The sequence below is a fragment of the Phaethon aethereus genome (assembly GCF_964289735.1).
Source record: "Phaethon aethereus genome assembly, chromosome: 2".
NCBI lineage: Eukaryota > Metazoa > Chordata > Aves > Phaethontiformes > Phaethontidae > Phaethon > Phaethon aethereus.
In genome coordinates, this window is record NC_138582.1 from 158,376,806 (window position 1) to 158,520,984 (window position 144,179).

At 38.6% G+C, this 144,179-nt stretch overlaps 2 protein-coding genes across 4 annotated transcripts; one reads left to right on the forward strand and one right to left on the reverse strand.

Moving 5' to 3' along the window:
• Nucleotides 1-41,845: 41,845 nt before the first annotated feature.
• Nucleotides 41,846-71,398, forward strand: PITRM1 (pitrilysin metallopeptidase 1; the record flags this gene model as incomplete). Its single annotated transcript, XM_082014727.1, has 27 exons — nt 41,846-41,892; nt 42,316-42,418; nt 43,247-43,353; nt 44,303-44,454; nt 44,900-45,014; nt 45,119-45,215; nt 45,624-45,784; nt 47,068-47,194; nt 47,991-48,079; nt 48,653-48,781; nt 50,531-50,644; nt 51,085-51,181; nt 56,043-56,177; nt 58,038-58,176; nt 59,299-59,415; nt 60,572-60,704; nt 61,433-61,553; nt 62,366-62,442; nt 62,762-62,927; nt 63,052-63,152; nt 64,093-64,213; nt 64,994-65,065; nt 66,367-66,479; nt 67,028-67,153; nt 69,069-69,214; nt 70,620-70,722; nt 71,305-71,398. The coding sequence occupies 27 exons, from the start codon at nt 41,846-41,848 to the stop codon at nt 71,396-71,398; spliced, it is 3,102 nt and encodes a 1,033-aa protein (XP_081870853.1).
• Nucleotides 71,399-72,840: 1,442 nt separating this feature from the next.
• Nucleotides 72,841-119,357, reverse strand: PFKP (phosphofructokinase, platelet; the record flags this gene model as incomplete). 3 transcript variants are annotated; one of them, XM_081996705.1, is made up of 23 exons in its annotated part: nt 118,491-119,357; nt 109,624-109,697; nt 103,367-103,444; nt 100,344-100,533; nt 97,700-97,865; nt 96,946-96,990; nt 96,737-96,845; nt 96,209-96,304; nt 94,678-94,770; nt 94,191-94,316; nt 93,629-93,693; nt 92,868-92,937; nt 89,567-89,713; nt 88,638-88,708; nt 88,115-88,202; nt 87,018-87,170; nt 81,343-81,495; nt 77,427-77,591; nt 76,282-76,343; nt 75,168-75,279; nt 74,338-74,437; nt 73,581-73,686; nt 72,841-72,994 (listed from the first exon to the last, which is right to left on the reverse strand). In XM_081996705.1, exons 1-23 carry the CDS (start codon nt 118,573-118,575, stop codon nt 72,841-72,843), a joined length of 2,508 nt encoding a protein of 835 aa, XP_081852831.1. In that variant the 5' UTR covers nt 118,576-119,357. The 3 variants fall into 3 exon arrangements, with proteins under 3 accessions (XP_081852831.1, XP_081852833.1, XP_081852832.1); XM_081996707.1 differs by lacking the exon at nt 87,018-87,170; XM_081996706.1 differs by lacking the exon at nt 81,343-81,495.
• Between the last annotated feature and the right edge of the window lie 24,822 nt (nt 119,358-144,179).

Consider the following 144,179-nt stretch of genomic DNA (forward strand, 5'->3'; position numbering starts at 1 on the left):
CCAGAAGGCTGCAGGATCTCAGGCTGCTCTCTATCCCGTTACCTGACTTCTGTCACTCGCTCTAATTCAGTCAGGTATTTCAGTGCATGGAGTGGAAAGACACCATGTGGTCTTGCTGAAAGCAAAAGCACAACTCATCTCCATCAATACTTCAGTGTGAAAATGCCTTCTGGATTTGGAGTCACATTGTTTTATTTTCCTATACCTTGATCCTCAAGCACATCACACTGCTTCCTTCTAAGTGGGTTTACATGATCAGCTTGCTCATTTTATATTTCAGCTTCCTTCTGATATATGCAGAAGGAGGCTGGAGAATTGTGCTGAATGATGGGCTAATTTCACAACTCGTTTCTCTGGGCGGAAGCGAAATCTCTGAGAACCCAACACTCCCCAAAACCCTTTCTTACTCTCCAGTCTGGCTGACCCATTTCACAGGACAGCAGTCGGGTCAGGTGCGTCTCTCCCTGTAGCCATCTTCTGACATCCCCCAAGATAGATGTATTTACATTTTGCTTGATTTTCTGCTGCTTCTACCAGGAAGGGTGGAAGGATTTTCTCCCCACTCCTCCCCCTTAATATCAAACATCTTATCCTTCAAAAAAATCTAGAGAAATCCTGTTTAGTATTCTTTTCTAATCTGAATTCAGTTCCTAGCCTCAGTTAACTGCGTGGATCTCCTGAGGTGAGGACATAATAACCAGCGTGTTCCTTATATGTATTCAAGTTCTATTTTTAGCGCATTTTAAACTCATAGGGGATTTTTTTTTCCTGAAAAGACAATGTAATTTGTATGCATTTTTCCTAGTCATTATTCTGGGGGGCATTTTTCTTCAAATGATGATTACACTCCTAACAAGGTTCAATGCCTCACATCGTTTCACAGGCGGCAGCACCGATTCCGAGGACCACACTGTCACCTGGCGGAACGCTGCTGTAGTGAGCCCGACACCAGCAACCGCAGCCCGCTATTAACGTGCCGCCCGGGCCCTTTAGTCCCTGCTGCTCCGCTGAGCAGGCTTTTGTATATGCAAAAAGAAAAAAAAAAAAAAGAAAAAAGAAAAAAAAAAATCACTAACAAGCTGAAGAAAGCCAGTAGGCAAAGTCTGGGACTATCTGTTGCTGCTGTTATCTCTAGGCAACCGAAAGCATCACTTCTATAGCTCTGTTTGGAAAATACATTCTTATACAGGGACTTGTGTCATTCACAGCACTGTAAAAAAGAGCTATATGCATGAATGGATAGGAGACTGTCTCTAGATCTCTAAATGAAAATCCATTGCAGGCAAATGTTAAATAAAATTTAATGTAATGTATTCCTACTTTCGATGCCTGCTTCCTTTGTATACAGGCTAGAAGCAGCATGTGACAAAGTAACATGTTTTGCTTTCATCTTATTTTAAATTTGATTACTCCAGCTTTTATATTATTGAGGCACAGCAGGCACCTGATTTATATTATGATATTAAAAGGGAAATTACTCCTCCCAGTAGTCTTAAGTAGCACTTACTTCTAGCCTCTGCTTCTTCCAGACAGGAGCCTTCTGACAGATAGATTTGCCTAAAATAACCTCTGATTTAATAAATCAGCAACAAGGATAATCATCATCAAGATAAGGACACATACTGACTTTGGACAAGACTTCCCAATACTTGCCTAGTTCCAGTGCTGCTCATGGAGGTACTTGGTTCCTTTGTCTAAGGATCTGTTTGCCTATTTCTTGAGTTGGATCTCTCCTACTTTCGGCAAGAGGAGAGGGCAGGCACAGGCTGCAGCTTTTTTTTTGCTGCACAAATGCAGGGGCTGTACAAGATCTGCCCGGTTCTTAGCAGAAGACAGACTTGCTTTCTTTGATCCCCAAAGAGCACGGAAGAGTTGCAATGCTCAGTGTTCATCAATGTTCCCAAACACCCAAAAATCTCATAAAGTGCTCAGCCAGGCTGTAAGACTGTTTGTGCCCAACCTCTCATAAATTATCTTCTGGGGACCACTTTTGCCTTCTTTAAAGCCCTTTTATACTTCAAAGATGACAAATAGAAGCATTGTTATGACTGATTATCTGTCCTTTGTCTATGCTGAGGTTCATTGGACTTAACCTGAACAGCAGAGCACTGGGTCACTCTGTATCTGCTGGAGTCTGCGAGGTGCAATTCCGCTACAGCAACTAAGAAATTCAGACACTGAGGGAAGGGCAATATATTGCAAGTAGAACAGAGCAGAATTTTATAGACTGTTTTTCATGTTTTAGAAATGCTTCAGAAGTAGTGATTAATAATGCTGTTTATTACGATTGTTTAGGCAAACGTGACAGCACTAGGCTCTTAGCAACAGCTCAGCCATAGCATGAAGAAGCTGAACAAGCTGAACACATTTTTTTCCTGGAAGAACATGGCTAGACAAAATTAAGGGATTCAAAGGGACAAGTGCTATAGATTTGCAAATCTTCAAATTATGACATTTTGCCTAAGTTTCACCTTGGTGTGTGCCACAGCCAAATTTTTCCCCTCATTATTGCAGCACGTAGCAAGTCCCTAATGCGGAATCACTAGGTAAAGATACCTTTTATCCTGGAGTCCAAAGTAGCTTCTGCATCTTATGTACCAGAGCACTAAATTTGAAAGACATGAGGAGTTAATGGTGGCTTTCCACCATCTTCTTATAACATCATGATCAGCAGGGGGTGGGGGTTGTACTAGGTTAATGGAGAGAGTATGTGTCCCTGAGCATTTTGCTGCTGGACAGAGAGAGAGTGTCATCATCTGTACTGCTGCTAACTAGGTAACGTTTCCATCCCGAGACCCCCCAGACGGAGCCTGGAAGTGCCTGGAAGACATTCACCAAACAAACTTCAGAGCAGACACTGGAGGACATCGTCATCCACTTGCAAACATTTCTGTCAACAGAAAAAAAGGCACTATTTTTTAAATCACATACCCTCTACAAATTATTCCTTCAACTGTAATTAGGAACATGCCCCCAAGTATAAATAAAGCACACTGTAAAAGCAGAACTTCACTCCGACATTTGACAGGGGCACTTTGTGAGAGGCTGATTAGGTTTCTTTGTACTTAAACTAAAAAATTAGTCGGATCCACGCTAATACTGACTCACTGTAAAAAGTTAGCGATTGGGACCTGAAGGTTTCCTATCATAACCAGCTGAATTACACCATCATATGCTGCATCATTCCATATGAAAATTAACTATGCTTCTCTTTTCACAACATAGCATAGATAATTTTATTTGATTTCACGCTACCTTTAGCCTTTCCTCACAGAACACCTTTCAATTGCCACTAAAAAATGAGTATCACTGACTCCGGAGGGATTGTGCATCTCTGCTCTGTTGTGAAACACGATGGTGCTGCATGAATGCCCCTTAATGGCTACAGTTACCAAATATTCTTTTCAGGCCAATTCCAGCACCCTGTAAAGTCAGTGGAAGTCCTTCCTTTGATTTCAGGGGGAGTTGGATGAGATCTTTAATTTAAAAACTACGAAAGTAGCTGGAATTTGAGACAAGCCCTCAGATGGAAATCTACAGACGTCTGGGATAACTTACAACTATGATATCTGAGGAAGGGTAACATCGGATTTTATTGCATAGTATTTCCCCTAGGAACTTGCAGTGAATTATTGAAATAAGACACATGGTTTTGAACAGCTTTACATTCAGCATTTCATATTCTGAACATTTCCGTGTCTCAAATAAAACAATGTGACATTAAACAGACATGATGTCTTTTACCGAAGAGTCTTACAATGCTTTAGAAGCAGCAGTTAAGCTTGCAAGGTATTTAAGTGGTGCTACAGATGGTCACTAAGGCACAAAGACATTTCCAAGGTCACTCAATAAATCAGTGACAGCAACAGAGTTAAACCCCAGGAGTCCCTTTTGCCCCACTGCTCAAAACACTGCAGCTGGATGCAGGGCCAGCCTGTGCCTCTGCTAGGTGGTCTGACTATCCCACGCATCTTCATTTTTTTTCTTGGAGATTTTTGTGAGTGTTAGGTGTTTGATTATACGAAGCAGGCAAGCTAATCTGCTGATGTAAATTGGCTGGGTTTGATTGACTTCCGTGCACTCTATCATGTGCAAGAGCAGTATTTGCATTTAGCTTTGATACAGAATGATGTGAAGTATGACAGTTTGATGCAGTTGGCTGCAGTCATCCTTGGGCCCTGCAGGTCTAGTTTAAAAGACATTGTCACTGACTTCGTTGGAGCTATGACAGTTGAAACCAGCTGAGGATCTGACCCAGAAATCTCATAAAACCTTTGAAAAATTTAGAAGAAGCTAGAATTTGATATAACAGGAATGACTGATATATCAAAAATCATATTTTAGCACTTTATACATTTGACACGCTGTTTAACTGTTTGAATGCAATTAAAGATTTGGTATGCAAATACCAAAAAACAGATTTCTTCCATTATTCCAATGTAAATACACAAAGAGAAATAGAAACTCACTGACTTCAAAGAAGCCCGGAGTAAATGACTACCTGATAATACATGTTTCCTTCTACACAGTGAAAGAACTGTGACACTGTTCTCGTAACACCCTGCTACGGGACAATTTTAATTATCCATAATAAATGTTTAGTTTAGACCACTAGAGGACATTTTGAAGGAGGGGAACTGAGGCTGCGAGCTGACGACCTTGCCTCAGGCCACAGAACAGGTCCTTATCGGAGCAGGGTTTAGACTTTAACATTCCTCAAATCCTCATCCCGTATTCACTCCTCCAGAGCTCAGGCTCCTAATTTAGGAGGCATGTATGTAGTGACACACTGTCAAAACAAGTCATCATTTTTCAGGAAGAGATAATGTGACTGGAATTTACGAGTACCAGAACCTTTGCCATGTTTGATCATCAGCATAAAACTCTGTCTGCCTCCTGCTGCCAGATTTCCTCAAGCTTGGAACTCTTCCACTAAGTGTAACTGCACAGACCAGTAAGTCACTCTTTCCTAGGTCAGCTCATCTGAGGCTGTCGCGGCCCGAAAGGAGCCGTTTAGGACGTCCTCCCTCCCCTTGGGACCAACGACCAGGTTCGTGATCCCCCTGGACTGAAATAAGGTGCAACGGCACCAGCCAACCAATTTAACAGTTTAATAGTAAACTAAACAATCCAACTAGACCAACAAGTCCCGTGCAACACGTCCGTCACAACTTGACAAAGAGACGAGGAGAAAGAGACAGACAGGCAGAGACAAAGACGGCACCACCACCCGCGGATCCAGCGGCGTCCCGATGGTCCTCTTGATTCTCCTTGTCCCTTGGTGGCGGGGCCCCCCCAGCCACTGTGGGCACCACCTCTTACACTGTTTAGTCCCGCCTTTTTCACTCCCTTGCCCGAGGAAACGCCACGTTCTTAGTGTCCACGCGACGACGGTGTAGTGTCTCGCATGCTGGGGGGAGGGTCGTCGTGTGTCTCGCATGCTGGGGGGGGTCGTTGCTTGCCCGGTGCCCTCGTTAAGTGCCGTACTTAGGGCTCCATTCGGGTTTCGGTTCTTGCATTGTTCAGGCAGCCCCGGGCTGAGCCGTTTTTGCAGCTCCCCCCAGGTCATCTCTGCCCAGACTAAGATCCGTCAAGGAGGGGACGAAGCCGATCGATTCGCCATCTCGCCTTTGTGCTCCGGAACCGGCCGGGCCGGGTGGTGTTCCCCGCTGTGCCCGCGCCGTGGCTCTGCTCTGCGGCCGCCGCACCAAGAGCTGCTTAAGACCACGTCCGCGCCGCGGCCCGCCGCACCAGCCCGTGGCTTAAGCACCGATTGGTACCGTCTCCTGAAGTTGTCGTAGTCCTTGTCCACGGGGCTGATATGAAGGTATTAGAAGGGACAGAACAAAGAAATAAAAAAGTAGAAGTGACAATACATGCACACGGTACCTACAACAATTTAACTGGTTCAACTACTTAACAACTTCCTCTTCTATCTAAATTTACAAAACCGAAAAGTGTCCCAGGCCGAGTTTGAGAACTTGTTTTACAGCTCTGGGGGATTAGAAACAGGTGACTGTCCATAATGATAGTCACAAGGTAAACACACATATATCAAAAGAATAATTACAGCAATAGTTAACAAAATTAATGCCCCCAAATAAAGTATCGCGATTATATACACTTCGGCCATTTTGTCCTCTCTCCTCTTGCGATCCTTCCGGCAGTAGTTCACAGATGGTGTCTCTGTCGTGACAGGAGAGTACCTTTTTTGTGTTGTTCTCATATTTTTGTCATATCAAGCTGGTCGTAGTTGCTGGTTGCGGCCCTCGTGGTCAGCGCAGAGGCTGATGGCCACGCCACCCCGGCCCGCAGGAGCTGGGGTCTGCACCACGGCAAGAACAATAGATGTCCCTGCCTCCAGCCCAGAGCGCATGCGTGCTCTGGGCCTGGGTACTCTCGTCACGGGGTTCTCCCGCCTTCCGGTTCTGTTGTTTCCATTCCAATACAGATTATCAATATTTGCTATAGTCACCTCCCCCCACGCCGTGAGTCTTGCAATTGCTAATTAAGCAATTAACAGTTTCAGTAGAATTAGCTAGTTTTTCTAGTTGATAAGCTAAATTAATTAACCATAATCGCGTCCGCACAGTAGCACTCCCAAATCCCCAGAATCCTGCCATTCCCAGGCTATGCGGGTGGCGGCCCCTGGGTCTTGCCACCCCTTTACCCCCGTCCAGTGCCACTTTCGCCCACTTCATGCGGGTTATCGGCAGACACAAGGTACACTGGAGTTCAGGTAGCCCAGCCCATAAAGAATTACACATATTACCATCATTGCAGGCCCAGATCAAACCAGCCGGAGCGTCACCAGAGACAACAGGACAGTCATTGTGAGGTGCAAAATCTGCACTCACTGATTTATATTATATGCTACGATTTCGACACAAACAGCCCATTTTTAAGGTGATCAATTTATTACATTTTGGCAGGACCACAAGGCTGACTTGTTTGATACTGAGCCAAAAGGGAATGCTGGTTCGAATGTGTAAAACCCTGACCGTCTAACCCAAACCAGACACAATCATTATTGTTTGTGCTTTTTTTTTTCCTTCGGACAATCTTGTCCTCTATTTCATTGTACAATAAAAAGAACTGTTGTAACTAAAAAATATAGTATCACTTGAAGACACTCCAGCTTGACATTAAGACAAATCTTCTTCCCCAGTGTTCTTCTCCTTTCTTCTTCTGATCTCAGGACTCGGTTTCAGTTTCTCGGGGACCCCCGAGAGTATTTTTCCTGTTCTATCCTATCGCCAAACACCTGTCTGTTTTCTTGCAATTCAGTCCATAAGATTCTCTCTCGGTCTAGTGAATCTGACAAAATCGCGTGCAGCCGCCGAGCAGTGCCACGCTCAGCGGTGAGCCGGCTTTGCAAGGCTCTTATCTGCTCTTGCAAGGACTCAATTGTCTCTTCGTCTGCTTGGTTTTCCTCTTGAGCAGCGATTAGTGCTGCCCCCATCGTCGGATGCTCAAATCGATCCCGACAACAACTGTCCAAAGTATTCGGCCTACTGTGGCCCACCAGAGGCGCTGGCTAAACCCTCGCCCACCTTCCGCTTACAAAGAAGAAAGGGAATGTCTGTCTGCATGTATTACAATCATTAGTCAGACACACATGTTTGCCTTTAAAATCAAACCAAAAAACATCTAAACATTGCTATTGGGAAGAGAAAGACTATGGAAAGATTATGGCCTTTCACATGTGTTTAAAACCTATAAAAATACCTTTTGTTTCTGAGTCATGACCAGTATACAACAGTCGTCTATATTCTGAAGGGCAAGAGAGATTGTCTGGATGGTAACCAAATGTTATCTCATTCTCTGACTACTTTAAAATATTCATTAAGGTGAATCTAAGCTTGTAAAATTGAATTATTATTTTAGCACTTTTATCATAATTTACAACATGGCCATTGCATGCTAATGAGCAAGAAATAGCTTCATTGCTGTAAAATACCTGAGGAAAACTACAGCAACTTGGAACTGACTCATTTCAATGAAAACTTATAAGATAGACTGGAATAAACCAGAAGGATGTGATGGTTATATATAAAAAAAAATATCCCTCGTTGAAGATTTATATTCTATTAAAGCTATAGTTAAGTTCTTAGCTCTTCATTCCTAGAAAAAAGGGAGAGTTCTTCCACTCCAAAGCCCCTTGACCTTGTTATGACAGGAAATTGCTTCATGTTAAAAAAACCACAAACATCTTTTAACTAATTTGCTGCTAAATACATCTGAGCTTCTAGAATCTGTAGCACTAAGGCAGTAGACTGCAGTTAAATCCAGGAGTGCATGTAGGGTTAAAAATTAAGAGATTGTTCACTAGAACAGGTCTATCCTCATGCTTATTACCATTTTACTCAAAATGGTAAATTTGTAGACATGGTATGTTTTCCCAGGACAGACATGATTTCTGAAACCGAATGACCCTTTTAATTCTCTCTTTTCATTCAGGTTGTTGATTCTAGATGCTGTGGGAAAGGAAACCTTGCAGCGATTTAAGCAAGCGCCTAGCATCCGTGTAAACATTTATCCCCCTACAAAGGCCAATGCTATGTTTTTTACAAACATTTCCATCTCTTTTATGTTCCTTGGTGCTAGGTTATTCAGTCCCATTTGATTTTTCCCATTATCTCTCAGGCTGCAGTCACTTTTTTTTTTTTTTGTAGTCAGCAGTTTCATTTGATTTGTAGGACAAATGCTCTTAGCTTTTGAGGTATCATTCTTGGATTTAGATTTCACAAAATATATGCTGAACTAGGCTTATTTTATTGTCTCTGGTACAGAATTTCACCCAGTCTTAAAGGACATAATCTGCTGAAGCACCAGAGCTCCATGCATGAACTCTATCTGGAGACTTGATTTTCAAGAATTTTGGTTAAACAAGGAGTTCATTTATTTGAATAATTAAGGGAAGATCTATGGTTAAATCTCAGGAACTGAACTCAGAGGCTCAGCAAGGATTCTGCATATGTTTAGGAATACATTAGTGTGAGAGGAATGAAAATTTGAAGACTAATTTTGTTATTTGTAAGAAATACGTCCTTCTGTAGGATTACTATATCTTTAAAAATGAAGAAGGTTTTTGCTAAATTCTCAAGTTAAATTGTTGAGTTGCATCTATTTGGTAGATATCAATGGCTTTTAAAAATCAAGAAAAGTTGAGAAAAATCATGAACACAGAGAACTGATGAAAGTTTTTAAATAATAATCAGTCTATGTATGTCACATCTACACTTGTTTGCTTGTAGGTTAGTCAAACAAGGGAGTAATAAATGACAACTAATCCATAGCTATAATGTGAATCATGACCAACTGTGTGTTTGAAGAACCTCACTATGTGCAACTTGATACTGGGGATTTTTCACTATGTCATGATAAATGTGGTGCTTGTGTACCATCCCTGCTGCCTTTCACTCTATATTGACTTCACTCCACTGGAAGTAAATTTGCATCTGGCACATGGATGATAATGAATGGTCATTAAACCTTAATTATCATCTGAATCTTAATTATCATCTGTTTATAATAAACACTTTTGGACAAAGCAGTGCCTACAAAGCAGGATGTGCCAATATTTCAAGTCTGAAAACTTGGCTTGAATTAACAAGTGGTGATACCTACTGCTTAGGAAATCACTGACAAAGCGGGTCATAAGCCATTTTAAAGAAAGATTGGGCAGTGAGAGGAGAGGAGAGGAGAGGAGAGGAGAGGAGAGGAGAGGAGAGGAGAGGAGAGGAGAGGAGAGGAGAGGAGAGGAGAGGAGAGGAGAGGAGAGGAGAGGAGAGGAGAGGAGAGGAGAGGAGAGGAGAGGAGAGGAGAGGAGAGGAGAAACATTGTGGAAGGGAAGTTGGTAGTTCAGTATTTAGTAAAGAGGGACAAAGAGGAAGAGAACACAGTGTGGAGAAGAGGCATATTTAGAAGTGATTCATGAGCTCCTAGAGGTCTCCCCATCTATTGTTCAAAAGCTTAAAGAAAATTCTGGGCAATAAGGCAAGAAAATGCTTAGAAGTGTTTTATTGCTCTCAGCAAAAGTTATGAATGACTGGGTTAGGAATGGTGCTTGAGCCTTGTGAAGAAATAGCAGACAATGAGCACTTCCCAAAGATGTGTGTTAGTACAGGAGCAGATTCAGACTGAGAAGCTAGGCTTTATCTCCTCTACTTGTCAATATCCAAACTGTTTATGTCCAAGGTAGATGCTTACAGCTAGTCAGATGAAAACCATCCAAGGTGCCTAATGCATGTGAGCCAAGTGTGTGAGGCCAAAGCACAGCAGCCGGTCAAGTGCCCAGAAGCAAGAGGAATGCTGCCAGGTTTGGAATAGTATAGACTGTCCATTTAAAATGTCATCTAAGTCTTAGTGCTGATAAGAGAGGGAAACAATTAATCTGTTAATTAAAATGAATAGGATCTGGCTAATCCCTCTGCACTTCTTTGCAAACCCAAACCTCCATTTCTTCCCACTGTTAAATGTTTATTATTTAATAAATCTATGAGCCAACTTCCCTGATTTTCCTTTTTTTAAATCCACAGAGGCTAGATTATTTGATTTGGTCATATCCTTGAAAATGCATGATTCATGATCTATTTCAGAATATTTCTGTTAGGTATTCCAGTTTACACTCTACATTTCCCTCTTCCACCTTCAAAGGTGCCTAAGTTAAACCTATTCTTCTGCTGTACCTCAAGTCCCCATGATCTTAGCTGCACCACAAGACTCATGATCATGAGTCAGGTTATATCAGCTATTATCAACTCCCTGGGAACAGGGACGAGTGAAGGCTCAGCCATTTCTAGTTCACTACCCACCCAGGTTCCCGGCAGCGAGGAACAAGCATTAGGTGTAGAGGTAAGGGCTCCTCTCGGACTCTGTACCCAACTGTTGTCTCAGCCCATGAGTTCTATAAAACTTTACATTTCTATACTAAGCTCCTCTGAAGAATATAAGGAAACACTCTGAGTTTTGATACTGTAAGGAAAGAGCATTTCTTCTCATAGGACCATCAGCCTCATTTGGCTGTCCAAGCTGGCAAAGCTGGTGAGGGGTCTAGAGCACAAGTCTTATGAGGAGCAGTTGAAGGAACTGGGCTTGTTTAGCCTGAAGAAAAGGAGGCTCAGGGGAGGCCTTATCGTTCTCTACAACTACCTGAAAGGAGGTTGTGGTGAGGTGGATGTTGGTCTCTTCTCCCAAGTAACAAACCATAGGACAAGAGGAAATGGCCTCAAGTTGCACCAAGGGAGGTTTAGATTGGATATTAGGAACAATTTCTTCACCAAAAGGGTTGCCAAGCATTGGAACAGGCTGCCCAGGGAAGTGGTTGAGTCACCATCCCTAGAGGTATTTAAAAGACATGTAGATGTGGTGCTTAGGGACATGGTTTAGTGGTGGACTTGGCAGTGCTAGATTTACGATTGGACCTGATGATCTTGAAGGTCTTTTCCAACCTAAACAACTCTATAATTTTATGATTCCATGGTTTGCAGCCCTTTCCCAGGAATCACCAGAAGTAATGTGAGAAACATCATAATCCCTGCCAGACAGAGTCCAGAGTCATGACAGATAAAGATTGTTATAAAACCTTGGTGCGAAGCTTATTAAATCTTTCAGAATTTATATTATCATTCACTATTGCAAATGAGGACATTATTTGGAACTATATTAACATCCAACTACCTTTCAATCTTACTAAGTTTTCAGCCTTAACACCATTCTTTGCAAGAAGTTTTAATATTTACCTGCTCTGTACAACAATATATTTCTTTTTATCTATTTTGAATTTACCACCTTTTAATTTCATAAAACTTCCCATATTCTCATGTTATGAGACAGAGAGAACAGATGCTCCTGATCTACCTCTTGTATACTATTTATTATTTTGCATATTTTTATCATATTCCCTTACTTGTCTTTTTTATCCCAGTATTTTCAATTTCTGTTATGAGTTTCTCCACTGCTCTATTCATTGTATACCTGAAGATGAAAAATGAAATAATTTTAAAATACTTAAATCAGATAAAATGGCTGAAGCTTACAAAAAAATAAAATTATAAACTTTTGTGCTTGTTTTTTTAAAAAAAACAACTCTTCAGTGAAACCAAGGACAGAAAATATTAGTAACAAAATATGTTCTTTGAGACAAAGGCCCCAGTAAAGAAAATGAATAGGTTAAAAAAATTAATATTATTGTTACTATATATATAAATTACAGATAAATATAGAAACCCACTTAGATAAAAATGTACACGTGTACATACAATACATTTGACTGACCTGGGGGCTTTACGAGTCCCAAGGCCATAGGTCAATGAAACAGTTGAATTAGAACTGTGGCTCCAAAGATTTTCCAATTCATGCAACACCTCAGCACGTTCCAGACACTGAAATTGATTTTCCAGATTGTTTTAATAGAATAGACAATAATATGGCAGAATTCTAGTTAAAATAAAATGTTCATAGTATTTTAGAGCAAGCAACACAGTTCCTTTAAGTCTGTTCCGTTACCAGGGGAATTAAGGATGGATCTTACACCAGCTGCTGAAACCAGTCTTGCAAATACCACAAATAAGTAACTTTACTCAAATGCATTTATCTTGGCTATGTTAGATTTCTCATCTTTAATCTAGGCCGCTGTTTAATTTGATTTATTGCAATCATTTCCCTCTTAAATCACAGCCCGAGACACCTTTTCGAGCTGAAATAGATAAATATTCTGGTTTCCTACATGTAACACCATGTATTTATTTATTTTCTTACTCTGCAGTTGTCCTTTTACATTATAAATGACAGCGAATGCACTGTATTTGAACAGAAAAACTGTAATTCAGTCTAGAATCTCAGCTTCCATATGAAACATGGATTATAATATGGTTTACAGTGATAGCACAATCCTTGGCCGCATTAATGTCTTAAATCACCAGTAGCTCCCATCTGCCTATATTTGATCAACACACACAAAAAATGAGAGCCAAGATATAACAAGCATTTGCTGAAACTTTTTATGAACATGTCCAGTTTATTTTACGCTTCAAATAGATAGAAGCAAAACCGGGAGTGAGAAACATAATCTCACAAAACCGGGAGTGAGAAACATAATCTCACACGAGTTTATCTCAGTTTCAATTACCATTCAGCAACACATTCCATGTCAGACCATCCGCCGCGTTGCACCAAGTTCTTACTGGCTGAACCAGAAATAACCTCAGGACCTGCCATGAGTACACAGCCTGGCATTGATCATGGTGTTTCCACACAACCCTGGGAGAGTTCAGGAGGAACAAAGCTCCCTTAAAAGAAGACAAGTGAAGACCATATTTGCATTTATTCACCATTTTGTCTAAGCCGAAGGACAGAACAATGGCTTCTGCCTGTCTCTGCTCACTTCTGCATAATTTGGGCATCCTCCCCTGACCTGGGCATGAATGCTCTTGTAATCTGCTGAAGTCAGGGCATCATGCCCCAGAGAAGGAAAGATCTTTGCTCTCCTGCTCTGTTCACGGGAACTAGAATCAGCATGGTTGGATTAGTTAGCAGTATCCGCCCAGTGTTTGTCCAGGCAGTAATGCAGTACGATAGCTTTGACTGGGAAAAGACAAACGTGATCTTTTCATGCCCAATGACAGTGGAGATAGGGCCAATTTCTTAAAACTGCTGGCAAAGAACAGTGGAAAACTGGTACCTTTCTGCATTCCAATGGAATTTCCTTGACATATATAGCTCATTTTCCAAAGTCTGATGTAATGCATACTGAGTTCTGCTCCATGATCTAAGAAACCAGAGTGTTGAAAGGGAAAAAAAAAAGTCAATACTGTATGAAATCTGAAGATTTCCAGTTGACACCTGAGGATTTTCCTTTCCATTACAGAACAGAAAGTCAAAATTTTGGCAATTTTTAGGAATCAAACAGCTGCACAAACTTAATTCTTCATTTAAACAACAGAAGACAGTTTGTTTAATTTTGTTTTAAAAATGTTACAGCAGGATACTTTTATTTTTGAAAGCTCTTCAAAATGGGAAATACCCTAATAACGATTCCTTCTGAAGTTTCACTCTGAATTTTTAAAAAAATGCTGAAAAACGCAAGTCCAGTTCTGGAGACGAGAATACATTTATCCCTTACAGACAACAATGGCCATATTATCGAAATCAAGTGCAATGAATTCTTGAAACTACAGGTCTAGCCTATATTCACCTCATCCACTGCTTTTCTAAGGCCAAATACTTCTGCTTGAGCAAGGAAGGCAGATGTTTGTGTGCAAGGGCACGGTGTATGCACATCCTACAAAGACCAGTTTTCTCTCAAAGCCAGGTTGTGTCAATAAACTTCAGTATGGGAGAAGTTAAAGACAGTCAGATGTATCCTTGCTTGCAGATTTGGGGAATTCAAATTCAGGTTATGTTTGGATCCCCTGGCAAGGGGCTTGCCAGCTGCAAGAGCAAAATATGCCTGTTTTTTGCATATATGACATAATGAAGAAAGATTGACTCTAAAAACCCAGTACTTGAGTACTTTATTTTTTTCACATGAACAATCTGCAGTGAAATTCCCTCATAGCAAAGAGTTAATTCTAATTTAAATCACCCACTCACTTCCACAGATGCTCAGCAGAAGGGCTATCTGAATGTCTGCTGGAAGGTCAGGGTCTGATCCAAAGCCCATTAAAGCCAGGAGGCTGTCATGGCCCCAAAACAGAATGAATCATCCATCCTGCAGCATTTTCACACTTAGGAGTTTGCTCAGTTGGTATCAACTGATCAAGACAAGTAGCCAAATATTTGTCACATGTAACTCCACCCAGCCTGACCGCCTGGTTGCATAGTGTGTCCGTGCTGCATAAAGAAGATGCTAAAGCCTGAGAAGTTATTCAAATTCAGGTTCCCGCTAAGTCTGAGATAAAACTGTTGGCAACTGTTACAATAAAACCTGACAAGATGTCACCCTGCCTGCGATGAAGAGAGAAAAGTCGTGGTTCTACGCAAGGACCTGTCCGACAGAAAGAAAACAAACATTGAAACCACACCTTTAAGAGGTTGCAACAAAGACTGACCTGGTAATTAAAAGAAATTTTCAATTCAACAAATGATATCACTTTGAGCTTTGTTGTCAGCTGTTAAAATTCCTCAGAGGGACATTTTTAACTGTGAATTTTAGTGCTTTCTGTAAGCGGCACGGCTGGGTACACAGGCGTCCAAAGTACGCGGCCAGCAGAAGCGGTATCAGAGCTGGCTCCCTCTAATGCCCTGCTCCCTCTTGACCAGGGCAGACAGATGACCATTAGAGATGAGAGCCTCCATGCCTGTCCCACTCCTGGTCTCTCTGTCTGCTGACATTGCCAGAGGGTCGTTTTCAGATAGAGACAAGAGTGCATCACAAATGCATAAACATGTCAAAACGAGACTGTTTAAAACTCTGTTTTATTACACTGGAGCTTGCAGCAGTGATCAGGAATGAGTGATGAGTCTGGGTTTCGGGTTTGAGGGTGGCCAAGTTTTCATTAATTTACATCATTTTTGGCCTTGACCATTCACTGTTATGTTTTTTAACTTTTTTGCTGGCACAGTCCTGATTGATCCCCATCCAACCACCCATCTGAAAATAGGTTTACCTCATGCTTTTCAAGAGAGGTTTTATTAGCATTGTGTAGTGGTGAGAGGAAAGCTCAAAGAGCCCAGTTTAGCCTTTAGTCAGAGAACAAGAATGCCATGCTGCTGATGTATTGAAAACCACTGCAGTAAGTCAATGGAACAAAAAGGGAGGAAAATAAGAAATAATAGTGATAAAAATAAGAAATGAAAGAGGAGATTCTTCCATAATTAATAGATTATAGAGCTTTTCACTATTAATATAAATTCAGTTCAGATACCTTTGTGTTCTGGACCTTCTTATCCTATGTATGCAACTGGTTTTCATTATTAGCCATTCCGTCATGACTTTATATAAATGCTTTTTGTCATGGACCTGTCTTACTCTGTATCCTACATGAAACACTTGCTCATTCCAGCTGCTGAATGGATAATGAAGTCATCCATTACATGTTTCTGCTCTACTCTGTCATAGAGTTACTCAGTTTCTTTAGCAGAAAAGTGTCTCATGGACATAGATGCAAAACTCTTGCAGCCCTTCCAGCAGGAGACACAGTCCTGGCTGACGATATTTTCGACAACAAACTGCACAAGCCACATTCCCGTCGGTGCCTCTGCATGCTGCCTGCAGGCTGGCCTTGCTGCCTGCCAGCTCAGGCAAAGAATTACGCAGATACTCCAATAAATAGTCCCCAGTACAGAAACCTCCTTATTTCCCCAGGCTGGATGGCAGTGCTCCCCGGGGAGTTCGGAGTTAAGGGTGCCATTCTGCCAACCTTTTCGGACGGTATTTTTCCAGGGTTCTATGCCCCTTAAGCTTTCCCATGCTCCTTGCCTGGATCCTATGCAAGCTAGCAGCTGGAAATTTTGTTTTGTCACAGAGGAGAGGCAGTTACTATCCAGAGTCCTTAAGAAATTCCATATTCTATGTTACAAGATCCAGACAGGAGGCCCAGCTATGGAGGAAAATGGGAAAAAGAGATTCCAGAAACCCTATAAAATATTCCCTCCTCATTGGTGTATGCAGTTCAATGTTTAAGATTAAAGCAAAACTGAATGGATTTATTTTCACTTCAGAACGTGAAGAATTTATATTTAGAAATTTTTTATTCTGTGGAAAATTTTAACTATAATAATGGCCAAAAAATCAGATTTAAAAAAAAAAGGTTGGAATGCAGGAGCTTCCCAGAAAAAAGGAAAATCTTATTTTCATTTTGTTCTCATTCCAAAGTTCGCAGTTAAATCTCAAGAGATTTCTCTCTGGCATAAAAGTCTTCACAAAGTCTTACTACAGGATCATGTATCATTGTTTTTTAACTGGTTGCAGGAATTAAAAATATCTGACAAATTCAAAGGGCTTCATAACAGAAACAGTTTCTATCATTGTAAGTTGAGAATATGATTAAAGAAAGCAAGTTAATGCATTTGGATTTTCAATTCATGTTCAGAAAAATGCTTAAGTACATGCTTATTAGCTTTCAGCAGGGCCGAGCATGAGTTTTAAGTTAAATTTGGTTAATATACTTCCCTGAACAGAGATAATTTTCTGCATCAGGTTGTTAATGAACAACTGGTAAGTGAGACTTTTTTTTCCTACATGTATAAATATATCATGGTAATTTCAGACCAGCAAGTAATAAAACTATATTGTGAGGAATACCTTACTAAGAAAATCTACTATGAAATGTTATATAAAAATAACAGATTGTTCTGCATTTGATTTCTCCAAATGATCTCATTTAAATGTAAATTTTAACTAAGTTATGCTTCCCTTGGTGGTATTACTGTTTAAACTAATTGCTGGCTGTTAGAACTCAAAATCATGTGTGTATGCAGCTGTGAATAATGAATTTCTATCATCTTGCTAAAGAGCACAGGTTTTTCTCTCTTGATCTCTCTTTGTCTTCATGGTATCTATCAGAACTAGTTTTTGCACCAAATGAAGTTAAAGAAAGGCAACCTATAGAAATCTTAAAAACAGATTTTGCATGAGATTAGGTGGATGTCTTGACCTAAAATCACTATAAGATCATTTACTTCTCTCAGCACAAAATGACCTCTTGCAAATCTTGCTGCCTTGCTTTTCATTTCTGTATCCTTTTCTTCTCATCGGAGTAGTTTATTTTTGGCAGAATTTACAATATGAGGAGTAGAATCAACTCCAGCGATGATGGATAAATGGTATTACTATGGTGTACCTCATGACTCTCTTTTTTTCTCACAGATTCCCTTCAATTTGCATGCTCGCGGCCTTGTTCAGATCCCTGGGTCTGTTCCTGCTTCCCACGTGCGACCACGTGCAAAGACTAAGATTTGCCCCGGTTAAATACAGACGTAAGCTCACCCCCCTTGGAGGCTTTGCAGAAAGAACCGAGCACGTTCCGCCCGTCCCCAGGGCTCAGCCTTCTCTCCCAAAGAGCTACACCACAGTTCACTATGGTGGCTGCAGTTTACACCTTCTCTCCTCCCTCCTTAGCCATCTGTAGGGCCAGACGAGCGTGGCCTCACCCAACATCAGGCTGAGATTCACCTGTTGACGACGCATCAACGCATGAGGACGACCGGATTCCTGGCGCGTCGCGGAAGGGGAAAGCACGAACACACGTGGCGCAAAACGCTTCCCCGAGGCGGCCGGAATGCACGCGGTGGAGACGGGGCTACGCACGCTGAAGAAACTGGAGAACACCCTTTATTTGTTTCCGAAAGAGAACAACATCTACTGCCAGTGACTGGAGGTGGCTGGACAGGGCTTATGTGCGTAACAGCAGTTCGGATCCACTCCTGGGATCCAGGTGAAGGCCTTCAGCCCACACTTACCCTTCTGTAGACTGAAAGCACGCTTCCACCCCGGCAGTCTTGGCGTGAGGGTGATTCCTCATTGTCTGCCTTCCAGTCCTTTGCTTTTTATGTGAAACCTGCCTTGATCCGACACTCCTCTGAGCTTAGAAAATTTGCCTCCCTGGTTCTGGCATTTGGCTCCTCTGCCCTCCTCTTCTCTCTTCTGCTTATGAGTAAATAGAGCAGGAAAGAGCAGCTGTTGGTTCATCACTAATTTCTAAAAGGTTTTTAATGTTGCATGGGGGAAAGAAAAAAAGAAGAATCACAATCAATAAATGATTGATGTAGGAATGACGTAGGGAGGGTGCGGCAGGTGATATTATCTCTTTGAAATATATGGTTTCACAACATGGGTGACCGTGGAGAATTTTTATTCTGTGTTGCAATGACATATTTGCAAAATTCTGAAAAAATATAAATCCTAATAGGAGTGCTTTAGGTATAAAATTACATCTTGTGAGTTGTTTAGATGCTATGGTCACAAAAAAGCCATAAATGCTGGTATAGAAATGTAGACAGATAAATGAGAGCACAGTCAGAAGATAAAGTGTGAATTCTGGCTACTTCTGAGAAGTAGGAGATTTTGCAAAAAATCTTGTCACTGAAAAACCAGATAAACTGACTGGGACCCAACGTACAGTTTACATGCATTATTTAAAAGCCAGACTACTTAAAACCACAGTCTTCCTTCACGAACCTCTTGCCAGCAAAGCTGAAATATTTTACTTTGTCCAGTTTCCATTTTTCTGCCAACACTACAAAATAAATTAATTCATTCATCCTGCTGTCACTTTGCTTTAAATTAAGTTTCAAAATATTCATTTAACTTAAAATACAAGCTGCTGATGATAAGTTTAGCTCAGAGGTGGGAGCTTTAATGATTTAGGAAACTAGCAACTGGGCAGAACCTTTCAACTTTGATTACTAGTTAAAACCTAATCAAAGTGTAACCTCTCACGGGCTGATTATGAAATTCATTGACACCTTATTCCTTGAGCGGGAAACCACTTTGTAACTAGCACTTACTGGCAGACCTGCTGGCAATCTAAGCAGAACAAGTTGAGATTTAAGAGGATTGGAAACTGAATCATTTCCAAGTGTCAAAGAGTGCAGAAGGTCCTCCTGCTGCTGTAGATGAGAGACTCTGCTCCCAGGCTGGAATCGCTGGGAGTCCTTCCACTTCCCACATGGGCTTCAGTTCACAAGTTAAGCCTTAACTTTTTCTTTTCTCGGCAGTTGCTCTGGGACTGTTAACAACAGTAGTGTCATTACTTTATCGCTGTAGTTCATTAGGCAGTGGTAGGTGTGTTTTAAGGGTCCTGCACACACAGCTAGGAGAACAGTAACATGCAGTAAAGAAATAGATGCTCCCTCAAATCGTATAAGCTTTGTGGTTGCCAAACTTACCACGCCTATACTTAACACACCCATAGATAGCCAAATTACACTGCAATAGTTACCAGGTCACCATATAGCACCAACAAACTTGGTACTGCACCCTTTTTTACGTAAGTTCACGGTGCCCCACATTTAGAGAAAAAAGGATAGTATTCTGCAGTAGCACTTGGAAAATGTTGATTTCTCATAGTTACTGCCGGAACATAAACTGTGATCATTACAATCAATGAAGTTACATTTGATTTAAAGAATTATTCCATGCTCAAAATAAATGGGAACGCTTCAATAACCATACATTTTGCTCTGTTTTCTGAACAGAGTCTCCTAAAACAAATGGAAATAACATGAAAGTATATCACAAAGGTAGAATAAGAGTTTGGAAATGAACCAGAAAACATAAACCTATGGTTCTGACCACAGCCATTATATTTTCCACATTGCATAATGTATTTGCAACATAACTTATTTTGCTCACTTTAAATGAGGTTTAAGGCAGCTTACATTGAAATTCTATTACGTTAACTTAAAAGTTACCCACTGGATATTGAGTGGCTTGCGACAAACCTAAAAGAGATTTTATTTTTATTTGTTTTTGTTTTTTGGAAGTGAAATTACATCATTCTTACAAAAAATATGGGGTTTCTCTTTGTCAAAGGAGAAAGGTAGAATTTGTCACTTTGCAGTATTCTCTCCACTGAATCAAATTTATCAGGAGAGTCAGTAACTGTTATAAAATTATAAAAAGAAAGTAGAACAGCATAAAGCAGGTTCTGTCATGGGGAAACTGTAAAAAAAGCCCTCCTTTTGGAGAGTTGCTTGAACACTCTCCATAAATTCTAGCTGAATATCTTTTTATTTGCTTTCATGGATTGCCTATGCAGCTATGGAACATTAGTTAAATTGAACCAATATAGATATATCATTTTGTATTATTGAAGGCAATTTTCTTTAATTAGCATAATAAGAGGAAAATTAGATATCTTAGTAAGGGCCACTTGTGTCGTTTCCCTGTGTACGCAGGTCTTTCCAGCTGATTGTTTTCAATCAACCTAGAAAGCACTACTAACAAAGCTGCTCGAATGTGGCCGTCTGACTTCCAACGTTATTCATTTCATACATGACATATTTTTAAACATGGTTTCTGAGATCCAGACCAATGGAAGAATTTCTTTTGACTGTTTCAAAAAGTTTGCGGTCTATCTGTTCGCTTACAGTCGTCATGGAAAGACTTACTCAATGACTGTATGTTTTTAGTGGTTTGGATTTTTTTTTCCCTTTTCCATCTTGTAAGTGAAGATGAAAGAAGAACCTAATTACTCCAGGATTAAACTTCTTTATATGAAGGACATTTCACTGTGACTTTGAACATTAATATCACTAGAAAACACAGAGACAATAATTCTCATTTACCATGCAGGTTCAGATGATGCAATGTGCTGAATGAAAGGATGTAAAACTATAATTATATACATATGGCTTGTCAGAAAGTAAAAGGAATGTTATAATAGCTGCTAATTAACTTTTACAGAGTGAGTAAAGTTGGTTAGGTATTTTGAATTATGAGAAGGTGAAAAATTTTTTTCTGAACTGTGAAAAATAGTGATATGAGCACTTTTTCCCCAGAGAGATCACTCAGAAACCAGATAAACTTCATTGTATTTGAAATGTGGCATGTCAGTAATGACTACTGATCATGTTCTTTGATGCACAGTAAAAGATTTGCTTGTCAAATAATACAGGGCAAGTAGCAGCTACAGAGGCATAGCTCTGAACTTTTAAAAATGTGTTGTCATATGTGCACATTAAAAGTAAATCTAAGGCTCTGTCACCGAAAGTATCTTTTGACAGTATTTCTTTTCATTTATTATGGAGGATTTTTCATTTTCAAGAGAAAACTTCATTTTTGTTAAACATGAGAAAGGGAGCAATTTAAAGAAAATAAAATTAGTTTTTGAAAGATTCCAGAAACTGTAAAAATGTAAGGTTTCATTGCTATTTTAAGATTATCATAAGACTGAAAAACAAAGTGATTTTTTTTCATTTTCGTCGTTCCTTTCTTTTTGTGTAGATGAAAATAAGTTACATTTTTCAAACAATTACAGTAGAAAATAAAGGAACTTCTGACTTATACATTTTTAATATACATCCACTGTCGAGCAGCCATGATTCACAAGCTTACAATAGTAGAAAACTAGGACATGTACACTAGGACAAGTAGCTAAACTCTATCTTTGGCTAAATGTTCTCATGGAGGTAAGTCCTAATTACTCACCTAGAGCCAGCCTGACAACTTTATCTATAGTGAGCAATATCCAGCTTCACCAGAATTCTTATGAAGACACTGGAGGAATGCTGACTGAAAAGAAATATATGAAAATCTGCCTTGCAATATGAATTCAATCAAAATCTGTATGTACCACAGTCCACATTCATTTTGACAGATCTAAATTAGAAGAAAACTGAAAGAAAGCCATATCCATGCCACAAAGTATTGCCCAGTGCTCTGAGCAAAATACTGATTTTTGTTTTAAAATTACCTTCCTATAAAAAGCCAAACTGTCATTAAAAAAAAAAAATCATCCAGTGAAAGTTCCATTTGCAGAGAATTTTTGCAGCTGCCAAATTTTCAAATCTCAAAACCCCTTTTTTGATTTTTTGATCCTTCTTGCCTTCACGTGAAGAACATCACTCATTGACAGCGGGATTGTCTAATTTTCCACACTTCAAGCAAATGAATTTTCTTCTTGGCACAAAACCATGCAGGATTATCACAGCTTTGCCCTGTACCAAAGCGGTCAGGACATAAAGCCCAGCATACCACGTGTCAACCATATTGCTTATGTGCCTGTAATTCTGAGGTATGATGTTTACATTGCAGTTCACAAGCCTTTGAGCCAAACCTTTCTGTTAATTCATTACCTGGCTTTCCATTCTTTTCAGTACATGTGGAAGATTGTAGCATCTGAGGAGACATGTTATTTGCTTTTTATAATAACCGATATCAACATCCCCTCCAGGTTGCATCCTTCTCAAGTAAGAGACTTACAAGGAACAAATAAATGCCACTTTATGCTCCATTAATTAACATTTCTTTTGTAATGACCGAAGGCAAGGTCACAGGGTGTTGGAAAGAAGCCTTTTTTGTAAACTTGTGCAAATTCAGTGCCCATGCTTCTCTGAGCATATCAAACCCAAACTGCTTTTTGCCTAGAATTTTTAAGTGTGAATTACCCACAAAAAGCTTCTCTGGCTTTGATTCTCCATTTGGATTACCTGCAATTGCTTGCAAGTACTTAGATGCAAATAAGCACCATTTCCTTTCAAGATCAAAGATTTATTGGATGTCAGATTTTATCTCTGACAATCACAACACTATATATGCATAAACCTAATGCTGTATGTTGGTACATTCAGAGTCCTGTGTTCACTGTGTTAAACAGAAAGTAGGTCATTGCCACATAGTAAGTGAATGAGCATAACAGTATAAGAAATCTATAATTCTCTCTTGAGGGTTCAACAAGGGAAGTAGGGAAAAAGATTGGATTAATTCTACTGAAACCGTGTGGTTGGTCATTATTCTTTACGTGGATCAATATGAATTGAGTCTGGGCTATTCTAAAATGTACTGTTACTTTCCAGAAGGCAGGGAGCTATTTTGGTGGTGTGCTCAAACCATAATAGTTACATTTGTCAGATTATCCATTATACCTCACAACTCCATAAAAATTTTCAGTGCTCGGATGTGCTGTTGGAATCATCTTGGGTACCTTTACTTGGAGGTGAGATAATATTGCTGGACATATTTTGGGCAATTTTTTAATGGTCAACCATTCTTTAAAAAAAAACCTGAGGATGGTTTGGTTGTAATTATCCCTAGCCATCTTGGCTATTTTAAAAATTCATTTACTGTCTAATCTGAGAACATCAGACTATGACAGGATTAGATCTTCAAATATCAGATGTCACCTTATTATTACTAGCAAATTAGTTACTGCTCAGGTTTTTCTCCCTCTTCAAATTATGCAGCTTCCTTTCGTAGCACGAGAATTCCTACAGATACCCAAGATGTATGAAAACCCAGCTGCCCCTTGGGAATATGTTTCATGGTGCTGTTGACGTCTGCTGATCTGATCCTGTCAGGAGGGGTCCTGTCAGAAAGGGCTGAACAACTTCTGGAAGTGTTAAGTTCTTTCTTCTAAGGACTAGGATTTTTGCTGGTGTAAACCGTTACTGAAATAAGGAGAAAGACTTCAATGGATCTATGATAATTTAAATCATCTAATATTTTGCCACCACTTTCATGATTTCATAAGGAGTTGCAGCCTTTCAACGCCACTTTGCAGGACAGAGCCCTGAGGAATAAAAGTTAAAAATCCCCTTACAACCTCTATCATAAGGACTATGTGCTCAGAATGTATATTCAGGAAAGTGTTTAGAGCTGCATAATGTATGCTGTGCAAATGTCCTTCCTCCTTTTGACATTGACACAGATTGTCTCAACTCGTTGCAGAATTCTTCCTGCTTACAGCTAACTTCTTTTTCATTTATCTTCACTATATCTAATGATAGTGGGTGCAATGTGCAGTCATTTGGACCAAAGCAGTGTGCTTATATGCATTCCCGGTAAATGGGAATGAAACAAGGATGTCCGGAAGAAAAGAAGGACTGCAAGAAAGATATGGAGGGCACTGGAAAGTCAGTTTTTGAAGGGAATGTGTAAGGAGATTATTGTAATCATCTTTATATGAAGATAAAGCATTTGACCTTTATCTTCACTGCAGCATTTAAAGGTAGGGTGAAGTGTTTTTTTCTTTTAATTCAAAAGACAAGAAATAAAATGTGTAAAAAAGCACCTGTTTTCAATGTTAGCTATATCAAGAAAGTGAAGCCTATTTTCTCATATAATGTTTAATAGGCACTGCTGCTGAGTAAATGTCAGTTAAAACAAGTGAAAAGAGTTGTGAACAGTGGCTAAAAAACCTTTCTTCTCTCATTTATTCAGATTTCAGCCTCTTTTCTCTTGAGATGTCATAATTTCATTGTATCTCCAGTTACCATAGTCTTTCAGGATGGACAAGAGCTGAATGTACATAAAAGAAGAACAAATGACTAAACGAATGAAAGAAAACCCCCTTTTTTTTCTTTTTAAAGATTGCTATTAAATGCGATTTTTGTTCCTGAGAAAATAAACATAATGGATTAAATTAAAGCAATGATGACATTGTGACATGAAAATGCAAGGTCATTAAGGCAAGGTCATTATTCATTTACTACACCCCACCGAGTCACAGAATTTAGAGAACATGCACTATCTCACAGTGTATTACCTAAGGTCCTTGATCCTGCTAACATGCACTTTAAACATGGAAGTAATTTCATGTGACTGTAATGGAAAAACTGGCATGCTTAAAGTTAAGAAACTGCATAAACCTGTGTAGGATGGAAACCCAGACGCGCAAGGCAGCTGATATGAACACAGAAATTAACCTGAATCTCTGTATATCAGCTATGGAGAAATAAATACTAAGTCTACTGCTGCTGGAAATGATAGCTTAATTTTACCTTGTGGCTATCATTACACAACAAGAATACAAGGAGATTAAAGCAATATATTAAATTTGCAAACTGAAACCCTTTAAAGTACAGAAATTCCAGTAATAATACCGCCTAAAGGTAACGTTGCACATTTCTTCAATGTATTTGCATTAAATCAACAGGGAGCACAAACATGCAAAACCCCTACAAACCAGGTCAGTTAGGCAAGTGACTGAATGTGAACTTGGGATTAGGTTTTTCAGACAAGTTAGATCAGTCCCCTGCAACACCATCTTCAAACCCAAGTGACTAAATTATTTAAATGCCTGAATCTTGCTGTCCTTTCCTTTGATCTCCTGAAAATCCTAGCCTAGCATTGAAATCCTGGTCCCATTAAAGTCAATAACAAACACTCATTTGACTTCAACGTCAGGATTTCATCTGGGACGTCTAACCTCACCCACTCCAGAACACGCATTCTCTAGGAGCTTCTTTCTTCACCCACTAATGGTTTCATTTAGAGCTAGACCAAGCCACAGGAGATTATCTTAACTTCAGTCCAATTTAAGGTGAACGACCTTTGAGGAAAACGATCATATGGTGACATTTAAGGCATGAACAAAATAGCCCCAATAATAATCAGAAATTTCTGCAAGGAGGACACGGAGGGTTTATTATCCTTTAATCGGGCAGAAGCCTGTACTGCTGATCTGTGCTGCCACCCTGTGTCCCTCAGCACTCTGCCTTGTGATTTCAGTACCTGACACACGGAGTATTTTCTGTGCAGCTCAAAATCCCTGAAAATATTGGCCCCTTTCCCCTCCTTTCCTTTGTATTGAACTTTGTACTGCCCACAGCAAACACCCCACACTAGATTTCCATTCCGTGAGATGGAAGTATTTGGTATCAGCCTGGTTCCAAACACGTGTGTGCCTCAACAGTTAAAAAATAAAAAGCTTCCATCACACCAAAGTCAAACAGATATTTATTTACCACTAGGGACAGACATCATCGCATGCTAATTGTCAAATAGGTTATGCCCTGATTTAATTGTAAAACCACAACTGAAAATGATGGATAATGTTTTCATTATGTTTATTTCAAGGCATTGCTTAATCATACTTATGGTTCATGATGGGGAAATATTTTAATTTGAAATCACTCGGCCAGTCTGGGGACAAAGACTGTCCTTTCATTTTCATGTGAAGTCCTTCAGGCAAGAAGATTTTGATCTTTAATCATGGCCTTTAAACACAACTACCATTAATAGATACATAGTTTACATACATATGTCATATTTAACTGTAAATTATAACTTTTAATTCTGTGCAGATGTGCAAGAGCTTGAATAGACATGGGAAAACCTAGCTGGCTGTTGCCTCATAAGACAATTAGTGTTTCCCTCTGTTGAAAGGTGCAAAAAGCAGGAACATTCATTCCTTTACCACAATGTTCCAGTTCTTCAGGAAAATATTGTATATAGAGAATCCTACAATCCGTTTGTTAAAGTTAGCTGCCAACTAACATAGTGCCTTTGCCTTTGGCAGACAGGAAGAATTTTAATTGAAGTGATTTTTTGTAGTGCACAGTATTCACTGATCAGTGAACACCTAAACTTTGTTTTCTTACATAGAATCACTGAGGCTGGAAAAGATCTTTAAGATCAGCAAGTCCAACCATAAATCTAGCACTGTCAAGTCCACCACTAAACCATGACCCTAAGCACCACATCTACATGTCTTTTAAATACCTCCAGGGATGGTGATTCAACCATTTCTCTGGGCAGTCTGTTCCAATGCTTGGCCACCCTTTTGGTGAAGAAATTTCTTCCTAATATCTGATCTGAACCCCACCTGGCACAACTTGAGGCCGTTTCCTCTTGTCCTATGGCTTCTTACTTGCGAGAAGAGACTGACACCCACCTTGGTACAACCAGCTTTCAGGTAGTTGTAGAGAGCGATAAGGTCTCCCCTCAGCCTCCTCTTCTCCAGACTAAACAACCCCAGTTCCCTCAGCCGCTCCTCAGAAGACTTGTGCTCCAGACACCTCACCAGCTTCGTTGCCCTTCTCTGGACACGCTCCAGCACCTCAACATCCTTCTTGTAGTGAGGGACCCAAAACCGAACACGGGATTCAAGGTGCGGCCTCACCAGTGCCGAGTACAGGGGCACGATCACTTCCCTACTCCTGCTGGCCACACTATTCCTGATACAGGCCAGGATGCTGTTGGTCACCTTGGCCACCTGAGCACACTGCCGGCTCACGTTCAGCCGGCTGTCAACCAACACCCCTTTTCCTCTCGGCAGCTCTCCAGCCACTCCTCCCCAAGCCTGTAGCGTTGCATGAGGTTGTTGTCACCCAAGTGCCGGACCCGACATCTGAAGTTGAGAGCTCTCCAATCTCTTCTGCTTTGTCTTTCCTTATGGATCTGTAATAGCCAAAGTAGGCAGCTTTACAGATCCTCCACAGTCTTGGCTTTGACTCTTCAGGTTGTTTCTTCATAATTCAATCATTTTCCTTCTCAATTGCCTGTTTCCCAGACTATGGCTTTGGGCCTTTCTCATAGGTCCTGTCCCTTTTACAGAAATACTAGATACTTATCTTTGCATTGTATTTCACAAAACTAAGATAAGAGATTGTTAAGTGGTACAGAAAACCAAGCAGACAGAAAATGTGAGACTGAAGATTGCTAGCTCATTGTTAACTAATTAATATTGACTTTGATAACATGTTATTTTTTCCACAGTGCTGATTAGTGCCGAGAATGGATAGTACACAGTAAACTGGTATTCCTAGTAATCCTCAGGCCACTCAGCGTTGTGATTTTATTTACTGTGCGTTGTTTAAAGCCATGAGGGTACATAGGATCCTTCATCTCTTCATGGGCTTTTGCATGTTATTCTTCATATTCATAGCTCAGTTTTCCAAATACTCATTAACTCTAGGTATGACTGCACCAAGCAGTGAAGTACTGGACAAGCCTGTCACAAAACTAAAAGCATTATAAATGCATCAGTGTCACATTGCACCCTGTCCTAGGGAGATATTTTTGCCACGGTATGAGAATCACACTGTTTCTGTAACTCCGACAAGTATCTCCACACAGGAATGCACTTTGTTGTTTAGCTATCCCAAACTACTTGAAGCTAGCAGAGGAATCTGGAAGACAGCGTTGTTTTGTATCGCACAAACATGGCCTTATCTTCCCTACGCTGTGAAAAAGTAAATATTGTTATTCCTGTTATAGGAAAAAGACTATCCATATTTGTTCTGATCTTGAAATACCTTCAGCTTGATCTTTCAGAGCAGTCAGCATTTTTATGGCACTTTAAAGTATAGTTCCTTTTGGCTCCATTTGCAAACCCATCAGATTTTGCTTTCAATTTCAAGTTAAAATAATCTAATTTCAAAGCTCTGCCATGGCGTGACCAGTTTTGTGGAAAAGTAAACAACAAAAACCCAGCCTACACCACATCTTACAAATTTTGTATGATTTCAGTGGCAATCCACACCTCAACGCAGATAATTTAAAAAGCAGTAAATTGGTCATAAAATAACTGCATTCAATTTTCAGAGAAGGTAGTGAATGGCATTGGAGGAGTTTTATGATTTTGCAGCAGCGTCACATTTTGGCTTTAGCATATAACCCCATCTATCTAATGAGCTCTAAGGGCACAGCTCGTCTCGCTGCCAACTGTGTCAACAGAAAGCTCCTTTTGGCCGGCAGCACAATCAAGGCAGCGACCTGAGTGCTAAAAGGAAGGAAGCTAAAACCAGCAGCATGACCACCAAGAGAGCAAGGGTTAAGCCGAGGCTTTACCATAAGAAAGGTTGATAACATCAAGTTTTAAATGAGACAAAGGTAGAAGCAATAGCGTAACACAGGACAAAAACCTGCTTCAGGGAGGTTCTGACAGAACAGGGAGCACTCGTCCTCTCGAGGACCGTGACCAATAGCTCTTTCAAGCCCACAGATCCTTTACTGCAGCTCCTGAATGGTGTGAAATGGTTCACGTCACCAAAATTCCCTCTGGAGCCCTTCCTCCTCCCTGGCATCAGCCCTGCTGTGCTCCCCAGGCTATGGAGAAGTCAGAGAGGATGTGACTAAATACAATGGGCTTTCCCAGAAGTTGTCAAAGGAAAAACTAATACAGGTCTGAACACTAAAGCCATGTGGAAGATGATTCAGAAGTTTCTGGAGCTATAAACTTGCAGACTGTGACTTTCTTGAAACGAATCAGAGCAGGTATCACTTTCCAATGCCTTTTCTTGAGCAACAACTCCATCATGCTCCTCTATCTCACTAAAAACCAATGTTATCACCCTTTTCCATGCCATAGCCTCAGCTTACCTTCTCTTGCCCCTTCCCTGACCAACTTTAACTTCCCCACAGGTGGCACAAGTCTCCACCAGCTTTCTGTTGCACTCTATAGTTTTCCTTCTACCTCCTCCACAGTCTCAAAAGGTGTGGAAGATGGGGGAGTTTTGTAACTTTTCACTAATCCAACACCTACTATCATGCAGACCTAAAATTCTCCACTGCTAGTATCAGTTCCCTAAAAACTGAGCCATTAATTTGTGTGAAGAAGGCAAAATTTGCCATCCAAGGAATTCATTTGGTATAATAAAACCTAAGTTTTGCTGTGGAGGACAAAGCATATTTTGATAGTTCCAAAGTCAGTAACCTAAAACAGTATTCCTAAGATCCTTTAAGCAAGGCTAAATGGATCATCTAAGAGAAAACTCTTAAATTTGCACAGCATGTAATGGCATTTTGGAAGCGGTTTGTACTTGTATTTTTGAAATATGTGTAAATGCAACCAGGCTTCCCTACGGTGTAAATTTTAAGGCTCTGTTGAATTTTAATTGCTTACTAACAACATTATGTACTTCGCCAATTAATCTTCTCTCAAAACAAGCTTACCCATGAGATATTATTCCAAAGCCTATTTGTGTGAAATTGTTATTTTTGAAAACGAAAATGTATTTGATTTCCTAGATGGAATTAATATCTTCTACTCTGAGCAATGTGTTAAGCAGGGTCAGAAATTATAACTGTCCAGTTTTGCAAATACATGCAGCCCTTCTTGTGATTTAATTATGTCAAGCCTCCTTCTGAAAACTGTCAATGTACCAGAAGAAGGTTTGGGGCCAATGTTAGGAGAGGAGAATCTATAATCTCAAACTGGATGTATTATTTGCATGTTTGGTATTTTATTTAAATTGTTTGCACATGTATGATATATACATGGGTACTTGATACACTGCATAGCACACAGGTAAGTATTTTATCTTATGCAAACACAGTTATCTGAAGGCAAAATGTGTGTTTGGTGAGCTCTATTATCAATAGATAAACTGTTGGAAGAAAGGTATCTGTAAGCAGCCCTGGGGCATGTACATTCAATGATTTTTGCATGTACAGTGATTTTTCTAATGATTGATGACGTATCCGACATTCAGGGTATACATTATTCCATTTATTGAAAGCTTTGTTGGTTCTGTTTTGAATGGCAAACTGCATATGCTTGAGTTATCACAATAGAAAAGCTTATCATAATAATGGCACACAAACTGCAAGAGGGCAAAAGCTTTGGCCCATAGCAGCGCTTCTGTATGGCCAAGGTTAGACATTGTCTCATCTGAATGCAATTGCACCCTAAGTTATGTTTAAGGGTTGAATAAGTCAAAGTTATTATCATGTCCGCTTTTATGCTCAGCTGTTGCTCTAGGGATATAGTCTTCTGACACTTAGGTGCTGCCTGGCCTTAGTTTTTTTATTAGGTATTCTTTTTATAGGGTGGATTGGAAAATGGTATTTGATTCTCCAGAAACAGAGTGCCTCTTTCAGACTTGCTAAGTACAGAAATGGGAAGTACCTAGTATGGGTAAAATGAAAAATATACCTATTTTATTGACAATTTTGGGGGGCTTCCAAGTATTCACTGTTCATAGCTACACTTTTTCAATTAGACTCTTACAATTTCTTTTTAATTCCCTTTCCCCACAACTACATGCTGGAATTTTTCTATTTGTGAGTACATACCCCACAGTCATAGTGCAGTCCAGTTCCGGGTGTCATTTCTCCTGATAAAATGAAAGGCAAAGCCGGCATACAAAACCTTGCTGTGCTGATCCCATTTGCACAGTGGTCCTTGACTTCATCAGCAATTTTCACATCCTCTTCATTTTCCATTTGTTTGTGAAAGACGTGTGAAATGACCTTCCGAACAGATAAAAAGCTGAGTGACATATGCATTCCACATATGTATGGATGCAAGCCATAGTGGAATAGGATTTGTTTGTTTATTTTTTAACAATACAGGAGACTGAAGTTACAATGGTAATTTCATGAGTTCTTTTTACACTGGTTTTGCTATTATTTTGGTCAAAATGAGCAAAAGCAATCTTTAGAGAAGTTGCTGGTCCTGTGACAGATTCACTCCTGAACTAGCTTTCATACTCCCAAGAAAATTAAGTTTAAAAAAAACATTGTCAAAATGTATAAAACCACCACAGAAATGACTGAGAAATCTTTGATCAGACTAGATCCATTTGTTCAGAAAATCCATTTATGGATACTTCTGAAAATTACCTTGTTTTGAAATTCACAGTGAAGGATTAAGGAAACACATATTTGAATTTCAAATATATACAAATAGATTTGCATAAGTGTAAAAAGCATGCCAATTCTACAGGAACTCCAGAGGAAGTTTCACTTCTATATGACAACACATAGGTGCTAGGTGATTCTGACAAAGAAATGAATCTTGTTCTGGAGTCCCACTGATTGATTAATGGAATTCTATCAGCTTATCTGTAAAATAGATAATAATAGCAATCTTAACTCATAATTTCTTTGAGAAACTGTGAAACTGAAAGACTTGACGACTGAAGTGGAGATTATAGTGATACAGAAGTCACTGTTAACCTTAGCAAGGCCAGGGTTTCTTTTTCTAAGTCAGTGGCAGAGTTAACAGATTCCTGGAGTCCTAACATAGTCTCCAGTTTTAACAACTACTAAAGCCATCAAAATTAATAACTTGATTCTTTTTCATATTATTGGTGCAGGCAGCCATCCAACACTAAGCTTCTGTAGTAGGTTGCCTTCAATTATTAAGCAGTAAAAGGTGGCAGGTTTTTATCAGGAACAGAGATGAAAGAGAATACTTTGCTTTAATGCAAGAAGAGAGAGACATGTTGCTGAACATAATGAACTGTATACTATGTGGAGTACATCATAATGGGCTCTTTATTTGGGTTACATGTGGAAGATGAAACAAATATGTTCATACATTCCAGAGACATCTTTTCAAAACTTCAAACCACCTCATTTCATTCACTTTGGATATTATTTCACATCTGACAAAGCATGAGATCACTCAGCACATTAGGTCACATTGCCTATTTGAAGACTTTATGGATTATTCAAAGGAGAGAGACTTACATGTCCTGAAAACCATAAGTAAAAGTAAAACGTGCACGATAAAAACCCGGGCTCTGTTCTGCAGTCTTACTTGAGACAATCTCCCGGTGACACATAGCAGAAAGCCGCTGCTGCAGGAACGCGAGCTGCAGGTAGCCTGGCCGCATTGCAAGGACGACGCAAGCTGCGGCTGTCCGTCGGCAGCCAAGCTCTTCTGCCTTTCTGTGAGTGCGGAGTGGGGGTAGCGGTACTTCTGCACCTCCCCTTCCAGATGGCTATCATTCTAGCTACAGAAAGCACCGTAAAGAACAAAAACCATGGGGCAATCCTTCACTGGTGTTTACTTCATGCAATGCTATTTACTTTAGTACGACTGACTACACCATATGTAAGTTAGCAGAAACTGTTTGACCCATGAGACTTAAAGATTAACTGAAAACAAGGTTACTGAGCAAATTAAAAAATTATGCACCGTCTTCAACATTTCTAAGTGTTTTGACTCTGAATCTTCAGAACAATGACCCACATTTTAAAGAGTAACTTCGATGGTACAAAATGATGGCATGAAATATAGACATTTAACAAGACTTCCAATTGTGTCTCACGTCTAGAATGTGATTATGAGTCGGCCAACTGCAGCACCATGTAGGCTTTAACAATGGAAGTTACAGATGGTTTCTGCTTAGCATTTGTTTGTAATAATAAAGTGTAAGTCAAGTTGCATTTTGTACTGCATTTTAAACAGCTGTGTAAGAGCCAGTACAACATCTAAAACCAAGTATGACTTAAAATATAACACTGCTTTTCTTTTCTCAGAAACAGTCAGTGAACTGGAGAATGTTTTGATTACTTTAACTTGATATCATTTGTACATCTTAGTTTTCTAAGAGAATTAGACTTGCAGCTTATGCTTTTCCTGTCTATCATCAAGTTCCCCTCTTCTCCACCAACTAATTGCAATGGAATCTGATGAGAGCAGAAGTCCCAGGGATATTAAATTCCACGTTTTGTTAAAAGAGACAGATGAGTAGCAGAAAAACTTAAGTGCTCAGACGAAGGAAAAGCAGGAAGAGCCCATCCATTATATGTTCAGTTTGCTGAGCAATCTGTCCGTGCATCCCTCCAAATGAGCTACAGCATATGATTTTACACTGCTGGCACGGGCAACACAAAATCATAGTAGGGATGTGAGCGTCCTGAGGGCACTGCAATATGCGGACAGATAATGGGGAATTGCTTTACGTCAGTGTAATGGATGTAGCCAACAAGAAACAGTATTTTGTTATACCTGCTGGCCAGGGAAGAACTTGACTAAACACCCACCTCTTCACATAACAAACTTCCGCTACCTAAAGTAGTCACAGTTGCAAATATGTCATTCTTACTGCCACTGCTACTTCAGCCTGTCAGAATACGTCCAGCTGAGTACACTAAGTGTTCAAACAAGCATTCAAATAAGGAAAGTTGAAGATTAGTAAAGAATTGCTCCTCTGGCTATTGAAGTACAGACCCTGGCTACACCATCCCCTTATGGGTCAGGTCACATAAACATTAATTCACTCTCAGGCTCTCTTTTGGAGTGAACAACCTAGTCCTGAAACAAAATTGGGTGAGACTACGCAGCCAGTTTGCTCAAGACCTCTTCTAAAAGGCAGCTGGACCAAGACTTTACCAGGTTAGGCTGCCACCACCTTACACAACCCTCTGACTTAATCCTGTGGCTTTGCACCCTCAGATTTCTTCAAGGCCCTTTTCCCACACACAGGGGTATGCTGTATCGTAAAACCACTGCCCCAGGAGTGTATTACAGCTCTCTCACTACTTCAGCTAATTTCAGCTGAAATTCCCCTCCCCTCAGCTGTGTCTTAGGGCCACTTAGGGACCAGAGAAGACCAAGGGCCAAGTGTGGACCTTAATTTTTATGAATCTTCTCTGCCTTTGCAGTTAGAAGATGCTCTTATCATGGGGATGTCCTGCTACCCTGACACTTAGGTATGTAAAAAACTGCAAGAAATCTGAGGGTTAAATATTTTTTCTTTTCCTTCCCTCCTCCACCTAAAATGAAAGGTAAGAGATAACAAGAAACTATTCTTTCCAGCATGTGGCAGCTGGAACATAAACAGATGCAGAGCAATTTTCCAACTACTCCGGACAGCATCAGACATGGACTAGATCCCACCTCTTCTCAAAATACATTTCACTTGTACTAAACCGAGGCATGTATCTCATGGTTTTTTTCCATTACTGCAGCTCCACAGGATCTAGCATGTGGCTTTGCAGATATGGGCAGTGAGCTCACTTAAATGAAATCTTTAACTCTACATAAACTCCACAATTCCTTTACGTAGATGTTGTTCTTCCCCCACACAAAAGAATATGCGTTGGCCTATATCTGTGCGATACGTGTATCTGCACTGTTAAGGACTTAAAAAAGGCTCTCTATCAACAGGGTGACAGGAGCAAGACTGAGGTACCTTGTTAGAGATATGTGAGAGACCACATCTGCACACCATTAATCCCTATTCTGGCTTGTCTCACTCTGGTGCAACAAAGAAGTTAAGAAATGAAATACAACCCAACTAAGGCTAAAGGAAAATTCATAAAATGTGGATCACTCTGCAGTATCAGGAACTTGCTTCTCCTCTTCTTGGTGTTGTGGACTACAGTTTATGAATGGGTCAGAGACAACAACAGTGGAATTTCTTAGCAGTGAGGCTTTTGTTTTTCCTCTATTGGTAAAAATGCACTCTGATGTAACTCATGTTTACCTATGTTACAGCTATCTTCCTACAGCCAGTAACATTACTGATGGTTAAAGTGGAGATATTCCCAAAGTATTTGTAAAAGGATGAATGAAAAGAGTGATAAGAATATCTAAGACATGCAGATGAATATTTCTGGGTATTATAAGCAACCAGCAAAGGAAGATTCTTCTAAACAGAATCACCTTAGAAAATAAGTAAGTTATAATTTTTTAAGCCATACTCTATGGAATAAAATGCTGACATTTTGCTAATTCACTATTTTTGTTACCCCTGAGAATCATAATCGTTCAGCTGTTGTTGTTAGCAAACGACTCGTACAGAGTTTTAATATAGCATTAAATTGCAATTTGGAGGCTGCACACAACAAGTTGTGCATGAAGTTCTGCTTAACCCCTGAGAAGCTGAGGTATTGAGCAACCTTCCACTCCCACATTTGTGATATTCTATAGCAATGCTTTTCACTTAGTGATAATCCTTTGTAATATTGTTTCGTACAAATAATATTGATATGACTTTAGCTTTCCTCATGTATGTGTATGCATAATATTACAGAACCACACAATTTTTGTCAACCTTGACCCAACCCCTACCTCCCCTTTACCCTCTTCTCTCCTTCCTGTCCCTGAATTCCTCGCTGTCACACTATTTGTTAGCAGGAGGAGCAATCAAAATATTAAAATCTTTTCATAAAGATGCAGGAAAAGTTGTGAAGGAGGATAGTAAAATTATTTGAAATGTAAACCACTAAGCAAGGTTTTCATCCTGACTGTGACCAGGTATTCTGGTCTGCAGTATTCTGGATATTAAGATAATCCTAAGACACAGAAGCACTTCTGACACACTATATCACCCCAGGCTTTTAGCAAGACACATGATTTTCCTTTTTCCTTTCTCTCAAGTCATTGGTTGGGAACAAACCTGCTCCTCGCGCTGTAGCAAGGGGAGGTACCCCGTTCCCTGACAGTACAATATGAAGCAGGGTCTGCACATGCCAGCCTCAGTCCTGCAATGGGGCCACATAGCCCTGTGGAGAGCCTGTTTCCACCCTGTGGCATCTCGCGGAGATAAATTGTCCAAAAACCACCACACTGAAAATTGTGCTCAGTTTTCATTGTTTTCTACTGTAAAATCTTTGTGGGGAACATTTCCCTCTCTTTCACGCTACCATGTGTTCGTTTAACAATCTTCCAGCTGCCATGGACAGGAGTCCTACTAACGGGCAGGCAATCTCTGGGATGCTCCCAAGTCCTAAGTTTCAGGCTAAGCAGACGCTTGTGAAGGCAGGAAGGAAGCAGAAAAACCACAGTACAACCATCAGCTCCTGTCTCTGCCTCTTACTTGCAATCTTGTCTGGACGAAAACATGGACAGAGTAAATTAGGAGGTGTGCTGAGGCCTGGGAAACTTTTGTCTCCGTGTGGCTTTGTAAAATACTGATTTCAGTGCCCTGCTGAATGCTGGCTGACACCCTTGGCGCAAAACCCTTGGCTCGCTAATGTTTTGTTATTGAAGGGAATACACTTAAAAATAGGAACACACATAAATAATTGATACACAAGCAAAGGGCACTAGTAGGGTTCGGTGATGTTCAAGATACAGCTGAAGCCGGGGTTGTGCCCACGTCCTCTCAAAGGCTTATTCTCACCAGGAAGATGCTGGGTGGTGATCGCAGGGAACTGGGGAAGAGGAGGGCTGGCATCTGGGATGCGAGAGTTCATTTTTCTCAACTCACTGGCTGCCACACATTGTCATGAGCTCCCTTCGCAGAGTCTTCACTCACAGCCTCCAGAAGAGGGTTGACAGGCAGATAGTCTCCTCATTATTTCATCCAGTGACAAAGCACAATTTCCGACATACGAACTGCAGCCCCTTTAAAGTTCTATCTTTCAGTAGACCTTGAGCATAGCCTTTTTTTCCTTTTGCTGACTTTCATAAGGAGTTTGATGTTGCTTCTGACAACATGTAGTACAGGGCTGTGCAGAAAATCACTGTTCTCTCCCCTGGGAGCGTGAAGCAGCCACAGAGGAAATAATTTTTATTAACTTTAGCCCTGAGAAAACCCTAGAAGAAAGGTGCAGGCACAGTCTACGCTCTGTGCAGGGAAAAATGTTGTGATCCAAGCATGCTTTGTAGGGGATACCACAGAAAGTATAATTTTCCAGCTGTAACAAACATCTACTAAGCATTTTTCAGAGATTTTAACATGGCAAAATATGGGCCTTGTTGTCCATGTAGATAAGAAAAGACGCACTTCCTAAGTGGGAGGGACCAACCTCTGCTGCAGAAGGTAAAGAAAGAAACTTCTTAGTTCAACACAAAATAGCATTTTCATTCCTGAAGAGTTTTAGTTGAATGTTTTGAAAAAAACAGTTTGTGCAGCCATGGGACTCTTTAGCCCAAATATTTAATTTAGATAAACTCGTAAGTGATTGAAAATAAAATCTTTTGAAGGAAAATAACACTAAATAAAGGTATTTCTCCAGTCAAACACTAAGGATTAAATTGTCATCTCATTTTCGCTAGGGGAAAAGCTCTTTATAGATGATCTGGATGAGGGAATTGAGTGCTCCCTCAGTAAGTTTGCAGATGACACCAAGCTGGGTGGGAGTGTTGATCTGCTGGAGGGTAGGAGGGCTCTGCAGAGGGATCTGGACAGGCTGGATCGATGGGCAGAGGCCAACTGTATGAGGTTTAATAAGGCCAAGTGCAGGGTCCTGCACTTTGGCCACAACAACCCCATGCAATGCTACAGGCTTGGGGAGGAGTGGCTGGAGAGCAGCCCGGTGGAAAGGGACCTGGGGGTGCTGGTTGACAGCCAGCTGAACATGAGCCGGCAGTGTGCCCAGGTGGCCAAGAAGGCCAACAGCGTCCTGGCCTGTATCAGGAATAGTGTGGCCAGCAGGAGTAGGGAAGTGATTGTGCCCCTGTACTCGGCACTGGTGAGGCCGCACCTTGAATACTGTGTTCAGTTTTGGGCCCCTCACTACAAGAAGGATGTTGAGGTGCTGGAGCGTGTCCAGAGAAGGGCAACGAAGCTGGTGAGGGGTCTGGAGCACAAGTCTTCTGAGGAGCGGCTGAGGGAACTGGGCTTGTTTAGTCTGGAGAAGAGGAGGCTGAGGGGAGACCTTCTCGCTCTCTACAACTACCTGAAAGGGGGTTGTGGCGACGAGGGTGTTGGTCTCTTCTCCCAAGTAACTAGTGATAGGACAAGAGGAAATGGCCTCAAGTTGCGCCAGGGGAGGTTTAGATCGGATATTAGGAAAAATTTCTTCACTGAGAGGGTGGTCAGGCATTGGAACAGGCTGCCCAGGGAGGTGGTGGAGTCGCCATCCCTGGAAGTGTTCAAAAAACGTGTGGATGTGGCGCTTCAGGACATGGTTTAGGGGACATGGTGGTTCTGGATTAATGGTTGGACTTGATGATCTTAAAGGTCCTTTCCAACCTAGTGATTCTGTGATTCTGTGATTCTGTGATTCTGTAATTGCAGTTACATAGAATTTGTCGCTAAATAAGTGAAAGAAAATCTGGTCATGGTAATCCAAACGGTTTTATGTGATTTATCATAAATAGACCAAGATCGTTCTATACCTGTCATGCTTTTACATGGCAGTGAGGTTTTTCTGAATTATCCTTAAGATGCAAAAGTCATGTTTACAAAATTATATATACACACACACGTTTGTGTGCCTGTACATTCACAAAGAATATAGTGCACTACTCTCACATTACCAGTGCAGCAGTAATCTTACACAGCAAGCAAATGAAGAAAAAAAATAGTGTAACAGTTTCTGTTCCGTTTGCCAGAAGAAAAGCTCTGATGTACAAAATACATCAGGCAAAAGCAGAGGAAAGAAAATATATTTTAACGTTGTCTAAGGGATGGTATAAAAGACTTTATTTTGTGATTAAATTTAAGTTTAGGAATGATGTTTGATGTATTTTGAAACTCTGCCCATTCAGATTGGTTAAGTTTGTGAAAGGTTGGCTGTCAAATGCTGTGTCAGTAATATGAAAACAAACAGCCAGTAAATCATTCTTCCAATAGAAACATCAACTAAAAATAAATAAATGTCTGCAGCAGAATGCCAGCCTGATGTTCCATTAAGATGAATGTTATAAACCAAAAATATAAACTAAATATTGATGACAAGAAATCTGTAAAAAGAGACATTAGCTTATAGTCAAATTAGGAAACTGTTAGTAACACTAAGGAACGGAGCAGTCAACAGAAAAAACAGTACAGTCTTTTAAAGTAAAAATTGCTGCAAGTTAACCTTGTTGTGTCTAATAAAAAACCACGAGTATATGAAAATATTGAGAAATATTTGAAAATTGAACCACACAGTGTAGACTCATGGTTCTATGTGAGTCTCAGGAGTACTTCTTTTCATATGTTTATTCCTTTGAGAACATTGTTCATTATAAGTTAACGTCATCATTTGTTTTTAGCTTGAAAAAATATGGAAGTTCCCATCAGGACCAGTTCTTTATGGCGGTAGAAACATGTAGTTTCTGAAAACATACTGAAACATATACTGAAAAGAAACATATACTGGAAGCAGGTCCTATCAAAGTGGTGCGACTTGAATCTAATCTGAAATAAATACAGAAAAGAAGGACAAAAAGCCGCAGGAGGTGAAATGGTAGATGGCAGGGAGGAAGTCAGGTATAATAAAAATAGGGAGCAAACAAATTGCATTCACTAGTTCACAGCATCTAAGCTTTACATTAAAGTTACCAGATCCTTTCAGTAGCCTTAAAAAAGAATGAGAAAGATATGTAATTAAGATAGGTGACAGGTTATATAAGTTAATGCACAACATCCAACTACAGCAAGTTTATTGGCTTTTTTATTTAATTTAACAATTAACAAAAATAGGAAAAATTACATGGAAAACACAAATGAGAAAACCAGCGGAAATGAATGGCGCTGGCGCGGTCAGGAGAGGAGGATGGAGGAGATGGAGGATGTGCCTTGGGGCAGCGCACCCGGCAGCAGGGTGGAGAGGGCAGAAGGGCAGCGAGGGGGCCGAGTCACGCAAGGATGATAAAATCCCTTACGTGACTGATCGCAGGCAGCAGCAGCGGGAGGGAGACAACCGCATGCCAGACAGCGAGGAGGAAGAAGAGGTCAGAGATGGTAGAGACAAAAATTCCCAGGATACTTTAAATTCCAATTTTTTCAGTTAACATTGTAGCTGAAGAACTGAAGACAAGCAGTGTGGGATGTGTGGAGCACCTGTTGTTCATTCTGCTTTGTTTGAAATCCCACATTGTCTCCTCTTTTGGCATCAGGCCTCTTATGTCTAAATGGCTAATCGGGCTCTCACATTCAGGAACGAGGGATTGGCAATGTCGTGGCCGTACTTCACCGAGGCTGGCCACCTGGGAAACCTCACGAACGTGTGATGTGAAATCAATTATCATGTTACTATCTAAATACTGTATTAGTTTGCAAAATGGAAGGAATAGAAGCCTAGGCATGTACCAGCACTTTCCTGGCGCGTACGACGACGTCCTGTGAATCCACACCGAGGTCCCCGTTACAACACCAACTGGGGGAAGCACATCTACATCTCTGCCAGCTTACCTGAACCGCGCCGTCCCTGCGTGGAAGGCCTTGTGTGCCAGATAAAGGCTCTGCACACACAGACACAGCTGCAGGACTGAAGCCTGGTTTATTTTCCCATTTAATCCCGCTTACTTGGCTTAGTTTCCTCAGAAAATCTTTGTGTAAAAATATTATGACTCATTGGCAAGACATGAGCAAGGAGAGATGTAGCCCGTAAAACACACTGACCTCGGGTGCTGTGGGGTTTTTTGATTTGAAAAAGCAAACAAGTGGCTCCACTCAAAGGTCGCCCCTTTACAACCAACACAGCTTTTTTGACTTTCCTGAGAAGCTGCTGAACAGGCAAAGGCATTTCCAAGTGACTTCCCCCCCGCAAGGTCAGTCGTCCCTAGAAAGGCTCATGTTTCGGGGCTGTGCTCCTTCCGAAGGCCCCGCCGTCCCGCTCTGCGGCCCACCGTCCCCGACGCCTCTCCGCGCCGGGACCCCACTGCCCGCCGCCGCTTAACCACCGCCCCGGCTGGGCGGGCGGAGGCCGCGTCGCCTGGGCTGGGGCAGCGCCGGGTAACCCACCGCGGCCCCGCTCCCCGGTCGGCCGCCGCAAGCGCGGGGCGGGTCGCCGGCAGGGCGGGCGGAGCCTCCCGCCGCCGCCGCCAATGCGGGCGGGGACCGCGGCGCCTGCGCTGGCCCGGCTGTGCGGCCCGTCCCGCTGCCGAGGCGCCGAGCCATGTGGAGCCGTTACCGGGCGGCCGGGGGCCTGCTGAGCCGCGGCCGGTGAGGGCGAGGAGGGAGCCGGGGGGAGCGGGCGCGGCGCCCCGCCAGTCCTTTCCGCGCCTTGGCCGGCCCCGGCTCCCCTGCCGGCACTCCGCCGGGGGTGGCGGCCCGCCCTCCGCTGCCGCGGGCCCGGGCGGGCGCCGCGCTGCCGCCGGCGTCTTGGCGCTCGGCCGAAGGACGGGGAGCGACGCGCCGTGCGGCTGGCGGAGCCCAGCAGGCCCCGTGCGGGCAGGCTGGGAGTCCCGCTCCCGACGGGCAGCTCCTCGCCGGGGGCTGGCGGGACCCCGGGGCTGGGCGGTCGCGTCCTCCTCGTCTCCCCCGCCCGCCCCAGTCCCTCAGCGCGGGGGTGAGGGTCGGTATCTCGTTCGTTGTTGTCGCACCGCTGGTGGGAGCGCGTTGTTTGACAGGGAGGTGTTATTACAGGCCTTTGCCTCGGAAGTCATGGCGGTGGAGGAGCGTTTCCGCTAACGAAAGAGCGCTGCAGTACCGGGTGGGCGAGCAAATCCATGGCTTCACTGTCAAGCAGGTAAGCATCGCACTTCGCTCAGGCTGCCTCCCTGTTTGTATGGATAAATTTTTCCTTGGCTGGAAAGCGCCTAAGTGAGGCCAGGGGCCTGAATATTTGCGTAGATGCTTTGGGTGGTCAGTTAAAAAATGGTACAGTAGTTACTTGTAGTTACCCCTCTGCAACCAAATTCTTTAGGTAATGCTAACACATGTCCCTGTAAGGGAGCTAATTCTTCTAGAGTAAATAATGGGCCCTGGGAGTTGTGTGTCTGCTACAGATGTTGAGCATTCAGTGTGGTCTTCTAAAAGTCCTGACAGATGTCCTGACAGACAGTCCTGAACTTCGCTGTGTGCTGTTTTATGAAATACATTCAAGTAATATTTTATCTCCCAAGTTGCTTTCAATACCTTTGTTAAGAACCTGCAATGGAAAGAACGTGGAATTTCTTTTTGCTTTTTTAAAGAAAAGCAGAAGCACAGAGTAAAGGTAATTTGCAAAAAATGATTGCTAGTGACAGAGCTAGTGCTAGAACTGGGTTCCTTGGTGGTTTTTTTTGCAGACCTAATCACTGGCATTTGAATATATGTCTTTACTTCAGATCGAATTGCTCTGGTCTTAATATCTGTACCATAATAGTACAGTTCTATAGTGTGTTTTCATTGTTTTTTTAAACTTTATTTTTCATTTGTGTACTTCCCCCCCAACCATAGGAACAAAGAGTTTATTTAGTACTGTGTATAGCAGTGTTATGTGCAGGATCAACAAACTGATCATTGCTGTATCATTCGTGATTTATTTGACTTAGTTGCATTCACACCGTAGTACAGATGTTTTCTTCCAATGCAGGTGACAGCTGTTCCTGAGCTGTTCCTGACTGCAGTGAAGCTTAGTCATGATGGTACAGGAGCCAGGTATTTACATGTGGCTCGAGAGGACTCCAATAATCTATTCAGGTAAAACAATATATGTATAGCACATTCCATCTTAGCATCAACTTGTGGTTTATGAATTGTAATCTATCTTCATAACTGGATTTTTCTGTGATAACAAAGACAGTAGTACTTTCTTTGTGGGACTTCCTTAGAGTTTTTCATGTTGGAAAAGATGTCATGAAGCCTGTTGTTCAACCTGCTGCTTAAAACAGGGTCAGCACTTAATTCAGATGAGGTTCCTCAGACACTTATGCAAGTGAAAATTTCCACAGAATGGATTCTACAATGTCTCTGGGCAACATGTTCCTAATGTTTGACTGTATGGTGTTTTTTTTTTCTCTTTAATATCACATTGGAACCTCCTTTGCTTCAATTTATGAATGTTGTCTCCTGTCCTTCCGTCATGCATATCTATGCAAAGAACCTGTCTTCATTATAACCTCCTTGTAGGTATTGGAAGGCAGCTGCTGAGTCCCCCTGATGCCTTTTCTTCTCCAGGCTAAATGAGACAAATTTCCTCAGCCTCTTTTCACAGGGCATGTGCACCAGCCCCTGACCATCTTTGTGGCTCTCCACTAAACTCTCCACTAAACTACTTCATCTCTTCTGTGTTGGTGAGCCAAAAACTGGACTTTCCAATCAATTGCCTTGTAGTTGCAAGATGTAAAACAGTTCTTTTTTCCATAACCTTCCATGAAGTTTTTTTCAAGAGCCTTTCGGCTAAAAAAGAAATGTGTTTAGTTATGTGCTGAAAACTTCTGTACCACCTCCAGAAATACAAGTGCAGAGGTTGCACACACTCTAGAAGAGGTGGCTGGCACTCAAGAGTCTTAAGAACTCAGTAACTCTGCTGTATGCGGCGTTAGTTACTAGACAGCAATAATGTTCCCGTAAATCTCAGCTGCAGATAGGAGGTGGGTGAACTTCTCATCACAAATAACTGCATTCCTCTCTGTGCTCTCTTTTACAGTATACAGTTCCGAACCACTCCAATGGACAGCACTGGGGTCCCGCATATCCTCGAGCACACTGTGTTATGTGGTTCTCAAAAGTATCCTTGCAGAGATCCATTCTTTAAAATGCTAAATAGATCACTGTCCACTTTCATGAATGCATTCACAGGTGAGCCCAAAGTAAATAATACCACTTAAACTGCATGATGTTTTATTGCAGTAGAGCTGTCTGTCGGCTCTCCTTAATTTACCTTTGGAGAGCCATTATTACTAAGTGTGAATGTTGTGAGAGAGAGATTAAAAAACTAACAAGGCAAGGCAACAAAATAGATCTCGTTCATTTGGCAGTTACAAAGTCCCAATAGAGGTGCATCTTTATAGTGTGCAATAATGCATTTAATTATTTTTTTCTATATGTATGGCAAAAGCAAAGTTTTTATGGTAAAATAATTGCAGCATTAAACTTCTGTGTATTTCTCAGGAAAAATACATATCATTTGTTAGGTTTCTTCTCTTCCAGTTATTTATATAGAGGAAAGATTAAAAATAAATGAGGGCAAAATGCATCTCAGACTTTCTAAAATTCTGATCTTTTTACGTTTATTTATACGCAGCTAGTGATTACACACTCTATCCATTTTCAACACAAAATCCAAAGGATTTCCAAAATCTCCTGTCTGTGTACTTGGATGCAGCTTTCTTTCCATGTTTGCGGCAGCTAGATTTCTGGTAAGATCTGGACAACTTGAGATGTATGCAAAATGTTAAATTAGAAAACCAAACCAAACCAAAACCCTCAAACTCCCAACACTTCCTGTTATTAATTTTTTCAGGCAAGAAGGTTGGAGGTTAGAACATGAGAACCCAACTGATCCTCAGACACCTCTAGTCTTCAAAGGAGTTGTCTTTAATGAAATGAAAGGGGCATTTGTAAGTTTTGTGAATTTTTGTTTTAAGCTCTTACACGTGGTGAAGTGGCTTAAGCTGCGGGTTATCAATGGCATTATTGCACCAGAGATTTCCATTCCTCCTTTCTGAAATTTAAGTCCTCAGTAAAGTCAACAATCTGTTATGTGGTTATTCTTAAAGTTAGCCTGTTGAAAGTTTGTTTACATATAAAAGAGCACCTTGCTAATGGATTTTATTGTACAATTTTCTTTTAAATTGACATGATAACATAGCTAGTTGTATGCAAGTACATGAGACTATAGAACAAAATGCTTAATGTGAAGAGGAGATCCTGTCTTAAGTTAGAGATCTGAGGTCTTACTATTGAGCACCTTTTATTTTTAAAATGTTTTGGTGACTTTTACTGAAATGTGGTGTATTCCTCTTAAGACAGATAATGAGAGGATATTTGCCCAGCACTTGCAGAATAAAATCCTTCCTGATCATACGTATGGTGTAGTATCTGGTGGAGATCCGTTATGTATTCCTGATCTTACATGGGAGCAGCTTAAACAGTTCCATGCCACACATTATCATCCGAGCAATTCCAGGTATCTGAAATTTGTGACTAACTTACTAGGTTATATAGTGTGTTAGCACTGTGCTTGTATTTTTGTGAGGGGAAAACCAGCAATGCAGTGTTTCCGTTCACATGGCCAACTACTTAGATAACCTATGCCCACCAGCAGCTAGGGCAGCACTGAAGCAAGGAATTTGCTCTAGGGAGAGAAGTGAATTGGAAACAGGAGTTACTGGAAGAGAGATGGCTGATTTTCTAGAGTACATCTGCCTGGTGGATTATAAGGATTTGTTTTGGGAATTTTTGCTTAGATGCTTCACGTTAAACTCAAATGGCTTAGGCGGAAATGGAACATACTAAGAAGTATTTGGCGGTAATGTTAAGGAGTTATGATACAAGTAGCGCATATGAGCCTAGGGGTTCCTATCCTCCTTGAAGTCAACCCAGATTAAAAGTTATAAAAAGAAGATAGCAATGAATGCCTCTTCGTTTGCTCCTGAATCACACATTACTGTATCCGGTTCTAAATAATGGATATTCGTTTGAGTCAGATACTAACTCCATTGGTACTAATAAGATATTTAAACTAAAAGTCCATTTGAAGGTGATATGGAGGGAAATCTATAGTATCATTGTTTCTTCTGTACCAATTTTGTGCTCAATGTGTTAGCCTGATTAACTCACTTTTAGAACAGAAGCTTGTGTCATGATGGTGAATTTACCATCCTTTGTTTTTCTCATCATCCCAAGTATTCTACTGTACCTGTGTTTAGATTTTAATCGGGGAATAGCATTTTCCTGAGACATACCTCGTTGCTCATATTTAATCCAGTGGAAGTCAGCAGTGTTTCTTGTAGGTATGGGGATGTGCTTGGTAGACTGACCCACAGAACCCAGCCATGTTTTATAGATCAGCTGAGACATGGATCATCGTAATTTATAGATTATATGTGAAGAACATAAGAATTTTGTTCTTCACATATAATCTATAAATTTAGAGCATTGGGATTATGGATTCAATTACTAATATTTTTTCGTAGAACATTGTATATTGCTGCAACTAAACAAATTCTAGTTTTAGTGGCCTCCAAAGCATAAAACAGAAGCTGAAAAATGTGGAATTTTACCAGGAGATATGCGAGTTTTATGTATGTGGCAAACTGATGTGTCTTTAACGTACAGGGCCTTACATAGTATGTTCTGTTCTAGATGTGAGTGAATCACTGGAAAATATGTGAAATTCAGCATGTAATAAAAGCTGTTACTGTAAATTTCAGGTAAAATCTGATGCTTAATTTTTCATGTGAAATGCAGATTTTTCACTTACGGTAATTTTCCACTGGAGCAACACTTGAAACAAATACATGAGGAAGCATTGATCAAATTTGAAAGAATTGAATCAAATACTGACATCCCAAAACAGAAACTCTGGGAAAAGCCTGTAAGTAAGAAAAAAAAAAAATTAAAATGAAACAAACAAAAAGAAACAGTGCACGTCCAATCTTCGAATTGCAGAAACCAAATATAACAGATTAACATTTTAGCCCAGCCTGCTGGAGTTGTGGGTTTTGTTTGTTTGTTTGTTTGTTTTGTTTAGAAGTGTATTTGTGTGTAAATGAGCCGAAGTATTTTTATTTTCGGTTACAGCAGGGAAAAACTACATTTACTTTTGAGTTTCAGTAATGTAATGGGTTTATGCAGTTGTTTGTTTTTATTATTTCCAGTTTTCAAGTCCCTCAGCATTTGTAGCACTGAAGCATTTATTAATGCTAAAAGATTTTAGCGCTTTTAGCTTATTAATGCTTTTCAGCTTTTAAGTGCTACTGATAGAAATACTGATACTTAGTGTCAGGAAATATACTCTGTAATGGTACCTAAACTTCCAAACATTGGTATCAAAAAGAACTTTTTCCATTCTCTCCCCTCCCCCTTTTCCTCTCTTGCTTGTCCAGAAGTGTAAACAATGCTTTGAAACCCAGCTCAGAGTGTTATTTATGGCCAGATTTTCTTGATCCTCGCCTCTATTCTCCACTTGTTGAAAATTGACATACCACTCATTTTTCAAGTTACCCTGTGTTTGTGTATTTGCTCATGAATATTGAACTTACTCATGAATATCTGTAAAATCATTTGAAAACTTTGGAAGGAGCATGCTGTGAAGATGCAAGCAGTCATTTTTTATTTTAACTTCTGCTCTGAGTTTAGTCTGTGTCAAATGTATTTATTATACTTTACAGAGAGAACACAGTGTAACATGTGGCTTAGACTCATTTGCTGCCGATCCTTCAAAGCAAACAACTGTCAGCGTTAGCTACTTGTTGACGGAGTAAGTGTTTCAAAATGAAATTCTGAATCAAAGGCTTATTTTAGAACTTATTTTAGAATTACTAAGCAAGACGCAGGCATATTTCATGTCCCCCAATCCCTTTTCATAACTGTCAAATTAAATAACGCCATGGGAAAGCTAGACAAATCCTCCTTTAGTAAATGAAAGTTTAATTACTAAGCAGAATTTTTCCTGTCTTTTTCTTTGGCAAATAGACATAACGAAAATCAGCCATTATCTTACAGAACTGTTCAGTGGATTATACTCTTGGGAACACTGGCTTCCTGTCTTTCAATTTTGTGCCACGTACAAGTTTTTCTGTATGACCCTACTACTAACTTTATCTGCCCTTGGCAGGATAATTTAACTTGCTTTACTGCTAGTAAGTGAAAGATGCAGAAATCTCTTCATTCCCTAAGGTTTGGTGCAGTGTTCATAACTGACAGTTATTTCTCCCTTGCTCCCTTTACATTGTTTTATAGAAGTAATTCTTCTGAAATGAACTCAGTGATGATGCTGGGTGTCACATGTTCATAGCTTTGTGTTTTTTAAGAGCTATTAATTTTTCTTCAGTATTACAGACACTTTTGAAACGTTCACACTAAGCCTGTTGTCTTCACTGTTGGTTGATGGGCCGAATTCTCCTTTTTACAAAGCCTTAATTGAGTCTGGTGTTGGTACAGATTTTTCTCCTGATGTTGGGTAAGTGTTGCAATTTACATTTTATCACTATGAGCAATATTAGAAAAAGTTACAAACCACTATTAAGTTGGGAGCCAAGTTATCTCTCATACAGGCAATTTATGCCAGAATAATCTAATTTTAATACTAAAACATCTTAAAGAGTTTCTGCTGATGAACCATAAAGTATTCTCAAGTATAATTTTTGGCTCATCAAAATAATTCAATAGAAACTATGTTAGTTCAAACAAAGTTGTGCCGTTTAAAGCTTATGAACAAGAAAAATGGGTAGAAAAATTTTGCATGGTATACCTTCAGTGCCATAATTTACTTGGGGTTTTCATCTTGGCCATATGGTATTACTCAGAAGAGTTTGCTAACTCTTCTCTGTACTGTTACCTTTGCTTTTTTGCTTTAATTCTGTGATTTAGTGGTAGATAGGTTTGGCACAAGTGTGCTTTTGTGCAGTTAGGTGCCACTAACTTGCCATTGCCTCAGTACAAAAGGGTACTTCTGCCAACACTTACTTATTCAAACTGTAGCTCTTGCAGCCGGTCTTCTGAGCTCGCTTTGCACTGCAGACTAAGGGTGGGTGGATTGTCTTCGCCCGACTACAGACTCAGCTGCTTATCATGGTTTGCCTTCTTGTCAGCATCTGACTGAATTTTAGACTTGAGGATGACAAAAATCATGCCTTCATCTCCACTGGCTGTCTCAGATGTTTGAGTGGGAAACCTTCATATACTCATTCATGATTTTAGTGCCTTAGGGTACTCTGTCTGGCTTGAACTATCTCTGCATGAAGTCACAGGCTTCCCATGAGTCTTGTGTCATGAATGCCAGTGCCATGCAGACATCCTAATATCACAGGGCATGGCACTAGAAATCCATGTATAGACACTGAAGCAGTGATTCAGTTGTATGCTTTGTCTGCTGAGCCTTCTCCAGGTTGACTATATGACTATATGGTGTTGAAGCATAAAGCCAGTTGGCTTTAATTTGCTTTAGTGACTCTGCTGATGAATCAAGATCGATATTTCAGCATTCAACACCTGAATCTGCCACTGAATTTCTTCTATGGTTTTTAGATAAGGAATAGTGGATATTTAGAGTTGATGAGCACCTATTGCTTTTTGTTTGTTGGCTTTGGTTTGAACTGCTAGGTGTTCTGTATTTCTGCAGGTTTCAATTTGACTCTCTAAAGATGAGTTCTTATGGTTAACCCTGCCTGACATTGAACAAAATTATCTTAACTTTTTTTAAGTACCATTGAAAATAATTGCAACGGCCATGGAACACATCACCTTCAGCATTGGCTTTACAAATACTGCTTTAAAAGTACAAATTTAAAAGAACCATTCCCCTCACCTGCTTACGTACAATGCATGTGTTTGGCGTTATTTGGCGTTACAGGCAGCTAAAATTTTCACCTTAAAAAAAGAGACTTCTTTACCCAAAAGTACATAAAAAAGAATGGGAAGATGAACCAAAAAGACCAGCTTTTCTTTTGTAACTGTTTTTCTTTCTCTAATACAATATGCTCTATGTTTTCTCAACAGTGTGCTACTGCTACTGAAATTGAACAAAAAAATGCTTTTATGTTCTGTTTCTTGCCTCTTTGGTAATTATTTTTCTTTCTATCTAGCTTTTAAAATACTGTGTGTGTGTATGTGGAAATGACAGGTCTTTTTCCCTTTCTGCTGCCTTTGCTGGCAGGTTTAATGCTTAAGTTCTACTACTTGTCACTGAGTTGAATATGTTTTATTCTAGGTTTAATGGCTCAACAAGAGAAGCTTATTTCAGCGTGGGTCTGCAGGGTGTTGCTGAAAGAGACATTGATACTGTGAAACAGATAATTGCTAGAACAGTTGATGAAGTTATTGCGTGAGTAATGCTAAATTTTTGAGAATACTGTTAGTTCTTTCGTATAGTCTTTTACAACTAGATATTAATAATATAATAATACATAGGCATATAATAATACATGCTTATATATAAAATAACATGCCTTAAAAATTTAGTTATATTAAAATAAAGGCACGAAAGAAGCAATAATATTGTTCAATACTCCTAAAACTTGTATCTGCTACTTCCTCTATTGTAGCATATTCATCAGCATAGCCTTCAGGAATTTAATGATATTAATGCAGTTTCACTAAATGACTCAGCATGATAAGATTATTTTATATCAATTGTGATGCAGTGTGGAAGACATTATGTTGTAATGCTTCTTTTATCGATGTTATAATTCATTTTCATAACTTCACTTAGAGTGATTAGTGTTAATGGATATGATTTCCTTCTCTCATCACCCCTTCCCAAAGGAGAGGATTTGAGGAAGACAGGATTGAAGCTCTACTTCACAAAATTGAAATCCAGCTGAAGCATCAGTCTACAAGTTTTGGACTTGCCCTCACATCTGTAAGTCTGTATGTGTGCCCATGTGTGGTAGTTTTTTAGGAATGGATAAGAAACCTGCTGTCCACATCTTTACAAAAATGTGGGGCCATTTTATAGGCTCTTGTATGTAAAACTTTTCACTTAAGGGCTTTTCCTTTGTCATCTCATGTACATATTTCTTCCTTCTTTTCAGTAGCCTTCAAACTATCGCTGGACTCCACGCTATATGACTTAATCAGGCAGTGAGCCTGTTGTCTTTGCCTGAATACTAGCTTTGGTTGCAGTAGAACCAATTACTTCTGTAAGAGAGTCATGCCATGCTGGCTTTTGGAACTGTATGTTTTGACCACCTGCCTATGTATTTTTGAAAGTCAAATAGAAGGACTATGTTTTTCTATGGGATTTAGGGTTGTACTGCTGTAATTTAATTTAAAAATTCATAAGTGAAAATTTATACTAATTCAATTTTTAGCTTAAAATTTTGCTACCAAAGCTATTATGGAAAACATTTTCCACAGCAGAATGTGGTGTCTTTCAGAAGTCTGCAAGTCATCGTAAATTTGGGAACGAGTTAGGTGCAGTATTTGCAGTCAGTTTGGAAATCAGGGCCTCCTGTGGCCACTTGTTCTTCAGTGTCCTCTGTTTTTTTTCTGCTCTGCAGCAACTTCAGTTGCTTACCAGCTCTTCTGCTTTGTGTCTCTGAAGTGTTGTATGTTCTTCAGCATGAACAGGAGTTCATTCCTTTTGGCATACAAAGTTAGGTAAAGCAGCAAAGCCCTGGGTTAACGCGAGACTTGTAAATGGGAGAGCACGACCAAGAGCTGTTTCAAATCAGATTGCCATGCAGTGAAACAGACAAATTGTGGATATCTAATTGCCTGCCATGTATCATAGTAGGATCTGGCAAAATGTGCCTGACTTTGATAGCCAATACTTTTCTAGCGTGCTTCAGATTGTGTGGGGAATTCGGTCTGATGAAATATTTATGCATATGCTTCATCTTTCAATATTTTTAGGTCTTGAAGTTGATCCAACTGTTAGGACTTAATTCTAGAGCAGAATGCTCTTAAACAATTCTTGCTTTTAAAGACCAGTCATGCCGCATTTGGTGTTAATACTCCCATAGAAGAGGGTTATATTTCAGTTTGTTTCTCTGAGGTCATGTTTGAGAAGTTGACCTTGAAAAGAGCCTGAAAGGGACCTAGTTATAACTAAAGTAATCATAGAATGATTTGGATTGGAAGGGACCTCTAAAGACAATCTAGTTCCAGCCTTCCTTCTGTGGGTAGGGCCATCTTTCACTAGATCAGGTTGCTCAAAGACCCATCCAGCCTGGCCGTGAACACTTCCAGTGACAGGGCATCCACAACTTTTCTGGGCAAGCTGTTACAGTGTCTCACCATCCTCCCTGTAAAGAATTTCTTCCTTACTTCTAATCTAAATCTACCTTCTTTCAGTTTAAAACCATTCCCCCTTGTCCTTTCAGTACAGGCCTTGGTAAAAAGTCTCTCTCTCTGTTTTTCTTATAAGCCTCCTTTAAGTACTGTCTTGTAGTGTGAGTCTCAGAGCTGGATACAGTACTTCACGTGGGGTCTCACGGAAGTGGAGTAGAGGGGGAGAATTGCCTTCCTAAATGTGCTAGCCATGCTTCTTTTTACGCAGCCCAGGATGTGATTGGCTTTCTGGGCTGCAAGCACACATTGCAGCCTCGTATCCAATTTTTCATCTACCAATATCCCCAAGCGCTTCTCTGCAGGGTTGCTGTCAAACCATTCATCATCCAGCTTGTACTGATTACTGGTCATTGCCCCAACTGAGGGTGCAGGACCTTGCACTTTGCCTTGTTGAACTTCATGAGGTTTGCATGGGCTCATTCCTCAAGCCTGTCAAGGTCACTCTGGATGGCATCCCTTCCCTCAAGTGCATCAGCTGCACCACTCAGCGTGGTGTCATCTTTAAACTTGCTAAGAGTGCACTCAGTCCCACTATGTCATTACTAAAGGTATTGAACAGTATTGGTCCCAATACGGGCCCCTGAGGGACACACGCCATTTGTTACTGATCTCCATTTGGATGTTGAGCTGTGGACTGCAACTGTTTGGATGTGGCCATCCAGCCAGTTCTTCTTCATCCATAAGATAGTCCATCCATCAAACCCGTATCTTTTCAACTTAGCAACAAGGATACTGTGTGGGACTCTGTCAAAGATCTTGCAGAAGTCAAGATAGATGACATCAGTTTCTCTTCCCTTATCCACCAGTGTAGTCATTCCATTGTGGAATGCCACCAGATTAGTCAGGCATAACTTGCCTTTTGTGAAGCCATGTTGGCTACCACAGGTGACAGCCTGTGTAATTTTAAATGTCATGTGATAAAATTTCTCGAACTTCCATGCTGTATTCCAGTGCTGTGCTAGCTTTACTATTAGAAGGACTTTACTCTGTGTGATGTATTTATTTAAAACACAGTATGATATGAGAACCATTGGCTAAAGGGTGGGGCTCAAAGAGTATTAGTAAATGGGGTAACACCTGGCTGGTGGCAAGTCACTAGTGGTGCTTCCCAGGGCTCAATTTTAGGGCCAGTTCTCTTTGATAAAATTTAACAAGGACAAATCTGGATTCTGCACCTGGGATGATATAATCCTGGCTGTACATCTAGACTGAGGGATGAGGCTGGAGTGCAGCCCTGCAGAAAGGGATCTGAGGGGCTTTGATTGATGGTAAGCTCAGTATGAGTGACATAAAGCCAAGAAGGGCCAACCATATACTGTGTTGCATTAAGGACAGTATAGCTAACTGGTTGAAAGAAATGATTATCCTACTACACCCAGCATTGGTGCAGCCTCACCTCGAGTACTGTGTGTGGTTTTGAGGTCCACAATATAAGAAGGACATAAAAAATATTAAGTATGTCCAAAGGAGGGCAACAAAGTTGCTGAAGGGACTAGAGGGCATGATTTATGAGGAGCTGCTGAGGATACTAGGTTTGTTCAGCTTAGAAAAAGGGAGACTGAGGGGTGACTTCATTGCTATCTGCAGCTCCCTCACGATGGGGAACAGAGCAGGGCATGCTGGTCTCTTCTCTCTGGTGTTCAGTAATAGTCCACAAGGAAATGGCTTCAAGCTGTGTCAGAGAAGTACACACTGGATATTAGGAAAAAGTTCTTCATGGAGAGGGTGGTCAGGCACTGGAACAATTTCCCCAAGTGTACTGGTTTCGGCTGGGTTAGAGTAAAATCTCTTCATAGTAGCTTGTATGAGGCTGTGTTTGGGACTTGTGCTGAAAGCAGTGCTGATAATACAGGGATGAGTTAGTTATTGCTGAGCAGTGCGTACACAGAGTCAAGGCCTTTTCTGCTTCTCACACTGCCCCACCAGCAAGGAGGCTGGGTGTGCACAAGAGGTTGGGAAGGGACACAGGCAGGACAGCAGACCCCAACTGACCAAAGGGATGTCCCATACCATATGACGTCATGTTCAGCAATAAAAGCTGGTAGAAGAAGAAGGAAGTGGGGGGGACATTCGGAGGGATGGTGTTTGTCTTCCCAAGTAAACGTTATGCGTGATGGAGCCCTGCTTTCCTGGAGTTGGCTGAACACCTGCCTGCCCATGGGGAGTGGTGAATGGATTCCTTACTTTGCTCTGCTTGCGTGCGCAGCTTTTGTTTTACCTCTTAAATGGTCTTTATCTCAAAGTGCAAGTTTTCTTAGATTTACACTTCCAGTTCTCTCCCCCACCCCCCTGTGAGGGGAGTGAAAGAGGTTGTGTGGGGCTGAGCTTCTGGCTGGGGTTAAACCATGACACCAAGGAGGTGGTCATGTCCCCAAGCCTGTCAGTGTTCAAGAAGCATTTGGGCAACTCTTAGATACATGGTTAAACTTTTAGGTTGCTTACAGAGAACCAACACTGAGTTGTTGTAATTACCCCATGGAAGCCTCAATTAAGAGTGACTACTTTTATTTCAAGAGAATTAACTTGAGCATATTCTAAAAGAATACTATTATTTAAAACACATTAGGGAATTTCCACAGAACAGATAATAATAGATATTGCTGAAGAAGTCTGGAAGGCTTGTGATACATGCTTGTGATTAAAGAGGTAAGAAAAGAGATGGTGGTTTTGACAGTTCTGATGCATTTGTTTTCTATATGCTTTTAAGGGCTTTTTCTTTCAAATGTCTCGGGATTTTTTTATTTTGCTTTGTTTCATTTTTTCCCCATTCACACAGAGTGGAAATGGAGAAGGTTTTGATATCTTGCCCTGTGGGTGTATTTGAAGAACTTTCAATAGCAACTCAAGCAAACTTAATAGTCTCAAAACTAGAGAATAAAACTAGAGTAAAAAAACCTTCCAAAAGAAATACCCCAGGGATATTTCTGGTTATTTAGTATCCTCTTTCTCCAAAGTCCCATCTGTGTTACATATTTGAGTTACCGTATTATAAATAATTTCATCTGGCTGATACGGTAAATGGGTAGACTGTAGTATTTATCTACTACCTTGTCTGTACTGCCTGTTCCTTTTTTCCTTCTTTCTTAGGCTGAAAAATGAATTTATTTTAAATGGGAGGGAGGAAAGAATATTACAATACAGATACACACACATATGCAAAAGAAAGAAAGAAAAAAAAAAGGGTGGTTTTGTATGGTAAAATTAGAGGAGAGAATGGAGAGAACAGGGGACAGATGATGATGGAATAGTCCTTTAATCTGAACAAAGATTTCATCTTTTTTTTTTTTCCTCTCCAAATATATTAAGCTACTCATTTATATGTCTGCTATTAAAATAGAAATTTTAAGGTGGTTTTGGAACACAGATGCTGTCAGTTATAGAAATGCAGACAGATTGTCCTGCTTACCTAATTATTCTTTCCCATTCAGTATATAGCCTCCTGCTGGAATCAAGATGGGGATCCGGTGGAGCTTCTGAAAATTGCAGATAAAGTCTCTCAGTTCAGGCAGTGCCTTAAAGAAAACCCCACATTCCTTCAGGAAAAAGTTAAAACATATTTTAAGGTAGGAAAATATCACCATGCCACCTATATTTAGGTGTAGATGAACACTTTTGACTGAAGCATGTTAATTTTAAATGGTTGAAGTGAAAACTTTTCAAAATGGGAAAAATTGTCTGGTTTGACATTTGGAAACACATGTATTAGAAAATTGATGAATGATAATGTTTTATTGGACTGTGATTCCTGATGCTATAGAAGGGCACGTGGGTCTTTACTAATGAGAAGCTCAGATGTGAACAGAATTATAGACCTAGTTATGTGTTCCTTAGCATTGGCACAGCAAGATGTATCTCTCCTTCCCTGAAAAGACTTTGGTTATAAGTAAGATTGTTCTGATGCTCCTCATGTTCATTGAACCGCTGCCTGAATTTTGCTGTCAGTGCTAATTGCTTTCTGCTCTTTTTCTTGTTTTCCTCTCCATATGTTCTTCTGGAGTTCTTGAAGAATTAAGAACAGTGAAGGCATTCTAACATTGAATAGTTCTGAAGCCTTGAATTAGCTAATGCCAGAAAGAAAAAATGCAGTGATAGCAGTGCAAAAGTGGTTTTGGTTTGGGGTTGGGGTTTTTTTGGTGTTTGTTTTGTGCTGAGTGTTTGGTTTTGTTTGTTTTTTCCAGTCAAATTGTTCAAGTTGTTTTGAAGGGCAAGATCTATTATAGGTAACTGCTAACCTGATTTAATAGTGAGTAAATGCTGGTTCTCTCATATTCCGAGGCAACAAGAGACAGTGGCATCAATTGAAATCTGTTTTCCTAAAGGCATTATTAATGTCTGGAAGTAGTAAGGAGCTGTTAATGTTTTGGCTTTTGTAGGGAAGAAATACCGGTGCAGTATTTTTGAGAATATCCTTTACTATGCAGTTCTGCTGAGGGGGCTAAGCCAAAAACATGACTCAACAGGAATTAATGAGAATAGTTGGATGTTTTTATACTGGAAGATTATGCACTGTTGTACATTGTACCTGCAGATTAATAAAGCAGAAGGCTAGGAGCAAGGGAGAGAATGCTGTTCATCCTGTCCATTTTACTATTCCTGGTCAATTTTTCATTTCCCTCCTTAGCTCTGTAGTCAGTCAGGTTTCCATAGTCTTTCCACATAAGCACAGCGGAGATAAACTCATAAAATAGAATCTGACTGTATTGTCCCAAAGTGTTGGTTGGCAGTGTCTGTCAGTAACAGATGTTGCTGTTTGAAATGGGCAATTTTTGAGGTCACTATTTTTTGAATAGCCTCCCAGTATTACATAAAATGGTAGCTGCTTGAGTAATTTTGTTATTAAAATTCCACAGTCCAGTATAAACAAAGAGAAATTCAACAGCAATTGTGAACCTTGCATAATGCATGGAGTGTTCTGGCAGCAAGACTGATGTAAAGCAGTTCTGAGCAGGATAAGGCATGCACATTTTACATCATATGGGATCTCTGTGCACTCAAGCTTGGGCAGGTTGCGAGAAGTGTCTAATGAAACCCTCTTGCATCTTACTAGATTCCCCATCTTAGAACATACAGATAAAACTTGTGGCATGCTATTCTGTAGTGTTGTGTACAGTTGTTTAACCTTGATTTAATTAAACAAACTAATGAGTACTGTATGCTGTTGAGGGATTCTGACTCTATACTAAAATGTCACAGAATGTTGTTCGTGCTTGTTCTTGTTGTAAACTGCCCCTCTTCCCCACCCCTGCTATTCTATGTGAAACAAAGAGTTCAAATTGCCTGTTTGTGATACTTCTGATAATACGCAAGGCAAATGATGCACAGACTGTTTTTATCTACTGCTGATGAAGCAATAGTCTGAGGGAAAACAGGAGGAAGTTGTCCTCAAAATTAGTAATGCGTTGTTTTGGGATATATTTCTGCAGGATAATCCACATAGATTAACTCTGTCCATGAGTCCAGAGGAAGACTACCACGATAAACAAGCAAAAATGGAAGCAGAAAAGCTGGAAAAAAAGGTCAATGCTCTTTCCGATGAAGAAAAAACCCAAATCTTTGAAAAAGGTTAACATGCTTTCTCATATTTTTATTTATGTAACTGCTTAAAAACACAGCCATTTTTTTAGCTGGTGTTCTGTGGAGTAACTTAAATTCTCAAGCACTCTCCAGCATTGGCTCTGAAAGGGATGATTTTTTTTGTTGTTGTTGGAAGTTTGTGTATATGTGTTATGGGGCTATGCAGTATAGTGTTTACATTAGAATATATGATTGGTATATTGCATTGGTTTTAACACTCAAAAATAGTGTGATCAATGTCTCCAGTAGGGCAGAAGAAAGGAGATTGTTTTAAAATATTGATCTGCTTATTCCTTTCCATGTTAACTTACACTAAGTACAAGATGAATTCCAATTTACCTTGAAGCTGTTTATTTTTGAATATATGAGGTCTGCTCCATGCTCCTATGAAACTTTATATTTTGTAATTTTATTTCTTACCTTTTCTGCTTAAAAAGCCAACTATAAAAATAATGTTGCATTTAATTTATTTTGGGCAACAGCTTAAACTTGGGAACCCTGGGCAGTCGTCTAATTTTGTGAAAACAGTGATCCAGCCACAGAAATCCTCCAAAATAGTGGCGTTAATCTTCTGAAGTGTTGGCGCTAGGCCAGAGATAAGGGAGCAGAAAATCACATGAGGCTTTCTAGTCATGAAGATAAATTGGAGGGTAATTAAAGGTGACCAGCTAGAATCTGAAAGAGGCTGAAATATAAAATTAAAGACAACAATTTAGCTGCATCAGTGTACTGACAGAGCACTTGAGTAAGAACTGGGGGGAGTGGGATAGAAAGAAACTTCTTACCTGCAAGGTCTGGGTTGGTGTTCGCAGAGCTGGGTGACAGGACAGGCTGGCAGATGCCACTTCTTCAGGTTTTAAATTGCGCATTATTGTAAACAGGATGTGAAGAGGGGATTGGAAAGAGAATTTGCAAAGATACAGTGTTCTGTGTGCTGTTGCGATGTGATAATCTGTAGAATTTGTTTCAGTAAAATATTCGAAAGAACTGTTGATAGAAAGTGCTAAATTTCAAATGCTTGTGTTTTGACCTGCATCACCTCAGTAGGTTTTAACAGCACTGTCAGTGAAAGCTGAAAATGCCAAACTGGTATTCTGCTCTCCTTACTAGGTTTGGAACTAATTGCTCTTCAAAGCACACATCAGGATACCTCTTGTCTCCCAGCTCTCAAAGTGTCTGACATTGAGCCCAAAATCCCATTCACCGTGCTGGAGACAACACTCGCAGGTTGGTGTAACCTCTATTTTGTCCTCGAAAGAGCAACACTTCTGAATTGTTGCCTAGCTGCTTGCCCACCTGTTGCTCTTTTTGCTCGTTACAAAGCATACGTACTCACCATTTGTTGTCCACGGTTACAGCTCTCCACAGTTACCGGTCGTTTCCTCCAGCCCGCCAGCCTTGCGGTAGACAGTTTGCAGTGCATCTGCAGACGCTTCTTGCCATCGCCTCTGAGGGGCAATGTGGGGCTGTTGTCAGCTGGAACCAGCCACTCGCCCTTCCCAGGGGTCTGGCCGTGCCATTCCTGATGGGAGCTCCCTGCCGCCTGCTTAGTCACTGCCTGCCCGGCCCCACTGCTCTTGAGTAATGTCCCCACTCTCCAAAGACTTATCCAGGGTGCAGCGCTCCTGGCAGCTTGTGCGGAGAGCCTTCCTTACTGCTTTCCCTTCCTACCTAGTTCTTACAGAATAGGATGTACAGGAGCCATAGGGGAAAAAAACCCCAGTAATTGTCATCCTTCATAATTTCAGTGCGGGTTTCTCCCCGCTTTGCCAGTGGCTACCCCGTGAATTGATAGGAAACAACAAGTTGTAGATCTTGATTTTGATATAGTTCTGTCAAAATCTTGAAGGGAATACTGCACTGCAGTATGTTTCTAACAGACACTTTCCTGCAAAAATTGCCAGCCAGTGGCAGGTACTGTATAATTTTGATACTAAAATGAGCTACTTTTGTGGAAATTCTAATGTGTATATTCTAATGCCCTGGCTTAGAATAGGACGTACGGTACAGGAACCTGCTTTCCTCAACTTTTGAGGTGATGAAGGCAAAAAATAAGGGAGAAGAAATTCTTGAGTTGTTCAGAAACAAATTACCATTTTTTTGTTTGAATGTTACCTCTAAAATGTGGCTTCTGTCAACAGAATTCTCTCTTCATATTGTCCATTTGGTAATTACCCATTACCTTACCATAGACAGAAACAATAAAAACTCTTCAGTCCAGCATTCAGTGCATATTGCAAAGTTTCAACAAGAAGTGGCTCTGAATTCCCTACAGAAAACAACTTTTAATAGGAAAATCTTGTAAGAAATGGTTTTACTTTTATGTATTTGTAGTAGGAAGCTGTTGGTTGTTCTTTTCTTTTGTGTTTTTTTTTATCCCTAGCTGATGAAACTCCTGTCCAGTACTGTGCGCAGCCAACCAATGGGGTGGTTTATTTCAGAGCTGTTTCCAGCTTGAACACACTTCCTGAGGAGCTCAAACCATATGTGCCGCTCTTCTGCAACGTCATTACAAAGTGAGAGGTTTACTTTTTTAGCAGCTGAAGCAAAGGGATGTAATACAGCTTACTGAAATAATACTGCTTTTAAGAATTTCAGCAACCGTTCTTATAGAAGGGAAATGCAGATAAGTTGGTGTCCTGCAGGAACAGTGGTCTTCCCTCTTTCCCCACTGAGTTGCCAACTCCTTTCCTCTTCTCCATCCGTCTCTGCATTGCTTTGTTCCCCAGCATCAACACAAGCTTTCCCTAAAGAGATTGGAAAATCGATATAAACGAAAAATAGGCTAGGAGAAAGCAAAGTTTTCACTTGGATAGATTTTTGGTCTAGTTTCACCATGTGGTCACAAAAACACTGACTCCATCACAGCGTAAAGAATGACACAAGGTAGAAAAAGTGACCTGGGTTCTTTATGGTGGCGATAACAGTGTATGTGACATTATTATTGTAGTTCCATATGGATGTTGGTAGCAAGCCTGTACGTAAAGCACACTTTTTAATACACGTAACAATGTACTTTAATTGAAGAGCTTAGTGTTTTGGGTTTCCTTTCCCTTGCCCGCTTTCCCTTTCCCGCTTTCCCTTGCCTTCTTTTGTATCATGTTCACTTGATAATGCCTCAGATTGTTTAGTTGCTACTTTTCTATTGGCCTAAACAGTCTCCTTTGCATATGGGAATATGGGATATGGGCCCTGGTTTTGGCATACACTGAAAATGGAAGTAAATCTCTATTGTTTTTCACAGGATGGGATGTGGAGCCCTTGATTACAGGGAACAAGCCCAGAAAATAGAACTAAAAACAGGTGGGATGTCTGTCAGCCCACATATCATTCCAGATGATTCACATCTAGATGTGTATGAACAGGTAAATTAATCATAAACTTCAAGACGTTAAACTTGCAATAACAGCTTTATAGTTAAGGGTCAGTCAGGGCTTCCAGGTAGAGGGTCAGCTAATGTACATTTAAACCTTAGTGTATAAAAGGACTTGTGCCTTTTTCTGTAGGATATAAAATTGACAATTACAGTAACTTAGTATTTTGTTTTAAGGGGAGTGATTGATGTGGTTATCCGTTTTAAGGCAGTGCTTCGCTAGCATCTGTCACCATATTTTTGAGTGCTGCAAAAAATTTTGGAAGCAGAGGGTAGAGGACAGGGTTACACGCAGAGATTTCTGTTAATGTGTGTACGTCACAGTTAATGTGGTTCAGAACCATGGAAGGTTTGCAAGATAATTAGATCTTAGTATTGGGCATAACAGTCCTAGTAATACCCTCTTAAGACTTTTTCAGACTTGCTGGGTTCTGCTACTGTGGCTTGCTGCCCCTGGATCCCGGAGTTGAATTAGAGAGACTCCTTTGCAGAAAGGTGCATCACCAGAACAGTTTCATTTGTACTTTATGTTAAAAATAAGAAATTCTGTTTCTGAACTGCTACTTACTGTTGAAAGGAGGAATTGACAGGCTTGCTTTGTGTGAAGAATAATCACATTTCATGTCTGCTTTGATTTTAGTAGTACAGCCTGCATTAAAGTGGTTTTGTGATGTGTAGCGTTAGGTTAGCATCATTGCATCACTTTCATGAAAAGTTATTGTGTATTTCTCAGGCCATTGCTTTGATTGTCTTGTACGAAGGGTTGGTTTTTTTCTTGTGTTTTGTTTTTCTTTTTTCCTTCAGGGTGTGCTCTTTTCATCTCTATGCTTGGATAGAAATCTGCCAGACATGATGAATTTATGGAGTGAAATATTTAACAAGTACAGTACATTTGGTTTTGTTTATTTGTTTGGTTTTTTGCATGTGTTTTGGGATTCTCTTCTTCCCTCTTCCTCCAACCATTCTCTTCTTCTGAGAGATCCTACTTTGGATTTTCTTTTTATAACTGTATCTTTGAATGACTCCCAGTTTCTAAACCTAAGTATTCCATCATTTGCCTGACTATGTAGTGGGTTAAATGGAGAACCAACAGTCTAAAAGCTCTTTGTTGAACTTGGGATGATAAATTATTCAGTATTATAAATTCCATTGGTGTGCTTTTGTGTGAGACCTAGAGACCTGCTTCTACTCTTTTTTCAGCCCCCGGTTTGAGGAGGAAGAACATTTCAGAGTGCTGGTTAAGAAGACTGCCCAGGAGCTGTCAAATGGGATTCCAGATTGTGGGCATTTATATGCCTCTATTAGAGCCAGCAAAAACCTTACGCCTTCTGGAGAACTGCAAGAAATGTTCAGTGGGATGGATCAGGTGAAAAGTCAATGGCATCCTTCAGCGAAGCCCAAATCCTGGACTGTGGAATGACAGTGCTCATTTTCGCTAGTTCTTTCTATTGGCTTAACCTGTAGTCCTTCTGCCTTCCCTTCCCACACAGGTGAAGTTGATGAAGAGAATAGCAGAAATGTCTGATATTAAACCAATACTACGCAAACTACCACGCATTAAGAAGTATTTATTAAATAGTGACAACATCAGGTGAGTTCTAGCTAAAAAGGAAAGAGGCATTTCGATTAAAGAGAGGCCATGGCCTGTGAACAAGCATTTCTCACTGCACTTCATGGAGAACTGGGGTTTTGTGAGATGGGAGGCCTGTGGAAAAACTACAAAAATGTTACTAGCTTAAACTCTCCGTGCTTAAAAAGTGGTAGCTATGGCTTATTTTGTTCATTTTTTAACACGTATGAGAAACGGCAAATTTCATATGTAACTGTTGTACCAAAAGTGTGTAAATGGCCTGTAGAATTTTACAGAAATACTCAAAATTCTGCCTTTTTTTCTTTCCTCTAAAGGTGCTCAGGAGACAAATACTGTTACATTGTATTGTAACAGTAGAATGCAGTTTGTTTTGGATTTTTTTTTCCTCCTAAAAGGAAAATAGCAACATTCTGAAATCTGCTTTATGCATATATTGGAAAAAGTAAGAGGGCATTTCAAGGTGTTTAGTGTCAGACCCATTAGTTCAAAAAATAAGTCCATTTGAAGTGACATAAGTTACAAAATTTTCTTTTGCAAAGCAGGAAATGATGAAAATTATGGAAAGATCTGTACTGTTCAAAACCATAGTAGGTCTGCCTGTAAAGAGAGAATACGGAAGACATTAGTTTCTTTGTGAGACATCTGTATTTTGCAAATTTTTTGTAGTGCTGTCCTGTGCACAGTAGTTTGACAGCTACTGCTAAAGTTTAGTTCTGAAGGTGTTTTGGGGCAAGTAAAAGAAAAGCAGTTAGACTGTCACTTCCCCCCCTCAAATGCTAGATTATGAGTGTTTTGCTTTTTTCTGTGATAATGATTATCAGTGATCACAGATCTAACATTATGATGAATAGAAAATATTTAGGAAGAGAAAGTGCAAATTATGAAGGACTGTCCAAAAACACTAAAACATATTTAAGAACTTGATATGTATTTTTAATAGATGTTCAGTGAATGCAACACCTCAACAGATACCAGAAGCAACTAAAGAAGTAGAGAAGTTTATAAAGGGCATAGCTAGAAGTAAAAAAGAGAGAAAACCCGTTCGTCCCCATGTGATCGAGGTAAGAAGTTACTTCATTTGTGACCAGGGCATCAAACAGTTGGATTTGATCTTGTGTAAAGACCACTGTGCAATGAGGAGAAGATCTGTACAGAGATGTCTGAAGAAATTTGCAGGAGTCAGCACTGTGATAAGCTGCTATGTGTTTTGCCACAGAGGTTGTCTTCACCTCAATAAAATAGACAACAGTAATCCTGTAGGTCAGCATCAAGCCTTAACCTGAGGTTACTGCTTTTGCATGGCGTGTGGAAAAAGAAATTCTTCTTTCCTCTGTCACATAAAACTATAATTTCTTTTATAGCTGAGCTTTACTTGAAATGTTGGCCAAAAGGAAATAGAGCATGACGTGCAGTTCCTCAGTTGCATAGGAATTTGTTTCGTTATCTGGATATTCAGGATATTTGGCACAAAATGTGCTTGGCTCAACAGAGTTGACAAAGGATCTGCTCTGTCAATATGCAAATCTGGTTTAATTTTTGACGAGACTGGAATAAGCTCACAGTTCCCTACCCATGAGGGAGATGATAGTCTGAAACTTTCTGGGCCTCATTTAACCTCTGTCTTGGTGTCTTTCAGTGCCAAATTACTCTTGAAAGGAAATTTATTTGGCATTTGCTTAGAAGTTCAAATAGAAAGAATTAATTGAGTAGCTTGCTTCTGTTTGTGAAGACATGGTCTGATGGTGGTTTCAAAGAGGTTTGAAGGGTAGGGGTTTCATTTGCAATATTATTAGTCTAAATTGTTGAATCATCTTTTAATGTGAGGGCTGGGTCTCTTGTAGAAATCTTCAGAAGTCAAACCTGTGGGAAGCAAAATGCTTGCTGGTTTGCAGATCACAAGGAAACTTGTTAATGTAAGTACGTTATTGGTTGGGGATATTGGTATTCGAGGGCTGTTACTGATACTAATGGTCCCTCTTAAGCTGTTACAGATGCTCGTACTATTTAGAAGCACACTGCTGAAATGTAATGTACCCTTCAGTTCCACCCTCTGACTGGATTGTTTCTTTAAACTAGCCATCAAACTTCTTCATCATTCTATGTAATCCATTTTGGTTCTGGCGTGAAGGTCATTTAGCTAGCTTTACAGCCCTGTGTGCAGGCAAATACAGCAAGCTTGTGCTGTGTCTTGTAAGCGATGCTTGTTTTATTTTTATCCTGGTCTCAGAACCAGACTTGTGTGGTTGTCACTCCCGGGTAGCCCCTTCCTTTCCTTCCTCTCCTCCCTAAATGATTCTGAATGTGAATGACCGCTGACAGAAGAGCATCAGGGACAGTTAAGTAAAAATGAAAATCTCTGCCTAGAGGAGAGAAAAATAGCTTCAAATACCCTGAGCTCTCCTTTGAGAAGGTGGCAGGGAGAGCTCAGCCCAAGGTTTTGCTGGCTGAGCAGTCATGTATACGCTGCTGTGCTTGGCCCAGCCAGCCAGAGATGTGCGAGGGGCTGGGAAGCAGATCTCTGAAGTTAAGAAAGGCTTGGGAGCATTGGAAAGGGGTCATAAAAGCTCCTGGAGGTGTATAAGGCTTTGATCATGCCAAAGTAGACACACAAGCAGGTGCATGTGTGAAAGAGGTAAAGAGTGAGTGCTGCAGAGGCCTGGAGACAGGAAGGGGACTGTAAGTTTTGAAGTGGGAGTGTAAGGAAGAATCAAGTTTATTGCAGGGGATGTTTGAGCAGAAATTCATATAGTTGCTGCTGTTCATAATTTGCATTTTTTTTGTCAGTCTGGTTGCAGTATCTAAAATTGAGTAGGTGGACTGAAATATGAAGTGGTGACCATGCACTTGTGTGGGTGTAGTACTGGAGAGTTAGGAACTTGGTTCAAACAAAGTAAAGACAAGGCAGGGGAAGCATGCGATTCAAAACTCTTTGGTAATAATTCAAGGCCTGCACAACTGAGAAGCTGGCGTGCAAGGGTGAGTAGCTGATGTACAGAGTCCATGTACTTTAGTTTCCCAAGTCACAGATCTGTGTGCTGGATTGCTAATACGGGCACAAATGAAATGTGAGTGATTGCAGTGTAAGTCAAGTGGCAGCTTTGGCATTTGGTCTGTATATTTGACAGAATTTCTTAGTTCTCAAAAAAGCCAGTTCTCAAAGGGATAAATTGTGTCACCTATGCTTACTGTGACAATAATGCATTTTTCTCTTTAGGATCCTACTTTCAAACCGTGCCAGATGAAGACCCATTTTATACTTCCGTTCCCAGTGAACTATATTGGGGAATGCATTCGAACAGTTCCCTACACAGCTGCAGACTATGCAAGGTGGGAAACAGAATCAGCAGGGAGCTTCTATGTACGTTGCATAGCACAAGACAAAATGGAAGGTGTTAGGCTGACCACAGGAAATACAGCATCGATAGAAAATGCTTTGCGGTGCATTTGTCACAAATTCTTTATGGAGCAACCTTTGCATCGCTAGGTCCAGAAATGCCCTGTTTTAGTAAATGCTGAGATTAAGTAATGAGGAGCTACTGTCCCCTAACTTCCGAATAAACACCCCTTCCTACTTAAATGTGTCTGAGTTGAGAATCCTATTGCATGTAACAAAGTTTAGGAGGCTGCTCTTGTATTTCATTAAAGTGAAATAAATGGAAATAATCAAGGTATGTTCCAAAGCCATGCCACTCTTACAATGATGTCACATTATTCAGCTGTTACTAAATTTTGAGTATTGTTATCGTTACTGTTGTAGCTTAACAAGAAGCAATGCATTGCAAATGGGGATCTTTGTGAATTTTAGAGGAAGTTGTGAGTATTACTGGTGTCCAATTCATTTAACATCTTTGCTGTTGATATTTCTGTCATTACAGCCTTCGAATTCTTGCACGGTTGATGACAGCTAAATTCCTCCATAGAGAAATCAGAGAGAAAGGAGGGGCTTATGGTGGAGGTGCTAAACTTAGTCACAATGGCATATTCACGTTCTACTCCTACAGGTAACAGTAGGTTCATTCTTTCCTATTCATGTCTGAGGGGACTGCTGACTGCACTTACATGTATCTTTTTTTGAATTAGTTGTAGCTCTCTGTCAAGATCAAGTGAAATAAAAAGAACATTGAATCACAAGAAAGTGATTCATTGCTGATGATGTTCAGATTAGTTGCTTAAGGTGTATCAGTTTTGTTGATAAGCCTCTCCTTGCTTTCTCTGGTTTCTGTCCCTGGGAAAGCCTAACTTATCTCTGCTGGTAGCAATCATTGTTGTGTCTCTGTGCTTAGATTGTTTACTGTCTCAGTACCAGACTTACCTAAAACTGTCTTTCACTTGTTTCTTCCTGGGTTGAGGTGGCCCTAAAAAAGGGAATTCAAGACTCTTCTAAATTTGAGACCAGGAAGTAGAATGATGTTGTTCCCTAAGGTCCTGAGTTTGAAAATACACAGCTTCCTTTGGTGACTGGCTGGAATCATCAGAAAACATTGCTGATGATGAGCTAGAATTGCTTTCTTTTCTTTTTCCTTTTTTTCCCTTTTTTTGCCTTTTTCCCTTTTTTTGCCATTTTCCCTTTTTTTGCCTTTTTCCCTTTTTCCTCTTTTTTGCCAGTCCAGAACAACTACCTTGCATTGGTCTCACCAAAGCACTTTTGGATGAAATTTGAACTGGAAATATTAAATACTACTTAGAGAATCATCGAATGGTTTGGGTTGGAAGGGACCTTTAAAGGTCATCTAGTCCAACCACCCTGCAATGAGCAGGGACACCTGCAACTAGATCAGGTTGCTCAGAGCCCAGTCCAGCCTGACCTGGAATGTTTCCAGGGATGGGGCATCTACCACCTCTCTGGGCAACCTGTGCCAGGGTTTCACCACCCTCATTGTCAAAAAATCCTGCCTTAGGTCCATTCTATATCTGCCTTTGTAAAAAGTCCCTCTCCATCATTCTTATAGGCCCCCTTCAGGTACTGAAAGGCTGCGATAAGGTCTCCCTGGAGCCTTCTCTTCTCCAGGCTGAACAACCCCAACTCTCTCAGCCTGTCCTCACAGGAGAGGTGCTCCATTCCTCAGATCATTTCTGTGGCCTCCTCTGGACCCGCTCCAACAGGTCCATGTCTTTCCTGTGCTGAGGGCTCCAGAGCTGGACGCAGGACTCCAGGTGGGGTCTCAGCAGAGCGGAGCAGAGGGGCAGAATCCCCTCCCTTGACCTACTGGCCACGCTGCTTTGGATGCAGCCCAGGATATGGTTGGCCTTCTCCACTAAAAATGTCCTGTGGCTAGGATCCTGGCTGAAATCGTTTCCCTGCCTAGCATAGTACTCGGGCGAGATTCCTAGCTAAAATCTGAGCAGTCTTGCCTCTCTGTGAAGCTTCAACATGGTAGGACTTGTCCTGGTTAGTATTTCAGTAGTTGTTAACCTGTTGCACCTGTTTTACAGAGAGGAGGAACAGGCGTAGCAGGAAACACAACGTAGAGAAGATATGGCATATCATAAATATTACTGCTGTTGATATTAATTGCAGTTATGCTTACTAAGCTGTTGCAGCAAATTGATAGCGCATTGTAAACAGTGCTGGTATACCAAATTTTTAAATACCAGTTCTCTACACACTGCCTTGCAACTACTTTTAGGCAAGTGAACTTGCTGCATTTGTGTATCTAAAATTCAAAATATGCCTGGTTTATAACACTTCTTCTGGAAAGAAAAAAAACCCACAAAACAAAGAACAACCAAAAACCAAACCAAACCCCAAAATCTCGTTCTGTAAACAAAAAGGAAGTTTATAATTTGGTTTAATCCCCATGTATGTATGTTTGTGTGATGCATAGTAAACTATGAATAAAATGGGAACAAAGCAATGACAGTATTTTATTTATAAGACTAAAGTAATTAATTTTACTTTTTTTTTTTTCTTCTAAGAGACCCAAATTCATTAGCCACCTTGCAAACATTTGAAAAAGCAGTCGAATGGGCCAAATCTGGAGAATTCACACAACAAGATATCGATGAAGCTAAGCTAGCAGTATTTGCTGCTGTAGATGCACCGATAGCTCCTTCAGATAAAGGTACGTTCTTGCCAGCCTCCCAGCACTGCCAGTTTGTTTTTTTTTTAAATTTAAGTTGAAAGGGAAGAAAATAGTTTGCTAAACTGTATCGTATGATAATATTTGTACTTGGCAGATGTAAGACACTTGCAGTTTCAATGAAGCAGTCAACTCCTGTTGCTCCCTTTCAGGAATACATGCATTCAGTCTCTCTACTGAAGTTTTCATATTCATATTGCTCCTTGATGTCAGGTGAATACAGCTAGAAGATGGAGGTAGATTAAAGAAACAATTTGAGGCTTCAAAAGGACATTAAATGCACGCAAATAAAAAGAAATAGTTGTCTTCTGATTCAAAAATGTTGAAGGATTATTTTCCTGGCACAAGTATGCATATTGACTATGAACATCACTAACCTTTTGCGCATACTTTTTTTACAGAAGTATAAAAGCCTGCTGCGGTGGAGGGTGTTATTTTCTTTACATATCTGCATACTAACAATGGCTCGGTAGTATCTTCACATCTTTTCAGTTTGCTCACACGTTGCTTTGCTTTCCTCGCTTTTCCCTTCCTCCCCCATTCCCAGCTTAATTTCATTCCAAAACTTGCGAAGGCAGAATACATTCCTCTCTTATACATAAAGGAATTATAAGGTTAAAATAAGCATTATTTTAAGAGGTATTTGTATTAACACTAACTTACTAAACAAAAAAAAACTTAAAATGAAGCTTTCAGCTGATGGGACTTGGTTTTGGTCTGGGCAATTAAAGAAAAAAGTCATTTTAGGTGCATACGAGTGACATGTATGCATATTGAACGTTGGTATTTGTGAGTAATGATTTACATTCTTTGGTATTTGAACATCCATCTTAACAGAGCTATGGCAAATGTAGTGAAAGACTGAGTGGAAGAACATTGTTCAGAGGCGTGGCCGCTGCTGCGGAGGAAGGCCTGTCCCTTCACACGACTGTGACGCTGATCCTTGGGCCCTGCGTGAGGACTTGTCTGACTCTGAAGTCAGCCCTGCTCTGGGCAGGGGGTTGGACCAGTTGACAGATGTCCTCCCAAGCTACTTCTTAGAAAGTACTGAGATTCTTTTGAATGAATCATGTTCAGGTGTTTTGGGTTTTCTGGACCACCATTACATTTAGATATTTGATGAACAAAATCAGTTTCCAGAGTAGAATATGAATATTTCTTTTTTCCCCCTAAAAAGGAAACTCTTACTACCCTGGAAAATTCATTTCCCCGCTTCTAACGTTTGATATTTGATTTATAGTTCGATACTGTCTGAGAACGGCCTAATGGTAGTCTCTATTCTTCCTTTTCAGCACGTGCCTTAGTTGGCGCTCAGTCGTACGCTTAGTTGTAACTGAGATGCCAGTACACCGAGGCAGTGCGTGGTTTTGTTTTCTTTTGTCCCTAGGAATGGATCATTTCTTGTATGGGATTTCCGATGAAATGAAGCAGTCGCACAGAGAGCAGCTTTTTGCTGTCAACAGTGATAACCTGGTTGATGTATCAAACAAGTAAGCAAAACGTTTACTTGAAAAATACAACAAAAAACCTAGTTTGAAGAAGAAAACAGTTTGTGAAAGTTGCCATAATAAAGCTCTCGGATTTCTTCCCTTGGTTTTTTGCACTACTTTTACCATTTGCTTTTGTAATGGAGAGAGAGAGATGTTAATTATATCCTGCTTATTGCACTTTAGCAGATGGAACTTCCTCCTACATTCTGGGTCAGTGGGAGATTGTTTTACTTTGGAAGGGTCCAGGAGTGCACTCAGACATCCAGCTCCTGGCTATATGAGCTGGTTCTTCTAGACTTGTAACATTTTGTGCTTCTTCAGACTTCTGAATTCCACTTTAGACTTAAGAATTCCTCTGCCGAAGAATACAAGTTAAGGAGATGGGCCAGTTAGGGCTGTGCCTTAGGAGACTTGTATTGTGATGACTGGGGAAAAACCCTGTAAATCCAAAAGATGCTGTAAAAGCAATGACTGGGTACATACCAAACAGTACATATTCCTGAAATGGGAGTATTCTTAACTTGTGTAGTAGTTAGGGATAACTGAATGCAACAGCTTCTCATTTGACTCTTTTTCTTGCAGGTATCTTGCAGTTGGGAAGAGCACACGTGGTCAAGCTGTACTTGGCCCAGAAAATGCAGATATCAGCAAAGATCCCTCATGGGTCAAACGATGAATTGGTGCTTAGTGTAACACCCAAGCTAGTACAAAACAAGCCAATCAGTGTGACTATATAATTAGTTTTTTGTAGTAACTTTTAACTGTGCTATGGTCCAATTTAATATTCATTGCAGCCTTTAACAGTGTGCAACAAGCCAGTTAAAAGCTTTCCTTGAAATAACTATGTGAAAATTTTTCTCATACAGTATTTGAGAGCAAGAATGATTTGCTCTGTTATGGCAAAGACAAACCTTAATATTTTACTGAAGACTCACTCCTCCAATTGCATATGAATACTATATAAATTAAATATTTTTGTATATGTAAAACAGAGTTTAAATGGCGTTTGTTTGAAATCATGTCTGCTGTTGGATAAAGGAAAAGCTATGTGTCTCATACTGACAGATTTCAGTCTTTGGTGTGATAATTCTGGTTTCCTTTGCATAAGCCACCTAGGGCTAGAGGAGCATTGCGATGGTACATTCCACCTGTCATCAAGCCAAGTTTGTAGCAAAGTGCAGTGCTAATGAATCGGTGCACCGTGTATTTTAAGTTCAACTTTTTTTGCCAATTTTGGCCACATTCAGTCATACTTTGATAGGACACAGGCTAGTATTTAACTTTTGATCATGGTACAGTTAACAGATAAGCTGGCATGAGGAAACATTTTTGGCTGTGTTTGTCAGTCTAATTTCAAAAACCAGTTTTACCCTTTTCCCTTATTATGTTATTTTTTTTTTTAATGGTCTTGAAGAAGCTGAGAGAAAGTAAATATGAAGCAAGGACTAAATTCCATCCTTCTGAAGCTCAAGTTGTTACAGCTCCACCACCCCCACCCCCACAAAAATAGTTTTATCATCCCTGTACAAGGAGAAACGCTACAGAGTTTTAGCCTAATCCTTCAGAAGCACCGAACACCAGCTTGCCCTGCTGTGAATACTTCCTGCATGGTTAGGGAAAGAAATAGGCAGCTGCTTTTTTCCTTCACTGGAGCATACAGAGTCCATCAGGAAGCATTATCCCCCGAATGGTTTAAAAGCAGGTGAATACAATTTCTGAGAAGTCACTTGTGACATTTGCAACAGTACTTTATTTCACTTCAGATACATTAAGCACATTCTGTAACTCAACACAAAGCTAGTCATTTACACTTACTTTTTGGGTGTAAGTAAGTAAGCTAAAACAAAGTGCAGTAGATGAGTAACTTACAGAGTGCATAGAACAGTGCTGCACTTACTGTTAAAGGGTAGTATCAGGAAATGGTGCTTATCCATTAGATGCTAAGGTTTGTTTCAAACATAACACAAATACAGGACAAAATCTGTGTGACATCTGAATGTCTTGTTTCACATAAAGTGCTGGTACAATAATTTAAATGTTACAAAACAAAGCTGTAATGATTCTAAAGCATTGTTACTCACAATGTGCATCTATTATAATAATCTAAAAGTGATGTCTTTAGATGGCTCCAGTTTCTGCTTCCTTTGGGCTGTGCATAGCAACATGCTCCAGCTGGCCCGAATCCGAAACGTCGTAACTAGTCTTGTACTTGGCCAGGATCTTCATGAGTGGTCGCAGCTTCAGCCACCACTGCTCCTTGGGAATCCTGTGTCTGTGGGAGAGGTGTGGTGGGAAAAAAGAAAGATGCGGTGATTTACTTGGTAGCCAAGACAAACACATTTTGAGGTCCTTTGACAACACTAACAGTAATGGCCTTCCTTGTAAATGGTATCAGATACTGACATTTATGGTGGGATGTAAAAACTGACCCAAAATGGGGAGAAATAAGGACAGAATACTGAAAGAATTAATGGATTTTACTATAAAGCTGTTCTTTACAGGCAAGTATAATACCAAATTGGGCACCAAAATGCTGCCCCACTAAACTGTACCAGAAGTAATTTCTAGGCATTAGAGCAAAGACAATAATAACGTTATTTAAAAGGACAGTGGAGTTCCAGAATTCCTAACAAGAGACTTCCAAGTATAAGGAGGAAGAAAAGAAAGCATGAAGGGAGTTGTTAGAAAAGACAAGTGAACAATCAAAGTGAATCACTGACTGAATGTAGGCCAAAGACAGAAGTGGATTAAAATGGTTGGCAAAAGCTGTGTGTCAGCACTGTGGAGAAGCTGTTCATTTGATGTGGTGAAAGGAAGCCTGTGTTGAGATGTTTAAAATGTAAGCAGCGTATACATACACAAAGTCCGTTTCATTCTTAAGCTCAGCCACCGGTTGGAAAACAAGGTTGCGTCTACGCATTCCCAGCAAACAAACTGAGTCATCAGTATTGGCAAATACTTTTCCTAAAAAGAATGAAATAATTCACTATCTTTCTTATTCACACTTGTAAGGGCAAGTACTGTTTTTCTGTCATTAAATTGAATAGGGAGCTTACAGCAGCTTAATTTCAGTTATTGAATATTTAACATAATGATAAAACGTCAATTAGTACTTTAATAGGGTTAGCAGATCTTCACTTTTTAAATTTAGCTTTGGTGATTAGCAATGAAAACACAGTGTAAGCAACAATAAGACTGAATTTTAACATCCGATTTTAAATTAGATTTTAGTAAACAGTGCTTTACAAGAATTCCCAAAGAAGACATATTACCTTCTTCTGTCTCCCATGTAGCCACCATGAAACAAAAAGGAAGAACAGATGTAACTATATAACCATCAGTTCCTTCATGCATGAAAAACTGCAATCACAGTAGCGTTTTTTTGAAGAAAGATAAGAAAACAGCTATCTGAATTATTGACCTTACTTGAGGCGAAATCTGCTTACAGTAGGAAGCACAGCAAGGCACTACTCAATAATAGAAACATAATCAAGAGGGAAAGAAGTATGTTGACTAACAAACTAATACACATTCATGTATTTGTGTAATAGAGTAGTCATATACTGATAGCTAACCGAAGACAGTAACAAGGGATAGCACCAAATATTTCTCTACCTTTTCGATAGGTTTCCTTCAGTTTTTTGGAGATCCACTGCATAGCTTTTGCAGAAATTTTTGTCCCAAAGTTTCTATCAAATGGCGAAGGTGCACCACCCTGTGTGAAAATTTAACTGTGGGTTAGTTTAGTTATTGAATCAGTATTTGTGTCTTTTTATTTTATCAGTCATCTCTGTTAATGGCCTGCTCTACTTCTTATTTCCATTTCCCCAACTTAGAAAAACAAACCAACCAAAAACCCCACCGTGCAAATCAAGCTGAACATTTAAAAGCTGCATTTGGCACTTTCAGACTTCTCATGGAATCAGTACTACTCTTCACTTAGATAAATGGAGGGCACCGTTTCCCCTTTCTTCCACTTCCCCTTAGCGCCGATCATTAAGCACTGCCCGGCTATCACACTGCCACAGGGCAACCTGGTTTCAGCATAATAGAGACCAGGAAACTGCTGAAGGAGGGGTGTCAGAGCTCGCTCACTATTGCTGCTAGACCAAGGAAGGCTGTAATGCCACGTATGTAACACTAGGATGAAACAGCTGCGTTGGGACTTCCTAGACTAGTAATCGCATTATTTCTTCTTCTTTGGCTTTTTTCACTCCAAGTATGACAGCAGCCTTTATATAGTTCTGGGAACAAAAGTGGTGTTTTGGGATTTTAAAACCCTCTGTCTATACTATATAAAGTCTGACTTTTCTGTCCATTTTCAATGCAGCAGATGGGACTGAAATCATATGTGAAGTAGTTCCAAATAGCTCCAAACAGGTTGTTTGACTAATGCTGGTTTTGACCTTCAAAATAAACAAGTTACACCTGTCTGTAATTTTTACCTGCTGCATATGGCCCAATACATTTTTTCGACAGTCAAACACTCCTTTTCCTTCTTCAGAATACAGCTGATAAATGAAGTCAGTTGTGTAGTTCTCATTGCAGTTCTCATTTCTGTAACAGTTACAGCCAGATAGAGTTAGCAAATTTACTATTAAATAGTGGATGTCTTTACAGTTACTGAATGACAAATGTTTTCCCATTTTCTTGATACCAATAATAATGGCTTGGATATTTTCACCTAATCGTGTATGTTCACTTTCATGTAACATGCTCCTGATTTTGTAGTCTGCATGACTTACTACACTGACATCACTGGCAGGTCACTTGGAATCCATTGTTGAATAATGTAGTGAAAAATACCATTCTAGGTCTGACAAGTTCATTATGCAGAGGAAAAACTGCATTAGAACAAAAACGTCATCGTTTTGCCCTTTATAAAAGCATGGATAATGAACAGTACTTTAGAATGTTCCTTACCAATATTGTAAATGCAGGATAATTTTTCACCCTAGTCAGAAAACTAGTAGAACCTGAACAAACGTAATGGTATCCTCATACAATTTACTGTGGTATTCATTTTTCAGCCCTTCGCTACTCAGCATACTGAAAATAAATGCTCAAGAAAGAGAGAAACTACAGCCTGATTCATGGTGGCTAAGAAGGTATAATTTTAAAACATGCTAATCAACAGATTTTAAATGTTTTGACTTTTTGAAAGCTATTTTATTCTGTGTTATCTCCTAAAATCTAAGTAAGGTTTTTAAAGTAAAGGCCACACTATATGTGTACACATGTATGCTAGTTTTCACACTATCTTTAGTAAGAAAGAATCTACAATAAAAGACAAAGCCAATGAGAAACAGGCTGAAAACAGGGTAAAATATTAGATTATATAACAAATACATTTACACAGAAAGAAGTAAGTTTTGGACTTGAAGCATTCAGACAGCTCCCAGACTTGCCTTCTGGAGCTACAGATTTCGAAAAAATCTCATCATAAAGGAATAATCAAGGAATACAGACTTAGAGTGTCTCTACAAGTGGACAGACAGCATACTTGTCTGGAAGTGCTCAGCATCACTGATGCAATCTGTTAAAACTACTTTTGCTTACCTCAGCACTAGACCACGCTGGATACTGGTTTTCATTTTTTCAGTCAAGTGTTCCACATTAGCCTAGAAACAATTCAAGTACTTTTAACAAGCCATACAGAACTCTAAAACAACTTTAACGAGCCTACATATCCTGAGAACTCCTGTAAAGTATTCCACATCAAATATTATGTCCAAATTCAAATAATCAGCAGGTTTTTGGAGATCCAGGATAATATACTGCGTATGGCCATTCATTCTGGGCTAAAACGAACTTCTTCCTCCACATCACAAATAACTGATTTTAATAGCAACACAAAGCTGTTTTTTTTATATGCTATACCGATACAGCACCAAGTTGGACGTTATATACATAAAAATACAGAAATTGCCACAAAAGATCGTATCTTGCTCTTACTTCCGGTCCTTGCAAAAGTCCTGTTATGGATCCAGTGAGCTACTGCCGTGCTGGTACTCCCATATACAACATGAAGAGTACGCACCACTGAGAAACGAGCAGGGAGGAATTACAGTTCATTTCACACCTCTTTTACCTTCAGGAAATTTCCATCTGTTTAGCTTTGTATTTGTCCATGACCACAGCTAGCACCAGCTACCTCAGAAGTGCAAAAGCCTCATAGTAGACAAGTTCCATACTGGCTTACACCCTAATTTGTAAAGCCCAAAATCTTTGTTTTAGTAGCACCTCCAAATATGCTCTGATTAGTTATGGTATCAGAGTCAGTATCTAATCCACCGTACATACTGTTCAATGCCTGACATGAATACCCATCTAACACAATGTAAAAAGTTTGGGGTTTTTTTTTTTTTCCCCCTATTTTTGTTTTTCTTTTAAAATTGCCCAGGTCTGTTCATTTACATGTAATTTGCATTTCAGTCAGGTAGTGTTTAAAGACTAATACAATAATTTTGTCGGTTAGCTGAATCTGGTGCCAAGAATAACCAGTATATGTTCCATTAGATAATATGGCAAAAGAGCTGGCGTTATATGAAAGTGCTACTGACACAGGTAGCTTTAGATACAATCCAACACTGGGTTTTTTGACAATATGAGCCCTCAACTTCAAATATATACATTATACTGTATATGTTCAACAATTTTAGAATCTACTTAAAAAGGAGGAAAACATTTCTAGTGCTGTATACCTGGAGCTCTCGAATATCAAACTGTTCTTCGAAGATATAAGCAGCATCAGCTCCTGCTGCAAGGGCCCCCATATTAGCCAGATAACCACAATAACCACCCATGGTCTCAATGATGAATACACGACGCTTGGTACCACTGGCCGACTGTTTGATGCGATCACACGTCTAATCAAAGACAAGATATTGCAAGTTTAAATAAAAAAAAGGTCTGAATTTCTACAGTTTTATGTGTCATGCAATTTTATGTCACTTATTGGTAAAAAAGTTTAGAAGAATTTATAAAAAATACACCCTTAAAAATTCCAACATAGAATAACCCATTTAACTATAATTACCAAATAATGCAATTCTTATACATCACACATTGAACACCACAACCAAAATAAAATGTTTTGCCACTATCAACTTATTTGCTTCCTGCAACAATTCTAGTTTGTGCGTGGAATTAAAGGTTGTGATAGTTTTCTATCAGAGATAGTAATAGATATAAACAAGCTTTTTCATCAGCTCTGGTATGAGCAAGTTTCTCCTCTTTGCTTTAACTCTATTCATTACTGAAGAGTTTATTTGTTCTTAGTATTGATTTTAAAATTCACTGCATCCCCAACCATAATTAAGTTACAGTTTCTTAAACTTAAGTCCTGAGCATGTATTGCCCTGTTGTTTACTTTCCAATAATGATATCCACGTAAATAAAATTATTTCAAGCACTACTGGAGCTTTTTTAATGTTTTTGGTTTTTTAATTAATAGGTACACACTTAGTAAAAAAAGACTGATCTCCACTTGCATCTTACTCTGACCAGCATAAGAAATGTTCTCTATGAAGAGATCTGTTGCTTATATGCCACCAGTTAACACCAGTATTTATTAGAGCTGCCCAAGAGACTCGGAAAATAACACAGAAAATCTCCAGTGTGGTAGGATCTAGGAAACTTAGAGAAAGAAACCTAGGAACTAGGTTACTATGCATCTCCAGGTTTTAATAATACTCAAGCAGCTATTTGACAAAGTCTCACTTACTAGAATGAGTTTTTCTACCATTCAAAGCTATTTTAAAGTCATCAGATAACGTATCTTCCTTTCAGAAAGCACATAATGGGAAAAAAAAAAGATACTGTTTCCTTCTTTGTCTTAAAAATCAATCAATCAATAGGTTATATCAGACTTGGTGACCAGCATTTTGCAAAAAACTGATGTACTGTCCATACACCAGTTCTGTTTAGTAAAAATGAGAAATTAAAGTACCTGGGAAGTTTGCAAGCTTGAAACCGTAATTATGGCAATATTAAAAATATCTCTATGCCTTACTAATTTTCTGAATGAGTAGCTGCAGATGCTGTAATATTTGAGGAATTTCTGTTTCACAGATATTTACAACCGGAACCTTCATTCAGCTAACTGAAAATAATTCTTCAAGCTGAAATTTAGACTGTGAGCAATACGGTCTTTAACAATATACCTAACAGACCACAGAACAAATCATGAACTGATAGACAAGAAAAACTTAAGAAAATAAAAGACTAGAACTTCTAACATCATAAGCATTAATGCACCGAAGGACTAAAACCATTGTATGCATTCATTTAGGTCCAGCTACCACAAGACACATACAAATTAATCTATACATATTTATATATTATCATACGTGCATGTTCTGTGTATACATACACACATGCACACATATATACACACACAAGTGCAGGATTCACATTAATTTATTCAGAATACGGACTGACATTCTGTTGTCCTAAGCAGGAATTATCCCTGTAACAAACTACACCACAAAAGCCTACACTGAACTTCTTCAGTTTTTTCAAAATGATGCTTTTACCTATCTTGGACTTTGCAGTGTCCTCAAGCACTTTACTTTCCTCTTCCAGATGTGGTTTCGTAAGAATTTTTGCACAATACTGGCATCCAGCATATGATAAACAGTATCAAATTTATAAAAATCCCCATTAATTTTAATAGTGGCATGTGCAGCACTGAACCAATTTTAACTCAAGCTGTCTGGAACTGGATCGATACTGTGTTTGCATTAAGATATAAAAAAATCTTGGCTTTAGACACTGGAGAAAGAAATACACATGCGAAGACTTCCTTAATTTTGAGAGACTTAAAAGATTTATAAATGCCAAGCTTTCTAAAAAAGTCTTCCAACTGCAGGTACTAGATGAAATTTTCTGCCTTTTGAGAAGCTCTAAGTTCTAAGCAAGGATGTAAATCGTTAGTTGTTTTTGGGATTACTCACTTTAGATTTATTTAGAAGGATTTCTATTCTTGACTATACAAGAGACAGTAGAAACTTTCTACTATTCTTGCTCTCTCATAATGACTGTGACAGAAATACCCAAATAAAAAAATGGCACAGGTGGATTTTAATGAATCATTAATTCCTATACTACTCCATAGGCTAGAAAGGCCAAAGCTCAAATACCTGATGCAAGTTTCAGAAGTTTTAAACATGGAGGCATGGTCACTCTTTTGGAATACTCTTTGCAATTCCATTGCTAGTGGAGCTTTCATATGAAGTGAGTCAGCTTTGTGAAAAATCTGATATTCTAAACTTCACCAAATCAATAGTTTTCTACTTTTAGCATAAACATTCCAACCATAATGAAATTCAATAGAAACAATTTTTAGTTTGTTTCTTACTGAGAGCATTACTGAAAGCTGTACAAATTGCAATTAAAATTAATAATAAAAACAGTGAAGTAAGAGGAAGCAGCAATATGTGATCCTTTTTTTCCCATTGTGTTTTCATGTTCTCACTTTTACAGGTGTATCACTGTTAGAAGTGATATCAGTCATGATTAGCAGACATAGCCTGACATGTATAGAAGTCGGTAAGGGGGAAGCAGCTAATGGAGTGGTAGAAGTACCTGTGTCCTGCCTACAAACGTATTGCTATGATTTACCCACACTACATCTTAAGTTGTCTTCACCTTGGGGATGCAGTATTGCATCTCCCAAAGACCAAACCATAATATATTCTGATATGGCTCTTTCAATTATCTACTGGAGCTTTTTCACTCTATATAAATAAATAATACTGTATCACAGCAGGAAAACAAACCTGCATTTCTCAAATCCCTGGATCTCTACTCTGATTTTCTTGGCCAATTACTTCACAATTAGTTATATGGATTGATAATGAGGGGTTTGATAAAACCCAGAGCACTCCAGAGGTTTACGTATTTGTTTGCATTAGACCTCAACTCAGTTCCTTTTGCTGCAGCTACCGCAGACTCAGTAGGATGGTAAAGAACTTAAAGACTTCATATAGCAGTTGTACCCAAGGGAAAAAGCTATGGCAGACTAAAACTAGAAAACTGGTTGTTCTGACTGAAATGGAACTCATTCATAGCAAGTTCTGGCCTCACACTGTTTAATCAGCATCAGTGACAGACTTAACTGCTTATACTACGCATGCATTTATATGCTCTTAGTATACGTTAAGCCTAATGCAGTCTATAGGATTATTCATGTGTTTAGTGTTAACCATGTACTTAAAATGCTTTGCTGCACTGAGCTCAGTCATTAGCCCATGCAATAAATGTGGCATCTATTTATAAAACATGTGCTTTCTTCTTTCACCTAAGTAATGCTAAGGAGCTGCACAAGATAAAAAACAAAATCAAAGCAAGCAAAATATTTTATTCTCAGTAAAAGCAAATGTCCTAAGTACTAATGCAGCAGTCTTGGATAACAGAACAGAGTACCCAAGAGTTAAACATTCATCATTAATTTCCATTAGGTTAATCTTTAATCAGTCCTGGAAAACTCCTTAACTATAAAACATTAAAAAAACAAAGTAAATTAATTATTTTAGAAAACTAGACATTTCAAGGTCTTTAGGTATCCTCATCTTACGCATTTAATCATCTTAACTTTTAAAAGATACGCAGTCTTACCTCCACAATAGCATTCAAGGCAGTGTCAGCACCAATGCTAAAGTCTGTGCCTGGCACATTGTTGCTAATAGTAGCAGGCAACACACAGATAGGTATGCAAAACTCCTCAAAGCGGGAACGTGCCTCGTGTAGCTGCAGACAACTTTCATAGGCCTGAAGCAGTGGTACAAGTATGAGTGATACATTCCTTGTCTTTGGACTGCTCTGCTAATGACTCCTTGCATGTGATGGTAAATTTGGCTGTCCGTCGGCCCAAGTAAATACAATTGGTGAGATTATTTGGGGGGGGACATCCTGTACATACCACAACAGTGCACTGGGGTTGCATTGGCACAATGCTCTTTGAAGAAATGCAGAAGATTAGTGCAAGTTAACACAGGGTGAACGTGAAGTGTGCACAGCATAGAGGTCTGAAGCAGTTGGGCAGAAGACGACAGCAAAAAGGTAGACTGGAAATCATTCCACAAGAAACCACTTAAAGAATAAAGTTTGATACATGTTAAGGAGTTTAGAAAGTTCACTAGTAAAGGACCTAATACTTGAAGGAAATGCTTAAAGAAAGCTGCTTTTTTAAAAACTACATTATCGTATAAAGTCAAGACACACATCTATTTCTGCCAAGAAAAAAGAAAAAGGTTTTGCCTATGCCTTCCAAGATTCTATCAACATCCCACATCTGCCTCTACGCACATAGACTGGACACAGGCCGAGAAAAATCCAGGAACATGTGCACATGGATGAGTTAATAAAAGTTTGCAAGTATAGTTCAAAGACTCTTTGAAAAGCAGCTGTACGTCCTTGGGAAGATTCCAAACACTACACAACAAATCATCATGTGAAAAGGATTAGGTGTTCCTAATAGATGTCAAAATAATACTGAAAAGGTTAAGATTGTGCAGCTGTTTTAAGTCAGTAAACATTTTTTAGCTACATTATTCCAATTCTTCCTAATCAGCTTCTCTCATGATGCGTGACAATTTTTCAAACTGCCTATGTAATGACTCTCCACAAGAAAGCCTGATTACATAGCATGTTACATTTTCCTTAATCTTTCTCCCAGAAAGAACTGATGTTCACAGAAGTCTCATCTTTTCAGTTGCTCAAACCAGTTCAGAGAAGCAAACTATTGCAGATCAAATTATTAGATAGCCATCAAGCTATCTCCACAAATAGCTATACAGTGAGTAATTTAAGTAATAATTTAGGAGAAAGGGATGTGAAAAAACCTCACCTCAGAGTTCTGCTCTCTAGGGTTTTTTTCCTAGATAAAGCAGATCCTGTTCAGTGAGAGGACAGGACACGTGGCAGTTAGGTGCATGAAGTGCAAACTGACTTTCTAAAGTCTCTCTCTACTCACGTATTTTGTGAGTGCAACTTTATTTAAAGTTCAGTGCTAGGATGCATTTCCAGTTTAAGTCTGACACGCAGTCTAAAAGACTGCACATTCAGACCTGTAGCTCTGAGAAGGATTATAGCCAGAAGAGCAACAAACTGATTTTTTTTTTTTTTTTTCCCCCCCCGAGTGAACAGGACTTCACTGAGAAAATGCCAGTAATTGCCTAGCCCAACTCTGATCAGTCAGGCTACTTTGAATTTTTATTTCTACTGAAAAATAAAGACATACACTAGTTGCAGTGGCTTCCTGGAGATCTGCAAAACGTGAGTTTCTCTAAAAAGTTTTTTATCGAGACTTTTGGGAAACCAAGTTGAAGGGAGATTTAAAGCAATAACTAACACAATTGGTTAGTCTGCACTTATAACATGTTAAGATGCAGTTAAGATATGTTTTACTTGCATTAAATATTGCCGTTTTATTTGATGCAAGTGATTTCAGCAAACATATCCAAAGATTGTACCTTCACCAAGCATGAGCATTAGATGATTATATGCAACATCTTTGCATCACTGCGGCAAAGTATGAAAATGCTTTCAATAAAGGGTTACTTAATCATTATAAGGGGTAAGCATGTGATTGGTGGTTTTAACAATTGCTTTTCTTTTTTTAAAAGGAATACTGCAAGATCATGTAGGGATACTGTGCTCTGTCAGTAAAATGGTTTAATAATTTCACACTCTTTTCATATTTATGTTATTAAAAAGGGCACTGCCATAACCAAGGATGCTTCATAAAAATACATGCAGTCAAGGAAATACTGTGGTTTGTTGACTCCATGATGATCTAAATGCAAATGGCCATTGAAAGGGATGAATTTACTGCCCTAGTTCCACATCCAGCTGTTGCTAGGACTGAACTGGATGATAATTTAATTGGTTAGCTAGCTTGGCCAGGCTAATGTTCAGCTTCCTAGTTCAGACTAACATGGAGCCGCATATGCTAATACCAGCACTGGGAGGGTACAGGAGTCTGTTTCTTTCAAGGAAACTGCACGGAGACTGCATTAAAGCAATGTAACTGTAGCTTCATTCACCCCCAGTGAGAAAGGGTTTTCTTGTGGCTGTTTGCTATTTTTTTTTTTTTGCACAAAACCAACTGACCAACCTGTAACCCCTTCCCTTTCATGAAAAGGCAGATTCTCAAAGAAACACATTAGAGAGTTTCAGCATCCTCCTTTTTCAGGTTCTATTTTTCTCCATCTCTAGCTGGTACTTTTTCTTTCTATTTCCCCATTTACTTCTACATCTCCTAAATCAATTTAATATTCTTCCATACCTGGTTCTGGTTTATTTCTCTTTCCATCAGTTTTCTCTAGCCCATCAGTAGGCTTTGTTTTCAAATTAAATTTTCATTCTTTCCATTCTCTCTCCACGTTCTGTAGCTGAAAGAGTCTAACGTTTTATTCATTCTGCGTAATTACAGAGTAGGTTTTCTGCTTTTTAGTTCCACCTGAAAAACTTATTGCTAATGCCTCTTTTTGATCAATATTAAGTAATACAACTTTCATTTAAAGAGAAACTTTTATCCTTCATAGTTATGTAGGAGAAAAACTAACACTTCTTTGTTATCATATTCCAGGTCTGCTATCTGAAATAATATTCTACTCCTTTCACTGATTAGCAACATGAAGTTGAGAATATAGGTATTTTTATTATGGTAGTTATTTTACTGACACTTCTTTTCACAGAAAAGTCAAAGTTCTTGTTCTTATCCTGCAATCTTAAACAGTTTATTTTGTATATCAAGATATGCAAGCCTTAAGCATACCCTTTTCAGGTACAGAAATCTCCAGCTTTGCCCAGGTATTTTATATTTTGGAGTGTTCATTGACAATTGTTCTCACTAATATTCTGAAAACTAAAATGAAAAATACAGCAGAAGATAAATTTGAAACACTCTTCAAAAGAAAAAACAAATTCTACTATTCATCTGATTACAAGCCTGTATTTTAAAACAAAAATGGAGCATATCAAGAGGGTCATAGAATCTGTTACAGAATCTAATTATTGAGAAATGTACCATCCACTATATATAACTTAGGGAAGAGCCTAATCTCTCATTCAGATCTTGTGTACGTGTTGGCCTGGGTTTTATAGTTTTTCTTTTTAAACACAGCACCTTAACACATTTTAGCTGTAAATGTCTCAAGGTACCATTTACATGTCTTGAAAAGTTTCAAACAACTTACATTGACAAGTGTCTAGTAATGCCAAACACTAACAAGGCCTCATTAGCCAACAGAAATGTACTTACCTTACTAAAAGTTGTCAAGAACACAGGAGTGCAGAAAAACTAAGTGTGCTGACATTCTGGTGTTCCTAAGAGGTACTAATCTGACAGCACTGAAAACTATGATGCATTTATCGACCTAATAGTGGCAATAGGAATAAAAATGCTATAAACTAGATAGAATGGATATTCATGTCCATTTGCTACTTTTGTTTACCACAGTCAGTTCTAAGACTTGTGTGGAGTCTAGCAGTCACATTTAATAGGGGGCATCATCACTATTGAACCTGATCTGAACATACAACACAGGAATGAAAGGATACATTTTTCATTATCAGTTTTAGTGAATCATGTTCAAACAATCAGAGCAGAAGAGATATCAAGCAGAAATGCTTCCCCAAAACAAAAGTCTGCACCTTCCCCCCCAAAAAGAACAAAACTTAATTTTGCATTGGATTAAATCTAAATCTTGCAAAGCCATTACATCTCATATTTATTTCAGAGAAAAATCTAGGGAAAATAAAATGCAAAAACAAGACGAAAGCTATTAGTAAAAGAAAAAAATCAGTTTGAAAAGTTTTCACCTACTGCATTGAAAATATGGAGATACTGACATTTTAGTATCTAATGAAGGTGGGTAATATCTAGAAGCTTAAGTATAAAGCGAAACACAACAATGAGACTGACTAAGATATATCCCACTCTACATGAAATAACCTATAAAAAGAAGCCAGTTAGGTAAACAAAGCTTAAGAAGAAAAGAAAAGAAGAAAAGTAGGTGTTATGCACAATCATTTTACTCACCTTAATTTGTGACCAATCATTTTGGAGAGATATTTTTATTTACCAGAACTGGAAACATGAACATTTATAACCTAAGTTGTCTATAAAGAATACGGTCAAGATAAATTTTATTTAGCTTACAGTCTTGTTCAAGGCAATAGCTACGGAAACGGAAATTTCTGAACTGAAGGGTTTATTTCGCTGAAGGTAAAAATATTTATGTTGTCATGGTAAAAAACAAAAACAAAACATGTGAAAATTATGTTAGTGCTCTTGAAGTTGACAGCATTTGAAGCATCCTTCAAATTTCTGAAAATAATATCATTATTAAAATCTTCAAATACATATAAGTGATAGAAGAATTGACATTTCATTTTCAAAGCAATTTCAAATACTTTTCTCACTTCACATGAGCACTATGCTTGTTATTTTTCACATAATAAAATGTAGCTCAACATCTACAATCAGCAAAAAAATTCTACATTCTGGCTCCAACATGGCTCGAGACAAAAATCAGAAAGTGGAACTTGTATTTATGTACTTGTAATTATGTCAGAATATACAGAAACAGAATTGCTCTTCTTAGTAGCGGTACGATGGATTAATGCTTCTTAAGTGATTCAGATAAACGGTAAATGTGCATGCCTGACAATTTCATTTGTATGCTGTTTGACAATTCTCTTTATTCAACTGAGTGTAATATTAACCAATCCATTTTTAATTTACATCATATCACTGCATTCGATTTTTTCAAAAATACTTCATATGTCTCAACTCTTTTTTGTAGAATCTGTTTATTAGTAGAATACATGTAATTCCTATTATTAGAGAAATATAGCTCTTATATCCTCTATTAGAGAAATAAAGATACTACATACATACATACGGATCTCTTTCTGAATAGCACAACATTCACTCAGTGTTTGTATAATAGGGATTTTTTTCTTCTACAGTGCATCAAATGATCATCAAGACTTAGCTTTAGGTTTCTTTCTTCTATATAACATATACATATGCCATCTTATTTTGTAGTTTACAAATTTACAGGTCACTGTAGTTTCAGAGGAAACCTAATGGAAGCGTTTGGGATCCTAAACCTTCTCTTTTTTAAATAAGTGTCATGAATGTGGCTATACCAAGTAACTGTATCATTTTCCAGATTACATTTCCAAAGTTCTGGTCTATAAAAATATCCAGTTCTAGCCAATTTAGTCAGTTTTAACCAGAACTGCTTTGTTAATAAGCGCACACACCAGAATAGACTTACATCAGTTATAGTGTTCAGAGCAGTATCTGCACCAATGCTGAAATCTGAACCCGGTACATTGTTGGATACAGTTGCAGGAACCATAACCATTGGAACACAGAACTCGTCATATTTCTCTCGGGCAGCTGACAACTCCAGAAGTCCAAGGTACGCCTGTTGGCACAGGCATTAGATGAAAAATTAGGATGAATAAAATAAGGGCAAAGTTGGAATGGTAAAATGGAAAGGGCCACAGGGGGAGCCATTTCTACCACAGCACACTTCAGCAAGTCAAAGCATTAAGGAAATACTAAAATCTAACACACACAAAAAAAGAAAGCATTAAATACAGATATACATTTGAAAACAAACAATAAATATATATTCCCTTGAAAATGAATGTTGTAATTTAGATGTAACTAAGTGCTTCGTTCAACACAAAAATACTGCAAACTAGTTCCCCAATCCTCAGGTACTGTTACTCATTTAAAAATCTTAATATTCCTGAACTAGGGCCACGCCTAACAGGTTGGAAAAAATGGATGATACGTTCCTTATCAAGAAGCAATAAGCATGTTCTTCTCTGGGAAGAGGTGGCAAAATACTTCCCTGAACCAAATTTTCAAAAAACTATTATTTAGTAAAAGGAAATGAACATGAAATATGGGGGGAAAAAAAGAAAATACATCTCTAGATCAATTAAAGATTTTGAAATGCACTATGTGAGAAAGAGTGACTTAAATAAGGGATCACAGTCCAATTATTACTAAAGGTCAAAAACTTCTGGAAGGTCGTTCTAAATATTGATACAGTATAGACTGGAACTTGCACTACTAAAGACATGAAATTTTTTTTTAAATACAAAAATACTATCATGCTATCTCGCCTTATTTATCCATTTGGCACATCCTGTTTTGCAGTTACTAGTCGCTGTATTGAATGTCAATTTTCCACATAATCAGTGATTGACGATACTTCTAATCCTAAACACTACCTGTGTTGCGTATCAAATACAGTTATAAACAAATACAGTTTACATGAAGATTCAGTAAAAATTAAAATGGTCTATTCCTTTTGTGAGGAATTCTACTCAGATATAATTAGACATTTCAGTGTACCTCAAATCCACCAATAACCATAAGGGCGTTAATGTTGTTGGTGCGCATCTGATCAGCAATCTTCTCCAAGTATTTTGCAGGAAGAGTACTAAAAATTATTAAACCAAAAGAAAAATAAAAACAATTTACAGAGTCTGCAGCAATAAGAACTAATTACTGAGCTGAAACAGTAAACTGAGCAGGCAATGCAGTATTTTTCATTTTACATACTTGGCAGTACAAATAATTCTATTCGACAACCAGTCAGGAATCATGTCAACTGTAGAGAAATTACACGCTTACAATCCTTTTAAGTGTAAGGACCCCATAACATTTTTAAGTTGAGATCCTGACTCCTATTTTCATTCTTTCTTCAGAGATGGTAAAATACTATAAAGATATCCAAGTTGGAATGTAACAATTTAAAAAAAAAAATAAAATGAGGACTTAAAACAGTCCGTGTAAGGAAACGAGCATGGATTCATACACTGGTTATTTAAAATATTAGAATTCGTCATATCAATTGCCAAAATATTGACGTTACCGTTTTGTACCAAGAATTGATCCTCCTTGACCAGTCCAGCCTCCAACATCTCCCCAGCTGATTTCCTTTATCTTTGAATAAAAGTGAAAAATCCAATTACTTCTCTTGACATGCAGCAAACATCAGGTACCTCTTAATGTAAAGCTGTTGGAACAAGTTGCTGGGCACAAACAGCACCAAAAAAGAACTTGGCAAAGAAAGAAAACAGCATCAAGTGGTTAACTTAATTTCTCTTGAATTCTTACCACTCCCTTTCCATTCTTATCTATTTGTTCTTTCTTCCTCCAGATCATGATGAATCCTACCTCCTTCTTTCATATTATGATCCTATTTTCACATCCTCTCCTACTGAATGTGAAACACAAAAACCTAAAACCAGGTCTTTGAAGTTAGTTTTGGGACCTATGGGTCCAGCTAGGCATAGAAATCATAAGTCTTATATCCAGTTTCTCTTCAGTATACCAACTGATGCTTAACATTTAAAACAGGGGAACAGAAGAAACTAACTCACCTGGGGGGAGGAAAAAAAAAACCAAAACCTTCCTCCCTCAACAAGTACGACTGCAAGATTTCTTATAGCAAAGGAGCACAGATGCAATAACTCATCGCACAGAATCAGCGATTCTTCTGTTATTCTGTGGAAGACCTACCATACGCTAAACATTGACCGAAATGTGAAAGTAGGGTTCATCTGAACTAATTTTGTAGCTCTGCCGCATGTAATTAGCAATACTTTATTAATATACAGACTTGAATAATTGAGAAATACAGTTACAATTTGGGTTTTATGTACCTTTATGAAATAAAAGTACTTACAGAATCAGTTCCCACAATAGTTATGACAGAACATACCTTCTAAAAGCATAAACAAAGGTGGTGGTGTGGGATGGGGTACATACTACTATGTAATCCACACATAGAATACTGACCTTCCCTCTAGCAAAACCTTCAAATCCATCAATGACAGCAAACATTTTATGGCCTTCAGTTATGCCAACTCTCACTGCAGCCCTCACTGCAGCATTCATTCCAGCTGCAGGGGCACCAACATTTAAAACTGCCACATTAAAATTAGTCTGCAAGAGAAAAATAATATTTAGTAAGCACTTTAATTATTACACCATGGTTAATTTGTCCATCATACAGAGTTGCTAAATATTGGAATGTAGGAAAGGAAATTTCAAAGCCCCTAAAACCATGCAAAATTTGAAGTTAAGTAGAATAGACATACATATATTTCCCCATTTGCAGACTGTCATATAGAAACAAACAGTTTTAAAAAAAGAATGTTTGTGTTTAGATAAGACTTTATCACATTTTTATTTGATTTACAGGTTAAATTATTCACATTTTTATATTCTAGCTCAGCTAGGTTCAAGAAACGAAAGATAGCTGCTGTTATTCAACCAGTTCCATGTTACTAAAGCAGTAGGTTTTTGCAAAAACACCCAGAATAGCCAAGAAAAGAGTAGGTTCTAGCAACATAGCAGTTAGGTGTATATCATCAGTACCATGCAAAGTGGAATAGATGACAACTTTTAAAGTATCAGCTAGGTTTTTAGAGCAGCTGACAATATAGTAGTAAACAGGAGCACTTAGCATTTTTCACAATAAAACACATATTCAGATTATGGCAGTTTTTAAAGCATTTCCTAATGACTCAAAGAAACTATACTTATATACAGTGTCTCCCCAAGTTTAATGAGTATCCCAGGTAAGCAGCTAATCAACTCAAATGGAGAAGTCTGAGACACCAAATATACATTTGTAAATTAAACCACAAGCAATATGAAGAGAGAAGGTTCTGTTTAAAACGTAACATGAAATAGTAGTTATTTTGCTATATAATGTGTATTCCATACCTATGCATTTAGTCCCCATTTATATTGCTTTGCTATCAGTTTGCTCTAGATAAAACAAATACATGTAAAGGTATGTAAGCATTACAGACTGAACAACACTAGTATCCAAAATCACACAATTTCCCTACAAAATACTATTAAAAACTTCTGCCTTGTTACAACAGACCCAACTCTAAAACCACAAGTTTTCCAATTCTCTTCAACGGAATGACTACTTTATACTGATAGATCCAGAATGTTTCAGATCATGGATTCTTTTCCAGAGGAAAAAACTTAAAAAAGAAAACTATGACAAAGAAAATACTCATAAATGTGCACCATAAGGGTAAACAGAGCAAGAGTGCTTTTGTCTGTAAAATGCTAGTAAGCATCCTTGGATTAAATTTGAAATGCAAAGCATGAAACGCACATCTTCTGTACATGAAGTATTCCTTGAAATGGAAGGCTTATTTCCAGATAAATCACAGGCCACTGTCTTTGATTAAGAAATGGTCAGCTAATATAAATCAATACAGTTTCATTGACATCAGTAAGTATTGATTTACAACAAATAAAAATACAACCCAGTACCAAAAAATGAAGAAGGCACTGCAATTTATTAGTTTTGTTTTATTTTTATAGCTCTGAAATTAATACTGAGAGAAATTGTAAGTAAAGAATTAAAACTTTACATGCCTGATGTTTGGGAAAGTTTAACCACTCTGTATGAATTTAGCAAACAATTTAAATGACAGCAAAATATGCAAGCAAAAAATAGCCTAAGCTTATACACTAAAATTCGTCATGCTTTAGGTCAGCTGGATGACCTTAAATTGCTTATAACTATTAACATAATGGAATTGTAACAACTTGGTAATGCAGAAGAGGTATAAGCTACTAGCTGCGAATATGGAACAAAAAACCAGAATGGTTATCAGGTAATGATCATGGCATCTCTTCCAATTAAAAAAAACCCAAACAAGCCAGAACGTATACGGTTTCTTTTTTAGCTCTGGCACAATCAAAGGATTGCAGAAAAAGGCAAAAGAAACACAAGCAGCAAAATATCCATGTGCAGCAACACCACTGAAGCAAAGCATTCAGTAGGCTCTAATGGTCTGATCAGCTTAGCCTTTTCCTCAATTCCTGTGACATGCACATTTCATCTACTTTTTAAATTCCATCCAACTCCTTTTACTGAAACACACAGATTTGGCTAGTGTACTCAAATCCAAGTAGTTAATAACTACAAGTAGCCTACATTTCCTTCTAATGTCATCCATCACAAAAAGATACGGCAAAACTATTTTAAAACGAAACACAAAACCCCAATGCTAACAGTCCTAAATTTTCATTAGTATACAAAAAAAACCCACCAAATACACACCTGATGCGGCAAAGCAAATGTTGAAATATCCACAAAAAAAAAAAAAAAATCCTGAATTCTTTGACCTCTTGAAGGTCAAACTTAGGTCTTTATTTAAAAAAAAAATTTACTGTTTTGGCAGGTATATTTGAAATAAGTTTGGTTTATGTATTTCCTTTTACTTATATTTAGGCAAAAGTAAAAGTATAATTTAAACAGTTATTTTTTCGTAGTCTCCTTGGAAGCTGCTATTATAACTTTTCATTTGTAACCAAGTCTCCTTTACTGTGTGAAGTTTTCCATGACACTATGCAGTAATTTTTGTCAACTAAAATAGCCAGTTGTGATTATGTTACTTGTTATCCCCAGAATTTCAGAACAGAGGTCAGCTATTCAAATGAACTTTTCCTATTTATAATGCAACTTTTCTCCTTACTAGTATTGAGAAGATACTATCTATCATTATGCATATATTTAATTGGAATAAAAAAAAATGTAACAGTAACAGTGATTTATTAGATCAGGTAAACGTTATGCACCTGTCTTCACTATTCCATCCCATGAATTCCTGGACTTACCCCTGTTCTTGAGCGGTTTTGCCCTTCAAAAGGAAGGGCTAGAATTCTTTTATACTGAATCTTCCTCTTTATCCCAAGATTCTCAGACTGCTATTCATGATTACATCACCTTTCCTACTCTCCATGTTAAGGAACAGGAGGCATAACTAACTACTAGGACCAGACCCTATAGCAATTGGGGCCAGACATATATCCAGAGAGAAACTCTATAATTAGTTAGAATGGTATTTCATTTAAAAAAAAATGTTAGTTATTATTAGAATAAAGTTATGTGTTGCAAGCATCTTTCTGCCATTATAATGTTTAACAGATTTTATAGAATATCCTATAGCACAGGTTTGAAGAGAGCATTGAGGTGGGATGAGGGGGAGAGAAGAAGAAAAACAATATTTGTTAAGATATCCCAAAAGCAGACATGCATGGCACACTCAAAAAAAACCCTTACCTTTGGAAGCTCAGCATCTGGCTTTTTGTGTGACAGTAACTTGTAGGTGTTAAGGTTGTTTTCAAAGCTCCTAAATAAATAAGTAAATGAGATAAATAAAATAGTAAATTTTTCAACTCAGTTATTTTAAACAAACACTTGAATTTTTCCAAAACTTTTAAAAACAGGTATGTAATATTTGGACCAAAGTTATTACAAACGCAAAACACAATAAAAACTGGAAATGAGAGAACACTGGAAAATACTCTATATTATTCAAAATAATGGTGAAAAAACACAATACAAAATAACTACATAGCTGGAAAGTGAGTTTTATAGATTGGTGATAAAGCATTTTATTACCAAATGGCTTGAAACAGAAAATGATCTGTTGACACATAAGAGTACAGAACATCTCCCAACATTACTGTTGGAAAACTACCAGCTACGTACAAACAAGCTCACAGGATTGGCCTCAAAATTTTGAGCAAACATATGGTTGCTACCAGTCAGCTTATACAACACTATCTTAGTATCAGTCACTAGTCACTAGCCTGACACAGTACTGAACTACAGTTTTCTTTGTTTTGCATGTTTTTATGCAAATAAGAATTTCAATTACTCTATTTAAGCAACATTTCTTCCATCTCCTTTATTATTCTTAAATACATAAACCCACATGTCTATTAAGTTATTTAAAATAAGATGTGAAATGCCAGCAGAATAGCACATAAATTCAGCTTTTCTAGAGTAAATAAATTGATACAGGTTATTTGCCATACCTTCCACGAAGCCTCACAGCCTCAACAAATCTTCCCTCATCCATGGCTTTCTGGACTTCTTGAGTCTTGAAAAAACAAGTTGATTACTCAATACGTTTAAAACACACAGGAAGCTGATTATTTAATATATTCCAGTAAATAGATCATTCTGAAATAGCCTTCCAAAGTGAAAAAATAAAAATTGACATTCATTAATGTATGAACTACCTCAGCATAAATTACAGTGGACAGAAGAACAAAGTAGAAGCAGACACCTAAAGCTTTGCTAGGAGGAAAAAATAAAAATCATTGTATCTATTCTGCATTTTCTTTTTTTAGCTTAAGTTGAACAGTTTTAGTGCTGAAACCTGATTGTTGTGTATGACATGTAAAGGGATGCAAGCATCTGAAGAATTTGTCGTAGCAATAAAAAGAGAACACACATGAAGTTCATTACTCCCAAATGTGGGACATTGCTGCACACATTCCCATCAGTGTTTTAATGACAACAGGCAATTATTGTACACAGTGGTCTGTTGTAGTTAATGAGTAACTATAAACTGGCATTTTGCCAGAAACTCACCATCTGCACACACTCCATCAAAGGCAGACGGACAGCCTGGTTTCCGGACAGGGACACGACACAGGCAGGGGTAGCTGGAGTAGCTTCTAAAAGGGCAAGTACAGCTTCCACACCCATACGACTTGCCTGAAAACAGAAAATGTTTGAATATTCAAGCAAGCACGTAAAAGCACTAGGCATCCAATCGCAGAAATGGCCATGACTTCTCTGTAAATCAAGCTGAAACCAATTACTCCTTGGCAGGTGAAAATGTTGCAGGCTGTTTAATAGTATAGACAATAGTTCTTGCAGCTTTGCTTTTTAAACCTAATATAGATTACTTTACATGAAGTGCTTCACTATTCTGAATTTGAGCTATTCAGCCAGTTAATGTGAGATAATAATTGGATTTGTCAAGTTAATCAGGTAAAGAACTACCCCACTCCCAAATAAATAATCAGAACGTAGTTGTACCATGTGGTGCCGTAATTACTTTAGGTTCACTCACCAAAATTCTGTCAAAAGCTGAAGGGGTTCCACCTCTTTGCACATGACCCAGGATAGTTACTCGGGTGTCAAAACCGAGCCGCTGAACCACAAGCTGCAAAGAATTTCAAAATATAGTGGGTTTATTATCATCATCATTATTTTATATACGCACATGTTAGCATTCCTCTGCTTCACATACTATTGGAATAATAAAATTCTACACGTAATATACAGTATTATGTCAACAGTTATGAAAACACTACAAAAGTTAAGCCAGGCTTCAGTTTATTCCTAAACTAGAACGAAACTCCAGATTCCTAACTGAAAGGAACACTTTATTTATTAATGGAAAAACAGTGGCTTAGATTGCAATGCTTTAACTGCAGTTATAATGGCTTCATTATGCACAGTCCTCAGCCTTAAAAAAAGCAGGTCTAAATATTGTAATTAGAGTACTTGAAGAAAGTTCAATTACAGTGTTTTATTCACTCCATGTTTCATCTATGTGCAAGATTACACATCCCAAAAGATTCTGAGCAAAACTTTAGTGAACATGATTTTTAACCTTAATTGACAAGACTCTTAAAACTTGCAGTAAAAATTATAGTAATAAAACTATTTAATTCAGTCAGACTTTCCTTCAATTTCCTCTGTTATATATCAGATCTAAAGTCACAGAAAGACATCTTTTATTAACACATTATCAGTGAGCACCTAAGGTTAGGAATAAGTGATGGATACCGTAAAGCAGGAAAAAATTTCATAAATTATTTACAAAATCTTCCGTCCCTGCTATTTGTAGTTTTTGAATGTTTTAACTAGCTGAAATTTGCAACAAGCAAGTAATATTTCTTCCATAAATGCATAATAACTATCTGTTGTATGTACACTTATCATCTGGTGCTAAAGTTTACTTTGCAAAACTGCAGTTCTGAATTTAGAGTCAAAGGTTACTCTCAAATTGACAGCTATTGAAGACAAAACTTCACAGTCACAGATAAACCCCAGGTAAAGTCAAAGTGTCACAGCACCTTCCTGCCAATGGCTATTTTTCAACTTATTTTCTTAAGAGACCCTTTCCAAGAAAAGCAGAATAGCTTCAGCTCAAAAGTTTTTCTTAAACTTTGACACCAATGAAATTTTTGGCAAAGTAACCATTTAGAAAAAAGTGACAAGACTTTGTCCAAAGTAGACACTATTATTTCACTATGAGACAGATCATTATTAAAATTTTACAAGAAATACAAAGTAAAACAGGATTATAATTACTGAATTGAACTGATTTCAGACACTCTACCCATGAAGTAGGTTTCTAGAGTGTTGTCTTATTTTACAAGGAAACAAGGTTCTAATTAACAGGCACTGAAATAATTCCCCTTTAAGTGGGATGTGGATTCAGATAATAAAGCACAAATATAAAGTATAACCAGCAAGCTGTGTGATAAGCTACTTTACAGGAACAGATTTACTTTACAGAAACGTTATTGTTAGTAACAAGCCCCATCTTAAGAACAAAACAGAAAGTGCATCATAAGGATGCTGACACTTACATCCTTAACCTTCTCTGATGTTATAGGTTTGTTGTGGCAATCAATAGCTCCTTCAGCTACAATAATAATATTCAGCCTTTTCTTTCGTGCACGATTCTATAATAAAAATAAAAGCACATCCATGTAATAAAAAAAACTTTAAGAAATTTACAGCACAATTTTATAATCAACTGCTATACATTAAGCTGCTAGGATTTGAGGAAATATTTCTTGATCACTGCAGAGTTCTCACATATTTTATATTCATACAGGTCTTTTCACCGATGAAGTGAAATGTCTTATATCAAACTAATGAGGAAAGGTACACACACTGCTTATATATTAATAGTTTTATGTAATCCTTAGAGTAGGTCATATAGTTCTTCAAAACAAGCACAGAATGCAAGAAAAGAACTGTTAAAGATCAAATGGCACTATCTGTGACACCGAAACAAAGACTTGTGAAAGTTCTCATCACATGTTTAAATCACTGTTTTCAAACAGCAGCTGCAAAAATGTCAGGAAATCCCAAACATAGTAACAGATTACCTCTGAAAGCTTAACACACATTGAATCTTCCCATCCTTCTTCTGGTGGGTATTCAGGAATAAATACCCAATCTGCACCACAGGCTAAGGCACTAACAAGAGCTAGATACCTAATAAACATAAGAAGTGATTAGACATTTATGGTTCACATTTCTTGATCTTTCATAATTGTATCTGTATGAGACACAAACTGCTGAAGACAATACATACCCACAGTGTCTCCCCATAACCTCCAGAACAAACGTCCTCTGATGGCTGTAAAAATAAGAAAACCAATTAACTGTAATATTGCAACTCAAAAATCCAGTCCAAACTCTTGAAATCAGAACCTGGTATCAGGAAATAGCCTGTGTTTACCATGCTTACCAAGCACAGAATTCATTAGTAAAATAGAGGCATAATTCATTTTCACTACTACTTTCTTCTAAAACATGTAAAGGCAGTTAGGAGAGACGAGGTGAACATTTACTTGAAATGTAAATGATGCAGACCCACAGTTAAGAACCATAATGATATAGCTGTATTAAAAAAAAAAAAAAAAAATCATTTAACTGCTTAAATTTTACCTACGGAGAGCTTATATACAAACAGATGTTACTTTGTACTATTCAAAGTGTGTCTGGATCTTCTCTAGAAGAGTAGGTATGTCTGGGAAGGACTAAAAACATATTAAAAAAACAAAGCCTGCCTCTAAAGCTGATGCAGCCTCTACGATCAGATGCTTGAAGTACTGCCATGACAAGATGGAAAAGCCGTTATTAAGCAAAAAAGAAAATGGAGACACTTGAAAGATGCAACCAAAAAGAGCTCTTATTCCCACTCTAAATACTACAAATACCAGCTACCTAACTTCTATGTAAAATTAACTTGTAATCGCCACTATTGTCTGGCAATAGGGAATTTCAGATTTGAAGCATAAACAGTTGTATATTTGTTACAGTTTTCTGTTACATGCACAATATACCTTTGAGCAGTGGTCATGATGGCATCCACAACTTCAATGATTCTGTGCAAGGCTGAGTCAGTACCTATGGTCATATCAGTGCCGCAGAAGTCATTGTCTATGGATCCAACCATTCCCACAATGTTAAGGTAAGCATATTTCTTAACAGCCTCTTCATCAATATTTCCTGTAAAGAAGTATCCAGAGAAAGAGTTGTAAGATTTAAAAAACCACAAACATTTTAGACATATTTCTTGGGTGGTCTACTTTTGTAAATTAATCATATCCAAAATTTAAGTTATGTTTAGACATCTTAGGTAACAAGGTTAGTCAAAACTACAAACAAAAGCCAATCAAACAACCAACCAACCAACAGAATCCTGCATAGAACTCCTTACAGTAAGGAAGGAAACAAAAGCTTTTCAGTCCATTTCAGTGTCAACAGATTATCAAGTTTCGTAACCAACCTTAATATTGATTGTTTGGACTTAAACAATAGCATTCAAATTGTCTCAGCATATGACATACAATGAAGAAGAATGCAAACTGGGTATGATTACGGGCATGTAAACAATCAAAAACCAGCAATAAACTTTTGAAAACTTCTCTTCTGCAACACTGAAAGGCTCTGATTTCATTATTAATAAGCAAATAGAATACAAAAGCTCCTATTCTAAGTCTTAGACTGTGTCTCCCAAGACATCAGTGAAAATGCTGAATCATCCAAGAGTACTAAAGGATCTCAAGGATGAAATACCTTAGCAATTAAGTGCTTAAAACTACCGCAGTATCTGTGGATGAGATAGTACTAAATATAATGCCAAATTTTTAATATGGGATTCAGGAACTGTATATCAGTGTGTTTAATGTCTATACTAGAGAAAGTGGTAGAAACCATAATGAAAAATATAATTAATGTCCATAAATACAGCATTCTGAAGAAGAATCAAAATGTTTTCTATGAATGTACACCATGCATTACAAACCTTTCTAGAGTTCCAAAGGTGACTTAATAATCACATGAATAAGGGATATCTGGTTAACATATTCTACTTAGATTTCTAAAAAGCCATTGACAAGATCTGTCCTCAAAAGACTTTGAGGAAACTAAGTAGCCACAGCGTAAGAAAGAAGGCTTTTGCACAGAATAAATAATGTGAAACAGAGGGTAAAAAATATGAAACAGAGGGCAGTAGTAAATGCAAGGTCTTGTATCTGAGGAAAGTAACCAGTGGAGTTCTACAAGGGATCTGCGCTGTTCAACAGACTCAGCAATAACCTAGAAAAGGGAATGAGCAGTAAGGTGCCAAAGTTTACTGACCAAACCGAATTATTTGGGATCTAAAGGTGTGGAGTGTCTCAGAAGAAATGAAGAAGCTTAGCAAGACACAGTGAGCAGTAAAGTATCAGATGGAATTCATTGTAGATAAATGTAAACTAATACACATGAAAAATGTACCCTAAAATCACGAACAAAATAGTGCTATTTTCAGCATAATACTATAATAATGCTGTTTTCATTAATAATTCAGCCTCAATGCTCAATAGCAGTCAAAAAAAATCAAAATATTAGAAAACATTAGGAAAAGAATAGAAAACAAAACGAAGTTCATTATACTACTGTGTAGATCCATGGTTTGCCCTCATCTTGAATACTGGGTGCAGTTGTGGTCCTCCCCACCTCAGAAAGGACATGGTAGAACTGGAAAAGGTTCAGAGAAGGGCAACAAAGATGATCAAAGGTATAGAACTTACATATAAGGAACAACTAAGCAAACTAGGACTCTTCCATCTAGAAAAAGATGATGAAGGGAAAATAAGACAGCCATAAAATCTCAAGTGGCATGCAGAGAGGAAGCAGAATCAATCATTCACTGTTTTGTTATAACACAAAAATTACAGGACATCAAATGAAACTAGAAGCCAGCAGGATCAAAATAAACAGAAGGAGAAGATTCTTCACAATCTTCATCATTCAGTGAAGCTGTGTAATTCCTTGCTACACAGTGTTTTCAGCAACAAGCTGTATACTTTCAAGGAGACCGTACACACTTGTGGAAGAGAAATTCATTGAGGACTGCTAACAGAATCTGGTTCAGGAAGTCCTGAAGACAGAAATGGATGGAGCCTATCAGAGTATTTCTATATTATGAATAACATATAGCATCCGCACAGCATTATTTAGGCGTGTTCTGTTCTTTCACTCCTCCCCATACATTCTCTTGGATGCCATCAAAGACAGCTGCTGGGCTGGATGCACTTTTAGCAACAGCCTCTTAATGTTCTGATCTTAAACAAATAGTGACATATAAGCATCACAATTTAATAACAACCAAGTGTGTAGCTTGTTGTAGGAAAGGAATTACCATCTCAGTTTGGATTTGAGGGCAAAGGGCTTTTCAAGCAGAAGGTTCAGGCCCTGCCACACAGACAAGTTGCCCAGTAATAGATTTGGCTTTTTTGAACCTTTATGGTATATAAGAAAGAATGTATAGACATCAAAAAGTATTACATTACGAAGAACCATGTAATTTCCTACAATGTATGCATTTGAATTTTGAATTTAAGAAATATCCTCTGGATATACTTTGTGTACTTACAGTTAGGGTGCATAACTTACCTGGATATTGGACTAGAAGTCTACAGGATCTAAATGCAAACTTACCTTTCTGTGCCAGTTCTTCCAGAAGTCCACTCCATTCTTCACGGAAAAGATTGGCACCAGTTAAGCTACCATCTCCGCCAATCACACAAAGATTAGTGATCCCTCTCTGAACCAAGTTGCAGGCTGCCTGGAGGCGGCCCTCCCGGGTACGAAAGGATTTGCAGCGTGCACTACCAATAACTGTACCTCCCTAGAAAAAGGATGTGTAACAGTTTTAATTTATAATCCAGTATTTTGTTAGATTTTTTTTTAAGATGGATTAATGATGAATGGTTATTTCATAGCATAATCTCCATCTTTAATTTTACAGTGAGTAAGAAGTAATGAAAAACAAAGAATTATCAAACCTGCGGGAAATTATGTTCTCAAGAGTGAATACACACACCAGGGAGAAGAGGGAAAACATTGAAAAGTGACTGATAAAAAGCTACTCTTGAAGGAAAATGTTAAATTATTGAAATTAATCCCAAATAGCATTCCAATTAATTCTCCAATTATTACTTATATGTGGTGACAATAAGGGAAGTGATCGTGCCCCTGTACTCGGCACTGGTGAGGCTGCGTCTCAAATCCTGTGTTCAGTTTTGAGCCCCTCACTACAAGAAGGATGTTGAGGTGCTGGAGCATGTCCAGAGAAGGGCAACGAAGCTGATGAAGGGTTTAGAGCACAAATCTTATGAGGAGCGGCTGAGAGAACTGGGGTTGTTCAGTCTGGAGAAGAAGAGGCTGAAGGGAGACCTTATCGCTCTCTACAACTACCTGAACAGGGCTGTGGTGAGGTGGGTGTTGGTCTCTTCTCCCAAGTAACTAGTGATAGGGTGAGAGGAAATGGCCTCAAGTTGCGCCGGGGGAGGTTTAGACTGGATGTTAGGAAAAATTTCTTCACCAAGAGAGTGGTCAAGCATTGGACCAGGCTGCCCAGGGAGGTGGTGGAGTCACCATCACTGGAAGTGTCCAAAAAGTGTGTGAACGTGGCACTTCGGGACATGGTTAGTGGGCATAGTGGTGTTGGGTTGATGGTTGGACTTGATGATCTTAAAGATCTTTTCCAACCTTAACGATTCTGTGACAATAGGAAAAGTGACACAGTGCTAAGTAGTTAAGAATTTAGATGAAATTGCTTCAAAGCACAACATTTTTCCCTCAATATAATGAAATATATAAACAATAACAGAACAGAGGTATCCCTAAAGCTCAAAATTAGCATTTATTGCCATTCCACAGAATTACGGAAAGAACTGCTTCCACATTTAGTGCTGTATAGATCAGACCAATGTTAAATTTTCTGTTTTATTAATTTAGCTGCTGTATTTATTAATATGATTTTAAAAGCTTCCTCCAAAAATTGAAGTAATTATCTTCAAAAAAGACTGAAGCACCCTGTCACTGAAAAGTGCAGGGTATCTTGCTGAAAACAAGTTAGTTACAAATCTTCTGTGTTTATGTTGTTCAGTCACTCACGAAAAGTCTAATTTTTGCTTTATTTATGGTCACAGTGAAAAATAAAATTAAGACTTCAAAAACATTTTCTTTTCCTGCAAACAAATCTAGAGATGATTACCTCACTTTTGCACAAACATTTCCTTCACTTCAACTTAAAATACATCAGTCAGGCCAATCTAAATTTGAGCTCAAATCTGTAGAGGCTGTACTGATATGATTTTTCCCAATCAACAGGTGTTTCACCTCTCAATCCAACCCTAGGCACTATTTTACCATCTATGTTGCAATACACAACAGCTGCTACTGGAAGAAGAAAGAAGTGGAACAGAAGCAGCTCAGCTTTCTCCACATACAAAAAAGTAGAAGTGTACACATGGTTATATTTTAAAAGTAACCATCAGGACTAAAAAAAAAAATATATCCAAACTAGATACTTTCATGCTTAAAAAAAACATAATTGTATGTGGAAAAGAGACTATGTATTTGTAACAATGTACTACAATTTGTTCTGACTAAACAGAAATACAGGTTGGGCTGAAAAATCTTTTATCAAAACAACTAAACATATTCTTTAAGACACATCCTCAGCTTCCCTGTTGGTCTGTTGAATTCCTAGCAATGAGGCTCAGAAAAGTGTTATTCTTAGAGTATGTATGCTATATACATGCATAGAATGCCTACATCCTGCTCCTGCCTATGCTCCTGTGTGGCTTGGACATGACATCTCAATTACATCTTAATCATAAGATTACAGATTCTACGAGATAGACAGGGGATTAAAAAAAAAAAAAACCAAACCCAAAAAACCAAACATAGGTGGACAAAATATCTCACAGTATTCCAAGGTATTTGTTTGTTAAAAAGAAGTAATAAAAAAAAAAAAAAAAAAAAAATCTATTTTTCTCTCTGCTAACTGCTTTATGTTTATTACATTAGCTTTACAGAAAGCTCCAAAGAAACCCATGCTTCACTGGAGGTAGTTTTCAGAAAGCTTGGCAAGCAGTAAGGCCTCTTTGCCAAACATAGCACCTGCTCTGGAAGAGGTAACAATATTACCATGCTGTGGAAAAGTGTAAGGAGATCCAAATGGCCACCTTGCAGAATGTTGTAATATAAATGTACAGTGACAAAGTCACTGGTATTATCTGAGCTCTGGAGAACTGTACTGTAATTACACCCATTACTATAATTCTAAATCCACTTACACAGAAAGCCAACAGGGTTTCGTAAGAAAACACCTGCCTTACACAACACAGTTGTTTCACACTGGCCCTATAATGTCTTTTTTTAATTAAATATAGGTTTGTCAATGTGGCTTTAGGAGGCTAATGACATGTAACGCTGAAAATCTAGGACAAAGGTTTTCAAGGTTATTTCTGTGCACCGAATACAAGACAACACAAAGATCTTTATATTGTCAAACACCTATACTGTAGAAATGAGGCTCTGCTAGGAGTGGTATGTGCTGGTCATTCAGTCATCACAGAATTCGAATCCGTAATTACAGCAGTTGCCTGGATCTAGAATTTTGGTTCCCTCTTTAAAGAGAGAGGGTTTGGGTCCCACCCCCTAACACTTACCACTTGCAGGATACTTGAAACACTTTCCCATGAAACTTCTACAATATTATCACCTCCATCAACCATTCCCTGGTAACCCTGAAAGAGAAAAGGTATTTCAGAAGTCTGATTTGAAAAACTGTATAACATGTCCACTGCAGTTATACTCACCTTGTGTATTTTAATACAACTTTAAGTAGTTAAAAACACTGAATAAAAAAATACTCCATTTAAATGAAACAACATTGAAACAGGTATCACATTAGGGGGGGAAAAAGCCAAACAAACCCTCTTCCTAAAACATCAGTTCCAAAGACAACTTCAAGATAAAGTAATACTTTACAAAAATTACACGGCCTATAAAATAGAATGGCAACGCATTTCCCCTTTCTTCGGAATAAATATTCAGTTATTTTTGAAAAACTACAAAGACAGAAGAGCTTTGAAAAGCATTATAAAATACACTTCCTAAAAACATAACCTCAGTCTGAGGTCATGATCTTCAAAAAATATCTAACTTTAAAACACTTCGTACGCTTTTTCCCCCAAGGTAGGTATAAGCAAAACAAAACAAAGGGCAACAACCAAAAATTTTTCATAAAGGAAGAAGAAATCAGGTCACATAATCTGTATTCTTTTTTGGAGGCAGTTACACAATAAATAGATGACAGAAATTTAGTAGAAAAATACAACTTTTAGTGATGCATTTAAGAAATCCATAACACCTTAAGTCAAATGGTCTTCACAAACCAATGCACACTGTAGTATAGGAAGAACTACACTTAGTTGAAAGAAGGAAAGCTATCCAGTGAGCAGATGAACTTTGTTTTATGCCTGGCTTTATTAACTCTGCATAAATACTAGCAGAAAGATAGTGGCAATTAGATTTTTTTCCATTAGGTGATATTGTGAACACTGATTTTAAAAAAAAAGAGAAAAAAAGGAAAATACAGCATATACCTGGAAAAACCTAACTGATACAGACACCAGAATAAAAATGGAGTTACCATTCACCTTGTTGACACTTATTTAAATCCAAAGAGAAAAACACTCACAAGCTAGGTTCAGGAAAGCAAACAAAGACACCAAACAAAAATAAACATGACCATGCTTATGTCTCCATTTTTAGATTATGTGTACATATGGATAGTCATGCTGAGGAACAATTAGTTAACCTTTCTTCTCTACGCAGTTCTTGCAAGACTGTACATATTTAGTTTTAGGGTTCTCAGTAATATATCAGGTGGAACTAGAAATAGAAGAGAGTTTAGAAGACAGCTCAACTGACATTATGAACTGGAGACACTTTGACACAATCCAGAGTATTTGTCAATTTTATCCAGTAAGCAGTAACTTGGAAATGTACTAAGCCTACACTGGCTTAAAAAGCCATATATATTATATGAATAATATGTCATATTTGTAATCCCTCACTAGCATGATAGCATAAGAATATAAATATAGCCTAGACTCAGCAAAAGTATGAGGTACTCAAATTAAGCTTTCTAGGAATCTCATACATATTCCAAGGGGAAAGTGTCAATTTCTGCTCAGTGAGACTTGACTAGTAAATTTACATAGAAGATGATGAAGTAATAGTAAAGAAACAGTTAGGTCTCTAATTTCTGTTATTCAACAGATCTTTTCAATATTTTGTACACTCTCCAGGTAATTTAGATATCAATCTGATGTATACACCTACTGTCTTGGATACTAATGTATACTCATAACAACTTGAAGTGAAAACATTATTTGCACTATGCTTAACCTACATAACTCAAAAAAACCTAAATTCGTTCTCAGATAAAGTACAAAGATCTTCAGACAGAAACATTACAGTGGATCCAACTGAGCTTGATGAAGGCTAATAAATTAGTAAGCTCACTTATCAGAAGTTTGCTTCATTTTTGTTTTTAAAACAAAGAATCTGATGTTCACTGTATCACTCACTAATGGACTGAAAGCTTCTCCTATCAGTGTTCTTACTGGCAACTACAGTAACACTAAGATTCATAAGAAACAAATCCTGAAAGAATAGTGCAATGTTGCATCCTAACTCAGTTTGTAACACTGACTATAGTAAGCTACAATGTGACACAGATATATGCGCCTCACATATTTGCTCAAATCATTCACCTTCCATTTTTACTTCAGAGGAAAAACAAAGGAGACCCAAGAAAGCATTATATACAGTAAATATATACATAATTATATACATATCATGAGACTTGTGGATGAAAACTCCCTATTTGTATTTTATTATATCTAAAACACACGGAGAAGCAAATGGATAAACTACTATTTGAAATAGTCTGCAAGATTTGAAACACCTTACAGCTAGGCTAAGGATGAGCTATGACAGACTCCTGCACCATGCACATCTTTAAAGTAGAACAAACTCAAGCATTCTGGTGAGGAGTCCACACTGGTTCTACCTTTTCTGTGTAGACAAAGTGAGAATAGAAGCTGTATTAACAAGATCAACTCGATTTTATGCTTATTCCTTCCTCTACCCAAAATCTGAATATTCAAAGATGAACAAGAGGAAATCTCTGTGGGTCATATGTTCCTATACACCGTAACTCCTGGAGAGAGTGGCAGAGACAGCAAACCTTGCTTCCAGTCTTAATTCCACAAACAAAAGCTTTCGAAAAAGAACAAGCCATCGAAAAAGAACAAGCCATCTGCTGATATGTTACACGTGAGACATTTGGGGCTTTAACAGTTGCTTAAGTTTACTTACTGAGCTTTTTTCGCTATTGCTCAACAATGTAAAATACTAGCATCACTGAGTGCACAAACCACCACATAAAAGACATGAAGTTTTCCTCACAGAAATCCAGGACTGCCGTACCATTGCATTTCCAATGCTGGCCTCTTGATAAAAAGATTCTTAATCAAGATGAAGAATCTAAAAGTCCCATAGCTTAGTAGTAAGAGCACGCATCCACTGGGAACTATGTGCTTCAATCCTGGAAAAAGGGCAGGTTATTTGTATTATATTTAAGACCTCAGTTTCTAAAATGAATTGCCATAAATGAGAGGCATCACTTTTTCTTCTCATTCTCAATTAAAACAGAACAAAACCAACTTAAATCACTTCTGATTAGTGAAAAGAATTCAAACTAGCCTCCTAGAGCAACCTGGTACTTTTACATGTACTTCCATCTCCTAGACTTTCACAGCATGAGTGAAATAAGCCCACAGGTATTCAAATTTCAATTCAGGTTGGGATAGACTTGTGGAATAATATGATGCTAGTCAGTGAGGGTGACTACAGACTGTTGATATACTAAAATTAAATACTAAAAGATATTAATATGAATAAAATATGAAACTAGGCCAACTGTATACAGGAAGCACTTGTTTCCACAAATTAATAACAAAATTTTCAAATAAATTTTAAAGCTGTAAAATTAGGGTTTATATAAACTATATAAATTATATAAAATAACTATAAAATAAATAAAACTATTAGAAACTATTATATTTATTACTATAAAACTATTATTTTATATAATAACATATAAATAACTATAGTTTTTATATAAACTATTTTATACTTTTAATTTTCACATTCATTCATCATTTTTCTTCTTCTTTTGGGAATCAAAGTATGTCCAGCTAGCCCATGAGTTCCAATGTCTAACTGTTTATTTGGGTTTTGGTAAACCCAGCTTAAAGGCTAGAAAATTACCTGTACCTAGTTCATTGTTAATTTTTATTTATTTTTCTTGGTAATCTCTCTCAGATCACAAAATGAAGCAAAATGGAATTAGGAAACAAAATGAAATTAGTTATTGTTTTCGTTGGTATAAGGAACTAATTTTAGCCACAACTGTAGAAGACAGATGGTTCTACAGCACAAAAAGAGTTCTTTATGACAGAGAAAGTTACAGGAGAAAGAGAGTGTACGACAGCTAGAGCAAAATAGGCTTGAAAAGGCTGAGACCTTTAACTCCATTTTTGCCTCCAAATAAGAAAACAGTTTTCACCTTTCGGATGTTGCCACTCCAGTTTTCTTCTTAATTTTCTTCAGAGCAGCCTCAATACAAGTGTCACTTTACCTTGACAGATGTGTGTCTAGTTAAAATGTCTGCTCAAAACTTTGCCTAAAAATACACTATTCTCATCACTTAACACATTGAAGTCTGCATTTCATAAACTAATTTAGAAGGACCTTATTAAAAGTATTAAATAAAATAACTTCAAGTATATAAAAAAATACATCTCCTCTGTATACATCATGCAAAGGCTTATAACAGGGATCATTAGTGACAAGACTTACCCCAAGATTTTTACCTTTCACTACACTTAGCACGTGCATTTGTTTCCTATTTCAGAATGCTGAAATTAAGTAGTTGTTTCATTTCAAAGCTTGCATATGTTTCTCTGAAGTACTTACATGCACTGTGAAAGAAAACTGACTTCGTATTTTAATTAACACAGAGTCAGAGTGTCAAAAAGCTTAGCACTTAGTACTTAGAATAGAATCACAGATTCCTGAAACATAGAACTGAATGGACTAATCTAGAAGCAAAGATCTCTTTTGGAGCTATTACCCACTTAAGTATGTGTAATGTGAAATGTGCATTTTTCTTCCAGACTATATGGTTACAATGCAGATAGAATGACAATATATAATGAAAACTCAAAACTCCAACACTGACTTTCATTTTCATTCAGAAGTATCTGTGACTTCACATTGGTAAACTCTAGCAATTAGCAGAGGAACATGGTAACTTAAATAGTACAATTTTGCTAAGCTCAGAAAAACAGAAATATCCAAATTTATCTGGAAATTTATCAGTGAATACACTCTGTGATACAAACGAGAGTTTTTAAAAGGTGACAAAAATAAACACCCTGCAAGAATTACCATCTTTGTAGTTCATCTTAAGTTAAACATAATTTAAAAAAAATATTAAAAAGATCCAAGTTCTGGCCTTTAAAGACAGACAAAAAACCCCCTATATTTCCACAAAAGTATCTGACCCATTTCAGCAAGCCTGCAAAACTGCTGAACACTGAAGGAATTCTAGAGGTTGGCCATGTAATTAGCACACACCAAGTATTCAGAGCTACTTGCTGTAACACTGTAGTACAAAAGAATTTTGGAGCACAGTGCTCTGCTTATTTGCATTTCAATATACTTTGCATCTCTTTAGTAAATGAACTATAGGAATAAGCAGATACAGAAAGAAAATGGATAAATTGCTACCTTTTAAAGCTAAATTGTGTATTTTGCACACACAAAACTAAATCTAAAGTACTTTCCTAGCACTTCCACAAATTCAAGTACTCCATATGTTTATATTAAACATTAAACATTTACATTTTGCTAGGAATATTGACTACCAAGTTTTGCCCCATATCAAATGTTTATCACAACTTGTAATCACCTCAGGCTTCTAAGGAGTTGTACAGAAATCTCAGTGTGAACAGAACAACTTCTTACTAAATCTATTTACTGTATTGTATAATTCACAATTTTTATAAAAACTGAAAGTGTCAGCAGAAGTCTATCTATAACTTAGTCTTCCAGTAAGACATACACATATAGTATTAGTTTGGCATTTACATTAAACTTGTGTCATCATTTCTTCATATCGAGTAATTGTTACAGAAATTAACAATCTTCATGCACATGCAGTCATAAGCTTCAACAACAAAGTTCTGATGTCTGGACACACTACTTGATAGTGCAGGTTTTTGGTGGGGTCTTGGTTGTTTGTTGGTTGGACTTTTTTCAGTTACAGCTTTCTACCTATAAGCCAGGAAAGATGGCACCAGCCTGACAATACTCTTGATCAAATACAAGTTGTGTAATCTATGAAATGAGGGTGATAGCACATCCTTATCATACCCTGGGAAATGGACTGGGAGAAAGTCAAATTAAGAATTAGTAATTTAACTAGGTTTAGGAAGGTATTTATAAAGTACGATATTTGGGGCCAAACATCTAGCAAGTACACAAATACACAGCTCACTGCTGGGTGACAACCATCTCTGATTTTCTCAGCATTTTCAAGCTCCTGGTGGCACATGAAGATTTTCATATATTAAAAAAATTACTTTTAAATGAAGTAGTTTTAGCATATACCTTGTAAAAAGTACTTCCCACACCAAAAAAAAAAAAAAAAAGAGGTTGATATGATGAAAGGGAATGACATCTACAACATTTTTTTATTTATACTATTCACTCTCCATGAGGTTTCCACAAAAACTCAAGTATAATATAGAAGATAAATACAGAATGAAAAAAACCAAAAACTAACCTCATAAACAAAATACACTTTGGCTTTTACATAGATTCCCATGCGTACTACTGCGCGCACAGCAGCATTCATACCTGGGAAGAAAAAGCAAAATCACATTGTTATAGGTTATTCAGTATTTTTTGTACTCTATATATTTCTCAGTGTGTTTTAAAAAAAGGAAACATTAATTCATTCCTGAAGAAAGACAACAATCAGCATCTATTAAAACAGAAATTTGCTTAATGACAGTGCAATAAGCCCATGAGTATCAAGGGTGCAGAACTATTTGCTTTGTTACAATAATTATGTGGATGCCAGTATGTGTGTTAATCAGAGATTAAATTGCTACTGATTGTAAAACACCATTGTAACTGCCACTAAACCAGAAACAGAAAGTAAACTAATTTCACAATAACGATTAGTTTTCTATCTGAAATGTAAAACATCCAGCCAGTTAAAATTCAGCTTCTTAGGCTGAGAAATTATATCGTAGAAGTTCTTTTTCCTGAGCTTTCCAAAGTAACCCAGGTATATACACAGTATTTTGTGGGTAGCACAGCCAAAGCTCCTGACATGGACAGGTATCCACTTAAAAAGACAGAAATAGCAGTAATTTAACACAAGAAAAGCTGCATGAGACTCATTTGACAGAAGAGCGCCTAGATGTCACTTTGCTTCCCAGAATTGCACACTCACACTGGAATTCTCTGTTTACAGACATTTGACAAATTATACTGATGTAAAAATCTTCCATTTAAGGCCAGTGGTCAAACACTTAACCTCCTGAGCAACTGTGAAAGTTCCACTACACGGATCAAATGAATTTGTTGTAACCCATCCCTTCAGATACTGTGTTACCTTACTCGTTATTGAGAAAGCTCCCAAAAGTAATAAACTAATTGCTCCCATAGCACTTAAATAGACACAAGAGATTATGCAAAGCATGAAGACAGAAGTGGTTAGGCTACACTGAAAGAAATAGCCTCAGCACATCAGTTGAAAAAGGATGCCAGAAATGTGACAATCCAAAATATTGGGCACCAATTCTCCAAAACCATTGCACTTAATATAAAAATAGCGAAGTCATAGGTCTGCTCTGCTGTTCGACATAGGTGTTAAAGTGTTCACCTATATGGAGATGTAAAAAGTTGGTAACTAGAATACATAAACCCACAACACAGTCAGCCATAAAGATCTACTCCTACAATATCCACTATTATTGGAAAAAACACTGAGCTATAAAAGCTCACCTTCCTTAATAAAGAATGAGACTGAGGTTTTCTCCAAGATCTATTACTTAGGAACATACCAGATAGTCCCTGAAGTTGCCCAATGCAAAACAAAACATTAAGTTCACCAAAATCAAAAGTTGTTTTGTTGTTCATATAGATGTCACTGAGCATTAAGATTAAAATCACATATAACAGCGTTTTCACATCAATTCTGTATTGGGAAGTAACAGCAAGAGTTCTCTCAGCCAGAGCCAGCCTTGTGGCAGGGCTGGAAAAAGTTCTCAAATGCCAAGACAGCCAAAAGCACAGCTTTGGACGATGAGCTGGATCACGGCAAAGAAAAGCAGAGAATCTCATCTGACAGGCTGTACTGAAAAGAAAGTCAGCATACTCCATCTCGGATCAAAACAAATCTACTACACAGAGCAAAGTTATCTCCTCAGTGAAACAGTTTTCGTAACAAAAAGAACACCCCCACACCCACCCCCCTCACATACAGTGTCCCCTGGAAAGCAGAGACAAAGACCGTTAACTTTATAAAGCTGACAGTTCTATGGCACAGCACTGCCATTTTTCTCTACCAGGGAAGATGTAAGCGCAAGCTACTCCTTTCATCAAAGTCCACGGCTTGCTTCTATTAATGCACAACCACTGTATTGTCGTAAGTGAGAGGCTGGATTTATTTGGTTGTTAGGAAGGTTTTTTTGGTAGTTTTGGGTCTAAGAAGGGGGGTGTTTGGAGGGGGGGGGGCATTGTCATTGTTTGGGTTTAACCCCTGCCCGGCACAGAAACAAAGATAAGAACAACTTTTTATATTATCCATTTGGCTGCAGAATTCTAGAAAAGCAGCTAAAAGGTTCATTTTCTGAAGGGAAAAAGTTCATCCTCATTGGGTGAGGACTACTCAGAACTGCCCTTTTAAAAACCTTCTGTTTATGAGGTTCAACTTTGTCACCTCTCCCGTTTGCCACCTGAGAAGAAAAACTAAGACTATTTCAGGTATCTAATACATGTTCAATTATAAAGACTCCGGTATCTGATTCAGCAGTAGTCTCCGTATTCCAAGTATCTGTTGAATAAACAAAAAGCATCTGTGATCCAAAGAGGCTAAAGCAGAATAGTTTTGCCAGCAAAAATGTATCTTTAATAAAATACAAAGACATTAAATATAAACATCTATATGTTACATGTCTACCAAAAATACATACTTGTATTTTATCTGTTTCTTGCTCACATTTCTGCTTTATTGGTGCTTTTTATCTTTAGCATGCACCTCTCAATCAGTGTATTTTAAAGAAGGGTAGTAACTTTGTTCTCATTACAAATTCCCCAGATCCGCCATACCTTCGTTATGTATAAATTAGCCTACAAATGTTGATTTTGGTTTAACATTCGTACTTCTTCTAAAACAGAGTAAAATAGCAGCATTTATTTCTCAGAGTGACAAATCCATTAATTCGTTCCATGTGAATACATTTGTAATACAGCCACATACTTTTTTAGCGAATACTTTCCAGTTTCCATGTGTCTTACATGAGAAATGGGCAAAATTTGTAATTTATCTGCGGCAAGAAAGGGCAAAAACCCAGGGGAAAAAAAACCCACCACAAATTAGAGAAAGAAAGCATCTTCTCAGTACTACCACTGTAACTTTATAAGTTTATGCAACATACATTTTATTATAATTTGACAATGTATGTTTTATCTCTTTATACAGAAAAAGGACTTGGGCGTTTATTGGCAAGCTCCTGAAGAACTGGCTTACATTTCAGAAAGGCTGTGGACTGAAGGATGTTGTAATTTGATATGTACAAAATACAGTTAAAACATTGAAGCTTTAGACTTTTACATGTTGGCTATCTAAATCTGAATATACCGCTTGCAGTGATTCAAGTATGTAAATACAGAGAATTTCACAAAGTCTCTGTAGAACTTGTCTAACAAAATGTTGCTGTATTTGATTATTTGTGGAGTCTTACAATCGTATTTGTGAATTACCATAATAACTATGAAATGTAATTATATGCTTATTCTGAAAAAGAGATTTACCGGGTTAACCATGGATTTAGTCATGAATAAGTATACCCTGATAAACATATAGGATTAGAATAGCAGCTTCAGAAGAAAGCCACACGTAAAACCAGTATTTTTTTATAACGTAAGAATTATTTAAAATTTTTTCTGAATTACCAGTTGCTTTTGCATTAAAGGCTTTGACAGAGGAAAAGATTTATTTTGTTCTTTTGGACTCAAAGATTAAGTAATCTGCAACTACTGACATCTTTTTACATAATGTCTGAAATTAATTTAAGAGTTGATAATTTACTGTCCTTCCTGATACTGTATATTCAATTGTCTTTGAAAGGAATACTTTTCATAGCAGGGTTACAAACAGTACTGCAGAAATCCTGAAATTATTTTAAAGGCACTCCCTTCCCCCAAAAGGGTATTCCTCTCCCATGCTACATCCTGTTCCATGTACAGACACACTGCTACAACAGAGGAGTTTAAATAAAATTAAAACCCTATTGTGTGTTTAAGCCAAGTTTTCCTCACTTTAGTCAGCTAGACAGGCCTTTAAATAAGTAACTGTAATACTAACCATATAAAAGAAAGATCAAAACTACGCATCTTGGACAAGCATCAAGAAATACTTAAGTACCACCAATTTTAAAGATAAACATTAGCTTTAATGCATGCTTAATGACTTAGCACGTATGTTTAACGCCACCCTGAATAAAGATTCAGATTTAAAAGATTATATAGCAAAACACAGAAACTAAAGAAAATTACCAAACAGAAAGACTTTATTCAAGCATGTAAATCGATACATCAGTAATGATATAAGAGCCTATAATCATCAAAAGGAAAGTTGAAAAGAAGCAGTCAAATACAAGAACTGAACAAATCACTACAAAAAGAATTTGGTTTTTTTCCATTTACTTTTAATTACATAACAGATTTTATTGCATATAATCACAATAATGATTCTAGATACCTGAAAAAAACACTATACAGTTGTTCTAAACAGTGACACTGTATTAGAACACTCTACTGCACAAATATATACAATAGCACAACACCTAGACTACATCCATATCTCCTCCTTCAAAATTTAAAAAAAGTCTTAAGAGACTAGTTTCAATCATAGAATCCACTAATTATAGCAGTTCCTCAAAAACATTAAATGCATTGAAATAGTTACGCTCGTGCATTAATAACTACATTCCTTAATTTTACATATGTATAATAGTATAAATATAATTGGTATGGATACATATATATGTATTTTATATATATGTCTATACACTATTATTTGCTGGAAAAGGTGCCTTTTTTGGGGGGCTAGAATTCAAAAATTCCTTGTGACTATCTTGAAATCACGTTATTGTTAACAAATAAACTCTGTAATTTGGACAACATAAAAGGAGTGTGGTTCCCCCTTCCCCATCATGGTTTTTCATTTGTTTGGCATTTTTACATTTATTTTATTTGTTCAGTAGCAAATTTTTCCATCATATGCTACAAGGACAACATCAGTACATCTACGCTAATATATTAAATGTGTCCTGTAATGCTCCTTGGAGGCCTGTAATGCTTCACAAGTAGAAATATGTAATCTTTGCTTCCACAGTCATGACCTGTAATATTCCAAAACTCTGGAATCCAAGAGGCTATACGGTTCTTTTTAGCTGTTTCTAAGATCAGTATTTACTGAAAGAGTGGAGTTTATTTGTTCAGTGGCAAAATTTCTTCTTCCAATATAAGTTACCAGGACAACAGCAGCATATCTGCACTACTGTAATAAATACGCCTCAAAATGTTGGGAAGGCTATCATGCTTCAAACACAGAGATACGTAGATCTTTACTTCAGCAGTCATCATCTATGATATTCCAGACCATTACCATGTAATCCCTAAGTCGGTTACTTATGCTGTCTTCCACAACACTAAGTCTTTGAGTTTATCTCAAAAATAACACCGTCACATTCAAAAACAAAAATGCCGGTCAACAGCTCAAAGTAGCCACAAACACATCACTCCTCAACAGTACAGAATCACCTTCTGTCAGAAGCTTTTGGATGACATTGTTCCTGCTGCTGAGCCATACCTATCATGGTCCTAGAATATGCAGATGGTTGTACAAACATAAGTGACCTACGGCAACCAAAACTGTCAGTGGCAGCCACTGGCAACCAGTGTAAAATACCACCAGTGTACTTTATGACCTGAAGCAGACCATGGCCAGAGTCCCACAAAGCGAAGACAGAAGCCAGACTTAAAATCCATTTCTTAGTCCACCTTTCTGAGCTGCAACCACTACCATTTAGAAACAGTCCAGAAACAGAACTAAACTCTTGACTTGTCAAGACTTCTTTCGCCTCTCAAGGTACTTGTGATTATGGTGAAAAGTACTTGGTTTTAGTTCACAGTTTAACAGCTGGCTAGCCAAAGTGATGGACTGCAAAGCTTAGTACTTACAAACTTAAGTGTATGAAATATACATCTTTTTTCTGTGAAATAAATCATTGATAAACTCTTTAACTCCACCGAAGTAATACACTTGTGTTTAGAATATAGTGACTAAACTATAATAGTTCCAGTATGACGTATACATATTCTCTAGTCCTTAATATTCCATGGGTAATAAAAAGGACAAACAAAAAACCTTGCGAGGAAATACCACAAATGTGGGGAACTACTTTAAACCTTAACATGTCCTATAAATAGAAAGGCTTGTGTAATTTACCTAATGCTACTTCTAAATTATTAAAAAGTACAATAACAGCAAAGGCAGTACTTCTATTTTAAAAGAATTTCAAGTATATTTTGTTCTGGACTAAGATTTGCAGCCTACCAATCTAAATCAAGGCATCTATTGACATGAAGATTATGTGTTTACTGTAACACTAATAGATGTTCTTTCCACTCAATTTCCTGTGAGTTTAGTTTGCATTACAGGTATTCTGAAGATTTCTAGTCTGGCAAATAAAAAAAAAAAAACCAACAACAACAACCACACCAAAACATAAAACCCCAAAAAGGAGACTGGAATTTTTTTTTTTTAATTAGTACTTTTCTGCCTACTTCAGAGTTAGTAGTTTTGCTTCACCTACAGTTTGCTTGAACATATATTTTCAAACAGCTCTGCAGTAATAGCAGCATATTTCCTTCTGCTTATACTTCACAATTCACTTCTCTCGCACGTTTGCCCTACAGAGGGCAAGTGACCTTGACAGGGCATGACTCATTCTGTCCCTTGTTTAACTCTTAACCTAGCATGCAAACAGACTTGAGGTTGCATATTTTACACATCTACATCATCACCAAGATAGTAAGGATTATGAACCTCAACTGTGTTGTGCGCTTCAGTTGAAATGATCAAGTTCTAAAATGTTGCGGCATTTTGGCTTTTTTTCCTTATTCTTCTAAGTTAGGACAACGCTGCCTGGATTTGGAAGTCATCCAGTTTACTTTGTTTGGTCTTTGTGACAACCTCACTCCTCAGACGGCAACTTTCACGGGCAGTTCCTTTTTATCCCTCCATGTAAATATGCTGCAGTTGCAATATGCCACATAATAAAGTCTAGACGTTACCCATGGATTGTGCAAGTCCTTTAAATGCTTTAATTCACACAGAGGCAAGTGCAGATTAATACTTTATAAAAAGAGATGCATCTGCTGCTGCATTATATAATCTCCAGCCACGCAGAAGCGAGGAGCAGGGCTCAGCCTCTTGCTGAACATGCTACTGCTGCTTGAGGCAATGCCCTGTTACGCTTCAAACTGAAAATGGCGATCTGGCGACTAGGCTATTAAAACAAAGATGCCTTGATTCACAGTCCCTCCTAGAATCACTTAGCGGTGGAATTGATGACAATCAGAACGTGGATAAAACTTGAGCAAGTGTAACCCCAGCGAGGGGCAAGAGAGAAGCCGTTTGCGGGCGTCAACTTGCATTTTCCCTGGAACTGCAACGTTTTCCTCTCCGGTTGGTACCAAATCCCTTCCAGCCCCGATTAGAAAGGGTTTCAGATAATCCCAGGTAAACCCGGGGGCTCCCCCGTTATTCCTGCGGTCAGAGGGAGGGAGGGAGGATGCTTCTCCCAGCCCAGATGACGCAAAGAGGCGGAATCTGCAGCGACTCGCGGCGGATCACGTACACACCGGCGGCGGGCAGGGAGCGCAGAGACGCTGGTCCACACAGCCACCGCCTTACGGCGCGCCGGGAAAGCGGGCCCAGGGGCGGCCGCGGCCCGCGCCCGCTCCCACCCCACCGGGACGTGGGGCAGAAGCCCCGTCCGCGGCTGCGGGCTGCCCCCCGCGTAAAACTCTGGGGAAACCGGTCATGAAACTACCGAGCCCATGCAAAAAAAACCGAGAGAGAGGTTCTTCCCCTCGCCGCCACCTCTATTCTCTTCACAAACGCGAGTAAGAGTGCCGTTTCTTCTTTAGGTGAAAGTACTTTCGAGACACTCCCGGGGGAAAAAAAAAAAAAATCGTAATTGAAGGGAAGGACCTAAAAGCAATCATCATTAAACAACTCTGCTGGCGAAAGCAGAGCAAGAGTCCTCTCAAATAGCATGGAGCATTGCACATCTGAAATCTTAATTAAACTTCCAACTACTAATATATATGAGTTTTTTTTGGTAAAGAAAGGGAAACGAAAACGTAGGAAAACATGACTTCGTGACTAAGTATATTGTGATCAAGCCTCTTTTCTTTCCCCTTCCCTCTTGGCGTCTATAGGTCTTTTGTTCGCCCTGTCCCGTAGCTATGACCCCCTCTACACTTGAGAGATTGAAGGAGGTGAAACACGTTTCCAACGTATTCCTACGGGGCTGGGGAGTAAACTACCATCTGAGCTTTCTAAATCGTGGGTAGGAACACAGCAGTGTTCCTGGTGCCAAAACGAAGTGAAAACAGACGAGGCGAGGGCTGGCAGAGCCCCAGCAGCGAAGACAGCCTCCCACCCGCCGTGCAAGGCGGCACGACCTCCTCCCCTGTGCAGAACAGCAATCCGCTCTTCCTCCTCACTCCCCTCTCCCACCGTCTCCCGAAGGGTGAACACATGTTGGTGGCAAAAGTTTTTTGGAGCGTTTCTACGCTCTTCCCTGCCGAGACAGGCTCAGAGGAAGTGTGATGAAAAAGGAAGGGAGGAGGAAGGACGAGGGTATGTTGGCGGCTCAGGCACGCAGGCCGCGCCAACATGATTTCTCTTTTAAATAATTTTAGTAAGAGAGACGGCTCGAGGGCCAGCACGGGAAGAGGAGCTCGAGAATCACGGCGACCTGGCGTGCCCCCCTTCCCCGGCACCCCTCTCTCCACTGCCGCCACGTGCGCCAGCAGCGCGGCTTCCCGCAGCCGCCCCGGGGCAGCCCGTGCTTCCTACTCCCTTCTCGCAGGCGCTGCTAACGCCCACCGGCTCCTTCCCCAACCGCCCGCATGGGCGCCCTGCGTGCCCGGGAGGCCCTTGGCGTTCCTGCATGCCTCACACCGTCCCCCGAAGGGCTCCTCACCCTCCCATTCTGCTGCCACCACTCCCCACCGTGTCCGCAGTTCCAACCCCCCGCCCCACTCCCTCATCTTCTGCCTCTCCCTCCCTCTCGGCTCCCTCCCCTCGCTCCCGGAGTGAGCGGTGTGAGCAGCTACCTTGGGCATCGCCGCCGCTGGTCAGCACCCCGATGGCCTTCCCGGTGCCCGAGAGGTTCTCGAAGAACTTCGGCTGGTGATCCATGGCGCTGCAGGGGTGGCACCGGCGAGCGAGACGGAACGCGGTGGCTGAGGGAGCCCCTGGCCGCGGGGCTCTGCCTTGCTACCCGAGCTGCACACTCCGCTGGATCAAATACTTGGCCTCTGCGGGAAAAGAGCCCGAAAAATCCCGGTATAGGCGCGTATTCACAGACAGGTATATTTCTACAGAAAAAAAAATGAGGGGAGGGGGCGGCTGTGTGAAAAAACAAAACGGGGAAAAAAAAAAGATGAGTTGAGAGCGGAGACGAGCTACAAGCTCTCACATCGCAGCCAACCACCCGCCTCTTCCCCCCGCCTCTTGCCTGCAGCCGCTTCCTCTCCCCGCTCCCGCTGACAGCCCTACGCGGCGCGACCCGGCACCGCCCTCCAACGCCCCTTCAGGAGCCGGGGCTGATGGGCGGGCCAGGGAGCCAATGAGAAGGCGAGCTGCCGCCTCGAGTGGCGGCCGTTGCGGCGGGCGGGCAGTGTAGTTACGTTCGGAGGGAGCTGGCAGGTGGGGGGGTGGGTGGCGCGAGGCTGAGGGAGCGGTCGGCGGCGGGGGCGGGGCTCCAGGTGGGGGCGGGAGCCCCCGCGGCGCCCTTCCCCCAGCGGCGCCTGAGGCGGGGGCGATGCGGGAAGACGGTTGGGCTCTTGGTAGGGCGGCAGCGGAGGGGGAGGGAGTTCTGTCGGCTGTAGTTAACTCTGTCGGCTGTAGTTAACTCGTCCTCTCCGCGGTACAACTGAGTCCCCGTCGCGGGTGTGGAGCTGCGGGAGCGGGCTGCCCGGGCAGCCCCTGCCACGGGAGCTCTCCGGCGGCCGCAGCCGTGCTGAGGCGGCCGTCAGGGTCCCACGTTGTGGAGCTCGGCTCTCCGGGATGACTCTGGGTGTGCCCGGCGCTGGTTGGGAGCGGCCGGCTCGTGTGAGCTCTGCTGCCGGCCTGGCGGGCGGCGGGGGCTGCTCGAGGGGGAGCGCCCAGCCGTCTCTGCCAGAGGCTCGAGTGGGAAATCTGCCTCCAGCGTGTCGGTAGCTCAGTGCCCTGTTCTTGTAAGGCGGCTTGGCCTGTCCTCTCACGCTCCGCTGTTGCTTGGAAGACTCGCATCAGTGGGCGAGGAGCACAGCACCCGCAGTGATGCAGGGTAAGACGGCAGTTACTTCTGCCGTCGTCTGGCAGGGTTTGTGTCACAGGGTCTGGTCCACGTCTGCCTTGTCAGGCAGGGATGCCCAAAGGCCTAAGGCTCGGCTCATTCTCTTTTTTGCCTGCCTCATGCCTTCTCGGGTATGTCTCGCTGCTGTGGCATCCCGAAACTGTAGCAGCTGTTCAGGTGCACGTATGAAGAAGGAAGTTACTTCTTTTAAGTATTTACAGCTTAGAGACAAAGGTTAAGGTTAAAGGAGCGAGAGAGGTAACGCAGTTGGGCAAAATTACTCTAGGTAGGAATCTCAGTCTTTCTCCTTCCCTTTTGTTCTGCTGTTGTGCAGTGATGCATTTCCTTGGGGAGTGCTTAGCACTGGTAGAGAAACGCTTTCTTAAACTCGCTATATTGTAACACCGCGTCGGAGTACAACAGAATTATTTTGTTGATTGTAACAATGTGTGTAGTCATGCAAACAGCTTAAGACCCCGATTTTGTTAATTTAAGCAAATAAAGCTGTATTATCCAGTATACAGTTCTTTGCGGTACTCAGCTCCTGATTCTGCAAATACTTTTACTTATGCTAAGTTACTTGCTCAAAATTATAAAGCAAGTCAGGGAGAGTTGGGAACAGCAGCAAAATGCTGACTCAAGTTTTATATTTTAATTGCTGTAGTAATTATTGTATTATTCAACATCTTCATCACATCTTAGACTTAACTCACATTGTGAAAATACACGTGCTCATCCTGTCAACTTTCACACAGACACACGCAGAAGTACAGTCATTTGGGTAGTTTGGTCAAAATTACTCATAGATAAGTGTTTCAAGAAATCATACCTGCAAATAGATATGTATGCCTAGTATGTGGGCAGCTCACATTTGCGGATCTAGTCAGAGGCTAAAATGAGTGTGTGATTTGACAATGGAAAAGACACATTGCCAAATTATTTGCATCCCATGAACAATAGCGATTCTACAGGGAATTTAGTGTATTTTTTCCCAAATCTGAAGAGAGATCTGAGTCATAGATTATAATAAAGGTGAACTTTTGTTATAGAAATATATAAAGGCCCATAAAGTCCCACTCTGTTCATTCTGGTTTGAATTGGAATCACATTTGTTTCACAGACAGTGGCTCTGCAAAAGTGAAATTAAGGTCCTTGAGTGACTCGGGGCTTGATCCAAAGACTGTAAAATCAGTAGGAAGGCTTTTGGCTAATATGAACTGTTATGACAACTTTAAGATCATGGACCGGTAATAGTTGGTCATCTGAGCAACACTTTGAGGAAGCTTTGCACTGGTTCTGTTTCTGTTTCGTTTATGCAGTGTAGCTAAAGCATTCACACTTTGTCTGGAGGTAGACTTGTCCCTTTTGCTTCCAAATACAACCTTGATGCTAAGGAGGTTTTATTTTCTTTAAGTGTTTTTTCTCCGATTGCCTTATGCTACATAATGAACTTATAAATGATGTACTTTTTTTACCCTTGTTTACTAGGAAGCTGCCTATGATTTCACTGTTTTCATCATTTATTATAGCTATTCATTGTTCTTCAGCAGAGCTCTCAGGAAAGAATTGTATTTTGTCTGTGCCAACTCATTAAAGTAGAGGTGGGAGGAGAGGAAAGGATGTGAAACTGTTTGTTCCTGAGTCTGCCTTGATATACTTAAATATCTTCCAGCAATACAATTGCCTATAATCTTAAAGGGAGTGAATTCTTGGCTTAAGTATTGAAGATTGTTGGGGAAAACAGTCTTATTTAACCTTGTGGGATATAGTTACAATGCAGCTAGGTACACCTGTATAAATTATACTGACACAAAGAGAATAGACTCTTTTGAGATATGCAAACTGATAATAAAGAAACTGCATATCTGAATAAAACCTCAGCAGGTAATTTGCACACTACATTAGGCACTCTAATTGTCCTCTTACTGTACTATTAAATAGAATCAGTTTACATGGGATAGAGAGAACAGGTGGGTTTTGACTCTTCCCTGATACTGCCCATTGCAGATACTCTGCTGCGTCCTTTTCCATTGCCTCTTTGTTCCCTGTGCCAACTAGATCGAGCCTATCTGCCCATCTTTAAATCTTATCACTCCCTAAGAAATCCTGACTGACCTTTTAAAAATACTTTGGATTGCTACCCACCTCAACATACTGTGCCTGTATCATTACACGTGCTGCTTTTGAACTGTAAAACAGTTCATATCATGGATGTAGTATCACTGATGTATCCAGTACTTTGTTTGGCACATCTTCCATTGAAATTAAGTTGAACTAGGAAGAACAAGTCATGTCCAAAAAAGAATGAGATTATTGCTTGAGTAACAGAGCTGAATGAATGAATGGATTTCCAGCCAACTGAAACCATTTTCTACAACTAGACCTTTCTTTCATATGTGGGTTCTCCGGGATCTAGTGGTACGTGAGCCCACACTTCCAGTTTGTCTGATGCGCTTATAGGAGCTGTCTCTTCTGCCCAACTGTTGTTTTTTCATGAGACTTATGAGTCATAAAGACAATTAACTTTTCATATTCAACTTTTTAATGTTATTAAAAAACAGGCAGAGAACAGAGAATGAGATGGGAGGATTTACAGAAATTCCAGCATTTCAAAATGAAAAAGGCTTAGTCATGCACAGATTAGCGTGAAAAGAAGGAAAGAAGAAGTCATCGAGGTATCATTTCTGGGCAGATGCTGATAGTGATTTCTTTGTGAGGATTGACTGCTTTCTTCCATTAATACTACCATATTCCCTGGCCCTACATGTTGCATATAAACTCTTCTACTACTTAGTCTCTTTCCTATCTATCCTAAGAATATAAATTTTGTAGTACAGGGATGGGATTCTATGAGTTTTTTTTAATGTCTCTCTTGCATAATGACAGTCCTAGTGACACTAATGTACACAAGGCTTTCTTTATGCTAGAAATATAGGGTGTAAATGAGAGGAAATCTAGAACTAGTATGAGATGAGATATTGGAAGATCTCTTAAGAGATTTGACGGAAGGACTTGCTACTATGGTTGGATGAGGAAGGAAGGGAGATGAGGGCAATGGAATCACAGAATCATAGAATAGTTTGGGTTGGAAGGAACCTTTAAAGGTCATCTAGTCCAACCACCCTGCAATTATCAGGGACATCTGCAACTAGATCAGGTTGCTCAGAGCCCCGTCAAACCTGACCTGGAATGTTTCCAGGGATGGGGCATCCACCACCTCTCTGGGCAACATGTGCCAGGGTTTCACCACCCTCATTGTGAAAAAGTTCTTCCTTTTATCTAGTCTAAATCTGCCCTCTTTTAGTTTAAAATCATTACCCCTTGTCCTGCCGCAACAGGCCCTGCTAAAAAGTCTGTCCCCATCATTCTTACAAGCCCCCTTTAAGTACTGGAAGGCTGTGATAAGGTCTCCCTGGAGCCTTCTCGGCTAACACAGATTTGAGAGGGGGACATGACTGTAGCCAGAATAGTATTTTAATAAATATTCAAACAAGATTTTATTTTCCATTGTACTTTTCTTGTTTTCATGTCTAGTTGGTACTGATTTTGTTAGGGAGAGAGCTGCAATTGACATAGCCTTGAAGAGGAATTTACTTAAAACTGTGACCAATAGAGATGGTATGGAAAAGGTAATCAAAATATGAATCTGTTACTTCCCAGTAGTCATATAAAATTAATCAAAATAATTTTTACTGTAAAGATTGATAATATCTTGAGTCACTATAATATCAGCTGTTAAAAGAGGAGTTGTATCATGGGTCTATGAATATGCCCATTTTACACAGCGACAAAAATACTTAGTAACATACTATAGCAAGTGTAAGCCATTTAAATTGCCCAAGTAGCGCAAGAAGTGAGAAAGGGAAAAGATGTCACTTATAAAGGATGTTTGTTTGTTTGTTTTAATTTATTTTGAGTGAGGGATGATAATGTAAAACATCACTGTGTTCATTGTGAAAGAAAATCACTTATTGAATATCAGCTACAACTTTTTCTTGAATGTCAGGTGGCTGTTGCTTTGAATTTGCTGTACCTGACTCTCAGTTGAAGAGTTTAGGTACTAATCTAAGACATTAATGAAATTCCCACTAAAATCAAATGGCAAGACTTTTTAACAGTACTGGAATCGGGCCACGTATAAAAAACCCACAAATCTTATCCCCAAGTTTACTTGACTGTACCTGCTCTTTATTTAAAAAAAAAAAAGACTACAATGATTGAGTAGTATTTTTGTAGAAGTTATTTCCTCCACAATGTTTTTATTTATTTCAGAATCTAAATGTAAATTATGATTAAGCAATAGCACATTAATTTCTAGCAAAAATATTTTGACTGGGAATGTTGTTACATAACTTCAAAATCAAAAAGTACCGTTGAGCTCTTACTGGCTTTGAAGCTTCCATGTTTTTCTTGAAAATGTTCTATAAATAGTTATATGGAAAATGTCTCAACATGGTCTTTAGGCTTGATAGTTACTTCTTCCATGGCAAATTCATGTATCTTTTATTAAATGATGACACATTAAAATTTCTAATTTGTGCTCAGCAGGTTCATTATGTGGCATTGTCTTTTCTTCCTCCTGCTGCCAGCTGCTAAATTCACTGTTCAGTGCCACCATCAAGCAAATATTATTAATAAACTATGTGTTTCTAGGTTATCTAACTTTCAAACTTTGATTCTTGAAAAAAACAAGTTCTAAGCCCCTAAAAATGCATCTTTCTGTGGTTTGACATGACCTGGAGTCCACTTCTTAATTTCAAAGTACATTTTTCTTGTTTTATTGGGTAGGAGAATTCATGACTGAGCTAAGCACCACGCAAAAATATTGCAGACCAAAGGGGATTTGTGCAATTTTGAAATATATGCTGTGTCAGATACACTAGGTTTGGAATAATTGAGCCATGCTAGTCATACATGTATCGTAATTGCTCAGAGGTTTAAAAAACTCAGAAACAAAAAAACTACCGAAGACACTTCATTAAAAGGAAACATTGTGCTAATTAAACGGTTAATGAATCATACAATTGACTAAATTATTTCTCCTGGTTTGGGGGAGACGAATACGTAAGCCTTTCTTTCTCACTTAGAAAACTTCCACAGTGAGCCATCATTTGGCGCCACAGGATAATTTGTAAGCTTGCCCTACTATGAGCCACAAAAGGTATGTCTGGTTGGGAAATGGGTAAGGCCATGTATACATGTTCATAGTCCACGTTAAAAGGATCTAAACTAACCTGGATATTCTCAGAATGTGGTACTTCTGCAGCTTTCTCTTAAGTAGTGCAAACGATCTTAAGATATAGAGGAGAATTCTCACTATTTATGTGATGTGAATTAGGTTTGTTTAATGCTTAACATAAAAATATGAACAATAACATTAGAATATTGTCTAGAATGCAAAACTTCTTTCTCATAGATGAGTGCCCTAACTACTTGATTATTAGATGGTATTATCGTTTGTACAGTACTTCTGGATTCGTGAATCCTTGTAACAATTTCAGCAGGAGTGTTGGAGTGTCCTCATCCAGAAAAATGCCCTCCTGACTGATAGGGCAAATTGCAGAGGAAGGCTTCAAGGTACTTGGGCAAAACTGATCTCAGGAGATCATGGTCATATGCTATAATTGTTAGGCTATATTATATAAAAGTTGAGCACTGTGGAATTTTACATGGAGGTCACTTCTGTTGAAGAGTGAATGATATTGAGGAGTTCTCTGAAGATTTGTTATGTCATATTACTCAGCAGAGTTGGTTGCAATAATGCTTAGTCTTTTCTTTCTAAAAAGGCACGAATGCAGGACACATCAACTAAGTGCTTATGTGGATTGGGGCCAAATGGACAATTTGGCCTGAAGCTGTCTCTGATTTCTTCCCTCAGCAGAATTGATGGAAATGACTGCAAGGGAAAAAATTCTGAGAAAACTAAGAGAGATAAAGAAGAATTTATATGATTTGTGTAACTTAGGGTTGCTTAAGAAAAGAGTAACCTCTTCCCCTATTTTATGACCTTGGGGATCATTTCGATGTGGAAAAGAAAAACAACCAAAAAACCACAGAAAAGTTTTTTTCTACTTAATATTATGTACCGTTAATTATACTTCAAGAAATGGTACTATTAGTAATGGCCTAATCTAATATAATTCAGCTGGTTTAGTAAGTGTAACTTAATTTCTACATGTAAGCTCTGATGTTCTACAAACATCATAATGGTTGATCCCTTCCACAAAGATTTGAATATTATAATCTGGAATTAACATGACAGTATAATTAAGGTAATAGAAATGTAGCTACACAGTTACTGATATGATGAATTAAAAATGCAGTCCTCCCAAATATGCAGCAGTTCCCCTGATACTGGGGAATACTAGTTTATCTAAAATTAGACTAATTGAAATGGTGGTTTATGATTTGCAAGTTTTACATGTTTTATTATACATGAGAGTTAAACAAGGGAACTTGTTCTCCATTGCATTGTAAATACTCAAGTCCCTAATTACTGTATGTTTTTGCATAAGTTATAGAGTTTATATTAATTTTGTTAGTACTGATAAACAATGGATCGGATATATATTTCTCATGGGATTCTTTTCCCTTTGAGGATAGGTTTCACTCTTTACAATAGAGGTTACGCATATTTTCTTAGCAGTTTCATGGCTTGCCTGAAAATGGAAGCTCCAGCAATGCTTAAAATAATCTAGGTGGTTGTGGAGACTTCAGGCAGCCATTAGTGATAGATTGCTGAGATAGATAGAATGATATATGACTGGACTTTTTGTTGTGGTTACTACAACTCTAGTTCTTCCAAGGGTCTTGTTATTCAGTGTGGTGTCTTACTATTGGATTAAAAGAGGATTCAGTATTCAAAATATCTGAACCTAAGGGAAACATTAATTTTGGGTATTGTGAGGTGGAAGGAGAGCATAGCTGGTCAAAATGGAATGTATTCCAGAGTGCACAAGCCATCTTTGTCTCTTCCACAAAGTATCTGGGGAGTACGGTGCCACAAAGTTTCTTTCTGCAGGATTGAGGAGATTAGAAAAGCAATGTCAGTAGTAAAGGGGATAGCATCATTAGAGCTTGTGTGTTAGCAGCCAGCAGTTTCTGAGAGAGATTGCAAGTACTCAGAGAAAGCAGTGAAGTTAGGTATTTGGTCTGAATAATTTGCACTTCAAGAAGCAGTTTTTACCTTTGATTTTTTGCTGGCTGTTTTATTCTGTTATGGTGTCATGAATAATATATAGCAGCAAAGATTGTTTCTTCAAGAGGACATATTTATGTTTACTGTTTCCTGGTCAGTCAATAACTCTTACTTCCTAGCATGTGCTTGCTCTCTCTTTCTACTCCCACTCCAGCCTTCCTTTTCTTCCTTTCATTTGTTTTTCTACCATCTATTTTCCTTTGCTCTTCCTTGCTTTCACTACTTGCAACTTTCTTCACATGTCTTTCTTCCCTTCTTCTTAATGCTGAAGAATGTCAGGAGTTTTTTCACTCCCATTGATAGTTTTATTATAGTAGTTAACTGGTACAAATTTCATATTCTTGCTTATAAATATTTTTTATGACATTGATTTGAGATCATAACTGATGGTGGAAAATATGGAATGTTTCCATTTATGGAATTAAAAATAATAGCCTTTAATGACTAGCAGAGTAATTTTCATTTGCAAGAAGCCGGTGTGGATGCCTTATGCAATGTGGTCTGTTTTCTTCCTGTGAAGGGAATTAATAACATCTTCTCATTTCTCCTGGTCTGTGATATTTAAATAGTTATCAGAAACAAATTTTATATTAATTTCTTGCAAAAATGCATTTGTATGCATCCTTTGCTCACCGTGACACCAGAAAAAGTCTCTAACATTCTGTAGCGCAACCTACCCCCCAACAAATTCAAACAAAAAACATATTGTATACACCAGAACCTACAGTTTAGAAATACTTTGAGGCATAGCTGAGAAGTAACGTAACACATTTAAACTGTGGAACAAAGCTGAGGAAAAAACCAGATTGTTTTTGCTTTTATTTACAGAGTTAATAATGTTGTAAACTTATATGGAGTGTAGTACTTAATAGTATGCACTAGTGCTAAGAACGTATTAAATATCTGACTTCTTGCAAATTTTTTTTTTCCTGTGCTTGTGTTATAATTCCTTGCAATTCCTTAGAATTCTAATAAAGAAAAAAAAATATTTCTTTGATTGTTTGTGCTAGTGACAAAATTACTTTTATGATATGTTTGAGTAGTACCATTAGGATCATTATGTGACAATAATCAGTATATTGTGAATAAATTGAATGGTGATGGTTATGATCAGACATAGATGGAACATGTTTAATGTTTACAGTCAATTATCTTAGCCTCATCATTTCCCTTCCAGGAAGGAAGTGTTTCTTTGATGTTGAATGCCTCTATTTGCTGCTGCAACTGAATGCCTTACACAATATCTTGTCTTTAAATATGAATGTTGTGTATTAAATAGTTGCTTTTAAAAAAAAAAAAAAAGTAAACAACTGCTGAAAGAACAGGTGCAATAACAACAGCTCACTGGAGACATTAAAAAGAAAATCCTTCTTACCGCAAAGGAAAGCGAATATTCTACATATATGAAAAATTAACTTATTAATTTACATGATATAAGAGGTTATTATCATGGTATTTACTCTTCATTATTGTTTCTGTGGGTTCAGAACTTGATCAAATTAGATTTTATTATCAAAACCAAAAATATAAGTTAGCTTGCAGCAGCAGCTAGCTCAGTTTTGTGACACGCTGGAATGGATTCTAAAGGAGCAGACAGGAGTCGGAGAGGTCACTGGGAGTTTGGGGAATAATGTGTGGTGGGCTTGAAAGGGATCAACTGAATTGCAGGGCAGGACGAGCCCCACGAAAAATTAGTAGTATTTTAGCTACTTCTTGGAATCTATGGTCTGGATCTTCTAACTCTTCCTCCCTGATACACTTGTCCATAGCCAGTCTAATTTCTCCACGAGGTCAAGATCTGCTCTAGTAAAGCTTTATTCCATTTTAGTGGCACAAGCTCCTGCCCACCAAGCCCAAAACAGACACTTGTGGAAAAGTGCTTCCATTTTGCTAGATGACTGAGAGGGATAGGAGTTCCCATCCCATCCCATCCCATCCCATCCCATCCCATCCCATCCCATCCCATCCCATCCCATCCCATCCCATCCCTGAAACAATTCTGCTCTACTACCATTGTCCTTATCTTGGAATCCACAGGTCCTTGAGGATCACGCATGTACCATATAAATAAAGCAAGTGGCTGCCTTAGGAAACCCCAATACTTTCCAGTATGGAGGGCCAGACTAGGGTGGATTACTGAAAGTTAAATAAGCAGAACAGAGGACAAAGTTAATCACAAGGATAAGACAGGAAGAGACAGCAGATATAGTGTCTGCTAGGGAAAACATTTTAATGCCACCTTAACCTTCATATTGCCACCAATAAGTCTAATTTATCAAGAATCACAAAAGAATGTGAGCTGCTATGAGGAATATTTGCTTTTCCTACAGTTTCTACCTCAGAAGTTTTCAAGACCTGACTGGACAAAGCCCAGAATTCAGTTTTGACCCTGCTCTGAGCCAGAGGTCTTGTGAGGTCCTTTTCAACCTAAATTACTCTATGATGCTATAATTCTAAATTTTGCTCAATTTTGTAAATTACTACGAGCATGAATGTGTGTAATAGCTTCTTTGTTGTATGGATTAGAAGGCAAGTATTCATATGTCTTTAAGTACATTTACAAACAATTGGAAAGATAAAAGCTTTGGTTACTAAAAGTATTCAGAAGCTATTGTTTTCTTCTTGTTTCCAAAGTACATTGTATCCAAGTGCTAGTATGAAGAAGTAGCTGTAAAAAACACTGGTGCAGAAAATTCTTTCCAAGACAACCAGGAAACTACTGCTCATAGTCATGTTCTTTATGTTTCTTGTCATTTGTACTTTCCTTCTGAAAATAGTTTTCTTTTATTATTGTTTCACTGGACTTCAGTCTGTAGCTGTCACTGGACTCAATGCTTTCACAGGAAAATTTAAATAGAAATTTATTGTCAGAAGCAAATAGATAAAGCCCCCAGTCCTATACACAAGAATTAAGTCCTGCTTTATGTTTGTAAACGTTGGCAACATGGTTCTAGTAGCTTTCCACAGCAGCAATGTCTAGTGCCATGGATCAGGTCCTGTGCTGCAACCCTGTAGCACAGAGAAACTTCCTCTAGGACAACACAGAAAGAGGTTGCTCCCCTACCAGTGTCACAGATTTGGGATAGTGAAGCTCTGATTTGTTTTTTAATTTTTTTCTGATGAGGAAAGGTTGGTACAGGTCTCACAACATTGCTTTCACAAATGTTGTGGTACAGCTATTTTCAACTTTTTTCCCAGGGAATTGAAAAGTCCATGGGACTGACCTCGTCCTCTGCGTCGCAGTGTAACACTGCTTTGGGGTGTGGTGTAGCGTCTTGCGTGAAAGGAGGAGTGTCAGTTACAGGGTAAAGACATCTGAAAGAGGTTATACACATGGTTAGACTGCCAGCCGAGTTGCAGCTGCTCTAAAAATATTTTTGTTTTAAGAAAGAACCAGTGTAGTTTTAGAAACTTGGGATTCTGAGAAGAAACTTACTGTGCAGCTGACCGTATGAGTAGCATGAGTCAGTGCAAATGGGAGGTACTTTATAGTTTGAAGAGAGTCAAACCCAGGGGTGTATCGAGATATCCAGGGTAAAGAATTGTTAGAAGCATGGAGAGGCCAAAATAACTGAAATTGCAGTTCTTTTCCTTGTAATGTTAGGGCCAGAATTTCCCCGAAAGGCGTGCACGCTGGCAAGAGGCCACAGTCTGTGCTGCTGTAGATGATGTGAACAAGTCTTAGGATGTTGCTGTAGAGTCAGGGCAGCAGTGAAAATGAAACTGAAGATAGCTTGTAGCATAGGTCTGACAGTAGGCAGCCAAGTCTGGAGCTGCAGTGCCCTTGAGCAGCCATCAGTTGGCAAACACTTGGGCAAAGTGTAAGAACCGTCCTTAGTAGGAAAAACGTAATACGGCTGTTGGAGGGAGAGACACGTGTCCAGCACAAGGATCACGTTAAGAGGGCATATTGGGGGAAATTTGTACTCTGTTCCTTTATAATGGAGCTAATTCAGCTTTACAGCCATTCCAGCCTTGTAAAGAGTTGGCGTGGTCATATTTGCAACGCAGGCTCCTCTCTGGTGAGGGTTAGGGCTTCAAGTTAAACTTCATTTGCATGAGATAACAGTTAGTTAACTGAGAGTTATAAAATATTTATTTCCTTTTTCCCTATGCCGCTCACAATGGAAGTGCCGTTTAATAAGGTCATAGAAGTTCGGGGTAGAAATGGTTGGCTAGGCCACCTATCTGGTACCACAATACAAAATTATTTTCCATACATTATTTTCTCATAGCTTAGTATATCATTAACAAGCATAACTGTTAAAACTGACTGATAGTAATCTTTCATCCCCACATTACTTTGAGATGTCTGTGAATAGTAACAGCACTGTTAGCAGCGCCAAGTTAGGGATACTGGCCTTTTTTTTTTTTTTAGGTTGTTTTTATCAGTAACTTGAATATGTAAATTTAGGTTCTGTGTTACTGATACTTATTTCTTCTTCAATCTAAAGCTGTAAAATAATTTATATTAATCTAAAAGATTCAGCTGTCTTCAGTCTTCATTCCTCATTCCCTGAAGACTACTTAAACATTTGAAGCACTATTTCTAGTACACTTGGCCATCACTGTTCTATAATTTTTGTGTCAGTGACCAGGACTGCCCTCTGTGCTCTTGACCCTGTGGGATCACTCCAAGATAGGTTCATTTTCAAGTCACTTTGTTCATTTGTAGTGCTGATTGTATATGAAATGTGACAAGAAGTACACTACTTCCTTTATAAGATATAGATGTAAACATGGAAATGGGAGAATAGTATCACCTTGTCAAACTTTATTTGCTTTGCCTCCTGTGTTCTGATTGCAACTGCCCTTTCCAGTAATGAATTCACGGCATGCACATAGGTATTCTAAAATTTCTGTATGCCACAGCTTTATGGTTTAACAGACAGGCTTGAAATAGTTTCCAAATTAACTTTAAATAATTTTGCCATGTAGATACTGTACTTCAAAATAAAAATTGCATTTGGATTTCTCTTTCAAGAACTTGAGAGTTTAGGAAGAAAATTTCTTTGACCGGAAATCAAGAATTCAGATTTGAGAAGGTGCCATATGACAGTTCAGTAAAAATTAAAGCCGTACAGTGTTTACTTTTTATGAATAATTCACATTTTAGAGCTAAGTTTGCTTATTCAAAAAACAAATGCATTGAACAAAATTAATCTTTTCCTTCTCTTCACATTCACAGGGCTATATTTGAATTTTAACCTGTTAGAAATTGAGAGCAGGCTGTTGCTTATATTGACTGTAAATAATTAGTATTTTGATTATTTATCTGTAAAGTATAATATTCACTGACAATTTTACCTGGATTATCTATATTGTTTCTTAAGAGCCAGCAGTGATCCACAAAACCAAAGTATGGACAGTGGTTAAATATCAGGAGTATCTGAAGTAATACTTTCATTCTAGCCAACAACATTAACAGCTCCATGACAAAAGAGAGGAAACTCTTACCTTTGTAATTTGAGTAGCGTAGACATTGAGAGCCATGTGTCCTATTACCGTGGCTGTTTCAAGGCTGAGTCTAGAAAGAATCTGGGATTTGCTGTGCTGGACAAAGGCTAAAAGTTGTTTTCTGTGTTAGGCCCCCCATTCTAGAGGGGAAGCTGGGATTCCAGGCAAACTCAATATTTCTGGTGAGACTGTCTTACAGACTCAGATCACTGATGATAGAATTTTTTTCAAGACTGTGCTGCAAGAAAAGCCTTACTTGGAAAAGCATTTGGTATCTAAGCTAGACTTTTCTAGGTTTTCTGATATGCAGTTGTGGTATATGCAGGGAAAATGTATGTGAAGCAGAAGAAAGGTGGGGTGAGAACATAAAAACACAACCAGACAGCTTTTACCATGAAGTACAACCTCTTTGTTGCAGAACTGCTGTTCAGTTTGTCAGAAATGATGGTGTCTATGAACAGTTTCCATTAGAAAGAAACACTCTTATATCCCAAACTAGCTACAGACAATGAGGATATTAACTTGTACTGAACTTGAGTGGTGTTTCAAGAAGAGGAAATTTAGTAATGTTGTAATATCACAGTGAGTGAAGTAGTAAAAGTAAATTGGAAGGAGTAACGTGCTTGTCATAAAATCCTTAAGATCTTTTTCTCTAAATCTTTCAAAATTATATAAAGTAAACTAAATACTTTTGTTTAGGCTGATTATGGCAATAAGATTGTCACATGAAGAGTGTATTGTTAACAAAGTCAAATAAAATAATAAAAAATTATCCCTTCATCAAAGCACCAGAGTGTTAGTTTTGATACATAACGTGGGATCTGACTCATACAAGCTTAAGCTTCGTAAGCTAAATGGCAAGCACTCCGTTATGATCGGGGGAGAAGGAGGGTTCTCTGGAGTGTAATTCAGAGCAGCTTCTCTAGTTCATGGCAGTCCTTGCTATACCACATTTTTTTTCTCTTGTGAGTATGTCTCAGAGTGAAGATCACATAAAATGGCAATGCAGGACTTCTTTCTTCTGATGCTGTGGTTACCTCAGAATGCTTATAGCACCACTTAGGTCTTTAAACTGAAAGCCATTCATTCTCATTAAATTATAGAAACTGGTGTGTGATGCTCATTTCTCCTTATTTTCAGCTCTAAGTTCTTGTTAAAAAGCTGATACACTACTGTTTTCCTAATGTCGCCTAAACAGCTCGGTTGCTGGAAGCCAGATAAAATCACCAGTAGGAAGAAGTCTCCCATTCGTGACTTTGCCTCACACTGTTCATCCATGTTCCTTGTGAGATGCCTCTGTGCAAATGGAGTATTTGAAAACTTCAAACTTTAAATAATTAGTATATATTTTCTTTGTCTTACATTAATAACATAAATATCTCCATTTTCACTCGTGCCTGCTATTCTTGCCATTCCTATATGCCACCAGGTCCTTTTCTCTTGAGTAATATCTGGGTCAAGGACAGCTACAAGCTCTTTGCATATTGGATATACTAATATACACACACGGAATCCGAGTGACAGACCCAGTGAGGTAATGTACTTCATTAAATTAATTAGTTCTGGCTATAAGGAGGGTGCCACTAGACTTTTAATGTGGTGTTGGTTATCTGACATAGAATGAGGAAGAATTTAAGGTCAAATTACATGGCATGATACTGGAAAAAGGCTATGAAAGTAAGAATGCAGGCATACAAATCTTCAAAGTCATCGTGGAGCTACATGCATATTGGAAAGAGTGACAGCTCTCATGTCTCTTCCACAGGTTGGAATTGGAGACTCATTAATAAATCTAGTCTCAGTAAAAATGCTATTTAATACAACCTCAGACTCCATATTGCCCCTTGAAATATGTTCTTTACCTAAAAGATTTTGTTTACTGCATCTGAGGATGTATACACTTCTTGTGTTTATCAAGGCTACTACATAGGAAAGAGATTTTACACAGATGCTTTTAAGGTGAAATTTTGAGTGTGAATTCTCAACAGGTACAAGAAAGTATTCTTAAATTTTGCTATTACTAATTCCTCTTGGTAAGTAAAATCAAGTTTGCTGGACTCAAATTGTTGTGATAGAAAAATATTTTTAAGCTTGTGCATACTAGTGACTTAATATGGAGGAAAAAATAAATCTAGTCTATTCCAAAAGTGCTGTTTCATAGTTTATTCCAAAAGTGCTGTTTCATAGTGTATACAGTCTTCTTGCTTTATTTATATTCTGAAATACTTTGTAAAAATATGCTAAATAAGACAATGTCTATTTAATCCTGTATCTACAGCTTTCTGAGACCAAGCATAAGCTGTTTAACATGATCATACTCTCATATTTTTATTTCTCTTCCTTTTAAAAATCTTTCTTCTTCTACTTCCCCTTTTTTTTCTCAGTACATGATTAGTGTTTTAGAAGATGCTGAAAAACTTTTGTCTTTCCCCGAAGCATAAAAACCTTTAGCGATTCTAATGCTGTTTTTCAGTAGAAAAAAGAAACAACCACCCACTCATGATAGTTATGCACTGGTATTTTTTGACTCATGTTGTACTTTTGCTGTATAGAATCAGGATTGCTGTTAATCTGCTCTTTACTGCCTAAGTGAAGACGGGATACTATTATCTCTGGCCTGAGTTTTGATTGTGTTATGACCGAATGTTTTAAAGCTAGTTCAGGTATTTTTGTACTACCCTGTGCCATAGAGAGGTGTCCTCAGAATGGTCCTTAAGGGAGGCCTTATACCTGCTAGTCCAAACGTTTTGTCATTATCTGGCATACACAGTATATTGTGGCCATGGTTTGTGATTGGTTTTCCCCAGACAGAAGATAGAGACTTCTTAGTTTCATATATTGCTTAAACTTGCCCACATGCCTGCAAATACACAGAAAAAATAAGTTCCTATGAAGAGAACACAGTTTGTTTTACTCATTGAACATCTAAGGAGAAGTTGCCAACCTTCCCAGAAGCAATTAAAGTGTCTGTCTTTGGCTCCCACTTGAAATGCACAATATCACTGCTAGATGCCTAAGACTTCCTAATCCTAATATATCTTCCTCTGTGGTAGGAGATTGTAAAAATGATGCGTTCATCAAATGATTCATTAGCTGAGACTTTAAAGCCCAATGTATCTCTTTTCTCCTTTATTTTTGCAAAGTTGTTTTTGTGTTCTTATATTTTCTGCATTGACTGTTTTAAATAATTGGTGTCATTTCTAATCTGATTAAAATTGGTTATGACTGTTGTTAAAATAAATATTTAGACAGATGTATTAGCATCATAATCCTACCCTAACTCAGTTTACAAATGTTTACATGTTAAGAAATAAAATAAGTATTTTTTGAACTATATTCAAGGGGACACACTGGAAAGGCAAGGGTAAGACAATTTTTGGGATTTTTTTATTTTCCTTTTAGGTATTTAATGTCATTAGTATATATAATATACTTACACTGGCAATGTACCTTTTATGATGGAAAGGTTGGATCCATATCCAAACTACTGTGTTATGTATCAATATCTGCCTTAGAATGCAGTAGATGCCAAAGCACTTCCTCAGTTCAAAGATGTGGGAATTTTGTTCATTATTGTACTTTATTCTTTGTCTCAGTTGAATGTATTCATTGAAGTAGTTAGTTCTGTGTTGATTACTGTGTGACTTCAAGGGGTTATTTTGTCTGCTGGAGCACTGGCTGCACTGTTTGCACACTGATCTGTGAGACGGGTCTCAGCTGAGTGAACAGCTTCCCATTCAGATGGTGCATGAATAAGGCAGTGTAATGAATATGCCTTGAAAGGTGATCAAAACATCAAAACTGTTCTTCAACTTGGTGACAAAGTGGTAGCTCTAAAAGAGTTAATATTGATTACCTGGTTGCTCTCATTTTTCTTTGTAAAAATGTAAAAGATAAGGGTGTTTTCCAAAGGGATTTGGGAAAGTCATATCGAAGTGAGGTGCTAGGCTGCCTGTGAGGATTTGAACCAGATTTAAAAAAAAAAAGGTTCAAGAACAGTAAGAAAATGAGACAGATATGGTATTACAAATATTTTTACTCTTTTCATCCTTGCGCAGTCTAAATTAAATATGAATATTAGAATCTTTTGCGAAGTCTCCTGACCAGTTTTAACATAAATGTTTTTCTGAAGAGGCAGGTTGAAAACCAGTGCCTAGAAATCTGGAACCACAGGAATAAAGCTTATCTCACTGCCAAAAGATGTTATAAAACACTGTTCATTCACAGTACCGCTCCTTTCTCTTCTTCAAAACTGTCCGCTTCATAGATGTTATCTTCTTTTACAGGCTTTCAGTAATCAGTGAGCTGTTTGGAAAAATGTGCCAGTATGCAGTGCTGCCAGTGCCTGTTAGATACCACGGGAGCCTTTAAAGGTGTTTTCATTATTTAGAGTCTTGTCTATATAATGGAATGCAGAGGGTTTTGTTTGGTTGGTTTGTTGTTGTTTATATATATATATAAAAAAATAAAATTTACAACTGGATGATCAAACTGAAATCTCAGCATTCTTCATGAATGGTTCTGGAAGCCTGGCAGCATGGCATTGTGGAAACAGGCATATCTCTTCACACATGAACGGCTAGGTAGCCTTGTAGCTGCAGTGGTAAAAGTGCAGCAGTGCAAATGTGTGGTATGAGATGTGCATTGGAAAAACGTTACACTGTCATAGGTTCATATTCCCATAACTTGATGATTGCACTGTGAAATCAAGTAGTGTAACTGATATCCTCACTTTTTAGTCTGAACACAACATTTGGAGGGCTGTATCCATGATATCTATTTTATGAAAAACGTCCCCTTTATTTTTGTAAAACAAACAAACATGAACATATTTGCATGCTCTTTTGCATCCTTTTTATTAAGGCTAAAGTTATTATAGTTGTTTAGAAAAAAATCCTGAAAAAAATAAGTTACACAATTTATAGTTTTAAATAAGAACTATGTGTATACTACTTTCTTTATTTTTTAGAAAAATAGGATAACTTGTCTTAACATGATAGTAGATCCTCAATCAAATACCAAGTATTTGATGGTAACTGACTTCGCTAATGTGTTGCTCTTCTCTTGAAAGAGTGGTTTTCAATTCTTTGAAGTATCTCTCTGGATTGTGCATGGATCTCTTGCCAAGTGCAGTGATCATTTGACTGTGAAGAAAAGATTATGAAGAAGTGTTTATTAGCTGTTTTGTAAAAAATGACATTCAGTATTATGGCAAGGAAAATGTGAATTGAGAACAAGCATGTAATAATAAAGAAATTTAAGACAAAATGAAGAGTAGTTTTAAGATGTATAGTTAAGATTCAAGTGCTCTTTGGTATATAAAATGATCATTGCTTTTCCAGGTGAAATAGATATCATCAGATGCATGACTAATCCTGACCCATGTGATGTGAAGTGTTTCTAAAAAGGCAGAGACTGCTATGGGTTTTGGTGCTGAATTAAAATTAAATGTTTTTTAAAAGCCTGTGATAATACATTGACCTTGAAATGGATGTGGGCTGAAAGATTTTGTGCGAGTGAAAATCCATAGTGCTTGGTAACGTGGCACAATCCCACAGATTTGTACAGCTTTGATCAGCAGTGGGATTGCTTGTATCAGAAGCTCTTCTGTGTCTTTAAAATTCCTTAAAGTGATCTGGAAGTAAAGAAACAGCCTACTTACCTTGGCTACAAATTCATCCATTTTTTGGAAGCAGTTTTTCACTATAGATTCATGGATAATGTTAAGTCTGGACTTCAGCTGTTATTTTGATGGAAAAGAAAAGAAACTGTTTGAACAGTGAGAAGCAAATAGAAGTTCAACATGACTCAATAAAACCCGATAGACATGGTCCCCTCTGATAGACATGGTCATGACTGCAAGCCTGTTGAATGTGTTGGTGTTAAAGGTAGTGTAGTACACACTTGCTACATCTACAAAGAGACCAAGAAATGAATACATCAATGTTCAAAGCAAGGTAGGAGGTCTATGGATTTTTTTGTTCTGTGACAATATTGGTTTTCTTTACGTATACTGTCTTTGAAGGAAAGTGATTTTGGAATAACGGGTGCTCATTTGACATACAATGTTATGGATGTACCTATGTGATTATGTTCATTCATTAAAAAAAATAAACATGCTTAAGTAAGCACTAGTTATCACCCTTTGTCGTACACATCTTGTCCATAGGTCTGGCCTGATCGGAAGAAGCAGTGTGGTTTTGGAGCTCAGTGTTTGTATATATATCTAGTCGTGGAAACCTCTCTCTCCTGCAGAAAAGCGCAGTGGGTTCCCTCCGCAGCAGCGCAGGAGGGTACCTTAGGACATACATTTGTGTGCCTCGGTTTGTTCACCTGCGGGTTTGTTAGCAAATCTGGTGCCTGGCATAGGCATTAGTTGCAAGGCAAGCTATAGTAAATCTGAGGCTTTGTCCTCTGTAAATAGTCCTTAAGCTGACCCCAACTGAATGAACCATTTGCGCATATGTTTAAGTAGTTTACTCAGCTGAAATAGGCTGAATGCAGACCTAAATACTTTCCTGAAGTGTTTTGCATGCGATTTCCATGTAATTCTTTATGTTGGCTTGTCTTGACAGAAGTGATAAGTAGTTGAAGAAAAGCACATGAAATTGATATTTATTGAGGATATTAAGTAATTCTATGTAGAACTAGTGCAGTCTTTAAGGACAAGCAATTTAAATATTGGCTTAGCCACATTTTTAGGCATCACATCTCAAAATAAGCCCACAAATATGTATGTGTGAAATTAAAACTGCCTGTATCGTACAGGTCAGTAAAAGTGCTGAAAGATGCCTGTCATTACTTGCATACAGATGCTTTAGGTGCCATTATATGAAAATGTAATATTTAAAGTTTTGTATCACATTTTCAGCATACGCACTATCAGTTTTATTCACCATGAATATCTGACTTGAACATCAGTTTAAAAAAAAAGTAGTTTAAAAAAATTATACTTACACAAGTCTTGAGCTGAGCATGAGCTTCATACATTCCTCTTAGAAAAATGTTCTTGTTTTGAAAAGGAGCGTCTGCTGTCTTGAAAAACTGTGCAATTTCATACACTATATGAACAATGGCTGCATTATCATATTTAACCTGTGATGACAAAAACCAAATACAGACAAATTTGGTTTCTGAAGTTTGCACTTAAGTTTCAATTAATGGTACATTTTTTCAACTGCCTGAGTCTCATTACCATAAGTCCTTAAGCAGTTTTCACCACTTTCTTGTGCCCTTCTAAATTTTTTAGTACAAAAATTATACAAGGTAGTATGCATTGCAAAGGTGGTATTTATTTGAAAATCGGGAATTGCATGTGCAATTTCCAGTTGCAATTTTTGCTTTCATAAGGTGGACCCCTATTTTGTAACGTACACATATCTTGCATTCTTGGACTGCATTGGTGTTCTTGGATATATACAACGTACAAGGAGCAGTCAATAAGAGGCCGAGAGTCAAAAGCGGATGTTTTGCATTCAGGCTAAGAGTGTGCGGCTCCGTCCTCGGACGCACAGCGCGTGTCTGACGAAGGGGAGCTCCCTCTGCCTCGGAGAAGGTGGAAATACAAGAGGCGCTGATAACGCTGCCTGTCCCTTTTGTTCCCTGGTTGCGTTTTAGAAGCTCCATTGAAGGAATGAGCTGGAAGAGGGTTGAATGACTTGCTTCGGTGCGCTAGCACACTCCCAACCCGGTGCCTTCTTATTTTGTGGCACTGCAGACCTGGACTGAAAGTGAACTGCGTGCATAAAGTACATGCGTGTGCCAAGTAGTACATAAAATTACCCCGCGCTACTTTTACGGGGTCTGCTTCTGACTGAAACTGGAGTCGGCATGCTGTTCTGGTAGTTTCCAGGCTACCAGTCTGATTCCAACTAATTTTCCACTTTAAACGGCAGGACTGACAAAAAAGCATTTAACACGTTTCTTGTAAAAGTAAATATCATAACTTAAGTAATAGGAAAAGCAAAAAAAAAAAAAGACCATTTCCATAAGTAACCTGGCAGGGAAAATAATTTGGATGGAAAAGTCAACGGTCAGATTTATCGTTTAAACCTGTAATTTAATATGTCATAATTCTAATGTGAAAGTCTCGTGACAAGGTGCGAGGTAGAGCTGTTACAATGGGATAATGTCAAGTACATATCTTTTTCTACTTACTGCTTTTAGCATCTGCTCAGGGAAACACAAATCTTCATTGGTCACTTCCTCACACTCCAAAGAAAAGCCTCTTTTGTTCTTAAAGAAAACAACAGTATAGAAATTTTAAGCATGTGCAAAACCAGGTTTGTTACGGAAACAATTCATAGAAGAGTTCACTCATCAGTTGGTCTCTTAATGAAGTGTATGAATGACTACATCAGTAGAGGACACTATATATCTCATGAGGTCGTGTGAAGAAGATCCATTTGCTTATATGTCCCCAAGCCTATCTAAAATGGAAGAAATAGCTGCTTGTTAAGTATCTCACCTTTTCTCAAATGTTCCAGGGAGCTCAGTCTGTACAGTGTTGAGGAAAGGGCAGGCCACAAGAGAAACTAAATTAGGAAAGGAAACATGCTTTCCATATAGCTGATTTCCAAAAACACCTTCAGAGAGTATTTGTACCAAAACCTCTGTGACTATGTATGCCCTTTTCTTTGAGCGGGATTGTATCATGGTAAAGTAAATTATGGTGTTACGGTTTCAGTTGATGCCAATTAGCAGGATTCCCAGATGACTCTGTACTCTAAAATACGTGACTTCTGTGTGGAGGATGCGGAGCTCTTCTTGGGAAGACACACAAATGTCATATATGCAACAGGATGAGTTTGAATTAAAAAAATCTAAATTTGAGATTTTTGGCTTTGTAAAGAAGGGACATCTGGCTCATAATTTTTTAATAATGTAAAAAAAATTGCAATCGGGCAATTGTTATGCATGTGAGAATTCCTTACATCTAAACTGAAGGAGGATTGGAAATGATATCTATAGATCGTGACAGTATTTTACACCTTGACTTACCAGTTTCTCAATCTCCTTTAAAAGCTCACTCCACTGCACGCTTTCGAAGCACTGATGACTGTTGCTTTGGTGATTACCAAGGGATGTAGCAATAAGGCAGACACTTAAGAGGAAGGAGCAGCTCCCGGGGCAATGCATTGTCTCGTTCTGGCACAATAAGAAGAAAACAGAAAGCTTAATAGAATTGGGATGGTTTTACAGTTTTGTAAAGTCACACAAGCACGGCTGATCATTTGCTCCTGCTTGTTCATTTTTGTACTGTATTTACTGATGTGTTGTGATAGGCCTAATGAGTTCAGATGGTGGAACATCTGAAAGTTGTAAATATGTTTATACATTGTATAAAGAGAAAAAAAAAATCATGTAAGAAAACCTTTTTATGCTACTCATATAATATGTAAATTTTTGTACTCGTTCTTTAAAAATCCTATTCTGATTTTCTGAAATACTTATTTACCCACTGATTCTATATGGATAAAAACATACAGTATCTAGAAAATTGGCATTATTTGCTACAGTAAATTTGACTAAATGTAAACTATTGCCTAAATAATAAATTAAAAAATAGATTTATTTTCTTTCCCCAGCAGTTTGCTGTGTAGTAATACCTGCAACCCTGTTACCTGCAACTTCTAACATGATTGAAAGCGATTGCTTCTAAAGGTAAGGTTGTATTTTGGTCAGATTCTGTTTTCATAAAACTCATTTGGCATTACAGTATTATAGTAAAAAAGAAATATGAAATGAGTAAATTAATCTCATCTAGAAAAATCAACAGTAAAATCCAAGAAGCCTACCTTGTGGATAATATTCAGCTCCTGATTGTGCGCTTCTGTTGGGCTCCCTGGGTACCATCCTGTCAGCTATCCCGGTCCCTTTTAAATGCTCTTCTCCCACTTTTGCACATCTCTGACCACCTCCTCTCAGCAGATGATGAAAAGTGAAACTTCCTTCTTTCAGTATTCCATCTCTTCAGGTATGTTGATTTCCAGGCAATAGAGAGGCTATATGTGGGTGGCACAGAGGCCACATTTTAAAGCTTTTATTTAAACAGATAAAAACTGGATGGCTGAAGTCTGTAGAACAAAATGTTAATGTTTTTTTTACTTGATTTTGTAACAACGTTATAATTAACAGTTTGTAAATCCGTACAGGTGATAAAATATAAAACACTATTCTTCGATATGAAAAATTATTGTCTTCTGTATTTACATTATGAATGTAGAATTTCATATAGCTTACACCATGCGATTTATACTTGTATAAGTAATATTGAACATAACAGTAAGATTGTTTAACTGTACTCATTCTATGTGAACATCTAACTTTGTAGTTCTATAAGTATTATTTTTACTTTCAAATGTAACATACGAACTCATATGTGCACACATATACATATATGTCACACACACACACGTACATATATATATGTTACTTCCCCGAGTTACACCAAGTACTATGAAGTAATCAGGCAAAGTTTTTCATTAACTGTAGGCTGGAGGTACTGAAGAGAATTAAATTCCAAGAGAGCCAATGCCTACCAAATAAGAAAATGTCTTAATAATATTACATTTTCATTAAATTTTCTCCCTGAGGCTTTTAAATCCCATTAAAACTCAAAGCAACGTTAGCATCCAAATGTACCGTTCTTGTTATTTCATACCTGTATGAGCTCCATCGTCTCACTGCCTAAAGTTTCTCTGTGGTACTTTGTCCAAATGTTAAGCACTGCATTACTTGCAGACAGAAAGCATTTTGCACCGGGTTTTTAAAGTTTGGGTTTTTTTTTCAGATGGATTGGCTTGTAGTTTTGAAAGTCCTTAGATACCTAACATCCAGCTTATGGAAAGCTCAGTAAGATCGTATTTGTATCTTTCACCTGTAGCATTTTGTCAATTTGTCCCTTTACAGAGTACCTCCCCATCTTTAATAATTTTACTTTACTAATGCTAGTGGATGTCTGTTCGCTGTGTGCCGTTTATAACTCCTCAGGAATTGTAATAACAAACCTAACACCTGGAATTAAGGGCAATTTTTGCCACTTTTCCAAGAATAAGTAACTAGATGAGCGTGGTAAGACAGGCCTCATCTTATCTTGTCTTGCAGATGTTTCACGGACATCTTTTCAGCAGTAGATTCTGGATACAGGACTGAATATTTACCATAAGGTACATGCAGCCACTAGGGAAGGGTAAAATTTGGGGTACTGCTGTTTTAGCATAGTGCTGTGACAGGATTGAGTAGAGAGCAGTGGTAACAGGACAAAGAGGACATCAGGCACAGTACAGTGCTATAAGTTGGAACATTTCTGGACTTGATTGCCCGTTTCAGTGTTATCACACCTTTCAGTGTGAACTGCCTCGGCTGCCTAACTTGATGCTATAGATGTGGACCTGAATCTTAGGGATTCGTTTATATTCAAATGTGTTGACTTTTCAATGCCTAACAAAAAATAAGAAAGGTGATAATTTACTGATTACGAATTTAAACCGAGGTTGGGTGCAGACCTCGCGGTGCATTTCTTAGCATTCAGTGCAGAAAATTGCTTACTAGTTGGATACTGGTTTCAGCAAACAACCATATAAAGGAACAGTTCTGAAATTCTAAAATGGTGGGTCCTGATTGTAAGATTGAAAATACTTGTTTCCCTTTGAACTGAGTAACTTTGTAAAATGTTTTAAGTAGACTGGTTGGTGCTAAATATATATTACTGCATGTATAGGGAACCGTGCTGGTTAAGTTTCAGGTTTTAACATGCATGTTATGTATGTTAATGTAAATATCTCTAAACAGTGGTACCCTAATTTT